This window comes from Eumetopias jubatus, unplaced genomic scaffold (assembly GCF_037043125.1).
Source record: "Eumetopias jubatus isolate StellerSeaLion01/CBP00866 unplaced genomic scaffold, mEumJub1_p1.0 scaffold_10, whole genome shotgun sequence".
NCBI classification, from domain to species: domain Eukaryota; kingdom Metazoa; phylum Chordata; class Mammalia; order Carnivora; family Otariidae; genus Eumetopias; species Eumetopias jubatus.
The window spans coordinates 107,074,515-107,207,418 of NW_028274816.1; the positions used below are offsets into that span (position 1 = coordinate 107,074,515).

Consider the following 132,904-nt stretch of genomic DNA (forward strand, 5'->3'; position numbering starts at 1 on the left):
TTTCCCCAAGTTCACGGTGTCAGGGCCGCTGCCAGCATATCTGAGGGGCTGGGAACTGCCAGACCCTGCCCTTCTCTGAGCCCAGCATCCGGAGAAGGGCTTAGGGACCTTCTGGATCCCGGCCGCCCCTTCCCTCAGCAGCCCTCTCCCCAGCCTGGAGCTCCCTCCCCTGAGCCGTCTTCCTCTCCACCCTGAGTCCTGGAAGTGGAGTTCTTCCATAGCTGCTGCTCCGAGGAGTATGTTTCCAGGCCCCAGCTCTGCCTGTCAGGCTGTCATCCTTCTTTCAGGGCATAATTCAAATGCTACCTCTTCCATGGAGCCTTCGCAGGACTCCTTCCCACCCACAGCCTTGCCCTTTCCCTGACAGTCCCTCCGGTCCTCCCGGACTGTGTCAGGTCTGCCCAGCTGGGGGCCTCTCCACGACTGGCCTCGCTTCTGGCCCAGAGCACCTGGTACAGGTGTGTGCCTCCCTTCCCCAGACTCCGGGCATCCGTTTTAACAGCTCCTGGAACTGGCAATAAATACTGGCTTATTTACTCCTCTGGGGAGCGCACTGACTCCTCTTCGAGATGGCTGGATCGAGGGTAGCCGGCGGCTCAGGTCTGAATTGGGGGCAGGAAGCAAGGTGGGGACTCAGCCCCTTCTCCCCGCCCCCATCACTATCCTCACCATCCACCCTCTTCAACAGCAACTCCCATTAACTGAGCAGTACTCCCCATGTGCTGGGTACCTTGTTTGTTAAGCCTTTTCCTCACATTAGCCTATTTAATCCTCTCAACAACCCTACTAGGCAGGTAGCATTATCCCCACATTACAGATGGGGAAATTGAGGCTTAGGAGGTTAAAGTGACTTGTCCAAGATCACCCAGCCCGTGAAGTGGTGGAGGCAGGATTCAGTTCAGGTCAGCTGACTCCAGCACCACATTCCTGACCACAGCATTAAGCTTTTCCTCGGACCAGGCCCTCCCCTCCTCCACTCCTCCTCCAGGGAAGAGCCCCGGGAGGAGGACTGGCGGGCTGGGGTGGGTGGAGCGGCGGTGGTGGCAGCAGCGGCGGCGGTGGCAGGCTCCAGCTCTCTGACGCTCTGCCCCCGGGCGCCTCAGTAAACTGAGCGGCAGAAAAGCCCATTAAGAGCACCCAATCTCCAGACAGACCCGGGTGCAAATCCCAGCATCGCCACATATTAGTTATGTGACCTTGACAGAGACTGAACCTCTCTGAGCCTCAATTTCCCCATCTGAAGAATGGGTACTCTATCACCCACCTCCCCACCCGTTGGGAGGGTCCCATGCCAAGTGCCTGGCACAGAGTAGGACTGTAGTGATCGTCAGCTGTTCCTGAGGTTTGGAGAACAGTGACCCCAGGGCAGACTGGGGTTCCCTACATCCCCCCGCCCCACTGCTGTCCCGAAGCTTGTCACGAGGCAAGCACCTGGCAAAAGATGGGCTCAGCGGCTCCACCCTGGCACCCTGCCAGGTCCCCCACCCAAGCCCTTTCTCTGCACCCCTTGCCCAGGGCCAGTGAGGAGGGTGAGCTGAATGCCCCCCCCAGGTGAGGAGAGGAGGAAGGGGAGCTCAGGGGTGGGGCTGACCCCCCGTGGGAGGTCACCCAGGCAGTTAATCCAGCCTGACAGAGCAGGGATGAGCAGGGAGGAATTAGGGAGCTTACAACAGCCTTTCATCCCGCAGCAGCCAGCCCGCCCGCCGGCCTGCCTGCCCAGCCTCCTCCTTCCTTCCTCTCTCCTTCTGCCTTTTTTTTCCCTCTCCCTCCCTTTGCTGGCAGCCCAGCCCTAATAAAATGCAGTGTCTCCAGCAAGTCTGCCCGGCTGCCGCCTCGCTGCTCCTGCCTGCACGCAGCCCTCAAACCAAACTGCTCAGCGCAGCCCCGCCTGGCAGCTACCACTTAACCCTTTGCCAGCCCGGCTGGCGTCCGTGGGCGGAAGGCCCTCCTCCCTTCCGCCTCCCTCAGGCCTAGGGGGAGGGAAGGCCGGCCTCCCGAGAGGGGGAGAGGGGTGCAGGGGGCCTGGGTAGGGGCTCCCCGCCTTTCTGGAGCCCAGCCCAGGGAACTCCCAGGCCAGGTGCCTGGGACTGCGGTCTACCCAGGTCCTCGGGTGAGCCTGAGAGACCCTTCCTTCTGACTTCTCATTTGTATTCGGCTTGGTGCCTGGCAACAGCCCCAGAGGCCAACAGGGTGGGGCTCGCTGTCCCCATTTGACAGATGAGGAAACTGAGGGCCCCACAGGGAGGTTTCAGGCTGAGCTGGGTCACCTTGGCTGCTGGGTGGTGTTGCTGATTCTCAATCCAAGACTTTTTCCCGTATGGGGAGCTGCCTTGGGCCCGTTGTGTGCGCGGGCGCGTACCTGTTCATAACTCTGGGGTGACGTGAGGGATGTGTGTTTGTGCACCTGTGTGTTGGGGGTCTCAGGTGTGTGTGTGTGTGTGTGTGTGTGTGTGTGTGTGTGTGTGTGTCTGGCTCAAGTGGGAGTCCATGTAGGTGTGAGGAGGGAGAGATGTCATTATGTGTCTTGGTACGTGTGTATACGGGAGAAAGGTAGCTCACAAGCATGTGCATGCATTCACACTGTCTCCCAGCTGCACCAACATGTGTCACTCACACCCCTCCCTTCATTCTAGCACCTCCAGCTCCCTGGCTCCAGTCTTGGAGGTGAGCAGCTAGAAGGGGAGAGGTGGAAGCAATGCTGGCCCAGGTGGTCGGCCGCAGGGTCGGGGGGCGCAGTAGCAAGAGGGCTTGGAGTCAGGGCTGAGCCTGAGAAGGGAAGCACAGAACCCCCTCCGTCTGTTTGCTTCCCTCGTTCCGCTTGGATCCCCAGCATGGGCTGGGGTCCCTGCCAGCTGGGGGGGGCAGTAGTGTTCCCCCTGCCTGAGGCCCCACCCTCACCCCAAGCTGGAAGGGACAGACCAGAGAGTGAGGGACTGGGGAGTGCCTGGGTGTGGAGGCTGGGGGTTTACACGCGTGTGCAAGCATGTCTGCGTGTGAGCCCAAGATCAAAGAGCAGCCCTGAGGTGACCTGGCGGCGGCGGCGGCGGCGGCAGGCAGCTGCCTGGCAGGGAACGCCAAGCCGCCAAGCAGAGTGGAGTCAGGGAGGCCACGGCTGGGAGCCTCCCACCCACCCAGACCTGTCCAAGTCGGGAGCAGCCACAGGGTCAGCAGCACCTGCCACCAGGGGCTGGGCCCAGCCCAGCCCTGGAGCCCAGAGTCCCAGCAGTGGATCCTCAGGGCTCTGAGTCCGCCAGGAGCCCCTGGAGGCTCAGAGGCCTCTCTGCATCCAGCACCTTCCCCAACCCCCAGGCCCTCCCCAAGAGCTGTCTGCCTCCAGCCTCCAGCCTCCAGCCTCCAGTTCAAAGAGCTCAGTGGTTATTTTCTTCTTTTTTATTAACGTTATATATAAAGATGGATCCAGTAAGAAAGCAGAAATGAGAAGGCTGGGAAGAGTCGGCTTCGTTCCTGCCCCCCTCGGGTGCGACTCTGAGATCTACCTCGTCTCTCCTTGCTCCCGCACATCCCACCAAACCCAAACCCAGCCGGAGCCCACATCCCTGTTTCTCTCTGCTCACAATGCACAGGCAGGTACATCCAGGAGGAAAGGGCCACATAAATAGGAAACCACAGTAGGGAGGAGGCTGCTTCTCTCTGTTGCTCTTTAAAAAAAAAATACATACTATATATATATATAGCTAGTCTTCCTCCTCCCCTTTTCTTCAATGTTTGACCACATCAGCGTGGAGGAAGGTTAGCTCTGGGGGGACATCTGGGCCAAGGAGGGGCAGCACTACCAGCCCTCCAGACAGCCACCCCCTCGCCCCTAAAGGCATTAAAGGCACGGAGCTGTCGCCCTCCCCTCTCCCTGTGCACCTCACCCGCCATTCTCCATCTGCGGGAGCAATTTGTTTCCAAAGTCACCGGGAAGGGGATGTTTTGGGGTTTGTCTTGCCTGGCATGTTTCCTTGGAGATTTGGGGTTTGGCGCCCAAACTGCCAACTTACTGGAGAAGAGGAAGAGGTGGGTGGGGGTGGGGCAGAGCAGAGGTGCCCATGCAGGGGAGACTGGTCCTATCTGGTAACAATGCCCTTTGTTTTCCTAGTTTTCAACAGCTTTTAAAACCAAAGTTGTGCAAAGTCCTGTACACGGAAGAAGAAATGGGTCCTTAGGAAAGACACCTGAGACCCACCGCCCCTCTCCGATCAGAGGGGGGAGAGAGGAGAGAGATGGCTCCTTGAGTTCTTCCCTCTAAAGCCACAGATATTAAACGATTCCCTCACTTGGGGGGGGGGTTTCTTTGGTTTAACCCTCAAATCTGAAATGAGGGCTAGAAGTGTGGGCTGGGGGCTGCCTGATGTCCCCACCCTGAGTCCTGGTCACGATGTCCAATGTCTTTTTGGCAGAGGGGATGCTCAGGAAGTGGGGAGCCACAGGTGGCTTAGGAGGGACCAGGCCTGACCTGGCATCCATGGTGCCTGGTGCCCTGGCCCAGGCCTGACCTGCAAACGCTTCGCAGTCTCCCTTGTCCCCAAGGTCTCCAGTCTGCGGAACAAACACTAAGTTTTAGAAGCTGGAAGGTGATGGGCCATTGAAAGCCAATCCAGGCTCCTGGAGCAGGACGGGAACGGCTGTCCCAGCTGGAGTGGAGTGCCCCAACATCTGGAGGGAGACCCCAGTGCCTAGGCAGGGGGAGGGAGGTTCAGGGGACATCCTTGGTCCATGCAAATTTCATCTGGAAGCTCTTGGGTCCCTGGAGGAAGGGGCAAGGGAAGGGGGAAAGGGGTGCCTTGTCCCCCCTGTGCTCCTCGATGATTCCTGAGTGTCGGCTAGGACGGAGGCGCCTTCTGCCTGGTCCCGGGTCCTTCGTGGGAGGCTCAGGCCAGGTGGGGGCTCAGTACACAGCCCCAGGATTGGGCGGGGGCCCGGGGGAGGCGTGATGCAGGGCGGCCGGCTGAGGCGGCTGCTGCTGTAAGTGGGGTCCACTCAGGTTCTGTGCGTGGTACCAGGAGTTGGTGGGGTCATCCAGATAGCTCGGGGAGGCGCTGTACGGGAGCGGCGGGGGCAGCTGACTTCGGGCAGGGGCCGGAGTGGAGTGGGAGGAGGTGTCCCAGAGGGCGGGGGACGGCGGTGAGTTGCAGGCCATGGAATCACTGTTGTTGGGGCTATGCTCCAGGGGCACCTCCCCGTTCTTGTAGAGCTTCTTGAATTTGGAGCGGCGGTTCTGGAACCAAATCTTCACCTGCGTGGGAGGGCGTGCAGAAAAGGGGGAGCGAGTTAGCCTCTCAGGATGCTTAGTGAAAACCCCAAGGAGACCCAGCCTAGAGAAGGCAAGTCCAGCACCGCAGGTTACGTACAAGATCCAGGCAAAACCTAGGTGTCTGACCGAGGGCCAGCATCTTTCTTCTATCTGGGATAGAACGCAGTGAGGAACATTCCACTGCCTGGGTCCAAAGTCTGCTCTGCGGCTTGCTAAGCGTGTGACCTTGGACAAGTTACTTAACCTCTCTGGTTCTTGACTTCCCCATTTGCAAAATGGGGATGCTGATAACCCCTACTTCATAGGGTCATCATGAGGCTCAAATACGTTTGGACGGATAAAGAACTTACGGTCACCAAGTATATAGTAAGCACTCAATAAAAGGCAGCCCATGAGGTGGGGGATGGGCAGTTCGTGGCATTTTGTTCACCTTAGAAACTCATAAGCAGAGGCACATAGATCCACAGAGACAAACACACCCACATAAGCATCTCCATGTGCAGGAATGTACCCACTCACAGCATCACACTCAGACACCAGATCATGAAGATGCACACATGCCCATAGGCACCCAGGTAAATGCCCCATGGACGTGAGCACCCGTGAGCGCTCTGGAGCTGGCTCTTGGGGGTGACCTGGGGACTCAGAAGCAGGTGAGCCATGATTCCCCAAATTTCCCTTGGGGTATCTCCCCCTCCCCCTGCTGCTCCCCACCCCATGACTGGTACAAACAATGAATCAGCTCCTCACTGGGTGACCCAGATTCCCAGCGGACCAGGCCCCACGCAGCAACCCAGGTCCGCCTGTCAACACCTGTAGGGAGCCAGGCATCCACCAGCCACTCCTCCCCTGAGCCGGGACAGGCTGCTGGGGGCTCTAGGAACCGGCTGGGGGGAGGGGTGGAAATCACCTTTGAGTTTCTACCCCCTTTGTTGGGGAATCTCCCTTCCTGGCTTGGGGCAGAGGAAGGGGTGAAGCATTCGGGCACTGAGCATGAGTGTGGTGTTTTGGTAGAAGTGTACGTTTTTGTACACGAGCTCACCAGTGTGCACAGCCATGTACACAGCCACGCACACGTGTCCCTCCATCTATAAGCACAATGACCCTTGAAAGGTCACACTCCTTATGCGACCATTGCCACATGTACACAAACCCATTAGCATGTGTGCAAATATACACGCACACACACGTGCATGTACACACACACCTGGCCTAGTGGTGGGGGAGAGTGATGTGGACTCCTGTTAAGTGAGGGACAAGTACTGCAGAGAAGCGCGGGAGCTAGGGAGTCTGGAGTAAGGGGAGGATAGCTCTCCTTGTGGCAGACACACACAGTTGCACAGGTTCACAAATATGCACGCCTGTACACGTTTTAACGCAAAAACTTCCGACAGCAGTTGAGACTTGGCATGGGGGAGGGGTGGCCTTCCCTCTACAGGCAAAGGGTTTCGAGGGCCTGCAGGGGATTTCGAAGGTGAGCCAGGTTCGGCGGCGCCTGGGGAGCCCCCGGGTCCCGCGACCCCCCCCCCCCCCGCCTCGCCCCGAGCCCCAGCGGCGGTCGCCGGCCCCGCACTGACCTGTGTCTGCGTGAGGCCCAGCTGCGCGGCCAGCTCAGCGCGCTCGGGCAGCGCCAGATACTGGGCCTTCTGGAAGCGGCGCTGCAGGGCGGCCAGCTGGTAGCTGGAGTAGATGGTGCGCGGCTTTCGGACCTTCTTGGGCTTCCCGTTCACCATGCGCACCTCGGCTTCCGGCTCCTCCTTCACGGATACTGCGGGCAACGCACCGGGCCGGGGCGGGGGGGGGGCGCGGCTCAGCCTGGGCCTGCTCCCACTGTGCCCTCCGGGGCCCCGCGGGCCGCCCCAGCCTCCCGGCCGCCCGGCTGCGCGCTCCGCCGCCCGCGCCCCGGCAAGGCTGCCTCGGCGACGGAGCCGGACGGGGACCCGGACCGGGCTGCCGCCCACGACGCGCCCCCCCCACCCCGCCCCAGCCCGCAGCTCGGCGCCCGGCCCCCAGAGCGCCGTCCCCGGCGCCGGCCACCCGGGCGAGGACCGCCGAGGCTTCGCTCCGACGCCTTCCCGGCTCGCCTCCCAGCCTCGCGGCTCCCCGCCGCCCGCCTGCCGGCCGCCCCCTTCTCGACCCACCTTGCCCTCGGTCACCTCTCTCGCTCTTTCCCTCCGTTCTCTCCTCCTTCCTTTTTCTTTTTCTTAAACTTTTTTTATTTTGGAGTCGTTTTAGATTCTCAGAAAAGTTGCAAGCGTAGTGCAGACTCCCTCTTCCTTCCTCCTGCCTTCTCTTTTTTTCTTGGCCTTTCTCTCGCTTTGTCTCCCCACATTTCTCTTTTGCTCTTTCTCCACCTTTCTCTTTTTTTCACTTTTCCACTTCTCAGTATCTGCTTTCCTGGTGTGTGTGTCTGTCTATCTATGTATGTCCCCCTTACCATTCCCCCCTCTCCCCGACCCATATCCAAAGGGTTCCTGGAGCTTCCAGTCCCCCCCTGCCACCTGATGGAAGCGCTGATGTGCCCGCGAAAGCACTTCGATTCGGAGGTCCCGTGACACCTCTCTTCTTCCTCCCCTAGCTGGCCCCAACTTCACCAAGACCTGGGTGCACAGCGTCGGGACTGAAAGGTCGTCTGTCCCCTCTCGGGGTCAGCTAGCCCACCCTATCTAACTTTAGACAGCACCTTTTTTTTTTTTTTTTTTTTTTTGCCCTCGACGCTTCCCTAGATTTGGGCTTCAATTGCCCCCCCCCCCCCCCCCGCCTTTCTCTCCCTAGGGAACCCTCCAAGCTCTCACCTGGATCCTGGGCGGGCAGCGGCTGCTCCCGGTACGCCCCGTACTGCCGGTAGGAGGCTCCGTAGGTATATTCCGACTTGGGCGAGTAAGCGCCCGTGCCTGCAAGCCCGTTGAGATTGAACTGGTGGTGGTAGGTGTAGGGGTTCACGGTCTGGCCGTAGGGCTGGCCCGAGTAGTAGTCGTGCTGGGGAGCGCTGTAGTAGCCCAGATCGGTGACAGAAGACTCGGGCAGGGTGGGCGAGTCCTTGGAGCCCGCATGGCAGCCCAGCGAGCTGGAGATGTCGGTGAGGATGCTGCTGAGCTTGCGATCGAAGGAGCCACTCATCCTGGCGGGCGCCGCGCGTCCCGGGGCTGGCCTGGGCCGCCGAGCCGAAGCTGGCAGGAGAGCGGAGGAGGCGCAGAAGACGAGGCGGGGGCGTGCGTCCGGAGGCCGAGGGGAGGGCCCGCAGGGTCTCGGGGGAGGGGAAGCCGAGGGGCGCCTAGACCATCGCCGGCTTTCCGGCGGTCGCTGCGCGCCTCTCGTCGCGTCCCAAGCCACAGTCAAATGCCGCCAGCTCCGCCCGGCCAGCCGGTTATAGACTCAATAGTGGAGTCGCGGAGGGAGGCTCCAGCTCTCTGATTGGCTGCAAGTCTTGCCTTCGAGGCAAAACAGGCTCTTGCGCTCTTTCGTTCTCTCTCTCTCTCTTTCTCTTCCCTCTCTCCCCCCTTCTTTGTTGTTACCCAAAACACACACACACACACACACACACACACACACACACACACACACACACCTTATTACTCCTCCTGTGGCTCCTACCCTCAGTTCAGATAACCCCCCAGTGTCTCTGAAGGAAGGGGTGGGGGAGGGTTCTCTGCCCGGCCCCCAGGATTTGTCAGTCTGTCTGTCTCCCTGGCTGCGGCTGGGAGGTGGGCTCAGGTGCGATGGGGAAGCAGGGGAATTTGCCCATTGGGTGTTTGTGAAGGGAGGTGGTCCAAGGTGGTGTGTGTGTGCATACACTATGCAAATGACAGGCAGACAAATGTGCCCAGAGTGGGAAGGACCCAGGGCTTGTGAAAATATTTTATTTTCTTTTACAATCAGAAGAAAAGGGAAAGACATTTGATTGAAGAAAATGTTTGGTTATATGATATTGATATTATTTACTGCAATGCAGTCATAAAATGTAATCTTGAATGTCTTTACAGAGAAGGGGGCCCATCAGGACAAAGTGCCTTGGGACTGTGAAAGTCATAAGGGGGCGAAGAGGGTCCTGTTGGAGAGGTGGGGTGGGGGGGAGGCAGGTGTGTGTGGATTTAGGGGCTTATGCAGATGGTGGAGGGGCATAACCTGTCCCATGATGCAGTTTCAGAGATTGCCCAGGCTTGCTGGAGGGATCAGGGGACCTGGGGTCCCCATCAGGCTGGGTGGGACACAGCCTGGCTCTCTGTGTGCCTCAGTAAGTTTGGGGGCAGACGGTGCATTGGGGACAACACTGGGGGAATGCGGGCATTTTCAGAGATCAGGTATATAGGACGGGTGTACTTGGGGTGTGTGGTGTAAGGGTTTCACGTGGTGCACAGTATACAGAGATGGACAAAAGTGCAGGAGTGTGTGTGTGCGCACGGGGGCACGGGCATGGGCGCATAAGCAGTGTGAGTGGAGGGCCATGGGAGGGGGTGTCTGCATGTGAATGGGTAGTTGTATGCAGATGTGTATAAAACTCTTAGCACCTTCCCAGTCTCCAGGAGCTGGGAACCATGATGCTCCCATGAGTCCCGTCCCTCTGAGAAGGCCCTGAAGAAGCTCCCCTTCCTGCGGCCTGGTGGCTTCTAAGTCCTATCTGGCCTGCAAAGTCATCCGAGTTGTTCTGAACGCCTACAGCATTTCTCCATTCCACCCCAGTTCTGCTCTCCGCCTTCCTTTTGGGGGAGGGGGAGCTCCTTTAAATCTCGGTCCCTGGCCGCGGAAGACCTTCACACAGGGCAGCCCCGTCAATTCTCCCGTCCCCTTCGGCTGCCTGGCAGGGCTAAGGCGACCCAGGACACGCAGTGCCAGCGCGCCACTTTGTGGCTATTTCTGGGCTCTGCAGCCTCCCCAAGTCTCGCCAAGCCCGGGGAAAGGGTTTCCCTCGTAAGACTCCTCCGCCAGGCAGAGAAGTGTGTAGGGGGCTCTGTGCCTCTTTCCAAAGTTAGACTCCGCAGGCAGGCTGCCAGGGGCTCCCAGGGCTTTGGGAGCTGCAGTTTGCGGAGGCAGAGGGTCCCGGTCCCCGGGCCGAGGGGCAGGAGTGGCCGCCAGGTCTGAGTGGCTCCGGGGAGGCCGCAGCGTGGGAAAGGTGGGGGCGGGGGCCGGGCGAGGGGAGCGCTATCTGTCTGTCTATCTCCGCGTCCCCCCAGCGCCTATCGCCCGCCGCTCTGAGCCCGTGGCGGGGCGAGTTGCCACCTGCTCGGGATGCCCTCTGTTCTGTTGCCAAGAGGGCGCCTAGAAAGCCCGAGGCGTTGGGGGCAGCGAGGGCACTGGCCCGGCCGGCTCCCCTCCCAGGATGGGAGCGGGGGAGGCGTGCAGGGCCTGCTTAGGAGCCCCCAGCTCTGCACAGAAAAGGGACAGCATACGGCAAGCCCCCTTCTCCGGGGTTCATTCATTCATTCACCACCGAGGCAAAGAGGGCCAAGTGATTCAGAAATGGCAGGGAGTCAATCTACCTTCCTCATGAGGTCCTCGCAGAAGCCTCACTCCTTTCTCTCCTTGCCCCCGCCCCAACCTGCAGCTCCTGAGTTCAGTGAGTGAGCACTGGACTGGAAGTCCGGAATCCTGGAATCCTGAATGGGTGGTGGTGGTGGTTCATTACATTAGCATAGTTTCTGTGGTCCATTCTGCTCTGAAAGTCTGAAAGAAGTGGGCAAAACTGCACACTGAAGACTTAAGTGGGCAATTCAACAAGTGTTGGGTAATGTGAGGTTAGCATCTGGTCCTCCATTGCACTTGGTGCTCCAAGACTCTGGGGACTGTATCTTGCACTTCACTACTACCTTCCAGGTACCTTAGAGCAGGGCCCAACACACACAACCTCAGTCTTCAACAGATGTTTATTGAATGAATAACTGAGACTCTCTAGTCCTGGAGAGGGACTGAATCATCTTGGCTGGGTGTGCTTGCAGAATGAGAGAAAGGGGAGGCATGGAGCCGGCACCACATCAAGCGACCTCCCTCCAGGGTGGAAGCAGCAGTAGCTTCCCGGATGGGGCCATGTGTGGCCTCAAAGGGGCCCATCAGGCCAGCAGGACTGGGGCCACCCGCCATGGCATGGGCACTTGGTGGCGAGGTTGCCGGAAGATGTAGGGGGACCAGTGCCACCTCCTGCACCTCGTCTGGGCCAGCAAGATGAGCAGGTGCCAGCCAGACCAGAGTCCTGCCCTTGGTGGAGGGATGCTGCAGGGAAATCTCTTAGGGGGCCTCTGGGAGGCTGGCAGGACGGAGGAGCAGGCCTGGCCAATGCCCAGGTCCGAGTCCATCGTCCACCCTCTCCCTGGGCATGAGAAAAGGTAGACTGTTGAAGCAAGCTGTTTCCTGGAACCCAGGTGTCATGCTCTCTGGGCATGGCCACAGCAACTGGGCTTACAGAGAGCCAGGTGCAAGGGGAGGAACTCAGGAAGAAGGTTGGAGGGCAGAGGGTGAGCAGACCAGCCCTTGTTCTCTCTTTTGCCTGGGGAGCTGACGCCATCTAGTGGTCAGTATTAGGAGGCCAGAGTTCCGCTCTACTGGGGAGAGACCCTGGAAGGCAGCTCCAAGCAAAGCTCCCACCATCTTACTCAGAAGGAATATTCTCTTCACTGATTTTAGGAGCCTATCGGCACTAAATATCCACTTTTCATCATCACCTTGCCTTCCTCTGCAGTTGCCACCTCCCCCCTCCCACCCATTCTCGTCCAGCCAGTGGCTCCTTCTCTTAGGTTTGTCATTTGTAAATCTAAAAAGTGGACTCTTATGGGGCGCCTGGGTGGCTCAGTTGGTTGAGGGTCCGACTCTTGATTTCGGCTCAGGTCATGATCCTCGGGTCTTGAGATCGAACCCCATGCCCAGCTCCAAATTCACGGGGAGTCGGCTTCCTCTCTCCTTCTCCCTCTGCCCCTCCCCCTGCCCCTGCACACACACACACTCTATCTCTCTCATAAATAAATAAATAAATAAATAAATAAATAAATAAATAAATAAATAAATCTTTTTCAAAAAGTGGATGGTTAGATGGCCTCTGAGATCCCTTCAAACTCTGATTCTAAATTCTCGGACCCTTGTCATTCAAGGGGAAACTGGCCTTTACCTTCTCACCAACCCCCCTGGACATATACCCCAGACCTCCAGCCCTTGGCAACCTGGATGTCTCCTGGAGTCCTTCATCCATCCAATAAATCCCTCCTGAGCCTCTACTATACTTGGTGCTGGGGATCGAGTGATGAACAAGACAGACACAATGCCCTTTCCATGGAGCCCAAGGTCCAGCAGGGGGCGTGGACACAAAAGCAGCCAGCTTCACTGTCATGTGACATGTACTGGGACAGGTGTGGCATACTCTGCTGTGACATGGTGATATGGAGACAGGAGGATATCTGGACTGAGACCTGAAGGATGTGTGATGTTCAGCCAGAAAGAGCAAGGATAGGGGAAGGAGGGAGTTCTGGGAAAAGTCTATGCAAAGGCTCATGGGACTGCCTGGGACACAGCATTGAGGGACGGTTGGTTAAAGGTAAAGCTGGAGTGGAGCCAGAAACCCAGAGCACAGAGACCTTAGAACCCCAGAGCAGAAGAATGGGCCTTATCTAGTGGCTACAGGGAACCACTGGAAGATTTTAATCAGGGGAGAGACGTGATTGGATGTTGGTTCTAGAAGGGTCCTTCTGGCTACTGTGGGGGGATGAATCAAAGGGCACAAGATTAGAAGCTGGGGGAACAGCCAGGAGGCTACCGGAGGAGTCCAAGCAAGAGAGCAATTGGGTCCAGGGTACGGAGGAGGCGGTGAGGGTGGGGAGAAGCGGATGGGTTTGAGAGACAGCAAGGAGGCGGAGCAGTAGTGTTTGGGGATGGACAGGAGCTGAGTGACCAGGAGAGGGACAGTGGGGAATAGCCCCCACACTTCTGACTTGGGCAACTAAACTTGAGACCATTCTCAGAGAGAGAGGGGGGCTGCTTGATGAGCAAGAGGATGCCCCCGTTTTGTTTTGCTTTTTTAAGCTTTTATGCAGAAAAGTGCACCCGTCATAAATAACGAATTTGTGCAAGCCAAACGCAGCTGCGTAACTGGCAGCCAGGGCAGGAAGCAACAGTACTGGCACTCAGAAGCCCCTCAGGCTCCCTTCCAGTTATGACCCCCAAAGGTAAAGTCCCAGCTCCTGGTACTACAGGTCAGGTTTGCAAGATCTTTGACTTTTGAAATAAATGGAAGTTTACAGCATATACTCTTTTATGTCTGACTTCTTTTGTTGAACATTATGTTTGTGTGAGTTTGATATTATTGTATATATTTGTAGATCATTCATCTTCATTGTTGTATGCAGGTTCCTATCATGTGAATATACCAACATTTATTCATCTGTTCTACTGTTGGTGGGCATTCCTGTTTGGGGTTATCACGAGCAGCACTCTGAACATTCTTTTGGCACACATATGTACATACTGCAGTTGGGTACCTAAGAGTGGACTTGTGGGCAACAGGATGTATGTTCAGCTTTAGAAGATACTGCTGGGGGGTGCCTGGGTGGCTCAGTTAAGGGTCTGCCTTCAGCTCAGGTCATGATCCTAGGGTCCTGGGATCGAGTCACGCATTGGGCTCCTTGTTGAGCAGGGAGTCTTCCTCTCCCTCACCTCCCGGCTTGCTATCTCTGTCTCTCTCTCAAATAAATAAATAACATCTTTTTAAAAAAAAATTTAAAAAAAGAAGATACTGCTGGGGCCCCTGGGTGGCCCAGTCAGTTGGGTGTCCAACTGTTTATTTCAGCTTAGGTCGTGATCTCAGGTGTCAGGGTCAAGCCCCACGTTAGGCTCTGTGCTCCGTGTGGAGTCTGCTTGAGATTCCTTCTCTCCCTCTCTTCTGTCCCTCCCCTGGCTTGTGCTCGTGCCCTCTCTCTTTCTCTGAAATAAATAAATAAAATCTTAAAAACAAAAAAAGAAGATACTGCTAAATCCTTCTCCCAAGTGGCTAGGCGCTTAGCTCAATTCTGACCATGTTGAGTCTGACATTGTTGCTGGAGCTGTCCAGCAGACAGTTGGCTCCATGGGTCTGAAAAATCAATCAAGAGTCTGGGGTGGGAGATGCAAATTGGGGGTTTGGGGCATCTTGTGGTAAGCGAAGCCACAGGCATGGATGAGATGGTTCTGAGGGAGGGAGAGAAGAGAGCCAAGGAGGGTTTTAGGGCAACACCTGTGCGAGAATGGCCAGATTGGTGTGAGGCAGTACAGAGGAAAGTGGCCCTGCGTGTGTGTGTGTGTGTGTGTGTGTGTGTGTGTGTGGTGGTGGTGGTGGTGGTGCTAAGTGTTTCAAGGAGGAGGGAGTGGTCAGCAAGGTCAAATCCGGCTGGGGACATGCAGTTGAGGCAGGATGAGGACTGAGACGTGCCCTTTGGATGACATTTCAAGGGGGCAGTCAGTGATACCAGGAACAGCAGGTTCGTGGAGGGGAAGCGGGAAGGCTGTTTACAGTTAGGTGAGGGGTAAGTAGGAGGGCAAGTAGGAAATGGAAAGAACAAGTGCAGGCAACTCTGTCGTGAAGCTTGGCCATGAAAGGCAGGAGGGAGTGGAAAGCGCGGTAGCTGGAGGGTATTTGGCATATTGGGAGGTGTGTGTGTGTGTGTGTGTGTGTGTGTGTGTGTGTGTGTTAAATGGAAGCAAGCTTGTTTAGATGTCATTTAAAGCAGTAGAGAGGGGTTAATCAAGAGATCCATCCCTGAGTAGGTGGGAGGGGAAGGATCTGGAGCCCCACCCAAGGAGTTAGACTCACAGTAGATTCTCCCTCCCAGCGAGTCAAGAGGGAGCAATGATAAAGCGATGATAAAGGCTGGCTTTCAGGAGCACTCACTGTGTGACAGGCCCTGTTCAAGCATTCTACACCTGAGTTCATTTACTGCCCCACCACTCTATGAGGTGGGCACTCTCATTTCTACCTTTTGACAGAGGGGAAACTGAGGCACAGAGAGGCTAAGTAAGTGATGCATTCAAGATTTGAACCCAGGCAGTCTGATTTTTAACCTCTGTAGGATACAGGTATGTTTGCAGGTTTTGAGTCAGAAGTAAATGAAAAAAAAAATGTTTTTAAGTAATCTCTACACCCAATGTGGGACCCAAACTCACAACCCCAGGATCAAGAGTCAGATGCTCTACTGAGCCAGCCAAACACCCCTCGGAAGATAATTTGATTGCATTGGGTACAGGACACATGGGTGTTTGCTATGTCATTCTCTGTACCTTTCCGGATATTTGAAACATTTCAGAGTAAAAAGAATGGTTCGAGGTATTTGGGGGTTCCTGTATGGGTATGTATGCAAGGTAGGTGTGAAGTTAACAGCTGAGGAGAGGGGAGGTGGTGGGACCAGAGGCTCAAAGAAAGTGCAGAAAGGTGAGCAAGTCTGAAGTGTAGCATTTGCCATGGGGACCAGGACAAGGACTGATTAGGGACATAGAAGAACTTTGGGTTGTCACAGTCCTCTCTGTGGTGGGAGACTCTGAGGTTGTAGTGACCCAGGGTACATGGTGGGGGTCATCCCAGGTGGTGGGCTGCTCTCCAATGGGGCTCTGTGGCTGGCTGTGAAAAGACGGTTGGGTTGACCAGGGTGGAGGTTTGTTGGACAGGCAAGGGAGAAGCAGACATTAGAAAAGTGGTTGCCCAAGTGGTTTCTAGGGGAGTCCAAGTTGAGAAAAGAAGGAAGTGAAGAATGGGGTGATTTGTGGAGAAGTGGAAGAAAGGTCCAAGCTGGAAGTTCCCACGTGATCACAGGGAGGCAGCAAGGGCATGACAGAGGGAGTACTCTTGGGTTCAAAGAGCAGGAGGTTGGAATTTATTCAAACTGCAGACAACGAAAGAAGAAGAGAAAATCTTGAATGAAGTCAAGGGGAAAATACCACTTTATTTATAGAAGAACAAATATATGAATTATAGGGGCACCTGGCTGGCTCAGTTGGTAGAGCATGCAACTCTTGATCTCAAGGTCATGAGTTCAGGCCCTATATTGGGTGTAGAGCTTACTTAAAAAAATAAATGAAATTTTAAAAAAAGTTAAAATATATATATACACGAATTATATTGGATGGCTCAGAAACCACACAAGCAAGAAGAGAGTGGAGTGACATCTTCAGTGTTGAAAGAAAAAAAAAACCCATAGCATTCTGTATCTAGTGAAAATATCCTTCAGAAGTGAACATAAATAAGTATTTTCTCAGTCAAACAAAAACTGAGGGTATTTCTTGCCAGCAGAACTGCTTTGGAAGAAATGCTAAAAGAAGTTCTTCAGGGAGAAGGAAAATGGTAAAAGTAAAAACAGCAGTTCATGTAAAGAAAGGAAGAGCATAAGAAAAGGAATAAATGAAGATAAAATAAAGTATTTTATTTTTCTTATTCTTAGTTTATCTAAGAGAAACATGTATAATAATAGCAATAATATATTGGGTAATTACAGCTTATGGATAAGTGAAATGAATTACAGCAAAGTTATAAGGGACAGGAGGGAGAAATACAGAATATTCTGTTATAAGGTACCTGTACTGGCCACGAAGCAGAATAGTATCGTTTGAAAATGGACTTGGATCAGTTTAAGTGTATATCACAAACTCTAGGGCAACAACTAAAAAGATTTTTAAAAGAAGTATAATTGGTATTTTAGAGAGGAGAGGAAATGGAATAATACAGAATGCCCAACTAAAGCCAGAGAATGTAGAAAAAGAGGGGACAGATTTCAAGTGCAATAAATAGAAAATAGCCACCGATATGGCAGATATTAATCCAACTATATCAATAATCATTTAAATGTGAATGATATAAATACATCTATTGAAAGAGACTGACAGAGTGAATAAAAAACAAAACAAAACAAAACAAAACCCCACCATGTGTTGTTTATAAGAAACCCACTTTAAATATAAAGATACAGTTGATTAAACATACAAGAATCAAGAAAGATATACCATGCTAACAATCATCAAAAGAAAGCTGGAGTAGCTATATTAGTTTCAGACTAAGCAAACTTCAGAACAAGGAAAATAATCAGGGGTAAAGAGGGGCATTATATTATGATAAAGGGGTTAATCCTCCAAGAAGACATAACAATCTTTGATGTATATGCACCTAACAGGAGTGTCAAAATATGCAAGGCAAAAAAATAATTGAATGACAAGAAGAAAAGACAAGGGCGCCTGGGTGGCTCAGTGGTTAATCGTCTGCCTTCTGCTCAGGTCATGATCCCAGGGTCCTGGGATCGAGCCCCGCATCGGGCTCCCCGCTCAGTGGGAAGCCAGCTTCTCCCTCTCCCACTCCCCCTGCATATGTTCTCTCCCTCGCTGTGTCTCTCTCTGTCAAATAAATAAATAAAATATTTTTTTTAAAAAAAGAAGAAAAAGACAAATTGCTATTATAGTTAGAGGCTTCAACACACCTTCATTAGTGATTGAGTTTGAGTTATGAACGGGGTTGAAGAACAGCAAAGAGGCCGGTGTGGTTGGAGAGAGAGTGAGCAAGAGTGCCAGAAGATGAAGACAGAGAGGTGATGTAACAGGGATGGAGGGATTAGGTAGGGTCTCACAGATGTGGTAAGGACTCTGATTTTTACTCTAAGTGAGATGAGGTGCCATTGCAGAATTGTGAGCAGAGGGGTGACATAGTCTGACTTGTTTTGTTTTTTTTTATTGGAATGTGTCTCAGTGTGGATTCAAATTTATCCTACTTGGAATGCTTTGAGATTCTTGGATGTGTGGATTCATGTCTTTCACCAAATTTGGGCCATTTTTGGCCATTGTTCAAATATTCTTTCTGTCCCCCTTCTCCATCTGGGACTTCCATAATGTATATATGTTAGTATATTGATGGTGTCCCACAGTTCTCTTAGGCTCTGTACTTTTTTGTTCTTATTCTTTTTTCTTTCTGTCCATCAGGCTGGATGATTTCAATTGACTTTCTTTCCATCACCAATTCTTCTCCTTGTTCAAATCTACTATTGAATCCCTCTAGGGAATTTTTCATTTCAGGTATTGTACTTTTAAGCTCCAGAATTTCTATTTGGTTTCATTTTATAATTTCTATCTCTTCATTGATATTCTCTATTTGTTCAGACACCATTCTCTTTGTTTCCTTTTGTTATTTGTCCATGCTTTTCTTTAGCTCTTTGGGCATATTTTAAAAACAGTTGAGGTCTTTGTCTAGTAAGGCCCACGTCTTTGTTTGTTTTTGGTTTTAGTAAGCCTGATGCCTGTGCTTCCTTCCTGTTAGTTGTTTCTTTTCCTGCGAATGGACCATAGTTCATTTCTTTATGGGCCTTGTAATTTTGTTGTTGGAACTAGGTACTTTGAGTTTTATAATGTGGTACCTCTGGAAATCAGATTTCTCTTTCTTTCCAGGATTTGTTGTTGTTGTTTGCTGTGGGACGCAGTCATCCATTTGTTCAGGGACTTTTCCAAACTCTTTTTCGCAAGGACTATATTCCTTGTCATGTGTGATCAATGAAGTGTTGACTCTGATATTTTAGCAAATGCCATTCAGTGTATAAACTTCTTACCAGAAAATAGGAAAAATCTCACCTGCGATATGTCCTGCACATCTTGTGCACAATGCTGCTAAAAGGGGAAATGGTGTACTTACTTGGAATACTGAGGCTTTCACAACATTTTTATTTTTTATTATTTTTAAATATTTATTTATTTATTTATTTGACACAGACACAGACACACACACACACAGAGCACAAGCAGGCAGAGTAGCAGGCAGAGGGAGAGGGAGAAGCAGACTCCCCACTGAGCAGAGAGCCAGACATGGGGCTTGATCCCCAGATCCTGGGATCACGACCTGACCCAAAAGCAGACACTTAACCAACTGAGCTACCCAGGCGCCCCCATAACAAACATTTTTAGTCATGTTTCAGTTTCTTCAAAATGTGCAGAAGCACTTAGTGAGATTACTGACCTTATACACATAGAAGGAGATCGTCCTTAGACACATGCCTACATGATTATCATTACTGCTGTCCATGGCAGAGATGTTAGAATGTTGGCCTGTAAAGTCATTTTTAAAGGGTGAGAGAAGAGGAATGCCCTTCTCTAATTTGGGAGCATATGAAAGGCAAAAATGAAGAAAGGGGGCACCTGGGTGGCTCAGTTGTTTAAGTGTTTGACTTTGGCTCAGGTCATGATCTCAGAGTCCTGGGATCGGGTCTGGAGCTGGCTCCATACTCAGCGGGGAGTCTGCTTCTCTCTCCCCCTCTGCCCCTCCCCCATCTCTCTCTCTCTCTCACTCTCTCAAATAAATAAATAAAATCTTCAAAAAAATGAAACGGATCACAGTAAAATGAAAATGTATATGCTATCTCTCCAAAATTGATGATCTTTGTAGAGGCCATAAGGAACCTACAGAAGGATGAACTGACTGCATTTGAGTTGTTCAATATCATGTGTATGTTGTGACAAAAACTCGTACAGGAAAAAAAAGACTCATATTTAGGAAATAAGACTGCTTCAGCAAAAACAAACAAAGAAACAACAACAAAACCCCCAAGACTTTCTTAATTTTTCAAATAAGAACTGTAACTTATTTGAAATCTGCATTAGTCTGGGTTCTCCAGAGAACAGAACCAACATGATATCTGTCTCTCTCTCTCTCTCTCTATCATCTATCATCTAACTGTTATAAGGAATTGGCTCAAGTAGTTATGGCAGATGGAATCCCAAGATCTGCAGTTAGCAAGCTGAAGATCAAAGAGAGCTTGAGGGTTCAGCCTGAGTTCTAAGGCCTGAGACCCAGGAGCACGGGATGATATAAGTTCCAGTGTGAAGGCAGGTGAAGACTCGTGTCCCAACCTGAAGATAGCCAGAGGAGAGAGCCTCCTCTCTCTTCCTCAACCTTTTATTCTATGCAGGACTTCAACAGATTGGATGCAGGGACCCTCCCTCCACTGCCCCCCTCCGCAAACCACCAACCAGAATAATGTTTAACCAAACACCTGGGCACCCCATGACCCGATTCAGCTGACATAAAATTAATCATCATACAATCCAACTTGGATTTCACAGTTCAGATCACCTCTGTGGGTTTTTTTAAAAGATGTATTTATTTATTTAAGAGAGAGAGAGCACACGAGAGAGAGAGAGAGTAGGGAGGGACAGAGGAAAAGAATCTCAAGCAGACTCCCCACTGACTGTGAGCCCCACGGGCTCAATCTCACAATCCTGAGATCATGACCTGAGCCCAAATCAAGTCAGATGCTTAACTGACTGACCCACCCAAGTGCCCCCACATAACCTCTGTGGTTTTTTTTTTTAAAGATTTTATTTATTTATTTGACAGAGACACAGTGAGAGAGGGAACACAAGCAGGGGGAGTGGGGGAGGGAGAAGCAGGCTTCCCGCTGAGCAAGGAGCCCAATGTGGGGCTCTATCCCAGGACCCTGGGACCATGACTTGAGTGGAAGGCAGACATTTAATGACTGAGCCACCCAGGCACCCCTCACCTCTGTGTTTTAAAACCATTTTCCCTAAGAAAGAAGTCAACCTTCTAAGGACATCTGAGTATTTAAAAATGATGGACATTTTAGACATGGCTAGTCTGTATGATAAATTCATAGACACAAAGGACCAATTGATAAACAGCTGGTCTACCAAAACAAGCCTGTAGATACAAAGTAGACGGAAATTTTTGAGGAGCCATAATGGATTCCCACAAGTCTAAAAACCTGCTGTTGCAAGTAAGTAAAATCCTAAGTGTTCCATGCTCACGTCTTCTTGTTGAGGGCGGATTTAGTTGGAAATTATTACACTGGACGGACATAAGGAATCAATATGATGTGGGCTTGATAAGCGCAGGGCTGTGGGTCCAAGTGAATTTTACATTTGACTATGTGAAGTTTCAGCACTACATAAAAGAAAAGGAGGCTGCCCTAAAAAAGGCTGCAGGAAGTTCAGAGAAGTATTATTGGAATAGAAAACAGAGTCACATTATCCTACCATGTCATGGGTCAGACAGAAACATGCCATTGTTTTATTATTATTATTATTATCAAGTATGAGCAAGATCTGCTTAATTTGTCCTATTACATTTATGTTCTCATTTTTAAAGTCTTACACTTATGTATCTTAAGAATATGCAATCAGCGGTGCCTGGCTGGCTCAGTTGGAAGAGCATGCAACTCTTGGTCTCAGGGTTGTGAGTTCGAGGCCCACATTGGGCATAGAGATTACTTAAATAAATGAATAAACCTAAATCTTTAAGAATACATAATCATATAGCCCACAGAATTTAAATGCCCAGCAAAGAGTTCTAAATAAATTTTTCTATATCAGGTAAAAAGAGACGTCCTAAAAATATTGTTGTATTTTTCTCACACATATTATTTAATTGGTCCTATTCTCATTTGGCACTAATTGCCTCTTTTAACTAGTCCTATTATTTCATTTAAATAACAGCATTTATGGACGAGGAAAGAAAATAATAAGAGAATAACATAATTTCAAATAAATAACTATTTTCATACTTTTATGTTAAAGTCATAAAACATGCTTAGATCATATATTATCACGTTTTCTTTTTTGTTTTTTTCTGGTATGGCTGCAACCCTCTAAAAAGATTGGTCCTCTAAAAAGCTAGTCATTATGGCTGAGGGACTTCACTGCCTTCTGGAAGCCCGGAGCTTCACAGAGCTCAAATGAGGTCTACTCCTCTCTCCATCTGCTCTCTGTGTGACTCCAGTCCTAGCCAGGAAAGCGCTTCCTCTGACACAGTCCTGGAATTGTGTCTCAGTGGGTGCCCTGAGTTGACACGCCTGTCCCTGAACCACTTACCATGTAGTGACAGAGCCGGGGTTATCAGCTCTCCCCAGAGCCGGAGGGAACCTGGAGGGAGCCCGCTCCCTCAAGGACAACTTGAAGGTGGAGAAGAGGCAAAGGGAAAGGGAAACCCGGGACTCTTCCCAGAAGAGGGGATAGATGCTGTGCAGGCAAAAGCATACTCAGCCATCCATTACTCTGTCGGTGGCCAGCCAAAGTGCTTTCTGCTAAATCGCTTTGGACCAGCTCCCTGGAGCCAAACAAACATGCATCCATTTTATCACTTATCGTATTATATTGAGATGATCTGTCACTGTGTCTCTCTTACTGATGGGACAGCGAGTTTCTCCAGGACAGGGGCCATGTCTGATTCCTGCTCTGCCCCCTGCACCTTGCACTCAGCCAGGCACATCATGGACGCCCTGGGATCCCATTCTTGCCTCTGGTCTCAGCGCTCAGTTCACTTGTTCCTTGCACAATCTCTTCTGCTTCTGTGGCTTTCAACGACAGCTCCCGCACAGGTCTTCCCCTTGGATCCAGAGCTGGGTTTCCTACTGCCTTCTGGACGCTCTAACTTGGACATCCCACAGGTAGCTCAAACTGTGTTGGAAATGGAACCTCCTGTCTTTATCCCCTAAACATTAACATTCTCCTCCTCCACTGCTCCCTTTCTCAGGGACCATTGGTCACTCAATCTACTTTGCCCTCACCTGCCAACATCAGTCTACCCCCACGTGTTGGTTTTGTTTTTGTTTTTGTTTTAAGAGAATTTATTTATTTATGTGACAGAGAGAGAGAGAGCGCGCAAGCAGGGGGAGGGCAAGCAGAGGGAGAAGCAGGCTCTCCACTGAGCAGGGAGCCCAATGCGGGACTCGATCCCAGGACCCCGGGACCACGACCCGAGCCGAAGGCAGACGCTTAACCCATCGAGCCACCCAGGACTCTCTCCCCCCACCCCCACCCAACACATGTGTTTTTGATCCTGTCTCCCAGATACCTCTGGATGTCCCCGCTCGCCTCATCCCACTGCCCGGCCTCTGCACCCCTCCCCCAATGGTACAGTAGGCATCCTGGTCCAGGCCTCCCTCAGCCTGTCCCTCGGTGCTTCCTGTCACCTGTCACTTTCCCCTTCCAGCCACACCAGCAGCACCTGCAGGCTCTGGCCCAGCAGCTGCTCTGCTCATTCTCTGCGGCTCCAGCCCTGCCAAGGGCCTTTCTTGGTGTCTGCCCTCCTTCTTCAGGTGGTTGACTCCTTCTTGTCCTGGGAGATCGATCAGCTTATCTCCAAGAAGAAGCCCTCTATGAGGGCTCAACCCCCAGCCGAGAGCCCTGTGCTTTGCTCTTCCCTGCCTTCTATCCCCCCTGTTCATCCAGTCCTTTCAGTGATGCATTTGATTGTGTGGCCCCTGTTGGACTTGACAGCAATTTGACTTCCTGTGGTAAAGCCTCTGCTTAGGCAGGTGGTCTCTCTACTTGCCGGTTTCTCCCTGTGGAATGTGAGCGCCAAGGGGGCAGGTGCCATGTCCCTTATCTCTGCGACTCTAGCCAGAGTTTATCCCAGGACTGGCGTATAGTAGGTGCTTATCAATTGTTCGATGAGTGAATCAGCAGAACAGCTACCACAGAGGTTGGCAAACTTTGGGAAGGGCCAGGTAGAGAGTATTTTAGCCTTTGGAGGCAGTGTGTTCTCCATTACAACAAGAAAGCAGCCACAGACAATATGCAAACAACCCTGTATTTGCAAAATCAGGTGGCCCCTCCCCAGGCTGACCTTGCAGTCTGAGTGAGGGGAGGGGAGCCCTCTGATTCTCTGCCTGTCTTGAGGACAAGAGGGAAAGGAGGAAACCACGAAGGTCAGACCATAAGTAGGATTTTCTCAGGAGCAAAGGTTAGGGAGCAAACCTTTCCTTGGAGCTTTTATTCATTTTTTTTAAAGGATTTTATTTATTTATTTATTTGAGAGAGAGAGAGAGAGAGAGGTGGGGGGGAGCTGAGGGAGAGGGAGAAGTAGGCTCCTCGCTGAGCAGGGACCCCGATATGGGGCTTGATTCCAGGACCCCCAGATCATGACTTGAGCCGACTGAGCCACCCAGGTGGCTGGGAGGTTTTAAAAATAAGAGAAAACTGCCCGAGTATGCTGAAAAACAAGGTGGTGTGGCCTGGTGGCAGGAGGAGGTGCAAGGAAATTGTTACAATCCAGGGCTCTGCCCTCTCGCCAGGGCGCTGTGCCCTGACCATGGGCTGCAGTTAGCACAGTCGCCACCAGGTGGCAGGCCTGCCCATTTCTAAATGCTGAGGACTCTGGCTGCTGGGAACTCAAATTGGTTGATAGATTTATTTATCCATCATTTATTCATTCAAGATTTGTATTCCCCAAGCACTTTGGACTCCTCATACGTGCCAGCAGGCATTTTGCTAAGTGTGGGGAAGAAGCAAGCAGCCAAGACTGTTTTCTAGGCACCTGCATAACTCTTCCCTACGTAGCAGCAGGTCAAATGCCCAGACGAGGGTCCATAGTGGTGGCTGGTGTCTGTGGGGCAGGCCTGCTGCCTGGGTCTGTTCCCACCGAAGCCTCATGGAATGGTGCCCCTTGTCCTCCGTTCTCATTCAGCGAGAGCCAACGGGCAGCAGGCCCTGAGCAAGGTTTGGATTGCTTCCCATCCCGATCTCAGGTCGCCCACAGCGGGTCTCAGGTGCAGCCGCACACTGGTCCCTGGGGCTGAGGTTTTCTCCATTTCTGTTCTTCTTCCAACCAGGCCCAACCTCAAACCACCGGTTCCTCCTCTCCCCTGGCCCTCCCTTCCCTTTGCTCTGTTCCCAGCAACTTCTCTGGAGTGTCCATGCAGAGAGCAGGAAGTGGGCATCTGGAGCAGGCCCAAGGCCTGGGGGTCTTGGGGTCGCTGTACCCCTTCTGCCAGAGGGAGGCCCCACAGATTCCACAGAAAGGCAGGGTGGGCAGGGGTAAGCTTGGCTAAGCTAGGCTAAGAACACACCTGAGAGTAACCGCCCTGAATTGAATCAGAGGCCCCCCCTGCACCGGATTCAGTGAGGATCGCAGGAACCTCAGGCTGCTCCTTACGCACTGGGACTCCAGAGCCAGCAGGGATGGGGTGGTACCTACCGGGGTCACTTTTTGGACAGGGCCCCCAGATGGCTTCCTCGGCCATCAGCCATGGAGCCCCATCCTCTGGAAGAGTGCCAGCCACTGTTCTGCCTTATTTCCTTCCCCCCTCTCCTCTTGCCCCGGCTTCCCTGGCAACTGGGAACCCCCTCCCTCAGCCCAGGCCCCGTGCCTTCTGACTCACTGTGCAGCTCAGCTGGAAAGCATCTGGCCATGCCCATGGCCCTGGCATCTGGCCTATTGGCCCTGAATGAGAGGCACCCCTTCCTCAAACCTTCCACCAAGTGCCTCCATGAAGATTATGTCCATTGAAAACTTCCCCACCCCATCCCCAAGAAGAAAACCCCCTCTGATAAGTGGGGGTGGCAAAGGATCCCACGTCCAGCACCCTGTGCCAGGTGGAGTGGGAGTCCCAATCTTATCAGCTCATCACATTCCGAACATTCCTCCTGGGCGGGGGCGGGGGGCTGGCCAGAAGAGGAGAACGCTGCTTGACTTCAATATCCCCGGTCTCGGTCTCGGGATACTCCAGTTTCTCCCCTCCATCTCCCACACCCCACCCAGTGCTCAGGTGCCTCTCAGCCCCTTGCATCTTGGTCTCTGTGTCTAGCTCCTCATCCTCTTCTGGTCTGTTCTGTTCTTCCTTTCCCTCCATTTCCTCTTCCCTCTCTCAGATTTGTAGTAGAAAGTGGGAGGACTTTCTCCTCCCAGGAGGAGACCAGGCTGGGGTTCTCTGCAGGGCCTTTGCTCCTGTTCTAGGCACTCAAGAACTCAGGGTTTGGTCTGGCCCCAGCTCAACACCACTTCCCAGGACTTGCCCTCCCTGGTCAGGGGCTCATCCTACCCCTTGAGTGCTGGGGTTCTGGGGTCTGAGTCTTTGATCTCTAAGGTCTTCTCAGAGTGATGGTCCAGGTCTGCCCTGGAGAGAGTTCCTCAAAGCGTCCCTTCAAACTGCACAGGACAGAAGTGAGGGTCAGCTCCTCCACTGTCTCCTCTACCCAGCCCAGACCCCCTCCCTCTCTTGCTGCCTTCCCACCTGCTTTACACAGCATCTGTGGGTATGGTCCAGTACTTGGACAAAGTTGTTCTATTCCTAAAACACATGCACATCCCTCTGCCTTCTGGCCACCTCCCAACTCCTGACCAGAGTGGTGGTTGAAGGAGGGGCTGGAATCTAACAACCTTGAGTTTAATTTCTGGTTCTGCTACCAACTCACTGCCTGATCTGAAGCTAGTCACTACCCTACTCTGAGCTGTAATTACCTGAGAAATAACCGGAGTTGACTGGTCATCTCATGTTCCAGAGCCAAAGGGGAACACCCAGAGACCTAGACTAGACTGAGGTTTTGGTTGTGTGTGTGTGGTTTTTTTTTTTTAATTTTATTTATTTATTTGACAGAGAGAGATAGCGAGAGCAGGAACACAAGCAGGGGGAGAGGGAGAAGCAGGCTTCCCGCGGAGCAGAGAGCCCAATGTGGGGCTCGATCCCAGGAACCTGGGATCATGACTGAGCCGAAGGCAGATGCTTAACAACTGAGCCACCCAGGCGCCCCTAGACTGAAGCTTAGATGGAAGACATGAGGGGAGTAATTACGGAGGTGTTTCCCTTTTGGAGACAACTCCTTTTTGTTTTTTGAGTGTGGAGCAGGCTACTCCCAGGGGCTCCCCTCCCACGCAGTGTTCTCTACTCCAAACCCTTAGACCATTCTCTTATCAGAAAAATGTCCAAAAGAGTAGTACTATGAAGAGTATCTCCAAATACACACAGCCAACATGAAGCTTAATGGTGAAATATTGAAAGCTTTTCTACTGAGGTCAGAAGCCAGACAAGAATCTCCCTATTCTCACTTCTGTCCAGGATTACACTTGAAAGTCCCGGACAGGGCAATATGTCAAGAGAAAGAAGTAATGAGAATTGCAAAGGAAAAATTAAACTGCCAATATTTAGATGACATAATGGTACACAGAGAAAATCCAAAAAAATACACAAACTATTAGAATAAATAAATGAATTTAGCAAGGTCACTGCATACAAGTTCAGTATAAAAAATCAAATGTTTTTCAATATACTACCAATGCACAATTAGAGAAAGGAATTCAAAAGACAACATCATTTACATACCATTAAAATATCGAATTCTTTTTTAAAAATACATTTGATTTATTTATTTCACAGACAGAGACAAGCAGGGGGAGTGGGAGAGGGAGAAGCAGGCCTCCCACCACTGAGCAGGGAACCCAATGTGGGGCTCGATCCCAGGACCCTGGGATCATGACCAGAGCCGAAGGCAGATGCTTAATGACTGAGCCACCCAGGTGCCCCTAAAATATCAAATTCTTATTGAGAAATAAATCTAACCAGAAATGTAAAATACCACTCAATACACAGAAAACCACAAAACACCATTGAGAAATACTGTAAAATATCTATATTAACAGAGGGGTATACCGTGTTCATGGATTGGAAGACTCAATATTGTAGAGGTATTAATTCTTCACAAATCAATCTATAGATTTAATGCAATCCCAATCAAAATCCTAGCAGAAATGTTTGTGTGTTTGTATCAACAAGTTGATCCTAAAATATATATGGAAATACAAAAGACCAAGAATAGCCAAGACATGCTTTTTTTTTTTTTTTAGAGAGGGGCAGAGGGAGAGAGAGAATCTTAAGCAGCCTCCATGGCCGGTGTGGAGCCCGACACAAGGCTTGATCTCACAACCTTGAGATCATGACTTGAGCTGAAATCAAGAGTTGGATGCTTAACCAACTGAGCCATCCAGGTGCCCCAAGACACTTCTGAAGAAGAGAAAAGTTGGAGGACTCCTAGTACCAGATATTAAGACAGTGTGGTATTAGTGAAAGGATAGACCAGTAGAACACAATAGAGAGCCCTGAAACAGATCCACACAAAAATGGCAACTTGATTTTTGACACAGATATTGTTGCTTCACTATATGGAGAAAAGCATGGTCTTCTCAATAAATGGTGCTGGGTTGATTGGATATTCATATGGAAAAAAAGGTATCTTGAGCCTTACTTCACATCACACACAGAAATAAATTTTAGATAGAATACAGATCTAAATATAAAAAGGTAAAACAATGAGAAGAAAACATTAAAATATCTTCATAAGTTTGGGGTAGGCAAAGTTTTCTTATGGGACCCAAAAATCACTAACCATAATGGAAAAAACTTGATAAATTATTCTCCATTAAAATGAAGAACTTCTGTTTATCAAAAGTACCATTAAGAAAGTGAAAAGGAAAGCTAGAGAGTTGGAGAAGGTATTTGCAACACATAGGGATTGTATCTAGAATATATAAAGAACTCTTACAGATCGATAAAAGTAAGATGGATTACCCAATGGAAAATGGGCGAAAGACTTGAACAGGCACTTTTCAAATGGCCTGTGAACATAAGGGAAGGTGCTAGACATCTTGTCACTAGGAAAATTCAAAAGCCACAATGAGCTAAAATGAAAAGACCAATGAAATACATGGCAGGGATATGAAGTATATAACACTTTCATACCTGGCCAAGGGAGTGTAAGTTGGCAGAACCACTTTGGGAAATTTTATGACAGCATCAATTAAAGCTGAACATATTCAGCCCCCATGGTCTAGCATTTCCACCTCTGGGCATGTGTCCAACATGAAAAGCATACACTATGTTCCAAAAGATACACACAAGGATGTTCACCACAGCACTATTGCGAGCAGCCCCGAACTAAAACACCCAGATGTCCATCAGCAGTAGACTAGATCCATAACGGGTGGTCTATTCATATGGTGGCATACTATACAATGTGAAGGAACAAACTAGAACCGGAAGAAACAATGTAGATGAATCTTGGGCAGTGTGGTTGGGAGGAGACAGAGACAGACACAGCAGAGGACAAAGAACCAACAAGATCACAGGATGATGGGTAACCAGGGTGAGATGGAGCATGGCCGTGGGAGGAGAGGCAGCTGGGTGCTTGGACACCAGTGCTGTCTAGTAGTCAGTGGTGGGTGGGAACGTACCCCCAACCCCTCAGAAATGATGCCCTCCCTCACTGCCCGGTGAGCCGTATTTAGGGAGGGATTAAAGAGGGAGGGCCTGACTGATGCAGAACCAACAGCCCACGGGAGAGGGGCAGAGAAGACACGGAACATCTGGCGATTGGTGGAAATCAGAGGAAGAGGGAACATACAGGCCCCTCAGGATGAGGGATGAAACTTAAAACCCCAGCACGGATTTTCACATGGGAGGGGCTGACTGAGTCTGGAAGTCTAGAGAGCTCTCAAACCTGGGCGACTGACTCTGGAGTTTCATGTGAAGTGAGCAGGGGAGATTAGATGTGGCATAGGGCCATCCGCTCCTCGAACTTCCCCTTAGCCCCTTCCTGCACTGGTGCAGGACTGCAGCAGGTCAGGCCCTCTCGGTCAGACATGACACAGACATGTGCAGAATGTCAGTGGCTAAGGGCCAAGATGGCTGGATGGGTAGGCACAAGGCAGGTGCTTACCAGCACTTTCTGAGTCAGCCTGAGAGGGGTCAGCTCCACCTGGAAGACTTCCTGAGGGAGGGAGCCCTGGAGCTTGGGAGAGGCCAGAGCACCTTCCAGATTTTGGGGGGAAAGGGTAGAGAGATGAGGGGACCTGAGTGTTGGGAAGGAGTGCTCACACCTGCTGTGACAGCCACATTTCCCACCAAACACCCCAAGTCTAGGGTGGACCTACTCTTGCTGCCCTGGCTGGGAACCCCCAAAAGTTGTGAAAGGACAGGCCTACTCCCCTGACCAGTCCCAGCCAGGGAAGCCTGGGTCTGGGGAAGGAGAGGCCATGGTGAGGCAGAGGGCCTGTCCTTTACCAGTGCCCTGGACCCCATGGGACCTGAGTCCCTCAGGACTGCAGACTGACATTCCCTTCCAGCACTGACCATGAACAGATGGGGGCTCCTCCAGGGGCAGGTGGGCAACTCCTCCCATTGTCTTCAGGGGCGTTTGTGGGGAAAGGGTGGCCTTGCAGGAAAGGGGAGCAGGTGTTTACCTGGTCAGGAGAGACTTGGCTGAAGTTCAGATTTAGCTACCTAAAGCACACCATGAGAGAGAGAGATGCTGTTTGTTCCTGTGCGACTGCCCCAAACCTCCCAGGCATGGGCGGGGGTGGGGTGGGGGGGGGGACATGCAGACACAGAGAAGGCTGAGGGTCTGGCCCTCAACACTTCCGAAGAATCCACAACCGCTTTTCCTGGCCTAGCCCGACTCCTTCCCCCAAGACTTGTAGGTGGGCCTGGGTTCCTGTCCCAGCCTGTCTGTGCAGAGATGGAGATGAGAGATGAGGACTGGGGGGACAGAGACAAGGAGGGAGCTGGGACAAGAGGGCGGAAGTAGGGTGACAGAGCCGAAGGAGGGGGCGAGGGAGAAGGCTCCAGAAGGGCCCTGGGAGTGGAGCAGCGCTGCCCTTCATCCTGGCCCAGAGGTGGGGAGCTGCACAGGTCCAGCCCCCGTCCACTGCCCACAGCCTGGGTCTTCACTTTCCTGGGGCCTGCCCCGCCCTTGCAGGTGGTTCTGGGTATGTGTCCAGGGGCCGTCGTGGGTGATGGGACCGTACTCTGGGAGGTGGCTGCCCACCGGCTCAGGGCTGTGGCCCCCACTCCTGTCAAGCTCCATGATTATCTTTTCCCGTCAGCTCTGCCTTGAGGGACAGCCTCCCACCCGGGATGGAAGGCAGGCAGCCGCTTATCTGACCCAGCCTGGCCCTGGGAGAGCCCCCGCTCTTGGGGGCCTGGATAATGTGAACCAGGGAGACCAGAGAGATCGCTCCTACCCCCATCCTGGGAGCCTGGGAGGCCCCCTTCCTGCCCCCAGTTTCCCAGTCTCTCCTCTGAGAGCAGGCCTGAGGCTTCTGGGCGGCAGCCAGATTCCTGCCGGGAGGGTGGGCTGTGGGAGGGATCTGCGGCCAGTAGCTACTGTTCTTCTGTGTGTCCCATCCCCCACGTGGGGTGAGCCAGGCTCCTGCCTCCTCCAGCTTCCCCTCCCTGTGTCCAGAGTCTCCTTGCCCGCGTGAGACAAGAGTAATGGACGCAGCCAGGGCCTGACCCAAGAGCCTTGGCTCCGGGCCCAGCACTAGGAACACTGTCCGTAAATATTTGGGGAGTGAATGTTGCCCGCCCCTCTGTACACAGCCGACTCCTTCCTGCAGCCACAGAAGGCTCGCGGGAACAGGAGGCCGCGGTGGGCATCCCCCTGCCTCCGAGCTGGGATCGGCATCAAGGATCGGCTGGGCACTCAACCAGGTCCGGCCACAGACAGGAACACGCTCTTCCTCTCTACCCACAGTGGCACCGCATCAGCTGTCCCCCCGCCTCTAGGCTGGACAGAGTCGGCTCCAGCTGGGAGACCCAAGCCTTCTCTCTCGGGTACAGAATCCTTTGCGGATGGGAGTTCTTTCTGAAATCTAGCTGCTGCCCTTCTGGGAGCCCTCAACTTGGTATTGGGATGGAAATGAACCCGCCCGGTCTTTGGAAAATAAACTATGGTCCTCACTCTGCTCTACTGTGCCCCTTTCTGGAGAGTTGTCTGCCTGTTGTCACTCTGGCTGGAAGGGTTGATCCCTGGGCAGATGCCTCGAAACTCCTTGGGGGTCCCCTTCCCTGCCCCACCAGGAGCCTGGAGGGGAACACACAGGGGGATCTTTCCACTTTCCTAGGGTGTCAGATTCAGATAACGAACGAGGATGTCTTTTGGAGGACATCTCTGGACAGCTCCCACAGCAGGCAGCTGAGAGTTTACCTGCTGCAGGGGGATGGCTGAAGTAGTCTCAGGGTGCTCCCTGCCCACACTCCTGGGGATCCAGGAGAGGCTGTGGATGCAGGGCTGCACTGGGCTGGGCTGTGGGACAGGAACGCTGGGGTCAGGGCTGGGAAGAAGGCAGCTGCGTGCGCTTTTCCAACGTCGCTCCCTTGTCTAGAGCTCGATATCTAACCTCATTTCATGAGACTGCCTTGGCCCACTGTCTCATTCTGTAAAATCAGGCAAGTTATTGCAGAGCTTTAGAGCTCAGTTTCCTCATCTGTAAAATGGGGGTAATAAGAGTACCTGCTTCATGGGATTGCTTTAAGGGGCAGATGAGGGGCACTTAGCGTGGGATAGAGTATACACTAAGTACACAATAAATGTTAACCATTATGACTGAGGTTTTCAAGACTTAAAAGCCAAATTCCCCAAGTTCTCTCAGCCCTGAGCTCTGGGTGTGCTTCTCATGGCCTGGGGGAGGGGGGCTATGCAGGAATTAAGGTACTCTGGGACCGGACAGGCTCCTGCTCCAACCTGGCTCTGATCAGGTCAACCTGCTCCTACCCACTATTGCCCCCCACCGCCCTGGCTCCTCTAGGTCTCCAGATCTGGTGCCTTCCCCCAACCCCCTCCAGCCTTGCCAGGCTGATGCCCATCCCACTTCCAGGAAAAGGGACATAAACACAGGATGAATGAGAGCTCCCAGCATCCTCTCCGGAAGCACCAGGATGGTGGGGAGCTCCTGTCTGGGTCAGGGAGGGTCTGGGACTTCCTAGGGCTTGGGTGGGGGAACCCAGGGAGGAGGGAAGCACCCTTTCCAGGAGCCAAAGAGAATGAGGCAGAATGGTCCCCCCCAACACACACACACACACAACAAAGGTCATGTTCAGACCCCTGCACCTGCCTGCACACACAGCGGGTGTGAAGTGGTATCTCACTGTGGTTTTGATTTGCCTTTCCCTGATGACTAATAATGCTGAACATTTTCCTAAGTGCTTATTGGCCATTTGTGTATCTTCTTTGGAGGAAAGTGTATTCAGATGCTTTTAAACCACCTTTCTGTCACCAAGTCGTTAGGCTGTCCTTCCTCCTTCCAATCTCCCCTGTTCTCCCTTGGAGCCCAGCTTTAGCCAGACCCTCCCCCACTGCGTGAACATTCAATGGCTTCCCATTGCTTGTGGCCAAACTTGCCAAACTGTGTTCTGTGAAATGTGTTTTGGAAAAAGCAAAGAGAAGTTCCTCTGGAAATGGTTCCATGGTAAACTATGGTCATCGTCTTGGGAAATGCTGCAAACTCAAACACACTCCAAGTTTGCCAACGCGTGTCGGCTCAAAGCGTGCCCCAAGCAAAAACTCCCCGCCCGGACCCAGAATTTCCTAAATGAACATGCTGATAGCTTCACACCCTGCCTTGTATTTTCTCTTTTACAGCGTTACTGAGATACAATTCACGTGTCATACAACTTGCTCAACACATACAATTCAGTGGCTTTGAGTATATTCGCAGTCATGCAGCCCTCACTGCAATCGATTTTGGAACATCTTCCTCACCCCAAAAAGAAACCCCATACATCCCCTTTAGCCATCATCCCCAACCTGCTCCCCCATTCCTCCCCCTGGACCCTAGGCAACTACTAATGTGTTTTGTGTCTCCCTCTTTGCCCATTCTGGACATTTCATATAAATGGAATCATACTATATACAGCCTTTCATGACTGGCTTCTTTCTCTCAGCAAAATATCTCCAAGGTTCGACCATACTGTAACGTGTATCAGCACTTCATTCCTCTTTATGGTCAAATAACAGTCCGGTGTGTGGACGTGATACATTTTGCTTGTCCATTCATCAGTTGATGGACATTCGGGTGAGTTTTACTTCGAGGCTATTATGAGCAAGGCTGCTATGAACATCCGTGTACAAGCTTTTGCGGAGATGTATGTGTTCATTTCTCTTGGATGTACACCAGGGAGAGGAATTGCTGGACCAAAGGGTGACTCAATATTTAACTCTTTGAGGAAATGCCAGACTGTGTTTTGAAGCAATGACATCATTTAACATCCCCCACCAATGGTGCACAACGGCTCCGAGTGCTCAGCAGACCGACACTTATCTGATTTTTTGGTTCTAGCCATCCTCGTGAGCGTGAAGTGGTATTTCAGTGTGGCTTTCACTTGCATTTCCCTAATGACTAGCATCTTCTTCTAGGCTTGTGGGCCGTCTCTCTGCCTTGTTTGGAGAAATATCTATTCAGATCCTTTGCCCGTTTTTCAAGCTGAATTACTCGTCTCTTTATTATTGAGTTTTAAGAGTTCCTTATATATTCTAGATACCAATCTCTTATCAGATACATGATTTAGAGCTATTTTATTCCATCCTAGGGGTTATCTTTTTGCTATGGTGAAGGTGTCCTTTGAAGCACTTGGAAGTTTTAAAGTGTGAAGCGCAGTGTCTTAGTCCATTCAGGGATGTTGTGGCGAAATACCACAGATGGGGAAGATTGTAAACAACAGACATTTGCGGCTCACAATTCTGGAGGCTGGAAGTAGAAGATCAGGGCATGAGCATGGTGGGGTGAGGCCTTCTTGCAGGTGCAGATTTCTCCCTGTAGCCTCACACGAGGCTAGGGAGCCTCTTCTCTACGGGCACTAATCCCAACTATGAAGCTCTGCTCTCTCTACCTAATCACCTCTCAAAGGCCCCACCTCCTAATACCTCCACGTTGGGGATTAGTATTTTAACATATGAATGTCAAGGAGGGTCGGGGGAGAGGAGGAGGGGCCGGACGCAAACATTCAGACACTGGCATTTGGTTTCCGTCTATTTTCTTTTGTTGCTTGTGCTTTTGGTGTCGCATCTGAGAATCCATTGCCAAATCCAAGATCATAAAGATTTACCCCTGTGTTTTCTCCTAAGAGTTTTATAGGTGTAGCTCTTGCATTTAGATCTTTGATCCATTTTGAGTTAATTTTTGTCTGTGATCTGAAGTAGGGGTCCAGCATCGTTCTTTTGCCTGTGGACATCTAGTCCTCTCCGCCATTCCCCTTTGTATATATATATATATATTTTTTAAAGATTTTATTTATTTATTTGAGAGAGAGTGAGAGCTAGAGAGAGAGAGAGAGCACACACAAAGGGAGAGGGAGAAGCTAACTCCCCGCTGAGCATGGAGCCCACTGCAGGGCTCGATCCCAGGACCCTGAGATCATGACCTGAGCTGAAGGTAGATGCTTAACCGACTGAGCCACCCAGGCTCCCTGTTTCCCGCCCCCTCCCCACGATGTATTTATACATATAAATACTGGATGTATTTATAAAACATCCAATAGCAGCTCATGGAACTCTGGGGGAGCACTAGATGGGAAATGCCAATCTACAAGATCAGATCCAAGTTTCTTAGCCTAACCAAAGCCCTTCACCCTCTGCACCCAACTTACTTCTTTCCACCTTGTCTGGACTGGCCTCCTGTGGCTCCTCAGGCTCCTACTGGGTTTTCCTGCCTCTGTATCTAAGGACACACTGTTCTGATGCTTCCCCCACCAAACCCCAGCCCTGCACACACACACACACACACACACACACACACACACACACACACATCACCCATCTTTGCCTGCTGAAATTCACTCATCTCTAAGAAATAATAATAGCTGACATTTATTGGGCACTTGCTACGTACCATTTTCCTAAGCAAATTATTTGCATTATCTCATTTAATTTTTACAATAATCCTGTGAAGTATATACTCCTATTATCTCCCTCTTATAGATGAGGAAATTGAAGTTGAACATGAGTAAGGAACTTGCCCGAGGTTACTCAATCAGCAGGTGATGGAGGGAGAATTTGAATCCAGGCCATCTTGCTCTTAACAAATCACCACCCTCCCACAACCTTTGCTTATTACTGCCACTCTGCCCACCACTTCATTAGTACAAAAATATATTTACTGAGCTCTACTATGTATTTTGCTGAAATAACAAATTAGTGAGTGAGTAGAAGAATTAATAGAACTGCATTGTCAGAGCTGGAAGGGACCCAAGCTGTGATGGGCATTCCAGGATAACAACTTAATCTGATGGATAGGGAGGTTCTGAGACTCGTCCAGCGTCACAAGGTGGGGGGCAGAAACCGTGTCAGGACCAAGTCTCTTCACCTCCAGCCTGGCAGTTTTGACACCACACTCGCCACCCGCCGTCCCTCCTTTCAACACACATCTATCTAGTGCCTTCTCTGCGCCCTGTGCCAGTCTGAGCTCCATCCAAGGCAAACAGGACAAGACCCCTAGAATCCCGCTCTGTCTCTCCTCCTGGGACAGTGGGGGCTTAGGTCTTGTAGGGCTCCTCCTGGGCTTCAAGACCCTCCTGGCCATCCCTGGGCTCCAGCCCAGCTTTCTCTGTTCTCTTGCAGAGAGCACCGGGAATGGGAGGCGGCAGTTGGCCAGGGGCACAGGGCGGGCCGGGAGGAAGGACCCCGGGTCCGGTTGACTTCCTGGCACCCTTGTTTGCCGCGTGCCCCTGGCTTCTGGTGGCTGTTTCCGCCCCGCCCACCGCCTCCCTGGATGCGTGGGCAGCTGGCCCGAGCCTGGAATCCTCCCACCATTCCCTGTTTGGGCTGCCTCTCCGCTGGGCCCTCCCCTCAGAGCCCCCAGATCTGGATTAGAATCCTGCTCCCCTCACCAGTGCTGTGACTTTGGGCATGCCACTTTGCCAGTCTGGGCCTTTGTTTTCTTCTGGAAAGGGAGATAATAGGACTGACCCCACAGGCTTGTCATGAAGAATAAAGGTCGTAATCTACATGAAGGGCTTGGCCCAGTGAGACACCCAATAAAAACGGCTATCCCTTTTCTCAGGCCAGTTCTCCCCATTTTCCTCCTCCAGGAAGTCTTCTACGATGCCCACTCTCCACTGTCTCCCCACCCCTGTGTTGGAGTCCCACTCTGAGCCCTGGGGAAGGCGAACCAGGCTCCTCTGTGATCCTGGGGTGTTGAGATGGGGTTCCCCAGGTGCTGATACCCCTGCTAGCTCTTAGGGTTCCACTTCCTGGACATGGAGATGTCCATGCCCCAAATGAATGGAGTCAAAGGGAACCCACAAGGAGCACGATGAGTTGTTTGATGGACCAGAGAAGATTCAATGATGCATATCATTGACTTCCAACCCAAGCAGAGCACTGTAGTAGTAGCTATTGGCAGGGTGGTGAGAGAGAGAGGGTCTCAGCTTGCTTTTCCTGGGAGTCAGGACTGTTGGGAGATAGACAACTACTGTCACCCCCACCACCATCTCAATAAAAAATAACATTTATTGACCTATTTACTATGTGGCAGGCACTGTGCAATTCTCATTTACTCTCCACCCTGACTCTGTGGTTAGCGTGCTCTTAACTCCAGTGTGCAGATGGAGAGACTGAGTCACAGAGAGCTTAAGCGACTTTGCCCAAGCTTATAAGTGACATATGGCCCAACGTGACAAGCGCTCTATCTGAGGGAAAAACAGGGTTATCCTGGAGCAGAAAGCATCTGTGGAGGCCCGGGGAGCCAGAAAGACGGTGGACCTCAATTCTCAATTGGCTTTGATGGAAGGGGAGCTGTCAATGGGCAGGAAGATGTTGGGGTGTTGCTTGCAGGTGGAAGGAACACCCTAGGCACACCCTTTTCTTGAGAAAGGGGTGAGCAGGATTTGGAGATGAAGATCCCCCCCGCCCCCCCAGGCTGGGGCCATGGGGAAAGGATGGGAGCGTGGAGTGCGAGGACCAAAGGTAAGCAGGCGGTCATGGAGGACCTGAAGACTCAGGCTGAGCTGCGCAGCTGAGTTTTTTAGGCTTGGTTCTGTAAGTTGTCCAAGGTCGTTTTTTGTTTTTAAGATTTTGTTTATTTATTTGAGAGACAGAGAGAGCGCACGAGCATGAGCTGGGTGGGGAGCAGAAGGAGAAGCAGAATCCCTGCTGAGCAGGGAGCCCAACTTGGGGCTTGATCCCAGGACTTGAGCCAAAAGCAGATGCTTAACTCACCGAGCCACCCAGGCACCCCAAGGTTGGTTTTGAATAGGGTCAGGGTAGGAGGGCCTCTGCAGCCAGATAATGATTGTCTAAGGGAAGAGAGGGGAAGGGCACAGTGTGTGGTCCCATGCCAGGTGCTCCCCAGGTATGATCTCAGTCAATCTCCTAGCTGTCCCAGGGTTGGGCATGATCATCACCTCTTTGCAAAGAAATTGAGGCTCAGAGGTGACCAAAAGTGAGTTAGAGGCTGATATGCATTAGGGTAGCGGATCCCACTGCCTGGCGAGTGTAGGGATACAGTGTACTGAACCCTAAGGCTGTCTGTGGGAGCAGAGAGTAGGGCAGACATGGAATGAATGAAGTGGGGGCCTTTGGGGTTGTAACCGAAGTCACCAAGAGAGCAAGAACAATAAGAGAGCTAGATGGAAGAAAGGACAGAGCTGGGGGACCTGGAGTCCCGGGTGCAGGTGGAGCATGGCCTGTGGCAGTTGGGGCCCCGGGGACCATCTCAGGGTAGCTTGCTGTGGCCCCAGCCTGACTGCAAGGAGCCAGGCTGCCATGGCCCGGTTGACATCCAGGCTGAGGCTAATGCTTCTGGGGAAAGGCCCCTAAGAACTTCCCTCTGCTGGTAGGTTTGGATGCACCACTTTGGGGTCCATCCTGGGCTCTGGCCTCCTTATCTCTCTCCACCCCTGTCCTGGGGCCTCTGGCAGATGGCCGGGCAGACTTGCACCTCCACCTAGGAGGCCCTAGAGGTCCCGCAGACGCATGAGCCATCCCTGCCACTGACCTATCCCCGCGTCTGTCCCCTGCACCCACCAGCCACCAGCTCACCCAATAGGCGTCTATGTCTATCTCTGCAATAGGGCAGGGCCTCATGCTTTCTCAGTCCCTCCCTGCATCAGCCCCAGATGGGTCTTTCGAATCCACAAAGGCTCTCAGCTCATGGTCAGGTGGGAACCCATCCGTTCCCTTCAGTTCCAAGGCCAGCAAGCTGAAGCCTTTGCTGAGCATGTCCCTTCCAGCCTCTGTGCTTGTGATCACTGCCCCGCTGCCCAGCCCACGGCACGTCACTAGGCCCGGGCCCTTCTGTGCGCCGGCTTGTCCTCCCCCATGCCATACCACTGGGTTCCGTCTGGCTCCGCAGTCGAGCCTCCCAGCTATTGTTGGGAGGGCTGCCCAGAGCAGTTCTGCCACTGAGGGAGTGGCCTTGTCATCCCTCAAGCGACTCTTCAGAGGAGCCCAGGACAAGGTGGCAAAGGGCACCTCCAGAGGGAAAAGGCCAGGACTCTGGGCACTGTTTTGCAGGAAAGTGAAATCCCTCCCTCATTATCCCATCATGCTAACAGTTAACCAGGGAGGGCAGTGCCAGGGGCCTGTCTGGAACCCCTGCCCGCCCCTCCCACCCCCATGAAATCATTCTTTGTCCCAGCTCTGGCTTTTTCCCTCCCTCCTCCTACCTTCATGCTGCCTGATTCATTTATCCCCCAGGGCCCGGTTTCTGTGAGCAATGCTGTAACATCCTGCCCCGTCCCTGCCAGGGAGCCCACGTGCTACCCCATCAGGTACAGCGCCCCGCCTTTTAATAGGAACTTCGGGAGACAAGGCCTTAGGCCACAGAAAGGTTGCCTAATGGTGAGAATTTCTGTGATCCTGGCAGGAAAGGAAAGGGCCCTTAATGAAGAACGGAATTTCTACTACCTCCCAGATCAAACTCCAGGGTGCCCTGCCTCGCACATCAGACTGGGGGGCGCGGCGCTGAGAGCAGGGCTTGTGCCCTCCCCCTGCCGCACCCCTCCTCCCCACCCCTGCTGCCCTGTAGTTTGCTCCTTAGCTCACTGCAGGCAGATTGCAAATCAGGGGTAGCTGGCTTCACTGCCCCACTGTAGTGGTTCACACAGGGGTGAGGTCCACAGTCAGGCCCCAGGGGGGTGGGGTGCTGGGAGGAGGAGCAAGGCCAGGGAGGAGGCTCCAACCTGTTACTCAGGGACCAGCTGGGTCCGGAGTGGGTGGGGAGGAGGAAGTGAGTCAGTGGGCACAGCGATTCATGCCTCAGAACTCCGACTTTCCTTTTCAACCCACTGAGCCAAGACATTTGTCCCAACAGGATCTAGGCTTGGGGAGGGGACAGTGGCAAGAGGCTATTTATGAGACAGAGTTGGCCTCCCACTCACCTCTCCTGGGTTCTCTGTTTTAGGGCCATGAAGTGTATGTGGCCAATTGAATTCAGCTGGACATGCAGTGGTTGGAGACCTCCTGTGTCTGAGGGACTGTCATGGCTGCTGGAAACTCGGGTGTTGTCAACAGTGAGCACAAGTACCATGTCGTGAGCGACTTCTTGGCCCCAGTTCTGCTATTTTCCCACAAACCTGTGAGTCTGGTATCTATAATCACACTGCAAACCCAGACTAGAATTCATTGGATGGGCTGGAAGATTCGAGAGTGACTGCAGGTCACCCCCACCGTCCCCCCCCCACACCATTGCCCCACAAGCACTAGCCCTAAAATGCAATGTGGTGCAGGTTTAGGTTGTTTACATTTGAGAGCTCTCCGAATGTGGGGCCAGGATGAAAGCTCGGCCAACCCCAAAGATGCCCTGCTTCATCTTTGACACCCCTGAGGGTTCTCAGCTCTGGGCCGGTACCTAGTAGGGTGTCAGTGAATGTTGGAAGCTGACAGATTCTGAGCCAAGGACGGGGCGCCTGCCTGAACGTATCTAGGTCACAGGAGAAAGGAAATCTGATAAACCCATTCATGCTTCATTGCTCCTCCCTCCCTCCTCAGTAATTTGCATTTTCAACTCAGATCAGAGATAGAGACCTGAGTCTTAATTCAATAGCAAAGCTTTGGTCCACTTAGTTCAACAAATCTTAGGAGCCTTGGGATACACAAGATGCCGGCTGGGAAATAAGGAGACATCTCCTCCAGCCCTTTCATTGCACAGATGGGGAAATCGAGGCTTGGGGGAGTAAAGTAACTTGCCCAACGTGAGAGGGCTGAAGAGAGCCCGCACTCAACACACAAGGCACCTCAATTCTGCTCCATCTCTCTCTCCTCCAGCTGCCCATGCACAACCTGTCTGCACTCCGACCTTCCTGTGAGGAGTGAGTGAGCAAGCAGTGTGCTCCGGGGCTCTGAGAGAGGGAGATGGAGGGGGGGGTCCCCCAGAGGAAGGCTAATGCAAACCTAGCAAGTGCTGAATAAACCAAGGCACCTTTATAGAATCTTGACGTTGTCTCGTGGTGACTGAGAAAACTTCACCCCAAACCAGGCCCCAGTAACTCTTCTGCTTTCTTCTCTCCCGAGGCTCCGTCCTGCTAGTCCTTCCCTTCTCCCTTATCCATATATTCCTCCTCCAAGAAGCCTCCCTGCCTCCACAGCAGAACCCGTAGTTGACTTGTTTTCACCGTCCCTCGCAGAAGCAGACAGACCCCACCCAAGATTTTGCTTGATGTCAAGACTGATGATGCCACACACAGGCCAAGAGGGTATTAAAAAGTTTATTATTTACATAATTGAGGTCTCTGGGGAGAGCAGGGCTGGCCTGTTGAGCAAGATCTGAAATGGCCTGAGAAAGCAAGGAGAGGAGATGGCCTTATTGTGGTTAGGGACTGAGATCAAGGTGAGCATTTGTGCGGGGAAGAGGTTCAAATCCCCCATGGCCACCAAAGAAGGGAACATGGCCCCCAGGCTTTGTTATCAGCTTGTCCAGCTGTGGGGCAAAGGGGGAGAGGTGGGGCTTACAAGCTGTCAGCTGTCAAACATCAAAAAAAAAGGGACTCTGATTCCTTTTCACATGTGTTATTCATGTGCCCTTGTTTCTCTCTCTCTACTTTTCCAGGTGGGGCCCTTCTCCACGGAGAAGAGTTGATATGACAAAGTCAACTGAGGGATGAGATCAGGCTGTGGATGATATGTCACTGGAACCAGGGGACTTCAGACCATCATCATGAACTTGAAGTTTCTCTTTCTGCATCTCTCCAGCTCAGAGACCCTTCCAGTGCCCATGTCTCCTTCCAGCTCCATGCCGTCTCCCCCAGATCTCTCTGACACTCCCCCACATTCCTTCACTCGAGCCCTCCGCCGCTCTCAGACACCCTGCTCCCACTCCCACATTCCCTCAGAATACTCCCCTGGAGTGGAAAAACCATCCCTCATCCTTTTCCGGCTCCCAGCCCTGGGATCGGACATACTGGTCATTCCTGTTTGGGATGGCCAAAGAGATAATGCCTGGCATAGAGCCCATCTGCCATCACAGGATTCTCAAAGCTGTTTCAGGTGGGACTCCTTGCCCACACAGAGCATCCACCCTGGCCCCTGCCCTCCTGGCCCCAGCTGTCTCCTCTTCTCCAGGAATAAGGTGGAGGACCCAGCAACCAGCCCAAAGGAGAACAGGGTAACTGGTCAACTTCCATACAGGTCAGCTTTCTGTTCCTTGCCCCCAGATGTCTCCTAACACTGCAGGCCATGGGCCACAAGGCAGACCCACGGGGAGGGGCTGGGTGGCTCTGGGAGTCCCAGCTTGGGAACAAATGCTATCCTAAGGGCAGACAGGGATGAACACCACAGAGAATGCTGTTATTGCAGTTGCTTTTGTTCAGAAGCATCTGGCTGTCTGACCAACATCTGCCTGGGACTCGTCACTTACAGATGCAGCTGTGGTGAGTAGCTTCCAGTCCTAGCTCTGCCCCTCTGCAAGCTGTCAGACCTTGGACATCCAGGTTTCCTCCTAAGTCAAATGAGGCTGATAATCCTAACCTCACAGGGAGGACAGGAGGATGAAATAAGAGTCTGCACGTGAAATGATTCATTAACTATAATGTTCAAGTCCCCTTCCAGGCTCTCAATCTAATTTTGTACTCTGACTCTTTCTTCCTTTCCTTAGGGAGGGTGTCAAATTGTACAAACTTAAGGCCCCCCCAAGCCTAGACCCGCCCTGAGTATCGTACAAATGTCAATGATTTGCGTAAGAGGTCAAGAAGGACTCCGAGGTCAGATAATACAGGACTAAAATCTAAGCTGTGTGGTCTTCACCAAGTTGCTTAACCTCTCTGAACCTCAGGTTTCTCGTCTTAAAGCAGATAACCCTCAAAGATTGTTGTGCAGATTTAATCTAATAATCTTTTAAAGCACTTAGCATAGTTCCCGCTGCATGAGCACTTTTTTTTGGGGGGGAGCACTTTCTACATAGTTGTTTTTTATTATTATAAACTTTCAGAGACAGGGACTCTAAATCAAACTGCAAGAGTGAGGGCTGAAGGCTGAATTTCTGGGCCAAAAGAAAAAAATTCCTTCAGCCTGAAGAAAAGAATATTCAGGGGAAGTGGGTCTTTGTGCTGCACTATGAGAAATCCGAGTTCGATTCAAGAAAGTACATAGTGACCTCTTGAAGTTCCCTTTCAGTTAGGTTCTTCTGAGGATGACGGGACCTTTGGGCCCCGCCCACTTACCTCCACCTGGCGCCACCCACTACACACCTATGGAGGCTGGCGTCCCCGCCCAGTCTCCAAACACTCAGGCTGAGCCTGGGTAGAAGGAGGAGAAGACTTTTGGGAATCTGTGGGGCTGGGCCCTGAAGGCAGGAGTGTATGAGATATGGGTACAGTGTGGGCCCAGCTCCCTGGCCACACAGTGCATTCTAAGGAGAAGGGACTCATTTCCACTCCGAAGGGTTTATAAGGGATACCAGAAGGCGGAGCCCTTAGGGGGAAGCGCTGTCTTGTCGCTTATCACAATTAGCAATGCTTGGTTAGTACCACTGAATAAATAAATATCTGTCTGGCTTTACTGAGGGACCATATCCAGCCCGGATCAGGGTGGGTGGGGGCGGGTGGGCAAGAGAAACACATCTCGACAAGGACAGCGAAGGGCCTGGGTGCGAGGAAGAACGCCCAGAGACCGCCAACCGCCTCTCAGGGACTCCCAGCGCGGCGGAGGCGATGCCGGCATTCCACCCAGAGGCGCGCGGACGCCTCTTCCCAGATGCGCCACCGCCGGGGCTCTCCAGCGGGCCCGCAGAGGTGGCCGCGCCTGCAACGGCCTTTCCAGCCGCAGTAGCAGCCGGAGCAAAGCAGCCGGACTAATCCCACCCCCGGCCCCGCCCGTCCAATCCATCTTGCTCGGGAGGTGACGCTTCCTGGGAGAAGCAAGGGGCGGAGAGGGGAAATCCAAGCTTTTGGGGGCTCCCGGCAGGTGTTTGGGGGAGAGGGCGGAGCCTGGTTAGGGAGGATGAGGAGGGAGGGGCCGTGCTGCCCCTTTAAGAGGCGGTGGCAGAGCCGAGACCTTTTCTCTTTCCCCGGAAGGAAAGCGGAGCCCGGGCTGGGCGCGCAAGGTGGGGAGGTGCGGGCTTGGGCGTGGGGAGGCGGGGCGCGCGCGGAGGGGACCGCTCCCTCCGGTCTTCCTTGCGGTCGACGGCTCTGCGTTCCCAGATCCGCCGCCGAGCCGGGATCGAAGGCTACAGTGCGGCCGAGGGGGCGCGGCCGGGACGAGCTGGGGGCAGGGTGCCCGGGGCGGGGGGCGGTGACCCGCCGGCCGGGCGGGCGGGAGAGTAGACCCGCGAACCTCGGAGAGATTCAATCTGAGAGCGCAGACCCTGAGCGGACGTGAAACTGACCGGAGCTGGGGGCCAGAAACTTCTCAGCGCTGCCGGGCTCAGCGACGCAGCCCGCCCCAGTGTTCTCCGGTGGCGCGGGGAGCAGGTGAAGCGGTCCTCACTCCAGGCTCCACGCCCTCACGCGCTCTCGCCCCGGCCCCCGCCCCCGCAGCCATGGGCCCCGGCCCCCGCCGCGCCGCCTGCGTCCCGCGCCCGATGCTCTGCGCGCTCGCCTTGATGGTAGCCGCCGGCGGCAGCGTCGCCTCCGCCTTCAACCTGGACACCCGATTCCTGGTGGTGAAGGAGGCCAGGAACCCGGGCAGCCTCTTCGGCTACTCGGTCGCCCTCCACCGGCAGACGGAGCGGCAGCAGCGCTACCTGTAAGTGAGGCCGGCGGGGGTGGGGGGTGGGGGGGAGAGTGTGTGTGCAGGTTGCGGGTCCATCCAGAGCCGAGTCGCAGCCTGGCTTCCAGGCCCGCGGGCGGCGGGCTGTAGTGAACGGGAATTAAGGGGGCGGGGGGTACGTGGGCAGCCCTGCCCTGCCCAGGTCTGGCGGGAAGTGGAGGAATTGGGTGTGGGATGGGGTCAGCAATCACTGGCAAGTGCTGACCCGGTCAGAGCCTGTCTAAACTCAGCCCCTCAGCCCTTTAAACCTCTCTTGAAAGTAGAAGTGGGATCCCCGTTTCCTGAGCCTCCTCCCACTCTGTCGACCTTAACGAATGTACGAATACTTCTCTCCAGGGCTGGGACCTGGGAAAAACTGCAAGGTGAACACCCAGTGAATCCCTCTTCCCGATTTCCTGGGAAGAACCTGTGGGCATATGTATTTAAGCGCACCCGGGCCTTTGCACCTCGTGTTTAGTCAGCCGGCCCTGCCAGCCACACCCTCTGCAGAGCCAGACTGGAGGGCCTTCGCTGCTGCTTGGTGCTTGGCTGTTGCAGGGTGAGGTGATGCATGAGTCTAGCCATTTGGAACTGTCCAGGAGCTCCCTCTGACCCCTTGAGGATGGGGAAGTAGAGGGAGCTGTCCCAACTCCTCCTTGGTCTCCTGCCCCCCACCTCACCCCCAGCAGGGACGCCCTGCCACCAGACATCTTCCCTGCATTCCACAGATTCATGTTGAATCTTCAACCCTGAGTGTGTTTGTTTTGGTTTGAAGAGTGAAATGGTGTTTTTCTCTTCTGTTCCCCTTCCCCGACAGCTGTAAGGAGAAGGAGGGGAAGAGCTACCCACAGGGGAGAGGAGCAAAGGAGATTGCATCCAGCTGTCCATGTCACCCCCCCCACCCCCCGCTGCCACCGACATACTCCTGCCTAGAGGGGCAAGTCTAGGTTTCAGAAGCTTTTCTGCCCTGGGCTCCGGTGCTCAGGTTGGCAGCTGGGGGAGGGGAGGCTATCCCAGGAGGGAAGGAGTTAGGACAGGTCAGGCAGGTCCCACCTACCTCTTTGGGTCAGGGGACCTACCAGACATCTACCCCTACCTGGTGTCTAACTCTGCTGAGCAAGAGGATGTGGTCTGATCAGGGTGTATTGAAACCTTTCCCAGCTCTGGCTGGGGCCTGCAGAAACTTGAGGAACCTTGGAATGTCCAAAGTTCAAACTCTGCCCCAGCCTTGGCCTCTGCCCTGCTGGCCCAGCCCCTGTGCAATCTACCTACCTACTCGGCCTCTGTCTACGTTCTGCAGAGGCTAAAGCCACCACACCCTTCCCAGCTCAGTGCCCACAAGTGCGGGCTGCCCTCGGCCAGCCCTTCATCCTTCGGAGACCCTAAAAGTGACCATCAGCGCAAGTTTTTATATTGGTGCTCTTTCTGCCCCAGCCCAGAAAAAAGATTTTTAGAATTTCTTTTTTTTCCCAAGATTTTATTTACTTATTTGAGAGAGAGAGAAAAAACAAGTGCGCACGAGCAGGGGGAGGGGCAGAGGGAGAAGCAGATTCCCCGCTGAGCAGGGAGCCTGGCATGGGGCTCGATCCCAGGACCCCAGGATCATGACCTGAGCCAAACGCAGACGCTTAACTGACTGAGCCAGCCGGGTGCCCCAGATTTTTTAGACTTTCAATACTGAATCTGCATGACATGAGGGAACGCAGTGTAAAAAGATCAGGAAAGCGAGAGTAAATAATGAAAAGCTGGAGTAGATAATGGACTCTGTAAACCCCACCCCCCACCCCCCACCCCCCCTACCCGCTATGTGACCTTGAGCAAGATATTTCCCTTCTCTGGGCCACTTTTCTGCAAAGAGGGGTTGGACCTGGATCTATATTCTCCTTCCTGCCTCTGTTGGCCTCTAAGAGGCAACCCGGCACTGGGGAGGGAGAAGAGGCGCCAGAGTCCCCCTGCCAGTTTCCAGTCTTGGATCTGTCACTAATATCTGAGTCTTAATGTCTCCACGGGGCAGGAGGGTGGGGGGGGGGACAACATGCCTTCTTCATGAGCTGCCAGTGGGGCTCCAGTGTGTGTAAGCCGCTCTGCACGTGCCTGCATCTCGGGGGAGAAGTTTAGGGCTCTTGTGCCAAAGCCAGGCCAGTATTACCCATGGGCCTCACCCAAGGTGGCTGAGCAGAGGGGCTCTACTTTTCTTCCTGGGCGGCTAGAGATAGCATTACGCCTGCTAAGAGCCTAGAAGGTTCTAAAACTCATGAACCGTGGAGAGGCAGGTAGTTCTAGATAGAGTTCTGGGCCATTCTCTCAGGTATCCTCTCTTTCCCGAGGGGTGGTTCTCTATCTTGGCTCATCTCCTCCTCTCACTGAATTCTGCCCCTTGGCCCTTTGGGAGGGCCAGCTGGGCCAGCTGTGTAGCCAGATGTGAACAGCTGCCTGAGTGCACAGCTTAGGGGAACCAACAAGTCAGGTCTTATTTTCTGTTAGCCTACAAGCCCTTTTGGAAAAGAGGAGAGGTTTCCTGATCCTGAACAAACTCTTAGCCTGGGGTTCCTAGAAGGTCTGCAGGAGATGCGGGGGGCTCCTGCAAATACATGAAAATCATGCGTCTGGGGGCACGGGGAGGGGAAGAGTGTGGCGTTCGTCCTATTCTCAAAGAAGGACTTATTCTAGAAATGGTTAAAAACCCAGGTGGGGGCCCTCTTCGTTCCCCATTGTCTTTATCTCTGGACCAGAGTTAGGGAACTCCCACAACATCAGAGTTCACCCCAACCCAGGCCCCGACTTCCCAGTCACCAGAAGTGAGGGGTGAGGAGCAGGGCCAAGGACCAAGGTGCTTTGGGCTTCTGGGTGAGATGTGTGACAAGCCCTGGGGAAGCAGAGACTATTCCTCTGGGAGCTGGTCCCTGACCCCCAGCCCTCAGCACCTGCCCTGTCGCTCCCTCCTGGGAATCCAGTTGTCCTGGTCTGGCCTGACCTTGTGGGCTATGGAAGATACCTCTGGGGCTCTCTCTCTCCCCTTTGCCCTTGTGTGGAATTGAGGGTGTCTGCGGAGCCTGGGGTGGGGGTGGATGTGGCTCCTGGCCGATGAGGTCATATCTGAGGTAGGTAGGAGCGGGGCTTACCTTCCGTTCTCTCCTAAAACATGTTTCCCTGGGCAGGGGCAGGCACCTGGCAGCCTCTTTCTCATGCCAGAGGAAATGGGCAGAACAGCTGTGGCTGCGGGCAGAAGGCCTGCACACGGAGCGCCCCGTTCCTCTGGCTCTCTCCAGTGACCAGCCCAGGCCAAGGAGCTTGAAATTGGGCAGGAGGCAGGGGAAGCCTGATCTTGTAGAAAAAGAAGTGGAAGGGGGTTGGCCAGAGCTGAACAAAGGAGGAAGAAGATGTCTGTTGCAGCACAAGGGATGGAGGGTAGATGATACGGAGAACACCCCAAGGGATCAAATATGGAAAAGATACTAAGGAGTCAGCAAGAGGGAGAAGAAGTGAGAAAAACAGCCTTGTTTGGGGCCAAGGCCTCTTTCTCCAGTCCTCTCTCATTCTCTTGCTTCCTCCAGCCTGTTGCTCTGGTTCTAGAGCTGAGTCACCAGAGGGGAGAGGGGGCTGGGTGGGCAGCGTCAGGGCGACGTAGGGGGAGGATGGAGAGGCCTGCGAGTCCGCTGCCATGGGAGCGGGAGCCTCTGGGGAGATGGCTAATTCGGGCAGCAGGATGGGCACAGAGCTGGGATCCAGCATCTGAGAGCTGCCCCTCCCGCACCCCTGGTCTCAGAGCTGAAGCAGCGCCCGGCGCCACCGGCCTCCCAGCCTGAAGTGGCAGGGAACCCTGAGGAGTGAGGCATGGGGGCCTGTGGTCTGAGTGCTGGCCCCTGTTACCCTCCAGGTTAACTGGAAGCTTCCCAGGCGCCTCCCTGAATCTTACAGGCGGTATCTCTGAGCATCACCCCACCCCAGTGCCCCCCAGGGAGCCTTCTTCTCTTCGGGGTGAGCCAACCTGGTGCCTTGAATGCTCCTGGGCCCCATTCCCCAGCCTCCTCTGATTCTGCTGTTTTCGGCTTGGCTGTTACATTAGCTTTGAGCGCCCCCCCCTCCCCAGGAAGAGCGATGGAACGGGGGTGAGGAAGTGCTTTTATGGAATGTGGAGTTCATGGGCTCCCCAGAGGCCAGGAGGGGCTGTCTGGCTGGAGCCAAAGATGAGGCTGAGGAGCTGTTGGAAAGCCCTTGAGAGGTCATTTCATCCATCCCCCTAGCTCCCGGAGGGACCCAGGCCGGCTCCAGGAGAGGGAAAGTCAGATCTCCTTTCTTCTGTGCTGCAAGAACTGGGCAAAGCATCCTGCTAGCCTCCCTCTGACTGCTGCCAGGAGGTTGGACTCACTGGTGGTCTGGGAGGGGTCAGCTTTTGGACTCACTGACCTGGACCAGCCCCAACAGCAGGCAGCAGAGATGCTCATTTGCATGGTTATTTTACATTTCATTTCTGTGCCAGGAAGGCCTCTCCCACACCTGGCTGTGGCTTGAGGGAGCTGGACCTGACCCTCTGCACATGCCTTCCCCCATCCAACTCCCAGTCCTCTGGCTGGAGACCCATTGGATCCCGGGATGGGAGCCAGAGGGCCTTAAAGGGCCTCTGAGCAGGCCAAGTAGGAGCTAAAAATACCCCAGGGGGGGTTGGAGGGGGGCTCCCTGTGGACTCTCTGGGGAGGGAGGAGCCTGGGTTGTGGGGCTGGAATTAGGGCACCCGCCCTGCCCCACCGCCCATCAGTGGGCACAAGGCTAGGGCAGGGTGAGGGCTGAGTGGGTATAGGTGGTAAAGGGATTGATTGCAATCCCAAATGCCACCCATGCCCGGCTTTGCCTGCTCGGTACCCCCGGAGGCTGAGAGGAGGGGTGCCTTAGCCCACTCCCTCTGAGATGAGCAAAGCTGGGAGGTCATGGCCACCCTGCTCCCCAGCCACCTCATGCCCCCACAACTTGGTCAGGGCTGCAGCTGGGGTACAGCAACACTTCCACTGCATGTCACACCCTGGAACGCAGCCTGGGCTGCCCAGGGACGCCTCGTCCCCTGAGGCCTGGAGCTACCCCTTCAAGTTCACCGTAGCCAACCCTGAGCCTCTGCCTCCAGCCAAATCTGGACAACCGCGCCAGCATGACTCTGCTGGTGCCCCACCCCCACCCCAGGGATTCCACCGCCATGGAAGGACTCCCAGGTCCCATCTTCGGCTCCCTCTAAACAACTAGCCTGCTCTTTGCCCTCTGTTCCAGACTCCCTAACCAGGTGGGGCAAAAATTCCCGGGTGCTTGGAGGAACACCTGGGGGTGAGCGAAGGCCAGTCCCTGATGCCGCCAGAAGTCAGACCGAGTGCTCACGTCCATGACTTCATAGTCAGCCCTTTTGAAGAATGAACCCATTTGTTCCCCTCAACAACCCTTGAGTTTGGTGGGACATCTGCTGTCCCCATTTCACTGATGAGGCACTCACAGCTCAGAGAGGGAAAAGAAATTGCCCTCACGAGGCAGAACAAACCCGAGAACCAGGCTATTCGGTTCCTTTCCCATGGGCTTTTGCTTTGCTCCCTCACCTGGCAGTCGTGCGGGGGGCAGAGGTCCATGGGTGGTCAGGCAGCGGGCTCACCAGGCACCCTCTCCAGGCCAGACAGAGGGTGACTAACCGGGCCTGGCTGCCACCCTGGTGCCCTGCCCGCCTTGCCGGCAGCTCCTAGCACTGCTCTGCTTGGAGAAGCTGCACCCCTGCCCCCAGGGACGCTTCCCAGCTCCCGGTCGGAGCCAGAGATGTGAGATGTGAGGCGCAGGCAGAAGTCCCGCCCCCTTCCCAGCACCCCCAGGCAGTGCATTCCTGACAGCCAGTGGGCGGAGGCACCCCAGGTCCAGGCATGCCCAGGCCCTGCCCTGCTCTCTCTCCGGGGGCCCTCACTCACAGGTCCCGGGCGGGAGCTTCAGGCAGGGCGTTGCTGTGTACCTCCAGACTCTGGCGGGCAGCCCAGGGCCCGGGTTCTGAGCTGGGAGCCTCAGGGTGATAGTGTTGCTGGGGCCAGATGGAGGGGTACCTAGGAGGTACCTGCCACCCAGAAGGCCGCGTCCATCAGGATCCGGGAAGCAGTCCGGGCAGAACGTCCAGAGGCTTCAGGGAGAGATGATGCCTGGGGAGCAAAGGGTGGTTGAGCTGTCTTCTCAAACCGACGTGCACGGTATTTGGGGCACTTGTTAATTAGGCAGGTTCCAGGGGTCCACCCCCAGATTCAATTTAGATGGTCTGTGGCAGGCTGAGGAGTTTGCTGGTTTTTAACAAATAGGCCAGGGATTTCTGATGCTGGTGGGCCGAGGACCATCTCCAGAGATACTGCGCCCAGGCTGACCTGCCTTCCTCCCCTCTAGCCACCTGTCTGGGATGGGGTGGGTGGCCAGGGCTCTAAGCACCCTTGTAGGGACTTGCAGTCAATGTCCCCAAAGATGGGTTCTGGGCAGGCTGGGGGCGATCCCCACTCTCGGGCCCACCTGCCAAGAACTCAGCCCTGTGGCCCCATTGTCCAAAGTGTCCGGTGCCCAGCCCCCCCCATACCTTGTATGCCTGTCTCAAGGTGGTGGTGGTGTTCTGTGAGGGGAAGAGTAGCATCACCCAGGTCACTTAAGGGCCCTGCTGACCCCAGCTCACCTGGCTCCGCTGTGGGGGACACTCTCTGCGTCCAGTGTCACCTCCTGCTCCTATTCTTCAGTGCTAGCCACTAGACCCGAGTCCTCATATAATTTAGAGAGGAAGGACCCAGGCCTCCAGCATCATCTCCCCCAGGCCCCCTGGAAGTTGAAGGCCATGCCAGGATTCCCCCAGTCATTCTCTCTTCCCGTCTACCTTCACCTCAGAGGCCAAAGCATCCCTTCCCAAACCCAGATCTGATCACATTACTCCCTTGCTTAAAACTCCCTTCCCACGCTGCCCTCCTGTGTGTCTCTCCCCCCGACAACCCCTCCACTTGTGTTCCCAGCTCCCACCATACTTAGGGCCGAGGGGATCCTGAGTCACCCTGCTTGCTCACGCTTCCTGGCCCTCCTGCAGATCATACCTTTGCCTACAGTGCCCTTCCTCCCTTTCTCCTGGTGAGCCCTGGTCATCATCCTCAGACTCAGCCCGGGTTCCCCCTTCTGTGAGGACCCCCTTCTCCCGGACTACTCCCCACACCGCATCTGGGCAGGTTTGTGCCCTGCTTTCCTCCCTGGAGGCACTTACTGCAGACGTCTGTTTTCTTGCCCGCCCCTCCTGTATTGGCCACTCCCAGAGGACGGGGGCCAGGATCTGTTCATCTCCTGACCCCAGAGCCTGGCACACAGCTTGGCACTGGGGACACAGCAGGTGCTCAGTAAACATGTTGAACAGAAAGTTGTTCGAAGCAGGCTTTGGGGAGTCTGAGCCTGGTCCCATCAAATGCCCCTCCTACCCAGGTTGAGCTCATGTGCTCAACCTCATTGCATCCCGAACCCCTTCCCCACAGGCTCCTGGCTGGTGCCCCCCAGGACCTCACCATGCCTGATGGCTACACCAACCGGACTGGTGCTGTGTACCTGTGCCCACTCACTGCCCACAAGGATGACTGTGAGCGGATGGACATCTCGGAGAAAAGTGAGGGCAAGGCACTGGGGATCAGCCCTGGGTCAGGAGTCTGGTGGAGGGGGTAGCACAGAGGGTGACCTGGAGCAGTGATCAGGCTCACCTGGGCAATTTCCAGTCCCTTCTTGTCCAGCTGGGAGGAGGGGGTGCTAGAGGAAAGTGGGACCACGTGGGATCGGCGGAGCTGAGATTCATGGCAGGCTGGGGAAGGGCATAGGGAGGGTGGCCTGCAGGAGTGGAGGGCCAGGAAGACCAACCCTATCCTCTGGAGGTTCCGAGCATGGGGAGGATGAGTGCCCTGGCTCATGACCCCTCCCATGCCCCCAGGTGACCCTGACCGTCACATTATTGAGGACATGTGGCTCGGGGTGACGGTGGCCAGCCAGGGCCCTGCGGGCAGAGTACTGGTAAGTGGGCACGCGCTGTCAGCTCCCCCCCTCCCCCGCACCCCAGCCCTCTCCTTCATTTCCCAGGAGCTGGGGAGGGAAGCAGAGGGCAGGAGAGGGGTCTTCGGTGAGTGAGCTGGGACCTCGCAGGTGTCTATTTCAGTGGCCGGAAGTCTCCACGGGCCTGAGTGTCCCCTCGATCTTGCACTTATGATGTGCTTCCAGGGCCTGGCATGGCCTGGGTCCTGTGTGAACCACTCACTTCCTTCCCCTGCCCCCGCCACCCCCCTCCCGGGGTGCTCACCCTGCGTGGGAACGAGCTGAGGGAACTGTGAGGAGGAAAGGGCAGAGAGAGCCCGGGGCAGTGCGGCCTGGGCCTGCTCCTTCCTGACAGGCTGGCTGGCGGATGAGGCACAGCCCTGCTGACCCCGGCTCACCCCCTGGGGTTTGAGGGCCACTCCCTGCTGTCACTTGTCACTTCCTGGCTGCCTTCTTCAGTGTCGGCCCCTGGGGTCTCAATTTCTGAATCCCAGATAGGCAATTCTTTTTTTTTTTTTTATTCGATGGGAAATTTACAGACAGTGAAATGTACAGATTTTAAGTTTTAATGAGGTCTGACCAACGAAACACCTATGTAACTGATACCCATTAAAGAAATATTTACATCACTCCAGAAAGTGTGCCCCCATCCAATCAATCGCCACCCCCTAGTCCTCTCTGTTGCAATTTCTGTCACCTTTGAACACCATTTTAAGCTCTGGGTTTGCATCAGTTCCCCGTAACGCCATTTTAGAACTGTGTTATGGAAGGCATGTGGTCTAGCATTCCATTTAGGGCAGTTCTAGATCCTGGGTACCCACTCGACAGATGTTCAGTGAGCACCTACTGTGTGCCCTGCCTCTGCTAGCACTAGCAGCTTAGCAGTGAGTCCGGCCTGCTGCTGGTGGAGCTCACAGCTGGAAGGAGACACAGAAAGCAAGCAGACAAGACCCAGGCCCAGTTCTGGATTTTGCCTGGCTGCTGGCTGTTTTACAAACACCCTGATCTGATTGACTTGTCCCACAACTGTTTGTCGAGCCCCTCCAGTGTGCAGGGGGAGCTAGGAGAGAGGCAGGAGCTGCCTAGTGCTTGGGAGCTCAGACTCAGGAGCCTGGCAGCCTTGGTTTGAGGATTTTCTGCATCTCTCTGGATGTGAGATCTTAGAGACTTCGTTCTCTGTGCCTCTGTGCCCCTTGTCTACAATGGGGGGTGGGGTGGAAATTGTCCCTGCTCCACAGTGGTGTTGGGAGGCATACTGGAGTTAATATCGTGAGGAGCTTAGACTTCTGTCCGGTGTATAGTAAGCACTCAGTAGGTGTTAACTGCTATTATTATGGTATCATTGCTATTATTATTTTAATAATGGCCTATCCACGAAGAGGGCAGAGCAGAGAAGTAAGTTCCTTCATCTGCTCCTTTTAGACCCGAGAGCCCGGACCCCACATTCCCTCATCCTTTCCCCTTTTCCTTTTGTCAAGATCCGTAAGCCACTCTCAAACCCAGGACCTCCTGGCCTTCCCAAAAAGTGTTCCCAACCTTCAGAGCAGATTTCCGAATCCTGGGAAGCAGACGTAGTTCCAGGCGTCACTGTGGGAAGACAGAAAAGCTGGGAGACGTCTTCCAGCTCCTCTCCAGCAAAGCCAGAGGTGCCCAGGGCCAAGGAGACAGCCGGCCTTCGGTCCCTGCCGTGGTCTCAGGCTGTGTGTGTCCCCAGGTCTGCGCCCACCGCTACACCCAGGTGCTATGGTCAGGGTCGGAGGACCAGCGGCGCATGGTGGGCAAGTGCTACGTGCGGGGCAATGACCTCGAGCTGGACCCCACCGATGACTGGCAGACCTACCACAATGAGATGTGCAACAGCAACACCGACTACCTGGCGACAGGCATGTGCCAGTTGGGCACCAGCGGCGGCTTCACCCACAATACCGTGTACTTCGGCGCTCCTGGGGCCTACAACTGGCAAGGTAGGGGCCGCGGGGGACGGGGGGAGGAGCGGAGAGCGCCCACTCCCAGAGGGCAGAAGAGACCTCTTTGCCCCATGGCACCTCAAGCGCTCATTATGTTAATTAAACTTAAACTACTCTTACGAGGCAAGCGTCCCTACACCCATTTTACAGAACACTGAGCCTCAGAGAAGTGAAGTCAGTTGCCCAAGTTGCTAACAGTAAGTGACGAAACCTGAACTGGAATGCAGGTCCATCTGACTCCACTTCAAGCACTGAAAACCTTATTAAGAAAATAAAACATGCTCCTGGTACAACTACTAACTGGGACAGTGGGATTTGGTGAAACAAAGAGTGAAAGTGCCCCTCCTCTCCCACCCCCCTCCCTTGTCCTGTTTCCCCGTGCAGACTACCGAGTGTCTTGCTGAGCCTCTGACTTATCTTAGACTATATAAATATCTTTGTAACACACACACACACACACACACACACACACACACACACACACACACAGCATCACACTAAACATGCTGTTCTGCTACTTTCTCTTCCCACTTATCAGTAATCTAGGGGCATTTTTTTCTCATCGATACATAGAGGGCAATCTTTGGGGGCTTGTGGAGTATTTCTTTGTATTAAGAGCCGAGCTGGTAACGGCTATGGCCGCACTGCTGGGGTGTCTGAGGCTCACAGCCCACTCCATCTCTGCCTCTCTCCGCCACACAGGTTGTAGCCCCAGTGAGCCTCCTCTCCTTACTGCATCCTTGTTAATTGCAGAATCGACAGGCAGAGGGAGCCCCGAATCTCCTCCTCTTGACCAACAGGTAGCCCAGGGCGTAGTTGTAGCTCCAGACTCACCAGAGGCTGAGGCCTCTCCTCCGTCCTCTGGTCCTCCCCCACCCCCTGGTCCTTTAGAACCTTGGCAGGGTGGCAGGGACTCTCCCACAGCAGCCCCAGGGAACAGGGAACAGGTAGGCAGCCCGAGTTTGGGGCCAGGACCAGGAGATAATGGCTTGGAGTCTGGCCTCGGTGTCTAGAGTGAGGGAAATGTCATTTCGAATCCAGGAGCCTGGATGACCAGATTCCAGCCCTGGCTCAACAACTACTCCCTATCCCTGAGCCTTGCTTTTCTCATCTGCAAAATGGGCATCATCATTCTACTCCACAGAATTATTAAGATAAAGCGGACGTGATTTGCCAATGGCAAAGTGCTCACACATAAAAGGGGTTATTATATCCTTATCGGGTGAGGTTAGCAGGGGGACGTGGACGTGGTGGTGGAAGGGAGTGCTGACTTAAACTCCTCCCCTCTCCCTCCCGAAAGGAAACAGCTATATGATTCAGCGGAAGGACTGGGATTTATCCGAATATAGTTATAAGGACCCAGAGGACCAAGGGAACCTCTATATTGGTGAGTCCAGCTGTGGTGGCTCATGGGGTGGTGGAGGAAGGAGGGGGCTCAGTTCCTAGCATGCTGGCCTCTCACCTTCGGTGCCTGGTGGAAGAGCGAGGCCACGGTGCAGGTGTGACTAGTGGCATTTAGCTTGACTAGCACATACTTGCTGAGTACCACCTGTATGCCAGGGCTGTTCTGAGCACCCAAAATGCAAAGTCCCTACCTTCATGGAAGTCATAGTCCTGTGTGCAGGCAGGACTGGAGGCTGGGTGTCCAGGATCCACTTTCTTGCCCAACTTGGAAGAGAGGAAGAGAAGATATTTGGGAAGTCTGGGGGGCAGAGTGGAAGGGGACAAAGTTTACTGGGCCTTGCTTGACCACCTTCTCCCCCATCCCAGGATACACAGTGCAGGTGGGCAGCGCCATCCTGCACCCCACAGACATCACCATCGTGACAGGTGCCCCACGGCACCGACATATGGGCGCTGTCTTCTTGCTGAGCCAGGAGGCAGGCGGAGACCTGCGCAGGAGGCAGGTGCTGGAGGGCACGCAGGTGGGCGCCTATTTTGGCAGCGCCATTGCCCTGGCAGACCTGAACAATGATGGGTGAGGATCCAGGGACGTTTTCTGGGGCCAGGGAGAACAGCAAGGGGGGGCAGTCTTGCCCAAACCAGGGCAGAGAAATGGAAGGTCCCGATTGCTCCTTTGTTTGCATGCTCTTTACAGGGATTTGCTTGTTGATTTGCATGTTGATTTGCAATTAGCCTTGAGATTCTGGGTATTTACACGTCAATTGCATGACACCTGCATCTCCTTTTGTCCTTGTATGGTTCTCATGGATGTGGGTTGTTTGGGTGTGATCCGCGCTCCCTGGCTTCCCCGTGACGTGTGTCCTCTGTCAGACGGGTCATGTTGGCATTTCCATGTCCTTCCCGTGAACCATGGCCAGAGATGCCATTTGCATAGCCACGCGCCCTGGCGCAGTTGTGCCCACTAAACAAGAGTTATGTTGTCCCATTTCTCCCTCCTTCTCTCCCGTGCAGGTGGCAGGACCTCCTGGTGGGCGCCCCATACTACTTTGAGCGGAAAGAAGAGGTAGGGGGTGCCCTCTATGTCTTCATGAACCAGGCAGGCACCTCCTTCCCTGCCCACCCCTCCCTCCTTCTCCACGGCCCCAGTCGCTCCGCCTTTGGTTTCTCCGTGGCCAGCATTGGTGACATCAACCAGGACGGATTCCAGGGTATGAGCCAGCAGTCCTGCCCCAGCACACCCACTGAGTGCCAGCTCCATACCAGGCTTGACAGGGCCCGAAGAGAGGACGGGATGGGGCCCAGGCCCAGGGAGTTCACAGCAGTAATAGGGAGAGGCCGTGCAGAGGAAGCCACCAGCAGCGAGCTCGGTGGGCCTCCCGGAGGAGTGGACGTACCACTGGGCATCAGATGCTGAGCTGAGTGTGCACAATGGAGGGGAACAAAAGGGGTATCGCGTGATTTCTCGATCTACCCAAATTTAGTGGACGTGGGGTGTTCACATCAAAAATGAATGAGGCTGGAGCAGCAGTGTGGAGATGGGGTGTGTGCTTCGAAAGCCAGGCAGAGGACCTGGGGCTTTACCTTTGGGTAATGGCGGAGGGGTGGGTGTCCAGAGAAGGTTTGGGGCAGGGAATGTGATATGATAACTTGGTACCTTGAAAGATGGTTCTGGAGGGTAATATGGGATGGATGGGGGAGAGTGAGGCTGGGGATGTTAAGGCCAAGAATGTATTCTATCAAGTGTGGGATGCGAAAGGCTGGGACAAAGTGGAGCCCCAGGTGGAGACGATATCCAGTGCTGTGCAGGACTTGGGGATCAGTCAGACCTGGGGTATCAAGCAAAGAGACGGAGTAAGCAAGAGGCTGGTTGCCATGAAAGCGCCCGGCTTATCTGGAAACCACTTTTTCTGACGACCTCGGTTTCCCAGAACATACCTGAGAACCAAAAGGAAGGCAGAGGAGTCTCTAAAGAGCCAAAGTAGGTGCTAGAAAGTTCAGGTAGCAAAGCCCAAGCATTTACTGATAGAAGAGTCATCTGGTTTCTACTCAGGACCTACTTAGTTTTCCTTTACATACTTTTCTAATAAGCTTGGCTTTCCGGTTACCCAGGCCTTATCAGATCAAAAGTAGCGAACTAGAAAGAGTTGAGTAAAGGTTAAGATAATAAAACATTTGGGGTTTATTTGTGGAAATAATGGTTAGAATTTTAAAGGTCTAAGGAACTTTAATAAGGAAAGTGATAGTGTGATTAAAATTCCAGCCCCTGGTGTTAGACAGACATGGACTCAATATCCTCTTTCTACTCATGAGCTGTGTGGCTTTGGGTTTTCTGAGTCTGCTTCCTCATCTATAAAACGGGACAGCAGTACCTAACCCCAGCAGTCTCGTCAGGATTAAATGAGAGCAGTGCTTGATAACTAGCTGGCAGAGTCACCAATGGGGAACACTTCCTTTTGTGACCCTGCTGGTAAATGTCATTAGAAGAACTGGGTGTCTGAAGGGGAGGTTGATGGAGGAGATGCAAGGTGCCATAGTTAGGGAAAACAAACACTAGGCCAGTGCTCAGGAATCTGGAGTGTAGGCGTGCCTGTGACATTAACTTGCTGTGTGTCTAGGTAGGTGCCTTGTCTCTCCTAGACCTACTTTCCCACAATACAAAAGGAGGCACCTGGGCTCACAGTGGTCCCAGTTTTAATCCTGAGCTGTAGAGCTCTGTTCCCTGATGTTCTGAGCGCTGCCTGGCAGTGTGAGTTCTGTTTCCTGCTGGACCCTGTGGCCTGGAGTTCCAGGTCGGGGAGACATGGGGCCCGCAGGACTCAGGGTGACCTCTCCTGCCTCTCTTCCCCAGACATTGCTGTGGGAGCCCCGTTCGAGGGCTTGGGCAAAGTGTACATCTATCATAGCAGCTCCAGGGGGCTCCCGGGACAGCCGCAGCAGGTATGGGTGGACAGGAACAAAGGGGGCTTTCCCTCCTTCCCCTCACCCACCCTCTCCCCATCCCCCCTGGGCCCCACTCCCCAGAGCTCACCCTGAGCCTGTCCCCACTGCTTCCCCCTACCCCCAGGTAATCCAGGGGGAGGAGCTGGGACTGCCCGGCTTGGCCACCTTTGGCTACTCACTGAGTGGGCGGATGGACGTGGATGAGAACTTCTACCCAGACCTGCTGGTGGGGAGCCTGTCAGACCGCATCGTGCTGCTTCGGTAAGCCAGGGCGATGGTAGATAGGGGCCTTTCTCCCCTCCAGCCCTGTCTGCATGGCTCCCCAGCTCCATCCACCTTTGGCACCAGGTCCACGCAAGCCTGAGCCCCAGGCCTGGACTGGCAGGGGCTGGGCAGGAAGGACTGATGTCTGTTTTCTATGCAGGGCACGGCCTGTCATCAATATCCTCCACAAGACCTTGGTGGCCAGGCCATCTGTGCTGGACCCTGCGCTCTGCACAACCACCTCCTGGTGAGACTCTCAGCCCCTGCTCTGTCCACGTACTCCTTATGTATGGGCATGCCAGGAAGGACCCTGGCTCCCAAACCCCTCCCCTGGCAACTGATTTCCCACCCTTAGAGGGTTGATTCCTGGGGTAAGCGTTGCCCCTCCTACCCAACCTCATTAAAAAGCCAACTTCCTTGCAGGAGGTAATGGGCAAATTGGAGGGGTAGGAGAGCATGGTGGTTAGGAGTGGGAGCTCTGGACGGCCTTGTTCAAATCCCAGCTCTGCCCACTGCAGTGGTAAGGGTGGGCTCTGGGGAGGGAGGTCCCGGAGGAGGAGGGAAGAGGGAGACATTAAGTGGACGGGAGAGAGAGCCACCTTGAACAAATTGTTATCTCCCTGAGTCTCAGGTTCATTGCCTATAAAACAAAGTTAATAATAGTAACAACGAATTTATGGGATTATTGTGATAATTAAATGAGATGATGTACACAAAGCCCTTCACATGGGGCCTTATCCACCTCAAGTGCTCAGAATATGTTAGTTGCTAACATGGTCACAGTAGGGATGGTGATGGCCCTGAGGCCTTTGCATGAATGAGGCCTGGATCAGAAGGCAAAGGGACCCAGAGCAGAAAGCAGGGGTGAGTGGGAGGAGATCTGGATAGTGTACCCTGTACAAGACTGGGCAGGGTACCAACCAACCGATAACTTCAGGCAACTCCTTCTGCTCTCAGGGCCTCAGTTTCCCCGTTGGTGACCTCTAACCCAGTTTAATTTTTTTTTAAGATCTAATTTATTTATTTTAGAGGGAGGGGGGAGCAGAGAGGGAGAGGGAGAGAGAGTCTCAAGCAGACTCCCCGCTGAGTGCAGAGCTCAATGAGGGGCTCGATCTCATGACTCTGAGCTCAAGACCAGAGCCAAAACCAAGAGTCAGATGCTTAACGAACTGCGCCACCCAGGCACCCCTCTAACCCTGTTTTCTGTGGCTTTCATGGGAGTTGGGAGGGAAGAGGCCAAAGACACCCTAACCAGCTCTGTGGATTCCCCACGTTTGCCCCTGCCTTTCCTCCTAAGGGCCCTGGTTTCCCCTGGCCCAGTACAGGGGTGAAGGCCAGGGCATGGATAAGTGGGTCCCACTGTGACCTCCTCCTGTCTCCCGCCTCCCAACAGCGTGCAGGTGGAGCTGTGCTTTGCTTACAACCAGAGTGCCGGGAACCCCAACTACAAGCGAAACATCAGTGAGTACGGGGGTGTGGGGAAGGGAGGGGTATGCTTGCCTGGCCACTTGATAACACCCCATCCACCTCCAGCCCTGGCCTACACGCTGGAGGCCGACCGGGACCGCAGACCGCCTCGGCTTCGCTTTGCACGCAGCCAGTCAGCCGTCTTCCACGGCTTCTTCTCCATGCCCGACATGCGCTGCCAGACGCTGGAACTGCTCCTGATGGTGAGGGAGGGGCCAGGGGCGGGACGCCGGCTCCAAGATCTCTGGAGGAGGTTAGCCAGAGTACCCCCAGATCAGGGGCGAGGGACTGGAGTCTCCCCAGAGACAGAGGCGGGGGAGGTGGGCCTGGGAGGCCATAGGTCTGCAGTGGGTACAGTGCACAGAATCTGGTAGAAAGAGACAGAGAGCCTCGGAATGGGGATGGGCACCAAAGGGCTCATCACCTCTGAGAAAAGTGAGGTGCGTGAGACTCTTGGCTTAGTTGGTGTCTGGGGGGAAAGGGGCCCGTGAGTGCGGGACCAGCTCAGCCCCTCTCTAGGATATCACTGTTGAAAGAGCTCATCCTAGGGACCTCGGGGATGAAGGGAGGCTCAACAAACCCCTGACCCCCAATACACCCCCCCCACCCCCATCTCTGGGGAGAAGGAGTCCCATCATCTTGCTTGTAGGTCAAAGTTGTAGGAAGGGAGTCAATCTGATGATAGGACCAGAGGGGGTTCAGCCCTACTGGGGTTTTTCAAGGTGGGTGGGGGTTCAGCTCCTCCTTGAGGGTTCAGGGTGGTGTGAAGAGTCAACTTGGGGAGGGGGGAGGGGAGCGCAGCGCTGGGCTTAGCTCCCCCTCCTTCCCCAGGATAACGTCCGCGACAAACTCCGTCCCATCATCATCTCGATGAACTACTCTTTACCTTTGAGGATGCCCGAGCGCCCCCGGCTGGGGCTGCGGTCCCTAGACCCCTATCCGGTGCTGAACCAGGCGCAGGCTCTGGAGAACCACACCGAGGTGGGTGGGGCCCGGGCCGGAAGGGCGGGGGCCGGGAGGCCTGTGGGGCGAGAGGGCGCTGTGGAGGATGGGCTCTCACGCCTCCGGCCACCCCCAGGTCCACTTCCAGAAAGAGTGCGGCCAGGACAACAAATGCGACAGCAACTTGCAGATGCAGGCGGCCTTCGTGTCGGAGCTGGGGCAGCCCCTGAGCAGGTGCGCTCTGGGCCGCGCTGATTGGCCAAGGGCGGGGCGGGGCGGGGCTTCATTGGCTAACCGGAGGTGAGGGGCGGGGCCCTGCGGGTCTGGTCGATTCCCCGGGACCCTGGAAGATCTGAGGGGAGGGGCCTAGGGGAGAGGCGAGTTGAGAGCAGGGACGTTAATTGGCCCGGTGGATGCTTAGGGGGCCTTCGCGGACAAGGAAAGGGGCTTTCTTCTCCAGGGGAGGCCAGAGGGCCCGGCTTGGCTGTCCCGAGAAGGGACTTTCTTCACTTAATAGACCTGAGGGGCGGGGCCTAGTTGATCCGGGGCGGGCCTGGGGCGGGGTTCTGGTCTCAGTCCCGGGGTCCTTCCCTCCGCTCAGGCTGCAGTACAGCAGAGATGGCCGGAAACTGCTCCTGAGCATCAACGTGACCAATACCCCGAGCAGGGAGCGCGCTGGGGAAGACGCCCACGAGGCGCTGCTCACCCTGGCGGTGCCTCCCGCCCTGCTGCTGTCCTCAGTGCGCCCCGTGAGTGCCCCCCCCCACCCGGCGAGTGCCCCCCGCAGGGCTCAGAGCCCAGACAGGGCTCGGTGAGCATTTACATCCTTATATACATGTCATTTACATGTGTTCTCATTTGTCCTGTGTCCACCCCGCTTCCTCTCGGCTGGGCTTCTTCAGGTGTCTGCAGCGTCTCTAATGCCAGGAGCACCCGGTGCTCAAGCCTCTAGGCATCAGACCCAGTGCCACAGGGAGGGGGCTGGAGGTCCCTGCTCTGACCACCCAGACCTGATTTGTCTTCTTTCCTCAGGCTGGGATGTGCCAGGCCAATGAGACCATTGTCTGTGAGCTGGGGAACCCCTTCAAACGGAACCAGAGGGTGAGTGCTGGCCACACCTTCCCAGGCCCGTGGGTCCCAGCCTGCTACTCTGATGAGCTTCTTAACCTTGTGTCTGCCTGCCTGCTTCCCAGGCTTCCTCGAAGCAAAGAGCCAGGAGAGGGGACAGGGAAATACAGGAGGGCATGGGGAGAGGCCCAGAGACTAAGAAAAATGGGGCCACTAGCGAAGCCCAAAACTAGAGCAGGTGGAGGTGAGGAACTGGATTTTGCTGAACACCTACTATATGCCAGGCCCGGAGTCCAACACTTCACACTTTTTTTTATGCTGCAATTCTCACAACCTTTTGAGGAGGTAGATGCTGTTTTACAGAAAGAAAATAATAGGCTTAGAGAGTTACAATAACTCGGGCACCTGGGTAGCTCAGTCGGTTAAGTGCCTGACTCTTGATTTTGGCTCAGGTCATGATCTCAGGGTCATGAGATCAAGCTCCCCTTGGGACTCTGCACTCAGCGTGGAGTCTGCTTGAGATTCTCTGCCTCTCCCTCCCCCTCTGCCCCTCTCCCTGCACGCGCTCTCTCTTTCTCTAAAATAAGTAAATAAATCCTTTTTTAAAAAAGAAAGTTATAGTAACTTGTTCAAGGTCATAGTTGAAAGTAGCAGAGATGTCATGGACAGAGAAGAAGGGGAAACGGGAACAGGATGAGGCTAGCAAGGTGAAAGAGTGGACCCGGGTGGCCAGGCAGAGACTCCTTGCCCAGAAGTGGGGGGGGGCAGAGAACCAACTCCCTCGCATAGCGTTCAGCCCCTCTCTCCCGTATGGCATCACCCCTGCCCGGCTCCAAACGCCTCTCTCTGCCTCCCTGGTCCTCATGGCAGATGGAGCTGCTCATCGCCTTCGAGGTCACCGGAGTGACCCTGCACACAAGAGAACTCCAGGCGCAGCTGCAGCTCTCCACGTGAGTGACCTCAAGAAGCCAGTCTGCGGCAGGGGTGAGGCGCCCTGGGACCTCCTCCAGCCTGGGCCTCAGCTGACACCTCTTGCCTACCCCCTGCATTCCCTCCCCAGGTCAAGTCACCAGGACAACCTGTGGCCCATGACCCTGACTCTGCTGGTGGACTACACACTCCAGGCCTCGCTCAGCATGTGGGTACCACCCCTCCCCCAGCCTGCTGTGTCTGTGCGTGGGCCTGCCTGTCCCCAGCGTGGCTCCTGAGCTCCTCGGACATACCTGTCTAGGCCTGCGCTTCCTCTGGGTCACCCCTTCCCTCAACAGCAATCACTATCATTATTGTTGCTATTATTTGTCCCCTTGTAAGGCAGGGGGCCGTGGAGGAGTCAGCCACCCTGGGGCCAAGGTGTTGGTGTGGCCCTAGCATTTCATGAGGGCTCATTGTGCTAGGAATTTTATATATAGCAGCTCATTGGCTTCCCACAACAGCCCCATGATATAGCAACCATTTTACAGATGGGGAAACTGAGGCTCTGGGAGGATACATAACTTGCTTGAGCAATAATTAGCACACAGCGAATACATGCAAAGCAGGGGTCTATCTCAGGTCTGCCTGATGTCAGAGGAGCTGGAGTTTGCCTACCTTGGTGCCTGCGCCTTCTGCCAGAGCCCCTCCCACCCCCTCAGACTCTAGCATCTTTCTTACCCTTAGTGTGAATTACCGGCTACAAAGCTTCTTCGGAGGGACAGTGATGGGCGAGTCTGGCATGAAAACTGTGGAGGATGTGGGAAGCCCCCTCAAGTATGAGTTCCAGGTAAGGGGGCCACGGGGACCCTGGGTGGGAACTCTTGGGAAGGCAGGGATGGGCCTGGGGTCTGTGGGTGTGTGGCTTGGGGATGGGTGAGATGGAGGGGGTTTGCCAGGAGGCAGTGGCCGTGACATCCGTTGTGCCCACAGGTGGGCCCCATGGGGGAAGGGCTGGCAGCCCTGGGGACCCTGGCCCTAGGGCTGGAGTGGCCCTACGAAGTCATCAATGGCAAGTGGCTGTTGTACCCTACAGACATCACCATCCACGGCAATGGGTCCTGGCCCTGCCGGCCACCTGGAGACCTCATCAACCCTCTGAATCTCACTCTCTCTGTAAGGACACCACTGGGGGCCTTTCATTTACATCTCATTTGCATCGTGTCTCATTTGCATGCTGCCGGGCAGAAAGGCCAGTGTCTTGCCCTCCCCCGCTTCGTGCACCTTTAGGAGCCTGCCGCCCCTCTGCCTTTCTGCCTCTCCCCCGACTCTGCTCCAGCTCCTTCCTCCCAGCCAACATCTTCTTCCCTCTCAGGTCCCTGGCGACGGGCCATCTCCACAGCGCAGGCGGAGACAGCTGGACCCAGGGGGAGGCCCGGCCCCCCCACCAGTCACTCTGGCTGCTACCAAGAAAGCCAAGTCCGAGACAAAGCTGGTGAGTGGCCAGGACAAGGTTGGAAGGGATCGTCCCCACCATCGCAGGGTGTGTGGGCACCAGGGGGCACCGCAGCAAGGGGGGTGGGGCACCAGTCACGAGGAGACCCTGGTGCGATGGGGTAATGTGACTGACCCCTGTGCCGTGAGGCGCCCCTAGTCAGAGGGAGGAAGACTCCTCTCCTCCCTCAGTGGGCATCCCACTGCTCTTGCCCTTGTGGGGGCAGCCAGTTCCGTGGGCCAAAGGAAGAGACACCGGCTTTATTCCCCAGAGCCCCATCCTGTCGGGGGTGATACAGTCGCTCAAAGTCTTAGACGCTGGAGCTGGGGAATGGGAGAGGCAGGATGGAGGGGAGGCAGGGAGATATGGGTGGTGCAGGGCGCCCTCTGTTGGAAGGGAGAAAGGAACAGGCGTGGGAAGCAAGTTGAGGCCTAGCTGAGTGGAGAGGGAGGAGGTGGTGTCCCAGGTGGCGGGAACTGGCTTGAACAAAGGCTCAGTGAGGGACCGGGGGTGGAAAGGGGGTGTCGGGTGCTGGGCCCCATTTATATACAAAGGGACCAGATTTCATGTTATCTACGTCCGTGGCATCTATATGTGCTTGGCCTAAAGAACGGGACCTTGATGTGTAAGTGTGGGGGTGGGGTGGTCTGCATGAGAGAAGGGGTGAGGTAGGGCCCCTTGGGGTCAGCCGTGGGTGGGACTAAGCCAGGGGAAGAGCCAAAGGGAAGGGGTGAAGCAGGAAGAATGTGGAGCCCCAGACTGTCTCACGTCCTGTTTTCCCCGCCCACCCCAGAAGTGTGGCAGTGACCAGGCCCGTTGTGTGTGGCTGGAGTGCCCCATTCCTGATACCCCTGGCATCACCAATGTGACAGTGCAGGCCCGAGTATGGAATAGCACCTTCATTGAGGTCAGTGCCTGGGTCTGCAGGTCTCTACTGCCCCCCCGCCAGGGTGGGGAAAGCAACAGGGAGAAGGTGAGGCTGGGGTCACAGCCAGGGTCACGTGTGCCCGTGTGTGCGTGCGTGGGTCAGTGACAACATCGGACTTTACCCAGAAGCCATTGTACTCCTGTCACTGTATGCCTGTCAGCGTTAGTTTGTGTGTCTGCGTGCGGGCATGATGTCATGTCCGTCTCCAGCCAGAAGGACCTTCTCCCGGGTGTCCATTATTCCGTCCGGCGCCTGTTTCTTTCCCACGCCCACGTCTTTGCGGTGCCGCTCCCTCCCCCTGGAAGGCCAGCTCCCCTTCTGTTATCTCTGCCTGTAAATTCCTCTTCAGCCTTCAGGCTCTCCCCAGCTGCTTCACCACCAGTGAGGGCTTTTCTGAGGTTCCCAGCTGCAGACGACCTCTCCAGACACCCACAGAACTTTCTCAGAAGCCGCGCATGCCACCGATCACGCTCTGCTCTGGGTTGCACTTACTCACATGCCAGCCACCTAGACCCAGTTCTTCTGCAAAGGACGAGATTATCAATCTTTTCAGCTTTTGTGGGGCGTGCAGTTTCTGCTGCAAGTCTTCAGTTCTGCCATTGGGCATAAGCTGCCATAAACAACGTAGAAACGAACGGGCGTGGCTGTGTGCCAAAAACATTTTATTTACAAAAGCATGTGACGGGCCAGATTTAGCCCAGAGACCTGACCCTAGACTGTGACCTTCCTTGTCTCTGCTGTCCCCCGCATCCGGCATAGGACCCGCCGCATGAATGATGTGCATTTGTGTGTGCAGATGCCTGGCTCTCGGATCCCTTGGGGTGCTGCTTAAAGATGCTGTGTGGTGGGAGGGTGCCCTGGGGAGGATGCTCAGGGTCAAGAGGGAGGCTCAGAGGGGCTTCAGCTACTTCTTTGGACCCACCCCTTGCCCCCATCCAGGATTACAGAGACTTTGACAGAGTCAGTGTATCCGGCTGGGCTACCCTGTTCCTCCGAACGAGCATCCCTACCATCAACATGGAGAACAAGACCGTGTGGGTGAGTGAGCATGTTGAGGAGCCACAGTGCCTGGCCAGGGCATGGGAGCGCAGGGCAGTTTTTCAGAGCACTCGCTAACACCTTAGCTACAGGGTTCTCAATCTTGGCAGCACATGGGACTCCTCTGGAGGACTTCTGGTGTCTGGACTATACCCCTAAGCAATGAAATGAGTCCGTGGAGGTGAGACCCCAGGTAGGGGAGGTTTACAAGTCCCCCAGTGACTCTAAGGTACAACCAGGGCTGAGAACCTCTGCTGGAGTTTATTTGATCTGCGCAACTTCTCTGTGAAGATGTTCCATCTCCGTGGAAACTTGAAAACAAAGTTCTCAAACTTGATTCTGAGTTTCATCGGAGAGGGGGAAAAAAATGACAAAATTGTCAATTTTTTCGTGAAAAGGCTATAGTGGAGCTATGGAGGGGGCATCATACAGGAGACGAAGAGAGGGTTGCTTAAATGCATTGTTGTGTATCGCCCAAAATAAATTAAGGTAGTGGAGGAAGGGCCAGAAAGACCAATGGAACAGAATAGAAATTTATGTTATTATACAGTTGGCATTTTTAACCAATAGAGAAAGTTAGATTATGAAGTGGTGTTGGGAGAACGTATTTGGAAAGTAAAGACAGACCCTTACCTCACACGATAACCAAAACTACAGTGGAGTTAGATTAAGTATTTAAATAGAGGAAATAAAACTTAATATACCAGAAGAAAATTCAGAAAATAATTTAATAATAATCTTTAATTATGGGGAGAGGGAGTTATTTTACTAAACCCAGAAGTTGCAAAGGAAGACATTTGACCAATTAGATTGTATGACATTTTAAACCTGTATACAGCGAAAGAGATGATAAAAAGAAACTAGAAGGGAAACAATAGATTGCTTTTAAAAAAGTTTCTAGCGTATATGACGAAGGATTGATACATTTTTTTAGTATGTCAAGGTAAAGGGCAGCATAAACATAGACAGGCAGTATACACAGGGTGAACTGGAAATGGTCACCTTGGTAGTGAGGAGATAAAAATAACAGCCACAAGATTTTTTTCCCTATCAGATTGGAAAAGATTAAAGACACTAAGGCTGTCTGGTGCCGATGAGGTAGAAGGAAATGCTATTGGTTCGAGTATAAACGGATGGATTCTTTTTGGAAATGAATTTGTCAATATCTGTTAGAGTTTAAAATGCACACTTCCTTTGATCCAGCCCATGGTAATATATCTTAAGGAGCTAATAGGACAAATATGCGAATATAAATATATGGGGATATTTGAAAGCGTGGTTTATAATGGCATGAAATTGGAAACACTCTACCTGTCTTTCGGTAGGAGATTGGTTCAGTAAATTGTGGTACGTTTTCTAGAATGACTATGCAGTCATCAGAGATTAGGTTGATCTTTCTTAATTGACATCAAGAGATGATGATTGTAGCTGAAAGAGGGGTCAGGTCAGGCCGCAGGAGGGCATGTGCAGCACACAGAGACCCCGTTTATGTGGAAGAAGAAAGGATGTGTGTTTAACATGGGCATTAAAAACTATGGAAAGAGAGTCACCAAAATGTTGAAGAGTTATTTCCAGGGAGTAAAATTACTGGGAACCTTTAGTTTTCTCGATATCATCTGTATGTAAACAAAAATAATAATCAAAATAATTTTTAAATAATCATGTATAGTCAGAGAAAAATTTTCTCTCAGTATATATAAAATACATTATATGTAACATAATTTTGTTATAATACATATTACATATTATATAACACTTATATGCTATGTAATGGATCATAATATTACAATATTATATAATATACAATATTGCATAATATATATGTTAATATATATTATATGTAACATAACGTAAGATAAATTATATAATATATTATACATTATAATACATATTTTACAATATATTATAACGTATAATTATGTATATGAGTGTATATATATATATATCTCCACTGTAGGGGAAGAAAAATAATGGTACTATATGCTCTGCATTCTTTGTTTTTTTGTAAATATTTAGGAATGCTGGTTATGTACCAGGTATTGCTCAAAGCAGTTTCCTGATAGTAAACACATTTAATCCTCACCAGTGACCTATGAAGTAGGTATCATTCTCATAATCCCCAGTTTACAGATGAACAACAGAGAGGTTAAGTGATTTGCCCAAGGTCACACAGCTAGTGAACAGCGCAGCTGGCGCTTGAGCCCAGGTAGTCTGGCTCCAGAACCCATGCTCTTGACCACTTTGCTATACCATGAGGTAGGCATTGTGATCTCCTTTATCAGAGACCATGAAATGGAGATTCAGAGAGGTGAATTTACTTGTTCAAGGCCACACAGCTTCAAGGATGGAGCTGGTACTCAAGCCTGGGTGTGTGGGCTACAAACCCAGACTCCAGGCTGCGTCCCAGATCTGAAGCTGGTCCTTTGGAGCCAGGTCTGCTCCTGGGGAAAACCAGAGGATGGAGGGATCTGTGGCCGGCAGTGGGCAGGCAGGGTTTTTTTTCTGGTCCCTGAGTGCCCCCTGCTGGTAGTAGGTCAAACAGCAGGGTCCTGGGCCCCGCTGGGACGGGATGGCTGAGCATGGGGTCTAAAGGGGGCGGACACAGGGCTGAGCCCCTTCTCACCGCTGCCAGTTCTCCGTGGACATTGACTCTGACCTGGTGGAGGAGCTGCCAGCGGAGATCGAGCTGTGGCTGGTGCTTGTGGCTGTGGGTGCGGGGCTGCTGCTCCTGGGGCTGATCATCCTCCTGCTGTGGAAGGTTAGGACCCCCAGACCACCACTGGGACCCCCGCTCTGGGACCTCCTGCCAGCAGACCCTCACCAGCTCTCCCTTCATCCCATTCCTGCTTCCACCCCACCCCCCACCCTTCTCCCACGTTGTGCCCACCTTCTCCCCAGCTTCTGGTCTCATCCCCTGCCTCCCCACCCCCCATCCTCACCTCACCCACCAGGACATTCCTGCCTGGTTAATGGGGCCGGGGGTGGGGGGGGTGGGATCTGCAAGCTGGAAAGGGGAAGCCAGGAGCTCTGGCTTCTGGCCACACCACCAAGCAGGGGCTGGGACCCAGGCATCCAGGCTCTCCAGCCCTAAGCCCCAGGCCATGAGTGCTGCCGGCCAGGCCCCCCCAGCGCCCCCTGATGGCCCATCCCCACCTCCTCCCCTCCGCAGTGCGGCTTCTTCAAGCGAGCCCGCACTCGCGCCCTGTATGAAGCTAAGAGGCAGAAGGCGGAGATGAAGAGCCAGCCGTCAGAGACAGAGAGGCTGACCGACGACTACTGAGGGGGGCAGCCCCCTGCCCCCGGCCCACCTGGGTAACGCGGCCTCCGGGCCCTCTTCCCTGAGCCCTGCAGCTGGCCGGGGCCTCTGACTCTGTCCTATCTGCTTTTCTTCCTCATGGGCTCTCGCTGCACTTCACTCTGCCCCTGGCATCAGCCCAAAGAGCAGCCCATGGTCTCCCTCCACACCCTGGGAGAGCTCAAGATGTCTTCTCACCGCCTCCCCTGAAAATTTGGGGCCCTAAGAGGGAGCCAGAAAATGCTCCCCATGCCCCCTTTGCTTTCTGGGAATCAGAAAAGGGCCCTGGCCAAGGCTAGGCCCCATCTCTGGGCCACACAGCAAATACCCAGAGTGATTCTGCACCTCCATTTCCACCTCCAGAGAAGGAGGGGACTAGGAGTCCTTCTGGAACTAGTACCTTTCCTCCTCAGAGCCCCTCTGGGGTGACACGCTGGCCCCCCAGCCCCATAGTGCGATCAGGGCAGACCACGACGCTTCCTAGCCATCCTGTCAGCAACCTCAGTGACTGTCCCTCTGTCTCCAGCTGCCTCCCGCTCTCCTCTCTGCCTTCCTCAATTCCTCCTTCCTCTGGGGCCGAGGGTGGGCAACCTCGCCCTCTCTGTCACAGTGCAGGGAGATGGCATGTGTTTGGGTCAGGGGTCCTGGCTTTGAGAGCCTCTGGGTGGGGGGTGGGGAAGGGGCTAGGCACATCTTCCGGCAACCTCGAGGGCTGGATGCTGATGCCCTTCCTCTTCTCCGCCCCTCCCCCCCCCCCCCCCCCCGCAGTGTGACTTCTTTAAGCGGACCCGCTATTACCGGATCATGCCCAAGTACCACGCGGTGCGGATCCGGGAGGAGGAGCGCTACCCACCCCCAGGGAGCACCGTGCCTACCAAGAAGCACTGGGTGACCAGCTGGCAGACGCGGGACCGATACTACTGACATCCTCCCTGATCCCACCCCTGCTCCCCCAGTGCCCCTTCTATTTATCATATGTTATGCCCCCGACAGGCCACAGGGGCCACTGGCTTTGGCCGGCGCCAGCAAGTCCGGGCAGACACAGCCCTGCTAGCACAGGCATGTGCATCTGGCTGTGGGCTTCTCCCCGCAGGAGCGCGGGGGCCGTGGGCCTGGACACGTGGGGGGCCCGCCACCTGTGGACTGTGCCGGGCACCACCCCTGCCTGGGCCAAAACCAAGCCAAAGGGCCTGCACCAGAGCCAGGAGGAAAAGGCCCCCACTGTGGTAACACCCCCACCCCCACCTTTCACACTGGACCCATCTTGAGCCATAGTCACTGGATTGACTCTGCTGTTGAGACTACAACTACGACCACAGGGAACAGCGCCCCAGGCACCCCCAGCCATGGCTCCTGGCACCCACCTCAGGTTGCCCACAGTGGTGGCATTTGCAGGACCTGGCATGCTCAGACCCAAGAGCAGAGTGGACTAGAAGGAAGGTCCCCAGGATTCCTTTCCTTCACAGATCTCTGTGAAGCCTCTCTCCTCGGGGGAGATTCCCTTCTGACAAGGAACGCAGTCTGAAGGAACAAAGACGGACAAGCCACTGGACAGCGCGGCAGACTGCCTGTGACGGGACGGCCCCGGGAGCACGGAGGAATGCTCAGCAGAGGAGGGGACCAGTCCTGGGCCAAGGAGCTGTTGGAAGGAGAGAGGAGATCCTACTTCTCACTGACCACTACTATCCAGGGCTCTGAAGGCCCGGAGAGACCCCACACCCCCCAAGATCACGGAGGGAGCGACACTTGAATGTAGAACGGGGAGGGAACCCTGTCCCTGCCCCATCGGCTGGAACCTCCTCTGCCCTCACTGCCCATGGGTAAGGGGCCTAGAAGTGGGGTTCTTGGCGGTCCTTGGCTTTCAGAACCAACTTAGCTCTGCCTCCTCACCCCACGGGCTAAGTCCTGAGGCCCATTCTAGAAGTCGAGGCTGGTTCCAGGAAACCTCTCCTGACCCCTGCCTTTTGGCAGTCCCCTTTTCCAGTCCCTACCCACTTCCACGGTACTGTAGCAGGGGAGCTCCCTCCTCCCCCTTGTGCCTTCTTTGTATATAGGCTTCTCACGGCAACCAATAAACAGCTCCCAGTTTGTATGCTCTGCATCGGCCTCCATTCACCACCCCACCCTCACCCCCATCCCAACCGCAGTTCAGTCTGTTGGATAGTGATGTCATCTAGCTGACCCCTAGGTGGACAAAGCCAGGGGCAGGGATCATAGAGGTTGGGAGGGTGAAAATGTATGCGGGACAAACCAGTCGCTGCTCTCAGGGATGTCCTGATCTAAGGGATGGTCATCCAGAACGTAAAGTCTGGGAAAAGACCTGAGTATACTGGATAGAATCCAAAATGGTGGACAGTGTGCTGGCCCCGGGGAGGGAGGAGGGAGGTACAGGTGGTGGTGTGCAGGGTCCAGAAGAGGCAGAAAGCTACTTGGCTGTAGAAGCAGGTAGTCCTGGATAGTAGTGGAGGGACGCTGGGTGCAAGGGTGCAGAGCCAAGAGCCCCCATCCATTGTCTGGATTCAGATAAAAGCCTGCTTCTCTGCCTTCATTCCACCCCCACGCCCACCCCTAGACACCACGATGAGTAGATCAGGGGGTGAACCAGTGACCCGAGACTGGAAAGATTGAAAGGTCTGGTATTCCCCAGCGTCGGGGCATGGGTACCTGGAGTCCTAGTCTTGTGGCCATTCCTCCAAGGGTGCTTCGGTCCTGAGCCCCCATAGCCCACAGCATTGGATCAAGTCCTCTGCTTCCCAAGGTCACCCTTCCACACAGGCCTGGGAGGATGGAGCAGGGCTGCATTCCCCCCATAACTTCTTTGTCCTAAATTGTGGCATAGATCCTTCTGTTAGTTGTCCTCAAAGCTATGACCTTTGGAAGACTTCACTGAAGGCTGAAAATTACTACTCAGAGAAGCCCAGTGGCAGATCCTTGATTCAGCTGCTCTGAGAGCCCACAGACCCAGGCTATTCTTCCAGGAGCCCCTCCCGATGTCTGCCTCGGTGTCCCCCAACCTGCCTCCCTGGCAGCGTCTGCCCTCTGCTACCCCCACCAGAGCCCACACCTCCCCGCCCCTCACTTTCTGTGCTGAGCCTGCCCTTTCCAGGGTGGATTATTAACAGTGGAAGGTCCAGTTCCTCCAGGAAAACCCCAGCCCCTACCTGGCGCTCTCAGAACCAGTAATCAGAATCCCCAGGTCCTTTTCCAAAACCTGGGTTATTCACTCAGTCAGGAGTAATACCACACGTGGGTTGGCAAACCCAGCTCAGGTTGAGCAGAGCTCAGGCCAGCTCAGTCATGTCCTTTGCAGACACCTCCTGCTTAAGGAAAAGGTAGGATCTAGGGATCTACACATCCCTCTGGCCAGCTCCACAGGCTCAGCCCCCAGTCTTGGTGTGTGTGTGTGTGTGTGTGTGTGTGTGTGTGTGTGTGTGTGTGTGTGTGTGTGTGAGTGACAGACTGTTTATGCTTGGATGAGAACAGTCTCTCCCTCTCACATACACACACATATGCACACACACCCTGCAGTATAAGTAATCATTTTCAGGACTGGTGCTATACTTTTATGAAAGAAACATAATGGTAGGGGCGCCTGGGTGGCTCAGTTGGTTAAGCGGCTGCCTTTGGCTCAGGTTATGATCGCGGGGTCCTGGGATCCAGTCTCGCAAGGGGATCTCTGCTGAGTGGGGAGTCTGCTTGTCCCTCTCCCTCTGCTCCTTCCCTTGCTTGTGTTCTCTCCTGCTCTCTGTCAAATAAATAAATTTTAAAAAATCTTGAAAGATTTTATTTAAAAAAAAGAAAAACAATGGCAGAGATGCAGCAATGCCCACTTTATATAAAAAGGTCCTCAATAATGTCAAGCTTCTGGAGCTCCTTGGAACTGTAGCACCTCCAGACCGTTCCCAAAGAGGGTTTTCGCTTTTGAGTCACTCAAAGGACCCATAAGGTGATTCTCCCCCTCTGGACACAGGGCTGGATTGCACTTCCTGGGCCCTCCTGGGCGTATGAGGTCATGTGACTAATTCTGGCCAATCAGTTGTGAGCAGGAGGGACGTGCCTCAATTCTGGGCTGAGACCATTAAACGTTGGATGAGAGTCCCCACAGTTCTGCTTTCCTGATTCAGCTGCTGTAGAAGCCTGCCTTGAGATAAAATGTCTGTCAGTCTGAGTCCCTGAGAGTCCCCCTCCCACCACCAACCTGCCTTGTACATGGAGTAGGAAATCTGGGCATGGTGGGGTGGGGAGGAGTCTAACCTCAGCATCTCTAACTTAGCTTGACCACACCATGCCACTCCCATTAATCACCCTGCAGCAATCCCTGCAGAAGGAATTTTGATCCAAGCACAGAGCCACAATATAGAAGTCCAGCACTAAGGAGAGGATCACGGGAAATCTCTCCTACACCTAGCCTCAGAGTTTACAGCCTTTTCCTCATTACTTAAACATTTTTAAAGACTTATTCAATTAATTGAGAGACAGAGAGAGAGAGCAGGGAGGGGGCAAGGGGAGAGGGAGAGAATCCTCAAGCAGATTCCCCACTGAGCCCAGCATGGGGCTCGATCTCACGACCCTGAGATCATGACCTGAGGCAAAACCACGAGTCCGATGCTCAACTGACTGAGCCACCCAGGCGCCCCTCCTTACTTAAATTTTGACAATAGTAATAGCTGCTATTGATTGATTATTTACTATGTGCCAGGTACAGGGCCGGGCTTTTTACATAAGTATCCTGTATGCTCTTCTGGACAACTTGAAGACTACACTCACCAACATCATCAATGATTTAATTGCTAGCTCGAAGGATGTTTGGTGGTCCTCCCTGATGACTCTGTGCTGTGTCTCCCTGGTGGTCCCAATTCTTTTTTCACACTCTTTTCCCTTCTGTGTGCCAGGTGCTGTGCCTGGTGCTGGAGATAGAGCAGTGAATTATACAGACACAGACAGCCCTGCCTTCCTGGAGCTTAAAGTTTAGTGGAGGAGACAGATGAGTCAGCAGATGATTTCCACTCAGTGTGATAGGAGCCAAGTGGTGCTAAGATTGGGGAGGTCTAAGGAGCCCTTAGAGGGAGCCCCAAACCTGGCCTGGTAGGGTCGGAGACTTGAAGAATGGATAGGTGGTGAGAAGAGAGAATGATTCCGACAGAAGAGACAGTATTTGCAACGGCTTACAGACTGGAGGCTGGTTCAAGGCAGTAGATAAGTATGGCTGGGAGTTGAGTAAGGGAATGTGGAAAGAGGAGGCTGGAGAGTTAAGCCAAAGCCGATCGTGCAAGAGCTGGAAAGACGCCAGTAAGAAGCAGGGAGCCACTGAAAGTCTGTGAGCAAGGGAAGTAACAAGGTCAGATTTGCTTTTGAGAATGATCCCTGAGCCCGTTTCCTCATCTATATAATGGGGATAATAATAGCACCAGAGAGCCGTCTGGAGAATTAAAGGAGATAATGCATGCAAACAGTGCCTGGCACATATGTTATTATTCATCCAACTAAGAGTCCCTTCCATTGGGAAGCCTTGCGCATAGCTCAGTGTTGACTGTAATCACATTCTGTTACACAGTAACTACTTATTTACTTCGGCAGCGACCTCCCAAACTAAGAAATGAAAAGACTACCTCCTTATCCTTTCTGTGTTTCCTGTTCCCAGCACAAAGCCCGGCACATACTGAGCACTTGGTCAGTGGGGCCCAGGGACTGAACAGTGAAAGAGCGAAAACATCAAAGGGACAAGACTGGGGGGAGGGGGAGAGGTGGGGGATCAGGACGTACCGCATTCCACCACAAGAGGCGCAGGGCGGCTGGGGAAGGGCAGGCTCCCCGGCCCCCCGCGCAGATCACCTGGCAGGACCTTTCTCTAAGGCAGCCCAGTACGAAGATGGTCGCTTTCTCAGGTCAAATGAGTAGAGAATAATTAAAGTGTTTTGAGAACTGCACGCATAGCGCTGATGTTAAGGGCTGCCTCCACCGCCGCCCGTCGTTAGTTAGGGTTTTGACTCTGGGTGCGGTCTTTTCCTGAGCCGCTTGGATCTTTGTGGAAGTGGGTGGGGTGCACGTCTGTATGAGGGATTAACATGGGCTTGCATCCTGATCCCGAAGTTTGCAAACTTTCCCAGTCCGAGTCACTGTCATCCTGACTGGGAACCCACCAGATCGTCCCCCTCAGGGAGCGCAAGTGGGGATCAGGCCGGGTGAAACAGGTCCCTTTGAGAGGGAACGGATTCGTGGAGAGCTACCCGCACAATTTTAGGGAAGGCGAGCGAAGAAGATTTGGGAGGGCGCGGGAGAGGAAGAAGTGAAAAGGGAGGAGGAATGAGGGACCTCTGGGGAGACAGGGGTTAAGCCGGGCTTGGCCTGGAGGAGGAAAGGGCGGAGCGAACGCTCGGGAGGCGGGCTCATGGCGCAGCCTCCCGAAAACAACTGGCTGCCCCGGCAAGGACGGGGTTAAGGGGGTGGGCCCGAGGGGGGGGGAAGCCACGTGCCGGGGCGAGAGGCGATTGGCTCTGCCGGCGTTGTTTGTGAGCGGCCATTGGCGACGTCGGGGCGTCTCAACGAGCCGATTGGCCAGGGTTTGGAGGACTGCCCGGGCCGGGGCGGGGAGGAGGTGGCCCGTCCCCGTCGCTGGGCCGGGCTGGGCCGAGTTGAGCGCCAGCGCTGTCCGCCGGGGGACCCGAGCCCGAGTCCGAGCTGCGGCCGCCGCCGCCGCCGCCATGCGCTGGGTCCGCGCGCTGCTGAAGAATGCATCGCTGGCAGGGGCGCCCAAGTATATCGAACACTTCAGCAAGTTCTCCCCGTCCCCGCTGTCCATAAAGCAGTTTCTGGACTTTGGTACGGAGTGGGGGGGGGGGTGGCTGGCCGTGGGGGCCCGCAGCGCGCGGGGGGCAGTGAGGGAGGGAGCTCTGGCCACGAAGGATTAACGCGGAGGAGAGGAGAGGCCCTACGTGACAGGGAAGGGTTGCTGGGGCACAGGCAGGAAAGGGTTAAGGCGGGGGGGAGGGGCAGGGACTGGCCCTGAAAGGGTTAAGGTATCCTGGGGAAGAGCTGTACACTGGGCTGTCAATGGGAAGTGGGGGCACTGAGAAGGAGGGGTCTAAATACCTTGCTGGGCTTTGTGAGAGGTCTTAGAGAGTAAGGGAGAGCCAGGAGGTGATGTTAGGGCAGGAGGGGAGTGGGGTATATCCCGACAGAAAGGGTTAAAGGTGGTTGTCCTCGTGACTCAATGAGTAGGAGATGGAGAGGAAATGGGGCTGGGACGCTGGTGGGAGTAACAAGGCGGGATTAGGAGGTGCAAACATCTGGAAAGAGACCTGGGCTGGGCTGGGCACCCAGGGGTCAGGTGGGGACTGGGCTCTTTCAGAAAAATGTCAACAGGAGGGAGATCGCTGATCAGTATACCTCCACCCACTGAAGAAGCTGACCCCCCAGCTGGCCCAGTACACAAGGACACTTGAAGAGCAAATCTGTTTGGGCCTGGCTCCCTGTCCCCTCCCAGGCTGAGGCTTGGAGCACCATGAGGTGCAGTCGGGAGGCTTGCAGCCTTGGCCGCCCCTAGGTTCTTGGGCCAGGATCACCCACCAGCAACGCCCTGGGGGCGCCTTGGGAGCAGAAGCAAGACTGTGCCACTGGGGCCATTGAAACAGGCATTGTGTGGGCCATGTCTACGTGGTATTTCCATGGTGCCAGCTAAGGATTAGGAGGGGGTGCCCAGGTTTCTCAGGAGTTGAAGAGACAGTGCCTGGCTCAAGTTACAGCTGCGTCACTGATGGGAGGGGGTGGGGAGGTGGCATCTAGGACACAGGGCCCCTGTTACCCAGGACTTGTCTGCCTGTCCCCCTGCCCTCTTTGAGCTGTCCTATGTAAGAAAGACCCCTGGGCGCATTCCCAGCTACCAGTAGCTGTCCGGTCCAAACTGGACCCCAGTTATAGAAATGGACTGGGTGGGGTTCACAGTCGAATTTGGTCCACTTGTACTGCCGTGGGGAAAACAGATCTTCAGAAGGGTAGTCACATGCCCTAGGTGGCAGACTTGGAAGCAGAACTTAGACTAGCATCTGGCTCTTCTTACTCTAGGCCATGGCCTCAGTCTACCACTCCGTCTTCATCTTGAAGCCAGACCAAGGACCAAGATATTTAGGCTCCCATCCTTGGGTCCTGTGTGCCTCCCACGTGGGCATTAATGCAGGGTCAACTCTACAGTTGTCATCAAGACCAGCCTGGGTGAAGACAGACTGGGCCAGAAATGACCTGGGACCCCGCAACTGCCATGGTCCAGGCATAGCGCCCCTCAGCCAGGCCCAGACCCGGGAAGGGGTGGTTTTCCCAGGCTCCTCTGCCCACCCAATCCACCCCACCCTACCCCTTCCACCCCTCAAAGCGAGTGTCTGCTAGGAAGGACAGAAAGTGAAGAAGTAAGGTAACTGAGGCCAGAGGAAGCTCCAAGTGGACCTGGGAGTGGCCCTGTCCCCTGTGGTTGAAGGCAAGCAGGCTGGGGGCGAGGGGACGCAAGCTTGGAGAGGGTTAGGCAGGGTGGCATGGAGGTGGGAGCCCTGCAGGGGATTAGGAGAGGTGCTTTGCTCTGTGCCCCCGGTCACTTCTCTGAACCCTCAGGAAATGAAGGATTTAATCGACCTGACCCCTGAGATGACCTCTGGCTCCAGGGGTTTGCAGCTCTGTGGGCTCACCTCTGTCTCTCTCCCTCCCACCAGGGTCCAGCAATGCCTGTGAGAAAACCTCATTCACCTTCCTCAGGCAGGAGCTGCCTGTGCGCCTGGCCAACATCATGAAAGAGATCAACCTGCTTCCAGACCGAGTGCTGAGCACACCCTCGGTGCAGCTGGTCCAGAGCTGGTGAGACCCCTGGCCAGGCCCCTGCACCTCCCACTCCGCTGCCAGATGCCCCTGGGCTCCCAGAGCCTCTGTGCTCCCAGTAGCCTTGAGAGAGGTGGGGACAGAGAGGAAGCACGGGCTCCAAGAGGCTGGAGAGTTGCCCAAGGTCAGGTGGAACACTAGGCCAGATCAGGGACCAAGATAAAGCTCCTAGCCTCCACGCCTGTGGGCCAGCCCTATTCTTACCACTCTTCTTTCTCCAGAAACCCAGGATCCACCTGGGGAATTGTTTACGCAGCCAAAACCCAAACCATGCTAATACCGGCATTCACCACCAGCTCTGGTTCTGGAAACCCAGCACCTACTGGGTAATATTTACCTGGGGGCAACATTGTAGGGAAACAGAAACAGGAAGAAATGAATTTTCAAATGTTTTAATCCAAGCTACAAGTCGGACTGTTTTGGATGTTGGAAAACACTCAGACGCAGGGATGGCACAGTACCGACCCCCAGGAACTTTGGAGGGGCAAAGACCAAAAATTGCAGCAGTAGCAGGGGGAAATCCTCAGTAAAGGTCCCTCTAGAACTCTGTCCCAGGTTACGTAACTGGATGACATGAACCAATGGCCGGTCACATGAAGAACAAACAAGAGTTTGCTGTGTGACAGGCGTGCGGATGGTTAATCCTGGTTGGTCTTTGGTGGCACCTGCGCCGGAAGGCTTTGCCAGTCCTCCTGGCTATGGTGTGGCGTGGCTGTGGTTCACTGTTGGGTTCAGGAGCAGGGGTCCACACGTGCTGTGAGCCCGGCGCCATGCCCGGAGCAGAAAAGCGGCAGCCGCAGCTCCCCTCCAGGAGCCCGGGAGCTCGCGGGGAGCAGGAGAGTGGGTAAACTGAGAGCTACATAGATCGTGGTGGGAGCAGCGAGCTGCCGAAGAGTTACTCTTACTGAAGAACCAAAATGTTATTTAAAAAGTAACATGGATTGGGGTTCTTTTCCTACTCATCATGGAAGTATTTTCTGGAAGACACAGAAAAATAGAAGAGAAAGCCATCCACTCCCCTCCACGCCATAACCAAACACTGGTAGGGTTTCAGAAGGTCTCAGTGGGGCCCTTCTAGCATCGTTGCTATGCATGGATACCTGCACAGGCAGAACTTACTCTGATGTAATGAGATACGGTAAGGAAAGTGTTTTGTGCACAAGGCCAGGCTCCCAGTAGGCACGCACTGGATGTCAGTTGAAGCAGAGTTGTGGGGAAGTTGAGATGGACACATAGAGGAGGTGGCACGTCACTGGGCCTTCCAGGGGGCCGGGAGTGAGCTTAGACCTAGAAAGGAGGGAAGGGCATTCCAGGCCTTGGGACTGCTTGTGCCAGGGCGTGGAGGCAGGCAAGGGCCCAGCCAGGGCCTCTGCGACCTCACTCTGCACCTGCAGTGCTTTCGGTGCAAGCTGCGAAGGGGGCCGGGGGGAGAGGGCAGGGCCTGGCATTCCTGCAGCCCAGCCAGGTCACCCCTCACTGGGCCCTGGCCCTTGGAGGTCCAAGACCTCTGAGCCAACCAGCATTTCCCACCACGGGGTGGTGGGGAAGTGGTGGGGAGGAGGCAGAAGGTGCCATCTGTTTGCCCGCTTCTCCTCCAGCTCTGCCCGGCTGGCTGGCCTGGCTACCTCTCCAGCAGGCCCCTGACGCCAGAACAGGCCCTCGCAGGCCCTTCCCTGGACGCTGTGTTCCTAGGAGAGCTGGGGGATGTGTGTCGGGGTGTGGGGGAGCAGGGAACTGCTGGACTGCCTGTGAGGCCCCCAGGCCCCAGTGGAGGCCATTTCTGAAAATCAGTTACGCATGTGTGGGCTTGGCCTGGTCTTTCTTTCCTCAAAGCTTGGAAGTAATGTCCAGTAACAGCAGGACAGAGCGAAGTTAGACAAGAGAGAGCACTTCCCAGTGGTTGGTTCAGCTTGGAGGAGAACAGGCCATGGGATTTCTGGAATGTCCTGATGCACTGACTGGAGCCTGCTGAGGTTGTTTCTAGGGAATGGGCATCATCGGCTGCAGCAAGAGAGACTGAGATCTGAGGGGAGGAGGGACTTTCTGATGGGGACGAGGTGGCCACCTGTTAGTGCAGAGCCCCCTCCAGGAGAACCCACTACCAGCTTGGATGTGGAGGTGGTGGGGAGGTGGGCAGGGTTTGCACGAGAGGAGGGGGACAGTGTACCACGGAGCCTGGCAAGAGGGCCTCTACCCTCAGAGTCTGACGAATAAGGAGCAAATGCTCCTGTTTGGAAAATGGAAAAGTCGGGTACGCATGCTGTTCGCAGTAGTGGCGATAATGACGTGGTGAAGGCGAATGGAGTTGTTACTCAGCCGCAGAGAAGTTCTAGGTGAGAAAGTCAGCCGGAGGAGGGCGTGGAGCTGGTAGGAGTGTGCTTCCAGAAAGTGGGGGGGGGGGGTAGGGGTTGAGCGAGAGTTGCAGAGTAGAATCAGATGACAGTGAGTCACTCCTGTCACTAAGGGTCTTGCAGGGGTTGTAGGGAAAGGGGCAGGGGGCAGTGGGGCCAGCACCTTCTCTCGAACCTCCCCCACCTGCGAGGGACCCACACCCCCACCCTGTAGGAACCACAGCCCTTGAGAAGAACCAGCACCGTGGCAGTGGCACCCGTGGCCCGCGCCGCACCGGGCATGGAGCCGAGGCTTGAATCCCATCCTCACCGAACCCCTTGGCCTCTCCTTCCATAACTGGGCTTGAGACTGAGGATGTCAGAGTGGTACTGCAGTGAACCCCATTTCCGAGCCGGGTACCGGAGCGGCTCAGTGGCCTCTGTAGGGCCCAGCTGGCCACAGGGCCCAAGTCTGCCTGGCTCAGGGCCTGCATTTGGCTCCCCTCCGGAGAGCAGCTTCCAGACGCGGGACAGGTCTGCCACCTCCCCCTCCTCAAACGGCCACTGCCTTGTTCACACTCCTTATCCGCAGTGGCTGTGGATGCTAGTGGCTGGTGCGCACACACACACACACACACACACACACACACACACACACACGCTACCATGCACACGCCCCTCCACCTCCCTCCACATTCTACCCCCTGCCTCCCAAATCCAGGGCTCTGGGCAGGCTAGAAAGCCCCAGAAGGCAGGAGTCCTGGGTGCCTGATTTGCTGCTGAGGTCTGCAGGCCCAGGCCTTCCCTAGGGCAGCTATATTGGGCCCCCACAGCCTGCTGGGAGCGGGGGGAGTCAATGCCACATGTGCCAGTGCACCGCTACTTCGGGCCTCCTAGGTCCGAGCCCAGTTCTTTCTCTGGTGGTCAGTGTGGGAGCAGCCCAGGAGCCAGGGTCACTCCTTTCTCAGTGTCTCTCCCTGTAGGACCAGATCTTGCCTGAGGGTGACATCTGGGGTACCAGGCCTCAGCGGGCTTCAGGCCAGGCCCAGGGTCCTCTGGGAAGATCCTTCCCATCTTGTCCTCTCCCTCCCGAGAGCCCATGCGGACCCACTCCCTGGCAGGAGTGGCCCTTCGAGGGAGGCGGGTAGGGGGCCTAACGCTGCTTCATAGTCCAGGAGACCGAGGCCTGAGGCTGGCGGCCCTTTGAATGCCTGTGCTGGCGGGGACTGCCCATTGTCCGTCCGTCCTGGCGCCCTTTACTTCACTGGCCATGTGACCAGGCCCCACTTCTGTTCTCTAGGGTGCGGCAGGCAGCCTCGGAGGGGTGGGGCCAGTAGCTAGGGCGCTGGGCCTACGCCTGCGCTGGGACACTGTCCCTGCCCCTTCATCTCCTGGCGCAGCAGGCAGGGCCTCCCAGCTTCCACCCTCTCCCTCCCTGCCTGCCCCCCCACCCCATCTTAGGAAGGGGTTCTGGGCCCCACTCTCCAGCCGGTTTCTTCCCCTTCCTCTCTCTACCTACCCCAGCCTTGCACACTTGCAGGTTTTCTCCCTTGAAGATTTATCCTGGGCATGGGGGAGGGGGGGCAGGGATTTGGGGGCACATAGCCTGCGAGAGAGAAGCCCAGCTCTGCACGGTGACTGCCTCATCTGTAGAGTGGGGAAGCGGGAGCACCCACCTCACAGGGTATCACGGAGGCGAAAGTAGGGGGGCAGGCAAGCACAGAGCCGAGCCCTGTCCGACGCTGGCGGCAGCCGTCATGTCACTGCTGGGACCAGTGTGGATGGTGAGCAGTTGGCCACGTGGTGTGGACTGGGAGTCAGACAGACATGGGTTCGAATCCCAGCACGGCCCTTGACCGTGGGGCCTGGGCCATATCACCTGCTTTCCCTGAGCTGGTCTCCGTCTACAGAAAGGGGAAGAACCACATGCTCCTCAAGGCTGCTGGGGGATGGGAAACCCTGGGTAGACTCGGCAACAGGAAGGCTCTAGCCCTCATCACTCCATAGCAGAGTCAGCCCGCCTGTTACCACTCTCCAGGGAGCTTGAGGCCTGGCCTTTAGAGTGCCTCTGTGATTGTCTGCTGGGGCTGCAGGCACGGGGGGCGGGGGACGGGGCAGGCTGGTCTCTTCTGCTGCGTGGGGAGGACAGGCGGGGAGCACCAGGGGTGGAAAGGCCCCATTCCTGCCATCCCTAGCAAGGTGGCTGTCCAGAGCATGATTAAAACGGGACTCAGAGCCTACGCCCGGTATGACCAGGAGGAGGGTGTCGGGTGCCGTGTGGGGGCTCAGAGGATGCACTTAGCTGTGACTGATATGTAAACCACCGTTCAGAGCAAGGGTGCACATCTGGAGAGTGCTCACTGCGTGCTAGGCACGGCGCTAGGTATGACCTTTGACCTTCACTGAAAGGCAGTGATAGCGGTAGTACGGTAGTACGGTAGTACTACGGAACCCTCCACTTTCCTGATGGGGAAACTCAGGCCCAGAGAGGCTCCATGACTTACCCGGGCCACACAGCTCTGAGTGGAAAAGCCAGGAGGAGGAATCAGCAGAGCCAGCCCCCCAGCCAGCACCCCCACCCGCTCCTCCAGTGTCTGAAGCGAGAGAGGGAAGAGCAGTGTGGGGGGGGAGGTGGAGGGGGAAGGGTATTCTGGGCAGAGAACCGGCAGGGACGCGGAGGGGAGCATTCTGAGCAGAGCCAGCGCTGCCGGGTAGCAAGAGTGCGGAGGATTGAGTCTTCACGACCCTGCCTCCCGGCCTGATGACTGCTTCGGGCCTCAGTCGGGGAGCCTGTGAAATGGGGCTAATGCCTGCCCTTCTTACCTGTCAAGGTCAAAGCACTGTGTCCATAGGAATGCATCTACCGTGGAGGGGCCTTTTCTAGCAAGACCATTAGGCCACAGAGCCCTCTGTCCCAGGGCTCTTGGCAGCCCCTCCTTCCTGCTGGCTACAAGTGCTTCTACCAGAGAGAGGCTCGGCTTTGTGGCCTTCCCCAGGAGAACAACCCGTGGGCTGGACACGGTAGCAGGAAGCAGTGGGGGTCCTGGCTCACAGGGCAGGGGGCAGTGGCTCTAGGTTGGCACGGGCTGCTGCCACAGGTGAGCCTGACTCCCTTGCACAGGCTGGCCCCCTGCTGCCCTAAGTTCGGGGCTTCCCACCACTCCCCTGGTTCCGCAGCTCTTCTAGGTCCTGGGGAAATCGGCCTCTCAACTAGGCCTGCAGATGGGGGGGCAGCAGGGGGCCACGCACTCCTGCTGGGCCTTCGGAGTGGAGTGAGCTGTCCTGGCTCTCCGTGGGCTCCAGCCTCACCCACGGTCAGAGCTGGCCATGCCTGCCCCGCTCCTGTGTCCTTCCCACCCACCATTTAAAATCCACTTCCCTAGGCAGAGTGCACGGCCCCTGGTTAGGGGCCCAGAGCGGTAGGCTATAATCCTCACTGAGCCCCTGCTCTGTGACGTGCCCTGGGCCAGTCACTCTGCCAGCCGTGCCCCACGGGCTGCAACAGTAACCCTGCAGGACAAATGTTAGGACCGGTTTCCATGAAGGGGCTCAGGGAGGTTAAGCGACTTGCCCCAGCCTTCTCTCTTGGTCAATAATCCACGAGACCCCAGGGATGGGATGATCCCCAGTGCCCTCCAAGACTGCTATTCTTAGATTTCACAGCAAAGGTGCTATGAGGGGGACCAGCAAATGAGAGCTGTTCTTGCATAACTTCCTGTGTTGTCAGGGAGACTCGCATACAGATGAAAGGAATTGAGAAAAAGTGTGGTGTAGCCTGTCAAGCAGGGCAGCTCTGTGCGGGCAGGGGTGAGGCCGGTGTGGGGGCAGCTCTGTGTGCCACTGCCCACGGTAGGGGCGGGGCAGGTGTGGGGGCAGCTGAGTCAGTTGGGAAGGGGGCAAGGCCTGGCCTGGCGCTGAGGTGATGCCCTCCCCCTCCACTGCACACAGGTATGTCCAAAGTCTCCTGGACATCATGGAGTTTCTGGACAAGGACCCTGAGGACCATCGTACCCTAAGCCAGTGAGTGAGGGCCCCAGTGGGGGGCAGGAGGGCAGGTGCAGGTGACGGGCACTGGGTCACAGCCCTGAGGCAGAAATGGCCAGGAGGATGGAAGAAATGATCCCTGTCCTCAAGGATATCTAGTCTGAGGGGGAATTAACCCTTGGCCTCCGTGTCCTTGAGTCTGATTGGCGGGATCCAAGCTCCTGCCCCTGAGGAGTGCCCCCTGCTGTCGGGCAGGCGGTGGAAGATGCAGGGTGGGCTTGGGAAGCCGTGGGGAGGGCACTGTGGGTCTGTCAGGTTGGGAAGGGTCCTGTGAATGAAGACGTGTGGAGAAGAGGTCCGAAGCAGGGGAGAGTCTGAGGGTGCCCCAGGGTTGGGGCCGGGTGAGGGCCAACAGCCGCCGTGCCCTGCAGGTTCACTGATGCCCTGGTCACCATCCGGAACCGCCACAACGACGTGGTGCCCACCATGGCACAGGGCGTGCTTGAGTACAAGGACACCTACGGCGACGACCCGGTCTCCAACCAGAACATCCAGTACTTTCTGGACCGCTTCTACCTCAGCCGCATCTCCATCCGCATGCTCATCAACCAGCACAGTGAGCGGGGCTGGGGGGCTCAGGACCCAAGAGCACCTCCCTGGCTCCACAGTGGAGGAGGAAGGCCGCAGCGTGGAAGTGCCTTGTTGTGAACGCTTACAGAAGGCAAAATGACATCGCCTCTTTCAAAAGCGTTCAATGTGGTATTCGTCACAACTCTGTTATATTCAGAAATTGTTTGTTGTTTCGAGTTCCTTAGTCCCGGAGTGTTCACTGTGATTGTTGAGAAATTATAACCGATTGAAAATTAAATGAGTTCCTCATGCTCAGATAAGTTCAGATGCAGGACAGTAAAATGATTTTTAAATGCTGTAGCGAAAGGAAGAAGAAATGTCACGTGGGCTGTGTGGTGGACTAGGCCCGCTGAGAGGAATACTTCAGGTCTGTGGACAGTCCAAACATGGCCCGAGCCGGGGATGGAGGGGCCCGGGGAATGGGAGAAGAGGTGTTACATGTAGGGATGGAGTTGGAGAGTCCTGGGGGCAGGAGGGGAGCCCCACCAACAGCTCCCTGCCTTCTCACCCGCAGCCCTGATTTTTGACGGCAGCACCAACCCAGCCCACCCCAAACACATCGGCAGCATCGACCCCAGTTGCAATGTCTCCGAGGTGGTGAAGGGTAAGCCGTCCCCAGCACAGAGGAGCCCCAGAGACCCCCTCCCAGCTGCCTGGCCTGAGGATGTGTCATCCCCCCGTGGGTGGGGGCCTCGTCCGCTTGGGTTTAATGTTGGCGATGCCCCGTGCCAGTGCCAAGCATGAGGAGTGCCTGCTGGGTGGACCGGCCCATTCCCTGAACGGCCCCTCTCTTCTCTCAGATGCCTACGATATGGCCAAGCTCCTGTGTGACAAGTATTACATGGCCTCGCCCGACTTGGAGATCCAGGAGATCAACAGTGAGTGAGCAAGTGTGTGTGTGTGTGCGTGTGCATGCGCGTGTGCGTGTCTGTCTGTCTAAGGGCTCTGGAGAGGAAGGTGAGATGGGGAGTCAGGAAAGGAACTGGAAAAAAAAGAAAAAGGAAAAGAAACGGATGGGACAGAAGCAGAGCTATTATTGACTTATTATTAGCACTATTATTACTGATTTATTTGCTAAGTATTTATTAAGCAGTGAACATGCCAAGGAAGGTCCCTGTTCTCATGGAGGTTACATTCTTCATTCTGGGGAGGCTGGGGAAGGGGGCTGTTAGCCAGTGAGCAAATAATCAACAAGCTAATTTCATTTTTAAAAAAATATTTATTTATTTGACAGAGACACAGCGAGAGAGGGAACACAAGCCAGGGGAGTGGGAGAGGGAGAAGCAGGCTTCCCGCGGAGCAGGGAGCCCCGATGCGGGGCTCGCTCCCAGGACCCTGGGATCATGACCCGAGCCGAAGGCAGACGCTTAACGACTGAACCACCCAGGCGCCCCAACAAGCTAATTTCAGATGGTGACAAGGGACAGGGAGGAAACGAGATGAGGTCACGTGACAGTGATGGGGCGGAGCAGTGTATTTACTAGGGTATCAGCTTGGCTGCCTTTTCAGAATCCAGATAACAGTGGCTTCATTCAAAGAGAGGTTTCCCTCTTTCCAGCCCCTGGGGTGGAGCAGCAAAGCCGGCTCCCCAGCCTCATGTCTCAGTCCCAGCTGGAGAAGGGGAGGAGGATGGAGAAGGCAGGCCCCGGGGGTTGGACAGTCGCTCCCCTAAGTCACCTGGCCAGGTCTAGCTGCCAGGGAGGCCGGCAATTCAGTCTCTCTAGCTGGGCAGCCAGCGGCCCGTTAGAACTTCGGGGGAGGCTGTATCTCTGACAAGAGGAGGGAAAGAACGGACACGAGAGGATGGCTGCGGGGGTCCTGCTTTGGGTGGGGTGGGTGGGCAGGCACCAGCAGGACCAGTGAGGGGGCTGGGAGACGGGCCAAGGCAGGCAGGGCCCGTGGGCCACAGACAGGAGCCGGGACATTGTGTGCAGCGGGGAAGCCCACTGCAGGGTTCGAAGCAACGGTGATGCCAGGGTCTGACGTTCATTCCAAAGATATTTAGAGGTTGGAGGGGGCAGGCGAGACGTCAGGAAGGCCAGTTAGGGGGTCACTGCAGGAATCCAGGGGAGGGGAAGGCAGCGGAGATGGAAAGAAGGGGGTAGATTTGATAAATATCTTGGAGGTAGAGAGGTCAGGACCTGCTGATGAACCAGGGGCATAGGGGAAAGGGGGATCAGGGATCTGGAAGTTTCTCTACCCTTCCCCTCCCACACCTGCTCCTTAGCCACCCCCTGCCTGTGCGCCAGAAACCTGAGGCCTTTCATGCCTGGAAGTCACGCTGCCCACATCTGAAAGGCCCAATTCAAGTCCAGGTCCTCCGAAAAGCCTTCCTGGACTTCCCAGAAAAAATGGTTAGGCACCCAGCTTCCTGGGGCATACCTCTGTAATGACTGAATGGCTTGGAGGTATGGGGCACCCGGGTGGCTCAGTTGTTTGGGTGCCTGCCTTCGGCTTGGGTCATGATCCCAGGGTCCTGGGATCGAGCCCCGCATCGGGCTCCCTGCTCAGCGGGGGGTCTGCTTCTCCCTCTTCCCCTGCTTGTGCTCTCTCTCTCTCTCTCTCTCTCTCTCTCTGTCAAATAAATAAAATTTTTAATAAATGACTAAATTAATTAATTTCTCGGAGGCAGAGATGGAAGGACAGAGACAGGCCATGTTACTTCAATATCCCTAGGGTCAAGCACAGGGCCTGGCACGTAGCTCTGGGTACAGCACTTAATGTAAAAGTCAGTTGTGCCTTTGTCTAGACTTGAATTTCCAAGCAGGTAGGGCCGAATTTTATTCATCTTTATGCCCCGCTGCCCAGTACAGGGCCTGAGATTCCTTCATTCACGAATCCATTGCACATTTATCGAGCGCCCACTGCAGACAAAGCTGTGTGCCAGGCACCAGGAGAAGACAGGCAGTCATTCACACCAGGAAGCTCTCCAGGCTACAGCGATTCTTGAGAGGCCGAGTGCTGGTGTCAGAATCATGTGCAGCACCCCTCCCCTCTCCGCACTGGATTAAAAAGCTCTCCAGGGGTTCTGGGGTCCAGGCGAATGCTAGTAGGCTGAATATAGGCTGGATAGATATTTTTTGAATGGTTGAAGGGGCTAGATAAACAGCGGATAAATGGAAGGCCGGATCTGGACTCTGTGAATGAATGGGTAGATGGGAAGAAGGATGGATGTTTGAACAGATGCACAGTTGAGGGACAGTCGGATGGTTGAATGGATGCTGGATGGGTAGATAGAGGAATTAGTGGATGTTGATATAGTGGTTGGATGGAGGGGTGGACGGGTGGATGGATGGACATGGACATTGTATAGTGATGGATACTGTATGGATAGATGGTTGAATGGACACCGAATGAACGGATAGCTGGATGAATAAATGCTGGATGAATGGCCCGGCAGATGGTTGGAAGATAAATGGGTGGTTGAGTGCTGGGTGCTAGGTGCTGAGTCAGTGAATGCTGAATGGTGACCTCTTGACAATTTCCTGATCCTTGGTCTTGACTTCCCCAGCAGCATCCAACTCCAAACAGCCAATTCACATGGTCTATGTCCCCTCCCACCTCTATCACATGCTTTTCGAACTCTTCAAGGTAAGGAGGTGGGGGGTGATGGTCCTCCGCGGCGCTGGGGCTGGTTAGGGCTAGGCCGCTCTGACTCATCTCCTCCGCCTTTCCCTGCACAGAATGCCATGCGTGCAACCGTGGAAAGCCACGAGTCCAGCCTTGTCCTCCCACCTATCAAGGTCATGGTGGCCTTGGGTGAGGAAGATCTGTCCATCAAAGTATGTGACGCTTGATTTGGGGGCCAGAGAGCAGTGGGGGGCGGGGACTTCCCTCCTGCCAGGACATGGGCTCAGAGAAGACCCTGGGGATGCGGACGACCAAGAGCTCAGGGGTGTCAGGGGGCGGGGGGCGTGAGCCTGAAGCCACGTCTGTCTCCCCCAGATGAGTGACCGAGGTGGGGGAGTTCCCCTGAGGAAGATCGAGCGACTCTTTAGCTACATGTACTCCACAGCGCCCACTCCCCAGCCCGGCACCGGAGGGACCCCACTGGTGAGATGGTCTCCCTCCTGTGCCCCCCACCTCCTAAAGGATGCCTGTCTTTTCACCTCTTCTCATCAAACTGTCCCTCTCCCCATCTTTCGCCTCACCTCCCATGGTCTTCGTTCTTGTGTGGCTGTATGTGGTGTCAGTCCCCTCTCCCAGTCCCGGCCCCTCTGCTCCTCACACCCCCCTGAGCCTGCAGCCGCTGCCTTCCCACCTGAGCTGCCGGCGTCTCTCTGTCACCTTTCCTCAATTCTCCCTCTCCCTTTTGTACCCCCTGAAGTTCACTCATCAGCACCTCTCTGTCACGCCCAGCAGAGCAGGTGGGGCTGGGTTTGGGAACTTGAGACCCAGGAGCCCCGTGACCTGTCCACACCCGCTGGTCCAGACCTGCTGGCTCCTAGGGCTGAGCTCTTCTGCCAGCCCCGCTGACTACTACCCACAGCTGGGACTGTTCCGCCTTTCGGGCCCCACCAGACTGACTGCCCTCACCCCCGGGGGATTCTGGGAAGCCCCTGGCCCGACCCCAACTCAGTGCATTGGTCCCTTGGCTCCAGGAAGCCCAGCACCAGCCTCCTGGTCACGCTCCCTTCCTACCGCCTTGTAGGCTGGCTTCGGGTACGGGCTCCCCATCTCCCGCCTCTATGCCAAGTACTTCCAGGGAGACCTGCAGCTCTTCTCCATGGAGGGCTTTGGGACCGACGCTGTCATCTATCTCAAGGTGAGGGTCCTGGCGCAGGGCCCGGCTAGCGGGGTGTGCGGGCCGGTCAGCCCGCTGGTAGGTTTCGTCTCCACCCCTGCACTCCTTTCCTCATTCCAGACTGGGAATCAGAGCAAAGCTGCAGTTCCACAGCCTGCAGACACTCCCAGCTCGGCAGGCAGTTCAAGGAAGTCCCTGGCCCATGACTAAGACCCCTCTTCTGGGGACCTTGGACTTCTTATACACAGAAGGAAGGGGGGTACCATAGAGAACTTGTCATTCAGCTCGGGGGCAGACTGAGGCCCAGAATTGGTGACCTTCTTCAAGGTCACAGCCCACCTTCCCTCTACCTCCCTGACTCTTTGAGTGAGTAGCCTTCTGGAATGGGCAGGAGCAAGGCAAAGAAGCGACAGGTCCTTTCATGGGTCTTTCTGGGCCGGGGTTCGTTGTCTCGGCCAGTGTCTGGCAGCTAGCTGGGCTGACTCAGACACAGGGTGGGACGCGGGGGCCATGGTCTGACACCACCACAACCCACCCTGGGAAAAGGGTGCCTGACTGAGAAGTGGGTGAGGCACGGGGAAGTGGGATCAGCTGACCCCGGTGCTCTCCAGGCCCTGTCCACGGACTCGGTGGAACGCCTGCCCGTCTACAACAAGTCAGCCTGGCGCCACTACCAGACCATCCAGGAGGCTGGCGACTGGTGTGTGCCCAGCACAGAGCCGAAGAACACGTCCACGTACCGTGTCAGCTAAGGGCCGCCGGACTCCCCTGCACCGGAGAGGAGAGACTGCTGTCTCCAGGACTGGCCACCACGGTGCCCCTCCTCATCCCCCCAGGTGGGGAGTGGCTCTCCCTGACGACCAGCTTCTGTCTCTATGAAAATCTCTGTGGTGACCAGTCTGTGGGCTAAGTGCCAGTCTCCGTCTCCACGCAGATCCCTTGGTGGTCTCCCTGCTGTTCAGTCTCTGTGGGCGATGCCTAAGGATGGGGGACGTCTCTATCCTGATCGGGGGGGGGGGGGGGAGTCCCCAGAGCCATGTTTCCATGGCAGTCCTCCTTCTGAGACCAGAGCTGCCACTTTTCTGCCAGGGGTCCAGGGTCCCCCTCACTGCCCTCCACAGCCCTGGCCTTCCAAGTGGACACCCTGCTTGCCTTATCCCCCGGCCCGTGCAGGCACCCAGGCCCTGGCCCTGGGTCAGTGTTAGCAAGGGGCTGGGTGTCCCTGGGTAGAGAAGGGGGTTGCACCCTCGGGCCCCTGGTTGGGGACCTGCTCCTGCAGCCTCTCCCTCCACCCTAAGCTGGAAGGTCAAGGTTAGGAGGGGGCAGTTCTCACCCAGGGCTCACCCTTAATGTGAAGGAACCTGGGAGGACTTGGAGATCAGCTGCCCAGCCAAGCTGCTCAGAGCCCCTCAGGTGCCTCCCAAACCTTTCCCCAGCATGTCCTCACATGCACACGGCCACTTGCCCGCCCCACACCCACACGGTCCTGCCTGAGCTCCAGACCCCCACTCCCCCCGTGCCTGGACACGCACGTGCTTGGGGTGGCTTTCTCCCTAGAAGGCTCTATGTACATACCTAGTTTTATAGCCCCGAAAGCCCCCACCCTTCCCCTCAGCACACAGGGGTTAAAGTTGTGTGCTCCCCCCAGTGGCTGGGATGATGGCCGTGACATCCACAATAAAAAGGAGACTGAATGAGACCGTGGCCTGGCTGCTTTCCCCGGGGGCGGCGGCGGGGGCGGGGGGGGGGGGGAATGTGCAGGCACAAACCACGCAGAGTGCAGGCCCCGTGACTACCATATGATGCGCTCGGGACACCCAGCCCAGGGCATGACTCAGTGTGTTCCACGAGCACACCACCAGGCAGAGCCATCCCTTCCTGAACACCTGATAGGGCGGCCGCTGGGGACAGACGTTACCCCCCCACACACTCAGGGCCCAGCCTCCCAGTGGGGGCAGACAGAGGTCACTGGCACATCATAAGTGTTTATTGAAATAAATTGAGTACCACCCCCCTTCACATGCAGGTGGGTGCCCCTATAGCTCCTGATAGTTTCAAAGGCCTGGGTGCCTTCCACCCTCCGCACCAGCCCCTCCAACAGGCCCCGATGGTGCCGATGCCCCCATGTCTCAGTTTCCACGGCAGCTCCTCTCCCCGCACGGACAGCAGAGAGGGATAAAGGGCTGAGTCCCAGGGACGGGACCGTGGCCAGAGCAGGGGTGGCCTCGAAGCCACAGCCCCTGAGCAGGAACGAGGGGAGCTGGCATGCATTGGGTCCTGTCCGCCACTCCAGGCAGGTGGAGGTGGAGAGGGACTTCTAAACAGAGGGCCCCCAGCCCCATTGGTCACTGGCCAATCCTCCAAAAGCTGCTGGCCCGCACTGCACCTGAAGGCTCCCTCCTTACAAGGATAGGTGTCATCCCTGGGCTGCTGGGATAGATTCCCACCCCCACCCAGCGGCCTGACCCACCCTTCCTTGGGGCCCACCGAACCAGAGCCTGCACGGTCTGCCGGTTCTGGAACCCACTGAGGCCCTGACAGGGACCAGAGCAGATGGGGGAAGGCTGATGAACCCTTCCAGTAGATTCCAGGGGAACTCCCAGATTTTGCCTCTCTACCTGGCTGGGGTGAGGATTCACCCATTCAGTGCCACCTAGGCATTGGTGGGGGGTGTCCTCTGTCACCACCCCCCCCCCAGCTCCCAAGTTTGCTCTGTCCCCAGAGAGGGCTCAGCTGTCCTCCGAGGGAGCAACAGAAGCGAGCCCTGTGTTAGAGAGCAGGTCAAAGACCAGGCCTTGAGTGGGCCCCAGGAGGGGCAGACCTGTATGGATGTCATCTCACCACTGGGACCACAGGGCAGGGAAGGGGAAGGCGAAGGACGTTTTCACCGTCCCTTCCTGCTCCGAAAGTCCTGGCAAGGATCGCCTGGGATAACCATGTGGCTCTCTCTGCTCTCCCGCTGAGTGCAGACTGGGAGTCTACCCTGAGTGCAGGTTGCTGCAGCGCCTACCAGCCTCCCTTGGGAGCGGAAGCCAGCTCTCCCAGCACACAGCCCCCTTGGACAGCTGGAGAGGAGCAACTCTGTCCACCCGCTCCTGCCGAGATGCTTCCTACCTCTCTAAGCCCTAGGACCCGGGCCCCATCTCAGAGCCTCTAGAACGCAGGCAGGCCGGCAGGTGTCCTAGCTCACTGCCGGCCAGCACCGCCGTGGCCTGAGGGTAGAGGGTCAGACTGACCCAGGTGCCTCAGGGTTCCCAGACTTGCTTTGGCCCTGGCCTCTCTGTCCTCTGCCCATAACCTGCCAGCTCCCCTAGGAATTCTGTGCCAAAACAAGTCCTTAAAACTGGATTTATTCCTGGGCCTTCTCCTGGGGTCTCCTTTTCTGGGGGATCTGGGTCCAGACAGTGACAGGGTGAGAGAGGGCATGTACCCCCCGAGAGTGTGGGGCCGGGCCAGCCCAAGCTTGGCGCCCAGGCCCCGCCTGCCCACTGAGGCCTGTGCCCACCGAGCCCGGCGGCCACCAGCGCCTGGGTGCCAGTGCCTGCCCCCCCGCCACCCCCTAGCTCTTCTTGGCCTCCTGCTCCCTGCGCCGGAGCTTCTCACGCTGCCGTGCAGCTTTCTCCTGGGCCTTGCGCTCCTTCTCAGCGGCTGCTGCCAGCTCCTTTACCTTCCGCTTCACTAGCGTCCGGTCATGCGAGTTGCTGAGCCCCAGGCTCTGGGGAGGAATTCAAGGGTGAGGGAAAGAGCCCCAGAAGCACTCGGGGCCCTGGCCAACCCCAGCCCCCGGTTCTCTGTGCCCCAGGTGTACCCTGCCTGGAGCTCGGCCAGTCCTCCCAGAAATGTGGCTTCCACCTCCCAGACTGGCCCGGGGATCAGAATGCTCAGGGCAAGAATTCTGAATGCGAGCGTTTGGGAAAGATGCTGATGGAGTGTACGAGAACTTTTGCCCCCCTGCCCCCACCCCCGGCAATCCTCGGCTCCCGTTCCTCCACTCAGGAGTTCAGCCTTGGCACGATCCTGCCCAGCCCCCTGAGGCCCACAGATAGGGAATGACTTGCCCAAGGTCACACTGCTAGACAGTGGCTGAGGCCCCTCCCCACTCCACAGACTTCCTGGGAGCCTCTCCTCACCACCTCTTGCCTAAATAATGTATTGGAGGGTGGGGAACAGGCCAGAAACCTCCCAGCACAGAGATTTGAGCACCCCCGCCCCCCCCAAACCTCCCCTGACTACCAGCAGCCTCTAACACTGAGAATCAAGCAAGGTGATTAAGGAGAGGCCCGGTTTCCTATGACAGGAAGAAACTCAGAATCAAGAGCCAGGTGATATGATGGTCCTAGTTCAATGTTGACCTGGAGACTTGGGCTGGGGCTTGAAGGTCAAACTGAAGGATGGGGCTCGAGTTTCGAGTCCGACGGGGGACCCACGCTAGAGTGCAAAGATCAGGCTGAGGACCTTGCCCAGAGGTCAGAGGTCAGGGCAGTGGCCTTAGAGGCAATGAAAGATCCGGGGGCGGGGGGGGGGGCGTGGGGAATCCCAATCCTGGAAGGTTGCCTTGGGCTCCGGCTGGGTCACGGCTCTCCTCCTCTGACCCACCTTCAGTTTGCTTCCATCCAGCTGCAGGAGCTGGGGCCCATCCACCTGCCGCGCAGCGAACTCGGCGGCATACTGCTCCAGGTTGAGGCTGTGCAGCCACTGGCCCACCTGCTGGCTGGTCCAGTGGTGGACAGTGGGGAGAGGTTCATCCAGGAACTGGGGTGGAGACCAAGGACGGTGAGGGGGAAGACACGGCCCGTGGCCTGCACCCCCGACGCTCAGAGGGCAGGGCTTGCTTACCTCATCCGAAGACTGGGACAGTGTGTGGTAGGGGTAGGAGCATTTGGTCTCCTGCCGGGGCCCACTTGGGATCTTGGGGCTGCTGCTAGGGGGTGTGGAGTCATCACTCAGGGTGGATTCCTAGAGAGGAGGGGTGCGAGCCACTGAGGGGAGAGCTCACCCCCAAGCCAAAGGGAGTCCCCCCAACCCACTGCTCCCACTTGAATGGAGCTGAAGTTGGGAACTGAGCACCAGGAGTTGCTCAGTGTCTCCTGTGCGTAAACCAGGAGCTGGGCAGGCACATAGGACGTGGCGACTCATGGGAGGCATCAGGATGTTAAGGCTTCTAGGAGGTCGTGGGGCTAAAAGTGAGGCAGAATAGTTAGCAGGGATGGCAGAGGTCTCAGATTAGGTGTCCCTTCCTGCAGGCAGCCGACCAGGATTCCCCGAGGCTAGGTCAGGGGTCCTCCCCTTGTGCCTCCCCATCATAGCCTCTAGCACCCTGGCTTCTAAGTGCCTGGGCAGAGATGATAAGCTCTATGAGGCCCTGGGCTGTCTGTTCACCATGCCCGAGGGAAGGAAGAGACGGAGGGAGTCTGTGCAGGGAGTGAGGAAATCAGGAAGTCCCAAGTCAGATGGAACTCCTTCTCCCCTGAATATTCCCAGCTTTCCGACCTCCTCTGCCCCAGCAGCACATAAGGAACAACCACAGAGCCGGCATGGAGCCTGGCAGCAAACCCACGCGGCAAGTCCCTTCTCTCTGGCCTTCATTCGTTCATCTGGACAACCGGGCTACACGTGCCTGCGCTTTCTGACAGGAAGGCACAAGCAGCACTTGGGGCCTTGTATGGTGTAGAGTGCAGCGTGAGCAGGAGACGCTTGTGGCTGCTTCTGTCCCCGACTTCTCCCCACTTCCTGAGCACTAGCTAGTTTGCGCCCCCTTCATCCCAGTTCCCTCCAAGCCTCACCCCACCACACAGGTAGCCCAGCGGCTGATTCAGGATGTGGGGAGCCAGGCAGAAGAGTTGGGGTGCATGGAGGAGGCCTCAGGCTGGGTGGATAACGGGGCGAGGGGGGGACTAGTGTTCAGTGTGTTGAATGTGGTGAATGACTCCATGGAGGAACTACTCAGAATACGAATGAGGGAACAAGCGAACGAATGAACTCAGAGAACGGATGAACTAATGAATCATTGAATGGCTCCATGGGCAGACAAATGGACTCCAGGAGTGCCTGGATCCCAGCCCCAGCCAGGGGGAAGTGCCGCCCCCTCATGTCACCTGAGTCTGGGGCCAGTACGGGGGCAGGGAGGCCATGGACTCACCTGAGAAGCTGACTTCTTAGGGCTGAAGCCCTCGTGTTTAGGGGAGCAGGCGGGCGAGGTGGTGCTGCCAGAGGACGCCGAGCCCTTGCCGCTGTCTGTGAACCAGGAAAAGGGCAGGAACGGGGAGCCCCCTGACCTGCCGGACCCCTCCACTGACTCCCTGTGGAGAGAGCACCCAGCACGGGCGTGGGCACCATGGGGAGGGCCGGGCCCCCAGGGGAACTCCGGGCAGTAGCTGTGGCTGAGGCACAGTGCGGATGGCTTACCTGCTGCCCATGGACAAGCGGTTGCTGCCCTTGTCCTTCCGGCTCTTGCTAGTGGATGCTCGGCGTAAGGTGACCCTGTGCGGAGGGCAGGGGGGAGTGGGGCAGTGCTGCCCACTGTGCTACCCTGCACCCCAAAGCTCCAAGCCTTTGCTTCTGGCCCCTTCTCCACTCACCCCAGGTCCAGGAACTTTCGGCGAGTCTTCTTATCCAGGCCGATGGTGGGGCTGGCAGGCTCAGGCGGGCTGGCATCCCGGCTGTCATCTTTTGGGGAAGAGGGGGAAGGAAATAGCCCATGTGGTGGCTTGCCTGCCTCCTTCCGCTGCCTCTTTTGACTTAGAAGCAGGCAAGTTGGCTCGGGTGCCCTTCACTAGCTGTGTGACTTTGGACAAATCACTCTACCTCTCTGAGCTTCCTTCACCTCAAATATGGGGATAACCCCTGACCCACACGAACACCTGCCTATTTCATGGAATATTTATGGAAGTTTTATGCAAACCATGAAAAAGTAGGGACCGCTACTACTCACTGTTCATTTTATCCTGACTTCTAACCAGCCTTCCAATCTTGGCTCACGTGTCACTTCCTCAGAGAAGCCTTACAGGAGGCTCCCCACCAGGTCTTTACCCCCCCACTATGTATCCCCGCACCCCCGACGCAACTGTGCACGTTTCTCACATAGCACTTATTATGACTTGTAACTATACATTTAATTAAGGGATTATTTGATCACTTCTCCCTTAAACTATGCGGAATTATTAGATTGTTTCTCCCCAAAACTGCAAGCCTCGTGACCGCAAAGACTGCCTCTGTTTCCTTACTTGTGAGTCCCAGTGCCCAACAGTGTCTGGTACATAGTAGGTGCTCAGGAAGTGACGGCGGGAGCCGCAGTGTGTCCCCCGCCCCCTCGCCCCCTCGTCCCCAAGCCGCCTTGCCCCACTTGGTCCAGCCCTCCCCTTCGGGGGCCGCTGCAGTCCCGGCACTCGCCAGCAGGGGGCGCCGCGCCGACGGCCGCGCACCTTCGCTGTGGGGCTCAGCGCGCGGGTGGCGGCGCACGAAGCTGGGCGAGCTGTCCGAGGAGGGCGCGGAGCGCGGCGGCGAGCAGGACGCGGCGGCCAGGCCCTCGTGCGAGGCGGCGTTGTGCAGGGGCCGGTAGCGTGTGAGCGGCGAGGGCGGGGGCTCGTCTTCGTCCAGACTGCGCCGTAACCCCGGAGGCTCCAGGCAGAAAGAGCCCCCGGCCGGGGACCCCGGGCCCGAGTGCAGAGGCGAGCGCAGCCGGTGCAGGGGGCTCCCGCAGCCGTCGGTCACCTGGGGGAGGGGGTGGCCGCTCACTGCCAACCCTCCTCCCCGCTTCCCCGAGAGGCTGGGAGTTGCTTTCACCTGGCAAACTGCGAGGGAGCCCCCCGAGGGAGGAGCCCGGACTCGGGTCCTTGGGGGACCTGGAAGGAAGGGTTGTCCTCATGCCCCTGGGGGTGGCTGGGCAGTGAGAGGTGGGCGCTGGGGGGCCTTCAGCCACGTAGACTGGGGTTGAATCCCACTTCCCTCACTTCCTAACTGGGTGACCTTGTTACTGAACCTCTCGGAGCCTCAGTTTCCCCACGTGTAAGATGGGAATAATAATGCCTCCCTTAAAAGTTTCACCCAAGCCAGAGTGAATGCAGGTAATCTTTGTTGGCATTACTATGGCAGAAGTCTGGGAGTGTGGTTTCCCTGGAAAAGGGTTTGGGGGGATTGTCCGGGGCGGAGAGGGTGGGTAGGGTATTAGTGATTGGGTGGGTTGCCCCAACCTTGCCTCCGGGCCCGTCGGAGCCTTCACCATCCTCTGCAGAGCTGGCGCTGTCCCGAAGCCTGGAGCGGGAGGGCCGGTGTCTCCGGCCCTTGGCCAGTAGTTGGGCTCGGGCCTTGTGTAAACTGCTGTCCAGTCTGACGGTCTCTGGCACAGCCAAGTCCAGGTCTGTGAACCAGGTGAAGGGGGCAGAGACCAGACATGTGAGGACAGCAGGCCTGTGAGCGCCTCAGGCCTCCCGCACTCACACCCCAGACATCCGGCAAACGTTTCTGAGTGCCCCGCGCTGGGGGTACAGATGAGATGGAGAACGGGGTCCCTCACAGTCTCGGAGGCAGGAAACACAGCAGTGTGGTGGGGTCTCTGACCGGCACGCAGGAGCACAGGACTGTCCTGTTTGGATGGGTCAGGGGAGGAAGCACCACAGCTGGTCTAAGGTCTGGGTGGGAGTTTACAAGAGAGGCGGTTGGTGAGATGGTATATGCAATGCTGGGAAGTAGGGAAGTGCAGGGGGGCGGGGGGGGGCCCTTCCAGGGCACCTGAAGGGTAGGTCTGTGGAGAGGAGGGCTGGGATGAGACCAGACCAATCATGGTAATAAGAGCTACCATTTAAGACGCGCCTACTACATGCCAGAATGTTCATACAGCACCTCATCTACTCAAAACAACCCAGGGAGCTGGGGACAGCTATTATGCACATTTTACGCATTTTATAGCTGCGCCAACTAAGGCTCAGAGAGGTTCAGTCCCTTGCCTGCAGCCACCAGCAAGCGGTGGTCCAGGCTGGCTCTGAGCCTGACTAGTGTGGCTCCAGAGACTGGCCGCACTGCGACCCTGGCTTGCTGTGCCATGCCCAGGGCTGCCCTCAGACCCAGCCCGGCTGACGGGAACATAGCAGCGGCATCAAGAAAACCCCAGTCCCCACACGGCCTGCCTCTCCCATCCTGGGGTCAGTGGTGTGGGGCTGGGTTGAAGTGGGATGAAGACATGGAAGAAGAGTAGGCAAACCCAATGGATCGTGCACAAACCCTGCTGCTCCTAGTTTCTCTTCTTACTTGCTCCGGGGAATGAAGTCCCTAAGCTTGGGGTCTCCATACAGAAGAGCCTCTTCCCAGACCTCAGAATGGGTTAAGACCTCTGTTCCCCACGCCCCCCGCCCCATGATCTCAGGGTTCTGCCATCTCATCCCTCATGCTGGCCCTGCCTTGCCTCTTCCTCTTATTCTTGTCGGCAGATACCCCCTAAGCCACCCACCCCAGTTGCTGGCCTGGCTTCCCTATCACCTATTGGTTCAGCCCTAAGCCCTCCCTGAATTCCAAGCCCGGGCACCTCAGCACCCACCAGGGAACTTGCCGTCTCAAAGGCACCTGGGTCCCCAAAATATCTATCGGGATGAACCCACCACCTTGCTTCAGACCGGCTTCCCCTTTGTTCCTCGGCTCCATGAAAGGCCCCATTGTCCACCCAATGCAGACAGCCCCAAGCTACGGTTCGCCCCCAGCCCCAGCCCCAGCCCCAGCCCCAGCCCCAGCTGGTGGTTCAAGAGTCCCGCCGCCTCCTGGCCCCCTCCCCTTGGATGTGTCACGGGCAGCTTCGGCGTCCGTGTCCAGCTGTGACTGGCTGCTCCATCTCACCCGCAGCTCAGGCCAAGCACTGGAGTCGCCCTGGACTCTCTTTCCCTCCCACCCTCCACACTCATCTAGCCACAATTCCTGTTAGCTCTACCTTCGAAATCTATGTAGACATACTGAGATATTGATGGTGAAGTGGTACGATGTTTTGGATTAGGTTCAAAATAATCCCGGGGAACAGGAGTGGGGAGAGATGGCTGGCTGGCCACGACCCGATGACCATGGAGCGACAGTAGCAGAACGCACAGTGGGATGCATCAGGCCCATCCCTGTACTCCTCACTCCGACAGTAACGCTGCTGTTTCTGTGTGTGTGTGTGTGCGCGCGCGCACACACACACACACACCAGCGGCGGGAGAGGAGACAGAGTAGGGGAGGAAGAGAGAAGAGGAGAGGAGGGGAGGGGAGGGGAGGGGAGGAGAGAGGAGAGGGGGACACGCAGCCTCCCTGGTCTAGATCGCCATCACCTCCTGCCTCAATTATTACAAAAGCCTCCCGGCTGGTCTTCCCTTTTCCTCCCTTTCCCACTTACAGTCTATTTTCAACACCGCAGCAGCCAGAGTGATCCTGATAAAACATGTCAGCCCTTGTCACTGCTCTACTCAGAACCCTCTGGGGACTTCCATCTCACACAGAGTAAGTGCCAGGTTCTCCCAGGGGCCTTCCAGACTCAGTCTGTGCTCCCCTTACCTCTCTGAGCTTCTACTTCTCTCCCTCTTGCTCCCTCCTCCCCGGCCGTCCTCGCCTCCTGGCTCTTCCTCACATAAGCCTCCCTGTACCTCAGGGCCTTTGCGCTTCCTCTTCCCATTTCCTGCAAGGTTCTTGCCACAGATCTCTGCAGGGTTCTCTCCTTTGCCTCCTTCAGACCTCTGCTTAAATGCTTTCTATCCCTGAGGACCTTACTGACCACTCAATGTACAGTTCCCCCCAGAACCCCAACATGGTTTTTCCCTACGTCGTGTGTCATTCTCTGGCATGCTGTATATTTTACTTACTTAATTTATTGTCTCTCCACTCGTTAGAATGTCAGCTCCGTGAGGGCAGACATTCCTCTATTTTGTTCACTGCTCTAACCCAGGGTGGTGCCTGGCACATAGTAGGTGCTTAGTAAATATGATTTTAATGGCCAAAAAAACCCCCACACACAGTTCTGTTGATTTGCCTTCCTCACAGCCCTGGAACGTGGCCTCTCCATGGCCTCTCCTCTCCCTCGGACTGAACTGCCTTACTCAGGTCTTCACCAGGCCCTCCCCCAAGCCCTGCCCGCTAAGCATGGCTCAGCCTCCAGCCATCCTGTGCTCCCTGCCTCCGGGGTCTGCCTCCCTCCCCAATTCCCACAAGCTAGAAGAAACTTTCTAAAGCACATTTCTGACTGCGTCCTATAATGGCAGGGCTGAGGTGGGGGGGTGGGGAGCGGGTCCCAAAGCCAATAACATAAAGTGCATGCTCCTCAGCCCTCCAGTCAGGCTCGGGGTTGGGGGGTCCCAGCTCCCCCTTTCTGTGTTCCCCACATTTCCTCCTCAGCACAGCATGCTCTTGCAAGGACCACGGGTAAGAGCCGGCTGGCCAGGGCTGAGTCCAGTTCTGCCATTTGCCAACTGGGTGACTCTGGAGAAGTTCCTTACATTTATAGGCTGGCTTCCTCATCAGTAAAATGGGGTCATAAGAGGAGTATCTTCCTTCCAGGGTTGTGTGAGCGTCAAATAAGGTAACCCAGATAAAGCGCTTCGCCAGAATGCCCGTGGCTATGAGCAGGCACGAGCTGCCGGGGCGCAGGGCGGCAAGCGGCACTAAGCTCCTGACCACTCCCGGATCCCGGCCTCCACCTTCCTTTCCTGCCTCTGACCGCGCGCAAGCGGCTCTCTCGGCTCCACTGCCCCCCCACCCCCTCGTCTGTCCCCTCAAATCCCTCCTTCCCCAGCCCCACGGGACAGCTGCACCTCTGCAGGCCTGGCACAACATCTGGTCAGAAGCGACCATCCCGTTTGCCAGTCTGCACACTGCAGAGGGGCGAGCCCTTCGCTGTCCCCTGGGGACCGAGAGAGCCCGGTGCTGGGCCTGGCAGAGAGCAGGGGCTCAGTTGATGTTGATGAAGCCAAGTCACGCTTCAGGGCCAGGGCACAGCCAGGCAGAGATGGCCTCAAGGCACAGAGAAGCGCTGCTGCCCACACTCCATCACATCCATACCCCGCGCCCCTCTGAGGAGCACTCCTCCCCAGGACATGTTCCTCATCATGTGTCATGTGTGCCCCAGGGTCGGCCCCCTGCTTGCCCCCGCCCTGGCACTCAGGCCCCACGAGGGCAGTGACCGTCTCCCTGGGGCCTCACACAGAGCCTGGCACACGGAAGGGGCTCCGTGGTATTTGTGGAGGGGGAGAAAGAGACAGGCAGGGGCTGGGGGCTCTATTTTAGATGAGGCAGCCAGGCTGAGGAGAGAGCCAAGGTTGTAGGAAGAACAAGAAGGAGCTTTCTAAGGAGAAGGGATGGTGTGGGCCAGTGGAGCCTGCAAGGGGAGGGGACTGGCCTGGCCCCAGGGGGCAGGGGAGGGTGGACCCCCACAGGGCCTGTGCAGGTGTCCTGGGGCAGCGATGGGGCCTTGGCAAGGGGAGAGGTCCTGTCAAAGGACTGCTATTTGGGACCCCAGGCTTGACACCACTCCTCTAGCTCCTTCACTGCCCCTGCTTTGTTTCTGGTGTTTCCAGGCCCTGAGGCTGAGCTGAGGGAGGGAGCCCTCCTCCATCCCCGGCTCCCCAACGACACGACACAGCATCTCCAAGCATTATCTGCAAGCAGCAAGGATTGAGGACCAAACCACAGAATAATAATTGCTAATCCTTATTGAGTTCTCACTGTGCTAGGCACCCATTCTAAGTGCTTCACAATTACTAGCTCATTTAAACTCCCCACAACCCTAGGAGGAAGAGACTCCAGGAATCCCCAGGGCAGCCTTAATCTGCCCCAGGGCATCTGGCCACTGAAGAGAGTGGCCAGCGTTACAGGCAGTCTGGCTCCCGAGGCTCAGTGTGTAACCATCAAGCCTGCTACACCTCCTCTGAGGCAGAGATGGGGGTGAGTCGTGAGTCCAACCCCTCATTTTACAGGTGGGGAAACTGGGACTCAGAGAGGAAAGGTTTGGCCAGGAGTGGAGAGGGAGTTAAGGACAGCATCCAGGCCTCCTGGCTCCCAGACTAGTGGTCTCGCTGTTCTGGGCGGCGGGGCAGGGAGCTGTGGAACACCCCCTCTACCTCCAGCCCTCACCGGGTGCCCAGCCCCCCAAAGCCAGGGAGAAGGGCCCTTCTCCTGACTCTGGGCCACATCAGGACTTCGGGGCGGCTTACCTTGGAGGGTGTAGGCAGCAAAGGAAGTCCTAGGGAGCTGAGGTATTTTCGAGGCAAGGTGGGGCTGGCCTCCCCTCTGGCCCCTGCTCTACTTGGCTCCCTGGCCTCCCTCCATCTCTGTGCAGGTCTGTCTCTCTGTCTTTCTCTCCCCAGCCCTGGGCAGTGGGGAGTCATGAATATTTCATTGCCTTTCACATCAGGAAGCAGGCAAGGCGGCCAGCTACCTCCAGCTACCTCAGCAGGTCCGGGAGAAGGAACACAGGAAGAGTTGGGGTTGGGGGTGGGAATGGCGGCCCAGAAGCCTAGGACAGGGGGAGCTCACTTCTGTCAGGCCAGGCCTGGGTGCAGATGGTGGGACCCTAGAGTCTGAGGCCCAAAGGCAGCTGGAGGCTGGAGGAGTCCTGGAGGCAAACCCTCCATTCCACGGGCCGCAGGGAGGCTGGGAAAACAGCGTTCCCAGGAGCCGGGAGGCAGCACTTCCTGGCTTTGCCAGGGCATACGGCTGCACAGGGGAGAAGGGGGTGAGCTGGGGAGAGGGAGGAGGGGAGGGGAGGGGAGGGAAAGAGACAAGGAGAAGCCAGGAGCCCCTTGAGGCTGTGCACATCAACATGAGGGTCTGTGCACATGCTACAGGCTTCGGGCAACAGCTTCTGTCTCCACCTCTCCCTCCATGTTCCTCATGACCCTCCCTGTCCCTTGCTCCCTGACTCCTCCACCAAATCCAGCTGGGAACCAGCCTTTCCACCCCACTGCATGCTGGGAACTCTGCCCTGCCAGGGTGGGCTTTCCCCACACTGCCCAACAGCAAGACCGCAGGGGGTACATGATGGTGCAGGCAGGCGTGTGCATGCTCCCCGGTGTGTACGGAGCTGGGGTGGGCCTGCGGGCACTGAGGCTCTGTGTTCTGTGCATTTGATTTCCACGCATACCCTGCAGGCTGAGGGCCGTTACCATGCGATGTGGAGGCAATGGCTGGCACCTGGGCGGGGATTCAGGTGTACAGCCGCCCAGTCCGGACTTCTAGTCCCAGCTCTGCCACTGACCTGCCACCTGATCTTTAAAGCAAGTCACTCCGGCACTCTGTGCTCTCGGTTCCTTGTCTGTACAATGGGCACATCTCTTGGCCTTATTGTGGGGCATAAGTGACATTGTGAGATGGGGGTGTCAGCCTAGTGAGACAGCACTTTCTAAATGGAGACCGTGATTGTTGTGGTTGTCATCGGCATAGAGTGTCATGACAGAGACTCAGGCTGCCAGGCCACAATACACACACACCCACACACACACACACAGACAGACACTGGAGTCCCAGGGGAACCCCCCCCCCGCCCAGTGCCTGTGGCTTTGGCTAGAGTTAGAGCAAACAGAACTTACCAAAAACCTCATCCGCAGGTTCTCGTAGCTTTGAAGAAGCCATGACTCAAGAGAGCTGAGGAGAATGGGGGGGGGGGGGGTGGGCAGAGAGAGAGAGAGAGAGAGAGAGATTATGGGTAAGAGGTTCAGGTTGGTGGAGGGAAACAAGGGAGCTACCCCTGGCTGCCTGCTTCTGGCCTTCTGGTCCCTCACCTTCCCTTAGAACTCTTCCTCCAGTCCCTTGGAAAAGAAATTGTCTGCACCATACTCCAGACGGTAGGAGTTGGGGCAGGAGGCAGAAGTAAAAGAGTAGGGGCAGAAGCAAATCCAGGGTGTAGACACAGGCTGAGTCCTGGGATTTTGGTCCAAGCTGACTTGCTGTGTGCATTCACATGGCTCACTGAACTCCCCGCCCCCTGACTTCAATGTCTGGGGCCTCTCCATCATCAGCATTCCCTCAAAATGTTTGATCATCATAAATTGTCCAACAGCAACCCTGGGAGAAATCGTGGGAGATTATTAAATCCAATCCTCTCATTTTCCAAATAAAGAAACAGAGGGGAGAATGACTGGCTTAAGGTCACATAGCCAGCCAGTGGCAAAATCAGGAGCAGAATCCAGGTCCTTGCATCCATCCATCCATCCAACCATCCATCCATCCACCTACCCACCTATTTAGCCATCCATCCACTTGCCCATCCATCCAACCAACCATCCATCCATCCATCCATCCTCCCATCTCTGCATCCATCAGTTCATACTATCCACCCACCCGTCTTCCCATCCATCACCCGGGCCTGCCTGCCCTCCACCCCCCATCACTGGTGTGCTCACCACCTGCCTTCCCGAACATGAGCTGTTCAGGAAGCTGGCACCATCAGCAAGGCCCCTGTTCTTGACAAACTCGCAGTTCTCACAGTTCCAGACAGACTCACAGATGCAGGGTATGAGGAGTACCCACAGCACAACAGTGGACAGCCAAATCTCTGTGATGCAAGTATGTTCCGGCAGGAAGTGTGATGGGTAGGGGTTTGGTTTGGTTTTGCTTTTTGCTGGGAAGAAGGGAGGCAGGTGGGGAAGCGGGACGTACGCAGCTGAACCAGTTTGGGCAGGCTTCCTAGCAGATGCAGGATGGCAGTGGCCCTAAGCCAAAGCCTGGGGGTTAGAGGGGAAGGGGAATACTGGCCAAGGGGACGGGGGGAAGCTCAGCAGCAGAGGCACACGGCACGGCTGGGACATGATCTCCAATGACTGCTAACACTCAGGTGCCCATGAGCAGGGCAGGGCGCTGGGCTGGACATGCATTTGACAGGCATGGGAAGGCTGGGCCTCATGCTTGCTGGAGTCTTTTCCAACATTCCTCTCCTGATATTACATACACATCATCTCATGGTTGAGCTGTATGGGCTTGAGATTCTTAGCATCCCCACTTTACAGATGGGAAAACTGAGGTGCAGGAGATAAGAGGCGGAATTCAGCCTCCACCTGTCTCCTGCCCTCCAGTGCTATCCTGGGGGATGATCTGCAGTTTTGGAGGGTATGCATGAGGAGAGGATCCTGTGGGGAGAAGGGAGAAAAGTAGAGGAAGGGGGGCTGGCCATACTGTCTAGGATTGGGAGAAGCTTCTAAACCATCTCCACCCCAAGCTCCATGGATGCTTGGGGCTGGAAGCAGGAAATGAGGTATGAGAAGGGGCCAGGGGACGTGGGCCCTCCAAGAACTCTCTTGCCATTCTTGAACTCTGGGTGCTAGTAGCAAAGAAATTCTAGAACCTCTCTTCCTGCCTGAAGGACCATCTTGGAAGGGAGGCTGCCCCAGAGAATGAGTGAAATTCCCTCATTCAATCACAAAGCCTCATCTGACCAGGACCTGGCTGCCCCCTCCTCCAGAATTTTGGCCTAGACAACCGTCTTCCTCCCATTTGTCCACACAATTTCTAAATTCACCCTTCCCCAACCACTGGGAAATAGGGATTTTTCATACTTCACTGATTCCCTAAATGGGTCCTATTTCCCCTGCATCAGATGGGAGCTCCCTGAGGAGAAGGGAGCGTATTCCCCCATCAGATTAGGGGCTCCCTGAAGATAAGAAGGGCCTCTCCCAACAGAATGGAGGCTCCCTGAGGTCAGTAGTGGTGCCTCCTCTCTTAGATTAGCTGAGAATGGAGATCCCATGTGTTCTTTATTCAAAGTCCCAGTCCAGGGTGAAGACCCCCTTGTGGTTAGAATCCACTTTCAGGTATCCTCTGAGGTAGGCTGGGCCTTCCAGCTCACACCTGTGCCTAATCCATCCTGATTCAGCATAAATGGCTTTTTTCCCTCCCTCAACCACTAACTCCCTGGGGTGTGTATGGGGGGGGCCATCCTACACTGTTCCATGGGCAACTCTGGGAAGCAGGCCATCCAAGAGGTCACCGGGCCCCTCTCACCAAAACTGAGCTTTGGAAACCCCCCGCCCCCCACCACACACACTCATGGGCACACATTTAACCAGGAACTGCCCCAAGGTGGAAAAGAACCCGTCCCTCTGGACACAGTCTGGGCACCGGTGCTACCAGGCCACTCCTTCCTCCCAAAGCTTCCAATTCCCAGAGGAGTAGCACCTATGACCTTTGACTCTTCTCTGGGAGGAAGGGAGGCTTCCTGAGAGCCAGGCAAGGAGAAAGAGAAAGGGTGCACAAGCCCCAGAGGGGAGTGGGAAGAAGGAACAGGGACAGACAGGTTGGTGGAGACTGTCCACAGACCTACAGAGAGAGGGAAGAAAGAGCAGGAAAGAGATGAGTGGGGCGGGGGAAGCGGTGGTGGAGGCCGGGCTCCCTCGGGCCGGCCGGCCGGGAGTGAGGCCCCAGGGAGGGCTGCGAGGAGAGAGCCAAGGGGCGGCTGTAGGGAGAGGGGCGGGCCCGGCGGGGCAGGCAAGAGGAAAGGGGCCAGGGAAGAAGAGAAAGAGACCAAGAAAGAAGTGCAACTGGGAAAGACCGGGAGGGAAAGGCCGGAGGGGAGGCTGGGGGCAGGGGGGCAGTAGGGAGCTGGAAAAAGCGGGGCCCCCTCCCCTAGGCCCGGGATGCGGCGACGGGCGAGTGGGACCGCGCTCCCAGCGCCGCGGAGGCCGGGGCACCCACCGCACTCCCAGTCCGGGCCGGGCGGCTAGTTTCTCTCCGGTCCAGCCGTCCAACTCCGCGCCGGGCAGGAAGGAGTTAAGCCCTCTCCCCCTCCCCCCACACCAGTTTTTCAAAATTAATTTCTCCAGGAGGGAGAGGATTAGGGACACAAATCCTATCTCCGCCCCCTCCCCCGGCAGCCCAGCACCCCAGCTCCGCGCGCCCCCCCAGGGATGGGGAAGAAAGGCCCTATCCGACCCCACTCAGGGTCCCGCCGCGAGTCCCGGTGACCCCGGCTCTGCTTCCCCGCCCGCGTCGGGGTCCTCACCTCCAGCATCAATCATCTTCAGCGTCCGGCGCCGCGGGAGCCCCTCAGGCCCATGGTGCTCGGGGTGCGGGCCAGGCGGGGAGGGGCGGGGGGCCGTCACCCCGGCCGCGGAGGGCTGCGGGCGGGCTCGAGCTGCTCCATCCCGGGAGAGGGGAGGGCGCGGACGCCGAGGGTCCGGGAGCCGGAGGGGATGTGGGGGAGGAGCGGGAGCGAAGGAGAGGGTTTGCGGGGAGCGGGAGGCGCGGGCGGGGCTGGACCAGAGCCCTGACGGGAGGATGCTCCGTGCGCGCGCGCGTGTACGCGTGTGTGCGCGCGTGTGTGTGCCCGTGTTTGTGTGTGTGCGTGTGAGCGAGGGAGGAGGGAGGGAGAGAGGGAGAGAGGGAGGGAACCACCTCCCCGCCCGCCCCGCCGCCCGCCGGGCCCCGCCGGACGCAGGCTCCCCGCCGGGCAGGCCGACACGCGTCGCGTCGCGTCCGCTGGGGTCCGCGGGGGTCTCCCGGGAAGGGGCGGTGCGGGGGGCGCGTGGCGGGGAGGCCGGCGCCGGGAGACAAAGAGCGGGAGGGAGGGAGGGAGAGAGAGGGGGCGGAGGCGGCAGGAGGGGAGGGAGGAGGCGGCCCCGCGCGGCGGCCGGGCGAGGGGATTCCGAGTTGCGGCTACTACTCTGGCCGCGGAAGTCCGGGGGGTGGGAGCTGCCCCGCCTCTGGACCCACCGGGCTTCCGCCTCATCTGCGAGGTCTGTCTGGGCTCCCGATTCATCCCGTCTTTGGACTTCCATCGAGCAATCGTGTGCGCCAGGGCCTGAGGGCACCGCGGGGAACGGAACCGCCCGGGCCGAGGCGTCGGGGGCTCGCGGCGTTGTCGGGGCGGGGGAGGGGGTGGAGAACAGGGCAGTAGGGAGGCCCTCACCAGCCCGGGTGCCCGGAGCCCCGGTTCACAGAGGACGCTTCGGCGGCGCCGATACAGCGCACCGGAGGACGCCGGAGCGGCCTGGGGGTGGGTGAGGGTGGAGGTGACCCGGGAGCCTTCCAGGTGGAGGTGCTGTGTTGGCTACCCCCCCGCAGGCCAGGGCTGGGTAGAAGTGTTAGTGGGGCGGGGGGGGGGGGGTGGGGTGGAGGGCGAGAGAGGAAGAGGAGTGGGGCTGCGAAGGTGCAGGGGTGGAGGGAGGGCTTGCAGTTTGCCCTGGGAGCCCGAGGGGAAAGTAACAGAGGAGTGAGGGGCTCAGAGTTGCTTTTAGGGAGAACTCTTTGGCTCCTCTGTGGACAGTGGATTGGCGAGGGCAGCCTGAGGCAGGGGTGGGGCTAATGAGTGATGAGGGCAGTGGGCATGAAGATCACAGATCAAGCTGAGCACTATTCAGGATACAGAATGGAAGAAATTGACCAGATTTGGGGACTGCTGGGCACTGAGGGAGAAGGAGGCCTTGGCTTGAGGCTGGAGTCCTGGAGGGAGGGGGGCGGGGATGAGATCACACTGGGAGTGGTGAGCTGGAGGTTGCCGCAGGCCAGCCCGGGGAGACAGTGTACTAATCAACTAAGAGCTACCGTACAGTGATGGCACAGGGTCCAGGCATTGTACTAAGTAAGCCCTTTCCCGATTGTCAATGTCCCTCTCACAATAAACCTAGTTGTTTCTATTACCCCCATTTTAAGAGGGGAAAACAAGAGACTTCAAAGAATGAAAGTGGTTTGTTCAAGAGCAAACGGTCAGGTTGGATGGAGGGGTCCAGAGCTCAGCGGGGAGGTGGGCAGCCTGTGGGGAAAGAGTTCCCCAAGGGCTGGCTAGAGTCTCTGTTGTCACAGCGGCTGTGGGAGGGAGCATGTTGAGCCAGGATGGTCTTGGGGCTGTGGGTGAATACTGAATTAATAAGCTTTGAGGGCTGAAGGTATCCTAAGAAATCTGTGGGAGTTTGGGGATCTCTGTGTGTCTTCAGAATCTGCTGGCAGCCATGTGCTGGCCAGATTGTGGAGATCCGGGGAGGTGGTGGGGACTCTGGGTGACATCCTACAGGGCTAAGTCTGGGGTCTTGAAAGAGGACATGGTTTTCCTGCATCTGGTGAGATCTGATGGGGAGGGTTGGTTATATAGGCCCTGTAGGGAATAGGGAGATCATGGGTATGTAACATCAGTGCTGGGGGGCAGGGACAGGTTCTGTGGGAGGGTGCCTTCTAGGCTATAGGACCTGGGAGGACCCCCTGTTCTTAGTGATGCCTAATCTCTGGGAGTTCAGAAAATGCCCTTCATTTGATTTCCCTCTCCTATGGCAAGTGTTGGGATTGTGGCAAACGTGCTCAAGCTCCTAAGAACGGAGCAGGTGACGGGGCAGGGCTGAGGTGACAAGCCTCACATGGGCCTACTCCTGGCCACTTGACATAGCCCCAAACGTGGACATAGCTCATGGTCATATCACATCTTAGGCCTGAGAAATTCAAAGGAAAGCCACACATAACACCCCCCCCCCGCCCCCGCCATACAACATACTCAGGCTTAGACACTGGGAACCACCTAGCCAACCTTTTGGAATATACAACGTGCAGGCCCCTCACATAATACACAAAACAGATGGGTCGGGGGGGGGGGGTGCAGCAGGACCTCACCCTGGAAACAGCTCCAGTCAAGCCACCCAGGTTGGTCGGGCCACTTCACTTGGAATTTCTTGGCTAGGTTTCCCAAGCAGGGCCCCAGTGACCTCTGTCTCTGGAGCCATGACCTGTGGCCTTGTGGCTTGGTGGTCTCTGATCTTGGGATTCAGCCACCTGGATCTTTCTTCCCAGAAGCATCCCAAGGTGGATCCACCCAGGGAAGATGCCTTGAGAGGCACGGTCACTATCCCCAGGTTTCCAGATGCCCCCCAAGTGGGCGGCAGGCTGGATGGGTGCTCTATGGCCCTGCAGTGTAGAACTTGGATTTTTGAGAGGAAGGGGTTGGAAGCCTGAATTTGGCTTGACATGAGACTTGTGTGACAAAACCATCCTCAAGGGAGTGGCTGTCTCAGGTGCTGACTGCCACCTGGAGTTCTGGTAGAGTCCAGTCACCTCAGGTGTTGTCAGGGACCCATCAGAGGGACCACGAAGAGCCTGATGTTGGTACTTCATTCCTTCGGGCAAAGGGGAATGTGAGAATCCCCTTGGGGGCCAGGCCACTCTCCTGCACGAGTGCCTTATGCTTCTGTTCTCTCACACATACACACACCGGCACCCAGGGCAAGGCAAGGCTGGTGTAGGGGACTGCCAGAGCCTTGGTCCTACTGCCCCTTGCTCTCTCCGCTCTCTGGGACTTCACCAAATCTTGTCTTTAGAACCCTGGCATCTGGACTGCCAGACCCATTCCATTAGAGCTGGTGAGTTAGCACCCACCCATGCTGGCACAGAGCAGGGGGCTAGGGCTATTCAAATTTTCTAGGACCCCAGAAACAAACCTGCTCTGACGTGTCACCTCCCACCCCCAGAAGACCTTTGATTCTTCAGGTACCTCAGGTAGGGCGCCTTGCGAGAGTAGAGGCTGAGTAGCCCCGTGACGTTAGACTTCTCAGGGAAGGGACCTGCGGTTCGCCTTATCTGGTTAGCTATCCTCTGAACTCTGTCAGAGGCCTCCTAAAAAGGAAATGCGATGGGGCTAAGGAACTCTATAGAAACCCCAGCCCTGCCCAAGAGGAATGGATAAAAAAGCATGGGTGCTGATGGGGGAAATGGTGGCAAAGAAGGAGTTTGCTGGAAGCGGGAATATAGGATCCCCGAGAAGGATCCTCACAGTGAAGTCAGCACCCGTAGGAGGGGACCTCAGGGCAGCGGCCGACAACCCTGTCCCTCCCCTACGAATCAAGAAACCAGGCAGCGAGGCTCTGGGGGCTGCTTTTATGGGGACGACCTGACAGAGGGCATGGTCCGTACAAAACCGGGAACAATACATACATATATATATTATATACAGAGACGCAGTCCTGCGGGGGGGCAGGGCAGGGGCGGTGCCGGCCGGAGAAACCGGAAGCGCTCCGCGGCCCCGCCCACCTGGCCCCCGCCCCCTCCATCTGCGGCGGCGAAGGAGGCGAAGCGCGTGGGCCCGGGCACTGAGACAGCCAGCTTTTTCAGGGGGTAGGGGCACATCTGGGGGCGGGGGGGGGGGGCGAGAAATACTGATCGATGGCGTGGTCTATTTACAGGGGACGGGAAGCCCAAACGATGTGATGGGGGCTGTCTGTTTTTAAAAAATGAACAAAAATCCAGTCTGGGGCAGGGGCAGGAGGAAGAGGCAAAATGAGAGATGGATCCTGAAAGAGGAGGGGACGGGGGGGGGGGGGGGGGGGCGGGCCTCACCTCCCTTGGTCCAAGCCCCAATTTGGGGTTAAAGTGGGGAAACAGAGCGGATTTCACTTAGAAAGCAGGCTGCCAGCAGGGCAGCCCTGGTCTCCAAAAAGATGAGTAGTAAAATTTTGCCCTCCAGTCAAAACCTTGGAAAATTGTGGGTGTGGGCGGAGTGAGGCTGAATTTGCCATGTTAGTACAAGGCTTCCAGGTGTGGCCCTGGGCAGGGCAGGGCCTGGCTCTCCAGTGGGAAATGTTCCCCTTGCCTAAGACCAGGGGCTCCGTACCCAGGCCCCCTAAGCTGACCTCTCCTCCCTGGCATTCCCAGGCTTGGCCAGGAAACCTGGAGCCCAGAGAGGCCACAGAACAGTTCTAGAAGGAGGTTATGGCTATTTGGCACCTGGGGGTGGGGAGGCACAAGGAAAAATTGAGGGCTGCTGCCCCAGGAAAGGGGGAGCTGGGGACCAGGTGTCCTGGACTCTCCCCTTTTCCCGAGGGATGCATGAGAAATCAGTGCAGGGCCAGGCCCAGCCTCCAGGCTCAGGGGTAGACTCTGTCCCTCCTGGGTGGGGGGACCAGGATGGGAGGAGGTGTGGAGGCAGCCCCTCCCAGCAGGAGGGTCAGAATGCAACAGAGACAGCACAATGATGGGGGACAGGGAAAGGGCCAAGAAGGTAGAATCTCAAGTCAAAAGGCCCAGGGGCCGCCTAGGAGCCCCGTGGGCAGGGAGCAGCCTCCAGGTGGTGAGATGCTGGGAGAGCCCCCAGCCCCATTCCAGTCCAGAGACAAAGGCTGGAGGTTGTAAAGTCTGGCAGTATGGTCTGCAGGTCCTTGTGTCCATCCACCACCCAGGCCAACCATCGGCATCCCTTGGCCTCTGTGCCTCAGCCCCATAGGGCAAGAAGGAGGCCGTCCTTCCAGCCACCTCTGTCTGCCCAGGCCCTCTGGTCCCTGAAGCTGGGGGAGGTGGGGCGGAGGGTGGGGAAGTCGGGGCACCTGTCCCCAGGCTGGTAGGGGGCGGGGTGAATTATTGAGGACAGGGGAGGGAGGACAATGGGAGGGGATTAATTATTGTCCGGTCAAGGAATGATTCCTGTTAAGTAGAATTGGAATTCCTCAGTGTTTGCAGGTTTCCTTCCAGTTCTGAGATCTGGCAAACAAAAGGGAAAGGGGGTCAGGCCTGGATACCAGGCGTGGGCCCTGCCCCTTCTGACCCCCTAATGGGGACATGACCCAGACGCAGCAGCATGACTCCTTCTCTCCCTCCAGGATCCACAGAGGAGGTACTGAAGGGGAGCTTACCTGCTGCCCCCTCTATAGGCCCCGGCCCCCAGGGCACCCCGGGCCTACCTTGTCCAGGAGCTTATCCATCTCCTCCTTCCTAGCCAGCTCCGACTCTTCCAGAACCCGGCGCTGTGCGGTCTCCTTTTTCAGGAACTCAATCTCCCTAGGGATCAGCAGGGGACAGACCACGGGTAAGGGTGTGTAGTCTGACTTCCATCCAAGGAGTCTCAGGATCCTCAGGCCTGTCCTTAGGCCCACCTGGGCAGCTCTGTCCCTCTCCCTTAAGTCGGGAGGCCCCAGCTCTTCCCAAAACCTCTGGGGCCTGACTGTGCTGGCTCCAGTGCCCAGTCATCCTGGGCCCAGGTACCCCCACCATAGGGTCCTCCACCTTCTGTGCTCCTTGCCTCCCTACTCAGCTGGGGGTGGGGAAGAGCTGCCACTAATGGCCTCTCAGTCCTCCCCGGGCCAGGAAGCCCCGCTCCCAGCCCCCTGACCACGTACTTCTGCTGGTAGTCCTTGATGAGGCGTTTGGCCTTGCTGTACTTGCGCTCCAGGGCCTGGTACTGGGCCTGGGTCTCCCGTAGGTGCTCGTCCACAGCCTGGCACAGGCTCTGGGCCTCGCCCCAGTAGCCCTCCAGTTTCTCCATGCGCTCCTTGTTCTCCTCCACGCTCTGCTCCAGCTGGGCCTTCTCCACCCGCCACCGCCCCTTCTCCTGCTCTAGGCTCTGCAGCTGAGGGAGGAAGGAGCAGCCATGGACTGGTGGGGGCCACATGGAGCCGAGGAGCGCCCAATCCTGGCACCAGGGCCAGCCTCTGGATAACTCCTGCAGATTTGGAGCCCCCTGCCCCGCTCCCCCCGCAACTGCTAACTCTTGTTGGCTGAGCCTGAGAACTAAAAGCCGGAGAGGGAAGAGGTGGGGGCCCAGCCGCAGAGCCCCCAGCCAGGGCCCCCGCACTGTAGCATGCCCCTAGCAGGCAAGAGGCCCAGGTTAGTCACTGACTCGCTCTGTGACCTGGGGCAAGGCAACTTCCATCTTAAGCCCCAGTCCTCCCATCTGTGGAACAAGACTGATCCCTGCTTTGCCAAGCTCACGGGGCTCCAGTAAGACGGTCGATGTGACAGAGCGGGCCAGGGGAGGGTCACCATCGCCCTCTGTCCCCTCTGCAGCTCTGGCCCTGCTGCCCAGTCCCTGTCTCTGTGGCTTCAGCAATCCTGGCTCCTCTCCCGCCTTGTGTCCCAGCTCCTCACAGGCACGATGCCCCAGACCTGACCCCACCCACGCAAATCTATTCCTCCTTTCCATGATCTCACGGCTGCACCGGCGCTCAGCCTTAAGCCCCTGCCTGCCCCTCTAACCTCGTTGGCTGCAAATGCCATTTGCTGTCTGTGCCCCAGCCACATGGGCCTTCCTGCAGACCCTCGGACTTGCCCTGTTCCCTCTGCTTAGAACGTCCCCACCTCCGTCCCCACCTCCTCCCCGCTGTTGACACATTATTTCCCACCAGCTCACCCCTCCGCTCTCTGCTCAGTGTATCACTTCCCCAGAGAAGTCTCCTGTGATTCCCTCCAGCAGCACCCGCTCCCGCACACACCCGCCCCCCCCCCCCCCCCCCGGCTCTAGGAGCTCAGCAAGCCCGCACTCTCCCGCAGAGCCCCGTGTCCGTTGATAACGGTACAGACATCAGCGTGCACACTAAGCTGTACAAGGGCAGGGTTCAAATCCGCTTCTGCACACTGCAGGGATTGGAACCGTGCAGGGCACTCAGAAGGCACTCTACAGGCGTCCACAAATTGAAGGCCTGAACAGACCTTTGACTTGTGCCCCCCCTCCCCCCGCCCCTTCCTGCTCTGCATCCACCGGGGGTGGGGGGGGGCATGGCCTATCATCTCAACCTCAGAAATGAGCTCCAACCTGCCCTTCCTCTCCTACCCTCTACCTGCACTCCGGGCCACTGGGGAAACCATTCCCCCCAGGACACCGCCAGCACCAATGCTTTGCCAGCCTCCGAGTCCTGCCCACCCGCATGTCCTTCCACCTTGTGGGCAGTGACCTTTTCCCCCTTCTAGTCCCCCTGTGGCCACGGGACCAAGGCCAGAATCCTTCGTGGGGAGTCAGGACCCTGCCAGCCGCAGCTCCCCGCCCCCTCCGCCACCGCAGGCCGGCTCAGCCTCCCATCTCGTGCCCAAGGGAATGGCTGCCACAGTCGACTGGCCTCCTCCAGGCTCAGCCCTCTCTCCCCCGGGGGGCGCCCTTCCTCAGCCTCAGTCACTAAACCCTGCCTGCCCCCCAAGGCTCAGCTGTGACCTCCCCTCTCTCCATGGGTGGTGGGTGTCCTGTGGCCATGCGGCCCCCATGAGCCGTCTCCCGACCACACTGGAAGCCCCGTGGCAGTTGGGACACCGAATGTCCAGGCCCAGCAGGGGCCCAGTGCAGACCTGTAACATGAAGTCTGCGTATCGGCATGCCTGCGAGCATACTGGCACCCAATGGGCTTCGAGGGGGTGTCGCTGCAGAGTACGTGTGCATGTTTGTGTATGTCATGAGTGTCACCATCGGGGGGCGTGAGAATGCACATGTCCTGTGACACTCTTCTGGGGAGATGGCTGTGCCTGTGTGTCTCGCGGCAGATGAACGTAGAGGGAGTCTACATATCCAGGCTGCTGCCCCTGGGTATCATGTCACGTGAAGCCCGGCCCACTGTCTCCGTGTCCACACAGAGTGGGTGTCTCCAGACATCCCGATGAGGAGGCCTGGGGTCCAGGTTGGCATGTGTCAGTGCGTGTATCCCTGGGTAGCTTACAGTGATTGCTGAGCCTGTTTGTAGAGGACAGGTGGGGGACAGGAGCGATGTGAAGACATCTAGAGTGACCTGGCGTCACTCAGTCTGGTAGCTAATAGCTCGACTTTTTGTTCAGCACCTTTTATGAGCCAGGTGCTGTGCTAAGGATTTTATATGCCTTATCTCATTTAATCCTCACAACAGAACGTACAGCGTGGGCACTACCGTCACCCCATTCTACAGGGGAGGGGACTGAGGCACGGGGCAGCAAGTGGACGGTGGCACACGGGGGTCCCGAGCTCAAGCTTTTAACACTATGCTCCCCTGCCTCAGAGTAGCTTGTTCTGATTCTGCCTGCAGGTGACAAGTGTCAGTGTCTGCAGGTGTGAGGTGGGGGGGGAGTCATCCCCCCAGCCCTCATTCCCCCCTCCCCGTGCCACATTCTTACCTTCCTTTTCAGCTGCTGGATCTCTGCCTCAGTCACAGCATGCTTGATCTGGAGCTGTGGGGGCAGAGAGGCAGGTGCTCAGCTCTGGCTGGAGTTGGTCATGGCCTGCCTCTGCCCTCCGCCACCCCAGGGACCCCTTCTTCCCACCTCCTTGAACTTGTGCACCAGCTTCTCGGGCTCCATGTCCACAGGGGACAAGGCATCCTCGTTTTCTGCCAGCTCGAACACCTCGATGGCCATCTCGCCACCCGGGAACGTGGGGCTCAGCTCCTCATCCTCGTCGGTGGCATATTCTCCTGTCTGCGAAGGGAGTGGGGAGGCTGTGCACCCTGCCCACCTCCGCCTCCCTGAGTCCCGAGGAGCAGGGCTTAGACTGGCAACAGCCTGTCCGTGTCAGACCGGGAGCTACCCATGGCTGCGGGTCACGCTTCAGGGGGCTGGGGCCACCCCGGTGGCATGGTCTGTGTCTTCCCTCAACAGGCTGGTAGGTCCCCCAGGAGACTGGGATCCCTGAAGAAACCGCCTGTGCTTTTCCCCTCACACTGTGGGTCCCCTGAGGCCTGGAGCCACTTCCTTCCTCAGATTAGGTCCCCTGAGGGTAGAGGCTATGCCTTCCCCCCAGAGCAGGGACTCGGAGGGAACTGCATTTTCCTTGTAGGAGCAGGAAGGCTCTCTGAAGACAGAGTGTGACTCCTCCATCAGACTAAGAGTTCTTTGAAGGAAGGATCTGCATCTCCTCCCTCAGTCTGGGGACTCCCCCAGGATAGGGAAAGGTGCCCTGGCCTCCTCAGCGAGGCCTGGGAAAGCCGCGGCGGCAGAGGATGGGTGTGATGCTCCATCCAGCCACCAGGGGGCGATGCTGCTGCCGGCCAGGCCGGGAGTTCCTACCTCCTCGTCGTCCTCCCCGTACTGGGCGTATCTCTGCTCCATCATCTCTCGCTGCCATCGCTCCTGTTCTAGGGTCTGCTGAATTAGCTGGGCCACCTCGCTCTGCTCGCCTGGCCGCTCCCGGCCAATCATAAACCTGCAGGGGCACGAGCGTCATCCCCCTGCCTCTGTCTTCACCTGGGTGATACCATTATCCTCCCGGCTGGTGCTCCCCTCTCCACACGCAGACCCTCCCAAGGGAGGTGAAATGAGAGGGCTGAGTCCAGAGGCTGTGGAGTGTTAATAATGAATGGGGGGAGCTGGGAGCCCTTCTTGGGTTTCCTCCCCTGGACAGCCAGAAAGGCCCACTAACCCTCGCAGCCGGTTGTGGGGGAGGGGTGATGTCAGCCGAGCCCCCTGCTGCGCTGCAGGGGACAGGAGCTCAGGGGCTGCCAAGGCAGGGGGCTCTTCCTCCACCACAGGGGCGAAGACGAGGCCGGGGAATGGTGAAGCTGACCCGTCCCGGCAGCCTGCTTGCCCACTGCCCTGCCGTGGGGCTGTGGAGGGGTGTCTCCAGTGAGCTCCAAGCCCCCAGGCTTCAGGAAGGGGCGGGATGATGGTGAGTGGAGATTAGGATGGAGAGGAAATAGTGGAACTTCCAGGCACCAGCCCCTCCTCTCCGTGGCCACCCACATCCTGTTTCTCTCCACCGCCCTTTCCTGGGGGCAGTGCCCCTTTTAGAGAGGGCAGGGAGTGGTCCCCGAATGTTATGCCAGAGAGGGACAGAGGAGCCTCTAACCCAATTCCCTCGATTGCCAGGCCCGGGGAAGGGAGTCCTCCCGGGATTACACAGCTGGTGAGGAGGGAAGGATGAAGTGCCTGGTGGGGGGACCCCAATGTGGGTGGCGTTCTCCCTGCACGTCTCGGTTCTTCAGTGACTGAGTCACGGAGGGGCAGGGGAAGGAGGGCAGGTTGGGAGGCACAGCAGACCATGGGCCTTGGAGCCCGAGCGCCGGTGGCCAGCAGTGCATGGGGCAGGCCTATGGGTACAAGAATTCCCTCCGGCAGGGAGGCCGTGGAGGCTCCTCTATAAGGTGGGCCACCCAGAGCCTTACCTGGGCGTGGGCAGGCAGGCAGAGATGCGGGATGAGGGCCAGGCCCCCCGTCTGCTCCCACTTCCCACCCAGCCGGGCCCTGCCGGCCCTTACCGCACGCGACCCTTGGTGTTCCGGAGCACGGAGGCCGCAAAGCTCTGGGTGACTCCAACCAGACTCGTGCCATCCACCTCCACCAGGAGATCATTCACTTGGATCCTGGGAGAGGCCACACTGGTTAGGGGACAGTCACAGGGGAACTAGAGCGGAGGGAGCAGTGGTCTCCCTCCATCAGAACCTGAGGCTCAATCCCCACTGGGTCCTGGTACTTTGTCTACTTGCATAAAATGCGCGGGGCCAGAGGGTCAGGGATCAGCTGGACCCACCACTAGGCAGTGAGACCTGGGCAAGCAAATCCGACACAGATAGGCCGGACCAAGCACACTTCGTGTGATAATCACACCCTCGTTCCCTCCTCCATCACACCCGACAGAGTAGTGTGACACCCACAGAGTTCGTGGCCACCACGCACACCCAAAGCACAGGTGACACACAGTCCTCTTACGGGTCTGAAGATTTTCTCCCAAATGCCTGAGACCCCCATGGCATATACTCTTGTGCTCGCCGCACCCCGAGACGGGCGCAGCCCCCACCACGTTCTAGGTGTGGCAACAGAAGCCCTGGTTCTCCACCCCAGAAGGACAGAGATGGGGGTGGGCCAGCTTGGCCCACCGAGGGGGATGGCAGGCCCCCTGGCCACCTCCTTCCTCCACTGCCACCCCCCTGCGCGCTCCAGGCCTTCTGTCAGGGCCACTCTGTGGAAGTGGAGGAAATGGCCTATTGTGAGCGGTTCACCCCCTGGTGCATGTGGGCACTCTCTCCCACGTGCACACACTACCCACGCTGCCAACAGCCAACAGGGGACCACAGGAACGGCTCTGGAAGTCCAAACTGGGGCGGGGGGGGGGGTGGTAAGTGAAAGAGCACGGGTTGTCACCGGCCTTTTGTCCACCCCCCACGCCACCTGGGCCACAGCAGGCAAAAGCTCTAGCAACATGACCCGAAAGCCACCCAGCGCCTACAGGGACACCCACTCATCTCTGTCAGATGGAGGGGGTCGGTCTGGGTTTGGAGGTGCCACCACAAGCCTCCTCTCATATCAACTGCCAACTTACAACAATGCTGGGGATGCCCCAGAGCCCTTCCCACTTCCCCCCTGTGATACATACACAGTGGAGTGGCCCACGGAGGGGTCGCTGGGTGCCCAGGGCTCCAGGAGGGCCTCCTGAACCTTCTGACCCCTCCAGCCTCAGAGGCCAAACACAGGTACACATGCTCACACATGCGCTCACACAAGGAGCAGCCTCCTCCACAGGTACACCACATGCCTGGATCCCCCCCTTGTTCTCTAGGCTCCGGCCACACCTGCGGGCTTTCAGTCCCCTTCCTGGAACCTTTTGTACATTCTACTCCCTCAGCCTAACTAAGTCCTGCTCATCCTCAGGCCTTAGCTCCGACATCACTTCCTCCAGGAAGCCTTCCCTGCTATCCAGAGAGAGCAAGTCCTGCTTTTTATGCCTTCATGCCACCCTGTGCTTTTCCCACATTTTCTGCGTGTCTACTTGGATGTCTGTCTGCCTCACCACACCACGTGCTTCCCGAGGGCAAGGGAAGCCGTCACTGACTCCCCAGGGCCTGGCTCTAGCCCCACCACAGAGCCAGCAATATTTGTTAAGTGGAAAAAAAAAAAAAAAGCTCAGATGTATCCACCAGGAACACAGACTCCATGGCCATGCTCTCCCTCCCACAGCCCACACACGCTCAAAACCAGGACATACAATGCCTCCATGCGGCCCCCTCCCCACTCCCCAAAGAATGTAAGCGCCATGAGGACAGGGTTCCCAGTGGGTTTGTTCACTGCTGTCCCCCCCGACCAGCACCTGGCATGGTAAGGCTCCACGAACACCTGAACCCCACACAAACAGGGGCCCATCCTGGCTCGGTGGCCTGGCATGCAGCTAACAGCTGGTGAGGGAGGGGGTACCTGCCGTCCCGGTGGGCCGCACCACCCTCAGTCACCGTCTTCACGAAGATGCCCAGCTTCTCCAGGCCCATGTCCGCCCCGGCCCCCATGCCGATGATGCTGATGCCGAGGCCCTCGGAGTCTGTGGAGCAGAAAGTCGGGACAGGCTGGTGTTGGGAGGTGGGGGTGAGGTAAGGTGTCCCAGCCTAGGGCTTGCAAGGGACAAAGTGAGAGACACCCCCGACCCCCAATCTCACCCCAGGGCACGGCCCGACCTCAGGCAGCAGTCCCCGTGCTTAGGGGAGGTCCACAACTGGGGAAGGGACACTGTTCTGTCTACCCCCTCTTTGCCAAGCCAACCAGGAAGCTCCTGGGTCACCCCCTGCCCTTTGCCCCTCACAAGAACCAATGAGCAGCAGGGCATGCTGAGGGGCGCCCAGGCGTCTTGGGGGGGCCAGAGTCTACTGTACACACAGATGAGGGATCCAGAGGGATGGAAAGGCCTTGGGGGGGGGGGCTGGTCTTCTTTTCTACACAGACCCATACTTAAGAGTCTCCATGACCCAAGACCTCCTGCTTTTCTCTCCACAGCTATCTCCTCCTGTCTCATGGGTCTCTGACATCCAAACTCTTATCTTCCCCACAAACAGGCTCTTCCCGTCTGCTACTCCCTCATGGGGCCTGGGAGTCGCCTGGACTCCTCCCTCCCCCTCACTGTCTCAGCCAGAACCAAATAACCACCAGATCCTGCACATCCTACCCCCCAAGGATCTCTCAAGTACACGCACGTCCCACATGGCCATCATCTTGCCCACACTATGGCCTCTCTCCATCCACTTACGACCCTTCTCCCCCCAGCACAGCCTCACGTGGTCCTTCTAGAATACCTTTCCCACGCCTTGTCATGGTTTCCTGTCCATCTTAGAGAACAGTGTCCTCCACAGGGGCTCTTAGGCCCTGCATACCCTTTTCGCCCTCGTGATGAAAATGTAGCCAAGCCTCTCCCCTCTTTCCCATATGCTCCCGAGTTCCCATCTTCAGAGCTCAAGGCCAGCATAACTTCCTAGCGGCCCCCCCGGCCCCCGCCCCGCACCTACCACAGCATGTAAGTGAGCTGGGACAGCCCCTTCAGCGCGTGGCTCTGGGGACCTGGCCCCCGAAGGATGTATGGGGTGCGGCAGGCCCGGGGGCGGGGGGGGGGGGGCTACCGCAGTCCGCTTGGCTGGGGGCAACGGACAGGGGCCCAGGGCAGAGCTGGCGCCAGAGAGGCGACCACCACCGCCCCGCCCCTGCAGCCTGGCCCTGCCCCCCTTCCCCCCCCCCCCCCCCCCCCCGGCCTCTCACCCTTCTCCAGCTCCACGGGGAACAGCTCCAGCCTCTCCACACGCTTCTCCAGTTCGTACTCAGCCGAGGCGGCCATGGGGTCCACGTCCTCGTTGCGCCGGTCGTAGTCCTCGTTGGAGTAGGTACTGAACACCTGCGGGGGCGCCGCTCAGTCAGGGGCAGGGACAGGGGCAGGGCTGGTGGCCAGCGCCCATCGGCGTTCCCCTCCTGCTGTGGGCCTCCCCCAGCCCCAGCGTGACCCCGGCTCAGGCAGCAGGCCCTTCCAGGGCTCGAGCCCGCGGGGCCCTGGAGGAAGGGGCGCAGCTGCCCCACGCACACCATCCTTCCCCCCTCGCCCCCCGCAGCCCCACCTGGCGCGGGGGCCGCCGTAGAAAGAAAGGGCAATCCCTGAGAAAGTGGCCGACTCAGGAAGCCGGACCTCGGGCTCAGAGACAGACGGACCAACAACAGCCTGGTGCAGAAAGAAGCATGGGGAGCCAGAGAGCCAGACAGACGGCAGGAGAGTGGAAAGAACAGGCTGAGCAGGAGCAGAGGGGCAGAGGAGGAGGGGAGGAAGAGTGGAGAAGATCCTGGAGGATGCCAGATGGGGAGAGAGGGGGGAGCGGGTGTGAGACGCAGGGACAGGGGAGGGAAGAGGGGAGAGAGAGAGAGGAACAGAAGACAGGGGCACCCGGGACCCAGCTGACCTGAACCTGAAGTGGAAGCCAGGGTGGGGGAGGGAAGCAGAAAAGATCACCTCCACCCTCCCATGCAGAAAGGGCAGCCCTCCACTTGAGGTGCCCCTCAGGTGGCAGGAGGTGGATGGGGGAGAATGCCAGGCCCACGTGGCCTTGCCTGCATGACCAGGCCTCAGTTTCCCTCTCGAGAAGCGGCTCTGAGGTGTGCCCCTTATCCCGAGTGCACTAGAAGGCCCAGGCCAGAGGTCCGGGACCCTGGTGAAAGCAAGGAGCTCAGGGAGGTGGCAGCCTCTCTGACTTTGTCCCCAGCGAACCCAGTCTGCATGGGGGCCCTAAGGCCAGCCCTACCTTGTTGTCTCCTGCACCCCTCTGCTGTCCTCTTCCTGTGTCTCGCCGTGAGAAGGGGAATTCCAAACCTCCTCCAGAGAACAGAGAGGCTAGGGCAGGGGCTCTGTGGGAGTGCCTAATTCTGGGTCCAGGCGGGGGTACCCCCAGTGGGAGGTTAATGAGCACCATTTGGGGTACCATGATGCGTTCATGCTTCATTGCCTGCAGCGACAGGTTGGCACCGCTTGGAGCCAAGCGGGGGCGAGAAAGGGTGGGAGCAGCTCTATCAGACGGTTGGACCCGAGGCCTGAGCAGCTGGAATGGAGCTCCGTGCCCCCCGAGGCCCCTGCCAGGGCCCGCTCTCCTCCAGGAGCAGGCCCATGGGCACCCTGGCAGGCAGCAGACTTGTGTCCCAGCCTTTGTCTGAGCTCACTCAGTGTCACCCTCCACTCCCCCCGACCAGAGCCTCGCTCCCACGGTGGGGTTTCACAGATTAGAAGTGCAGCTGGGAGGGGCCTATGTGGTCACTTCACTCACTGCCCTCAACTTCCCTACATCAGAGAAACCAAGCTCGGGCCCTTAGAGCTCGCCGTCAGTCGGGCAGTGGTCGGACTGCCCTCCTGACATCTGGCCATTGGCCCCCGAGCCCCTGGAGGGATGGGCCATCCAGTTTGCACACAGCATAAGATGCCAGGTCTGCTGCCAAGGTCACCTGGGTCAGCCAGTGGCAGGGCAGGATGAGACTGTACCCAGCTGGGCCCTGGTGGGTGGGTCACCTGTGACTCTGTCCCCCCCCCCCCCTTGCACTCATGCCCTGGGCTTGGCAAATAGGCTTTGGCCCACTTTTGCATCTGAGTCCCCTGACCCTCACCCTCTGCTCCAAGGGACAGGGTCCCTTCATCCCTCAGTCTTTGTGATGCCCTCCCCGATGCGTGTGCGCGAGGCAGCGAACACACTGTGACCTCCAAAACACCCTCCCAGCCTGCCCTGGGCTTTGCCCTCCCCTCTCTTCTCAGCTGATCAAATCCTGCCCCCTGCAGGAAACCCAGGCCTCGCTCAGAGGCCCCAGACCGCCCCTCACATTGCCCACCATGATGTGCCCAGCCAATCAGTGGCTTGGGCCCTGTCCCCTGCCCCAAGTGACAACATGGAATTGGTCTCTCTGTCCTCAGCAGAAGCTTCCACAAAGGCAACAACTGGGTCATCCGCAGGGCACCAGACCCGAGAATCAGTGTCAATGCAGGATGGGGGCAGGGAGGGAGAAAAACAGGGATCCACTGTCCAGGGTGGGGAGGAGGAAATCCCCAGCAAGGTCAAAAGTCAGACACGCCAAGGCGGCACCACAGACCACCGGCTCCCGCACTCCTGTGAGCAAGAGTCACCAGGGAGCCGGGGAGCACTGCTCCAAATCATGCGCTATTTTTTACCCAAAAATCAGGGTAAGGTGTCAAATATAGACAGTCAGAGGCCCAGGACTGAAAGACCAACAAACTCCATCTCTGGATCAGGCCGCCCAGAGAACTGGTGACGGGGCGGGGGGCGGGGGTCCTGACTCCTCAGGTCCCAAGAAACACCCTCATCCTCCATTCCCTCCAGGATCCCGTAGCCCTCAGGACAGGGAGGGGGGAGAAAGGACTTATAAGGTCGCAGCCCCGGAAGCGGGAGGGCTGGCCTGGCGGAGTAGCACCTTTCAGGCCTTGGCTGGGGTGGGGGCAGGGGAGAGAGGCAGCCGCTGATACTCCAGGAGGGCTGGGAGGAATCATGGGCAGCCTCAGTGTCCAGGAGCAGTTATGGAAACTTTAAGCAGACAGACGAGGGCTTGGCTGTGGAGAGGTAAAGGCAGGGTCCAGGCCTAGGAGAGTCTGGGGCCTGGACACCCTCCTGCAGCGGACCCGGTGCTGGGCAGAGCTGAGCCTGGGGCACTGAGAAAGGGCCATCTAGGCTGGATGCGCCAGCCAAGATTGGAGGGTGGCAGGCAGCAGGGGTGACCTAAGGCTCTTAATTCTTCCCGGGAATGTCCCCACCACCCGCACTGGCACTGTTCTGAGGATCTCAGGGCACTGGCACAAGCCACCCACCAATTGCCAAGAGTGGTGGTGGGGATGGGGGAAGAGACCCTCAAAGGGGGCAGCTCCCATCCGTCCTTCAGGGCACCCAGAGAATGTGGCAAGAGCGCTTGGAGCTTGCCAAGGCCATGGGAGTCTGCCCTACCGAGCAGCCAAGAGCAAAGGCATGTGGCAGCTGCCGGGCATCCTGGGGGCTTTCCCGGCCCCACCCCTCTGTTCGGTGCCCTGCCCAAGGCCCAGCCCCCTCATGGGCCAGGCCAGACGCCTGCTGCCTGCGGAAGCCAACACCTCCACCTCCCCAGCTGGCCCAGCACAGACCCCAGGGAACAGGGCCCCAGCGCCAGGCCTCTCCCCCACCCCCAGTCACATGGTCCCAGCTCAGCTCACCCTCAAAGACCTGCTTCCTTCTTTCACTTCTGCAAACTTGGGGTGGGGGCTACAGACAGGATGGAGGAGGGCTGCGGTTCCCTACACCTTCATTTTAGGAAGTTCTTGGCTCCTCCCTCCTCTACAGGGGGAACGCAGGAGGTGTTTCTAAGCTCCCCCACTCCCCCCGCCCCCCCCCGAGTGGAGTAAGGACCAATGGGGGGAGGGTCTCCTGAGGACACACACACAGACACACATCTTCCCACCACCCAAGCCCCAGCCTCAGGCAGCCTCTGGAGGAAGAGAGCCTGGGAGAGAGGAAGGGGAAGCAGGTGTCCGGGATGCGGGTGCGGCGGAGCCAGGGCGAGGCAGCAAGCAGAGGAACCTGAGGGCAGGTCGGGGCAGGCCGGCCTCGTCTCGGGCCTGAAACTCGTCCCCCTCTGACAAACAGCTGGAACTCCCCCACGCCCCCCTCAGGGTGGTAACTTCTGGGAAGGGGGCTGGGTGGCAGGGGCTGACTCAGCCTGCCAAACCCGGCTGGCAAGGCGGGGGCGACGGCGTGCACGTGGCAGGGGCGGCGCGGGGGCGGGGAGGGGGGCTCACTTACTTGGATGGGCGCCGTGCTGAAATGGATCTTCCGGCTCGGGGCCGGGTCCTCTTCCTCCGAGAGCCCCGGGATCTCCACGCACCCCGACTCGGGCTCATAGGGGGGCTCCCCATCCTCCTCGTCGTCTTCGTCGTCCTCCTCCAGGGCACTTCCCCCAGAGTCCTCCCCCAGCCCACTGTAGGCGCTCACGTCCACCAAGTCTGCCTCCGAAAAGTCCTCCTTCTTGGACTCATCCGCCTCCTCCGGGGCCACGTCCGGGGCCCGGCCGTTGCCCACCCCTCTTTCAGGCGCCGCCACGGTCGCCGTGGCCTCCTCGGGGGCCGCCTGGGCCTTCTGCTCCTGCGGCGCGGGGCTGGCAGTGGTTGCCAAGGTGCTGCCATTCTCCAGGGCCGCGTGGACCGTCACCTCCGCCTGAATCACCTCCCCGGGCGCCGCCTCGGCCTCAGACTCCCCGCTCTCCTCCACCTCCACCGGCTTGATCTTGCGCACCTCCCGGGGCTTGGGGGGCGGCCGGGCAGGGGCCACTCGGTGCTGCGGAGGCTGCTGCCCTCCGGGGCCGCGTTCCTTCTCAGCCGGCACATCCCCCGACGGGGCGGGCGGCGGCGGCGGCGGCGGCTGGAACACCCGGGACCGCTTACTGACCAGCTTCGAGTTGATCTGGGGAGCCCCGGCGGCCGCGGCCCTGGGGAGCCCCGGCCCACGGTGGAGGCCGGTCCTCGAGTCGGCCTTCTCGAAGACGGCGCTGAGCTGGCTGACCGTCGGCGACACGGCGTCGGCGTCCAGCTTGTCCAGCGCCTCGGTGCTGCCGTTGAAGCGCACCACGACGTCCAGCTTCCGGTCCTGCAGGCCGGCGCGCTCCTGCCTCAGCAGCCGCCGCGCCGCGGCCTCCTTGTCGCCGCCCGCGGCCGCCGGGACGCTCCGTTCGAACAGCTTCCGCGTCTCCTGCAGCCGGGACGGCGGGTGCGGCGGCGGCGCGGGCTGCGCCGAGGGCGCGGGCTTGGAGTCGAAGCGGCTCACGCGCTCCGACACGCTGGTGCCCAGCTTGAGCAGGGCGCTGTGGTCCACGTTCTCGTTCAGGCTGCTGGCCCGCGGCAGCGACAGGCGCACGCCGCGCTCGGGCGCCCGCGGGGCCTCCGTGGGGCCCGCGCCGCCGCCCGCCTCGCCCGGCGGCCCCGCCGTCGTGCCCATCTGCAGGAACATACTTTTGATGCGGTGGACGTTGGAGCCATATTTCTTGTGGTGGGCCGCCTTGGGCGCCTCGTCGGGCCCGGGCGCGTCGGGCGGCTTCAGCGCCTGGATGCCCGCCTCGTAGGCGCTGCGGTGCGGGGAGGCGCTCCGGAGGGGACCCCCGGGCCCCCGCGGCTCCGTCTTCATCATGGTGGGGGGAGACGGGGGCGCATCCCCTCGCTTCCCGCTCCCCCCCTCCAACAGGCGGCTGGCCAAGTCGGGACCACCGCCCCCTCCCCCCGAGAAAAGAAACCCCGGAAGGCCTTTTTTAGGCTCCCCCCAAACCAAGCTGCCAAAAACAGTTAACCCCGCTTAAAAAGGGGGGGGGAATCTCCGAGCGCCCTGTGTGGGTCGCCTCCCCCAATCCAGCTGCCACAGACAGCCAGCCCCTCTTTCAGAGCCCGAGCGGCCTACTACGGTCGCCCCCACCCAAATTAGAAAAGCGGCGGCGGCCGGGGCCGGTGGGACCGCGCGCCCTGCCCGCGAAGCAGCGGCGGAGGCGCCGGCTCACATCGTCCGAGGCGGTGTCAGCAGGGCTGGCAGCCCGGGCGTCCCCCACCCCGGCCGGGGGCCTCGGCTTTCGGGGGGCCCGGCACCCCGGCGCCCATGGCTGCTCCGCCGGCCCGGGCCGCTCCACCGCCGCGCCACCCTCCCTCCCTCCCTCCCCCCCGCGCCCCGAGCTTCGGTCTTTCTCTGGCTCTGCCCGAGCGGCGGCTGCCCGAGACCGAGCGGCTGCCCTTCTCGCCGCCGCCGCTGGGGGACTGGCACCTCTGGGTCCTAAAGGGATCGGATTTCCGGGGCCGGAGTCTGTGAGCCCTCCCCTTCCCCTCCTCCCGAATGTATCCCCTCCCCTGCCCGTCCCTCTCGACTGCCTGACGCTGACCCCTCCGGTCCTGGCCTGTCCTCTTCAGCCCTTCCATCCCAACCTCTGACTGCGGCTTATCACAACCCACAAAAGCACAGCCCCACCAAATATTGGGGGAGGCAATCCAGCCCCAGTGGTCTCAGTGTGGGCCCCTCTCCTCCCCAAATGGGAAGGGAGATTAGTGGGCGGGGCAAAGGATCGTTGCCTTCCAGGCCCTTGGAGTTCCCTAGTGTGGTTCAAGACCATCAGCCTCAAAATCGCTGGGCACTTTAAAATTTTTTAAATTCAGATTTCTGGGCCCTCCTCCAAACTTTGGGAAGCAGAATCTCAGAGACCGGCCCAGGAATCTGCATTTAACAATTTCTCATGGAGAACCTTTTGCAATCTTCCAAGGTGTGAAAGCTTAGCCCAGGGTTGCTCGCCTTGTGGAGGAGGAAGGAGAACAGAGAAAGGAAATGGTCCTCATCCCCCAGGCGGCAGCCCAAAGCTGGCCTTTGCCCCTTGGCAGTTTGAAGGGGGGTGTCCTGTCGCCAGCCTGCCCTGCACCCAGGGAGGGGGTGGAATCCCTGTCTTCAAGCCCCTACCTGGGCACTCTTGCCTCTTAAACAGGAAGGAGTTTGGGAGGAGGAATTCTGGAGGCCTGGGGCCAAAGTTTCACCAGTGAGAGCTCTAGCTTGGGTCTCTGATCTAAAGGCTCCTGGCCACTGTTCTGCAAGTGTGTGTTAGGGAGGCAGGGGGAAAGATAGTAGTGACCTACACAACCCCTGTCCTGGCAACCCAGAAAGCTGTTGTGATGCTCTCCCCAACCCCCATATAATACACAGCAGGGAGCCTGGGGCCGCCCCCTACCCGTCCCCAGCTGCCAGGGCTGGGAGTTAAGGTCCACCCCCTAGACCGTGACAGGTCCAGATGCGCCGCTTCACTCCACAGAGCCCAGGAAATGATGAACAGTGTGGACCCTAGGACCCAGAGAACAACTCAGGCACAAAGCCTCCCCCCACTCCCAGCTGCTTCCTGCATCTCGGGCCTTCCTGCGGTCTCTGCCTCCTCCCCCGCCCTCTTCTCTTCCATCCTCTTCCTCTTCGTCCCAATCTCCCACTCTCTCCCCAGCTTGCCTAGAATTGCTGTTGTAGGGAATCCTCCCACTACTCCACTGTAGGGGTGTCTGTGGGTTTTGCGGGATATAAGCCGGTTAGCACGTGCAAAAGAGTGTGGGGGATGGGGTGTGGGAAGCTGCCTGGGAATCCTGAATATTGGGACGGGGAGGGGCCTGGAACCACCGGATTGGATCTTGAGGCTAAGGGAGAGGGAAGATTTGGGCTCTGAGCAGAGACCGGAAATGAACCCAGACCTCAGGCTTTCCCGGGCCACCTGCCTCTTTGCCCAGCTGCACAGGTCGCTTCCCCCTCCCTGATTTTATACTTTGGGATGGGACAGACTGAAGAAGCCATCCTCAACCCCCCCTCCCTCCTAACCCTTTTTAGAAGCTCTTTCAGGAACAAGCTTTGGGACTTGGGTTTCCAAGTTCAAAGTCTGGAGCTTGAAACCTGCCTCCCCCGCAGGCCCCCCAACCCCACTGTGGATATGGGGGAGACAGAAACCTCACTAAGTTGAGGGATGGGAGTTTGGGCATTGTCCCCAGAAGTTCTTGTGTGGACTGGAGGAGGGCGCAGGCCCCTGGGTGTTCTGCCCAGAATCTCCCACACCCTTTAGTGAGTCATCTTAACTGGTCGCAGCCCAAGGGTCTGGGCCCACGCTTCTGGCCAGGTGGGAAAGCCAACTCCTAAGGGTGGGGGGAGGAGCTGAGAACCAGCAGTCAGGCCCAGTGACCCTGGGACCCCAGACACCTCCAGCAGCAGCTTGGGGTGAACAGGAATTGCTGGGATACTTGGATCTCCCTTGTCCTGAGACTTCCAAAGGAGAAACCCTTTTAAGTGCTTTGGGATGCAGGAGGGTGGAGTCGCCTGAGCTTGAATGGCTGAGGCTAATGAGTGGGATTATTATTTCATGGGCTCCTGGTTAGCTCAGCGACACCCCCAGCCAGAATTCCCGAAGAAGCTTTTATGGAGCCATAAGTGCTTTACCATCACTCCTTCCCTGGGGTCAGGCACCAAGCTGGCTGGCCTGCAAGACTAGGGTGGGGAATGGGGTATTATCTCCTCCAACCCCTCCCTGCCAGCCTAGAGCAGAAATCCCACCTGCCAGGAGGGTGAGGAGAGCAGGTTGGGAGGGTCATCATCCAACTGGAAAGGTTTAAACCTAATTTTCATTCCTCTGGCTGTGATCCTCACCTCTCCTTCTGTTCAGTAACCCACAGGGACTTAACCAGCCTTTCTGTTGTCCTTTGTGGAGAAGGCTCTGATGGCCAAGTTGCCAGGTGGTCTTTAAATGGTGGTCCTTGGGACGCCTGGGTGGCTCAGTCGGTTAAGCATCTGTCTTCGGCTCAGGTCATGATCCCAGCACCCTGGGATCGAGTCCCACATCGGGCTCCTTGCTCAGCGGGGAGCCTGCTTCTCCCTCTGCCTGCTCTGCCTGCCTCTTCCCCTGCTTGTGCTCTCTCTCTCTCTCTGACAAGTAAATAAATACAATCTTAAAAAAAAGTTAAAAAAAATAAATAAATGGTGGTCCTTCCGCACCTGGCCCTGGAAGAGAAGGTGAGGTTCCCAAAGTTGACCCAGGAGATAGGCTGTCAGAGTTCCCAAATCGTGGCTCTACCACTTGCTAGCTGTGTGACCTTGGAAAAGTCACTTGGTGTCTCTGCCCCGAGAGGATAAACTGAGGAAAGTGGCTGGAACACAGAAGGTAGGGGGTGTGGGGAAGGAGATGCCTTTCCCAGTCCTTGCTAAAAAGGCTGGAGGCCCTCGCCCCTTCTCCTGATAGAGCCCCTCCCCGTTTTCCCACCTATCTCCCAGATCTGATGAGGGCCCTCTGACACTGTTCCTCGAGGCTTGCCAGTTTTAAACACCAGGTGTAATGGGTGATGAAGGCAGGGAGATCTGTGATAAGTCCCAAGCCCTCAGTGCCCTGGGCTCAGGCCTGGGCTGGGCGCCAGGCTGGCTTCTCTTCCCAGCCCTGGGGCCTTGAAACTTGGCCTCTGAACATTGTGTTTCTGTGGCCACAGTCATCTCAGCAGAGCTGGCCTGGACCCTGCCCTTCGACCACTTTGTGGGGAGCCAGTGGTCCCTGCCCCCATCACTCCCTTTCATCTGTTGTCTTCGGCCAGGGACTTGGTCAGATAAGAAAAATGCTGGAAAGGCTTATGTGTTGTTACACGACTGCATAGAGGAAAACTTAAGTCCAGGATGTCGGTGCTGGAGGGGCCTTCCATGGCCCATAGCTGACCCGTTCCCAGGGGGTATGAGGAGGGCTGAGACGTGCAGAGGGAAGTGACTTATCCAGTTTTAGAGGAAAGACCAGGCTATGGTTCACAAGGTCTGAACTGAATCATAGTTTCACCCAGTTGCCGGGTGACCTGGGGTGGTCATTTCCC

The 132,904-nt window shown here is 56.5% G+C and overlaps 5 protein-coding genes across 7 annotated transcripts; 2 read left to right on the forward strand and 3 right to left on the reverse strand.

Annotated features, from left to right (window-relative positions):
• Window positions 1–4,891: 4,891 nt before the first annotated feature.
• On the reverse strand, window positions 4,892–8,377 carry DLX3 (distal-less homeobox 3). Its single transcript, XM_028093663.1, has 3 exons — window positions 8,053–8,377; window positions 6,835–7,025; window positions 4,892–5,239 (listed from the first exon to the last, which is right to left on the reverse strand). The coding sequence occupies exons 1-3, from the start codon at window positions 8,375–8,377 to the stop codon at window positions 4,892–4,894; spliced, it is 864 nt and encodes a 287-aa protein (XP_027949464.1).
• Window positions 8,378–44,158: 35,781 nt separating this feature from the next.
• Window positions 44,159–72,751, forward strand: ITGA3 (integrin subunit alpha 3). Its single transcript, XM_088028319.1, has 26 exons — window positions 44,159–44,261; window positions 44,695–44,902; window positions 52,402–52,529; window positions 52,845–52,924; window positions 54,657–54,906; window positions 56,210–56,296; window positions 56,680–56,887; window positions 57,325–57,521; window positions 59,162–59,250; window positions 59,378–59,514; window positions 59,678–59,764; window positions 60,911–60,978; window positions 61,051–61,187; window positions 61,816–61,965; window positions 62,063–62,160; window positions 62,528–62,675; window positions 62,959–63,027; window positions 63,865–63,944; window positions 64,055–64,132; window positions 64,651–64,753; window positions 64,897–65,079; window positions 65,279–65,398; window positions 66,192–66,305; window positions 67,266–67,364; window positions 69,997–70,122; window positions 71,428–72,751. The coding sequence occupies exons 1-26, from the start codon at window positions 44,159–44,161 to the stop codon at window positions 71,581–71,583; spliced, it is 3,303 nt and encodes a 1,100-aa protein (XP_087884445.1). The 3' UTR covers window positions 71,584–72,751.
• A 4,528-nt stretch (window positions 72,752–77,279) lies between these two features.
• PDK2 (pyruvate dehydrogenase kinase 2) lies at window positions 77,280–92,229 on the forward strand. Of its 2 annotated transcripts, none has more exons than XM_028093721.2 (11): window positions 77,280–77,478; window positions 79,356–79,497; window positions 85,797–85,868; window positions 86,264–86,448; window positions 86,977–87,066; window positions 87,263–87,340; window positions 89,977–90,053; window positions 90,146–90,244; window positions 90,408–90,515; window positions 91,114–91,227; window positions 91,818–92,229. In XM_028093721.2, the coding sequence occupies exons 1-11, from the start codon at window positions 77,361–77,363 to the stop codon at window positions 91,956–91,958; spliced, it is 1,224 nt and encodes a 407-aa protein (XP_027949522.1). In that variant the 5' UTR covers window positions 77,280–77,360; the 3' UTR covers window positions 91,959–92,229. The 2 variants fall into 2 exon arrangements, with proteins under 2 accessions (XP_027949522.1, XP_027949521.1); XM_028093720.2 differs by having other exon boundaries at window positions 77,286–77,478; window positions 89,974–90,053.
• Window positions 92,230–94,698: 2,469 nt separating this feature from the next.
• On the reverse strand, window positions 94,699–105,789 carry SAMD14 (sterile alpha motif domain containing 14). 2 transcript variants are annotated; one of them, XM_088028321.1, is made up of 10 exons: window positions 105,738–105,780; window positions 99,396–99,562; window positions 98,628–98,916; window positions 97,785–97,872; window positions 97,612–97,686; window positions 97,342–97,505; window positions 96,234–96,337; window positions 96,043–96,162; window positions 95,803–95,958; window positions 94,699–94,921 (listed from the first exon to the last, which is right to left on the reverse strand). In XM_088028321.1, exons 1-10 carry the CDS (start codon window positions 105,778–105,780, stop codon window positions 94,766–94,768), a joined length of 1,362 nt encoding a protein of 453 aa, XP_087884447.1. In that variant the 3' UTR covers window positions 94,699–94,765. The 2 variants fall into 2 exon arrangements, with proteins under 2 accessions (XP_087884447.1, XP_027949532.1); XM_028093731.2 differs by lacking the exon at window positions 96,234–96,337 and having other exon boundaries at window positions 97,346–97,505; window positions 105,738–105,789.
• Window positions 105,790–114,472: 8,683 nt separating this feature from the next.
• Window positions 114,473–129,193, reverse strand: PPP1R9B (protein phosphatase 1 regulatory subunit 9B). The gene is made up of 10 exons (XM_028093730.2): window positions 127,323–129,193; window positions 123,280–123,412; window positions 121,957–122,077; window positions 120,027–120,131; window positions 118,840–118,975; window positions 118,099–118,251; window positions 117,952–118,005; window positions 115,224–115,453; window positions 114,789–114,885; window positions 114,473–114,588 (listed from the first exon to the last, which is right to left on the reverse strand). Exons 1-10 carry the CDS (start codon window positions 128,697–128,699, stop codon window positions 114,535–114,537), a joined length of 2,460 nt encoding a protein of 819 aa, XP_027949531.1. The 5' UTR covers window positions 128,700–129,193; the 3' UTR covers window positions 114,473–114,534.
• Between the last annotated feature and the right edge of the window lie 3,711 nt (window positions 129,194–132,904).

Bases quoted from the DNA above. Each gene is read 5' to 3' on its own strand.
- DLX3 (XM_028093663.1), bottom strand. From the start codon at position 8,377: ATGAGTGGCTCCTTCGATCGCAAGCTCAGCAGCATCCTCACCGACATC. The intron at 7,026-8,052 runs GTGAGAGCTTGG...CGTTGCCCGCAG, and splicing joins GCTGCCCGCCCAGGATCCAG to TATCCGTGAAGGAGGAGCCG. The intron at 5,240-6,834 runs GTCAGTGCGGGG...CCTCCCACGCAG, and splicing joins TGGGCCTCACGCAGACACAG to GTGAAGATTTGGTTCCAGAA.
- ITGA3 (XM_088028319.1), top strand. From the start codon at position 44,159: ATGAGGAGGGAGGGGCCGTGCTGCCCCTTTAAGAGGCGGTGGCAGAGC. The intron at 44,903-52,401 runs GTAAGTGAGGCC...CCTTCCCCACAG, and splicing joins GAGCGGCAGCAGCGCTACCT to GCTCCTGGCTGGTGCCCCCC. The intron at 61,188-61,815 runs GTGAGGGAGGGG...CTCCTTCCCCAG, and splicing joins CGCTGGAACTGCTCCTGATG to GATAACGTCCGCGACAAACT.
- PDK2 (XM_028093720.2), top strand. From the start codon at position 77,361: ATGCGCTGGGTCCGCGCGCTGCTGAAGAATGCATCGCTGGCAGGGGCG. The intron at 79,498-85,796 runs GTGAGACCCCTG...CACTGCACACAG, and splicing joins GTGCAGCTGGTCCAGAGCTG to GTATGTCCAAAGTCTCCTGG. The intron at 91,228-91,817 runs GTGAGGGTCCTG...GGTGCTCTCCAG, and splicing joins ACGCTGTCATCTATCTCAAG to GCCCTGTCCACGGACTCGGT.
- SAMD14 (XM_088028321.1), bottom strand. From the start codon at position 105,780: ATGGCTTCTTCAAAGCTACGAGAACCTGCGGATGAGGTTTTTG. The intron at 97,873-98,627 runs GTGCGCGGCCGT...CTTCCCCAAAAG, and splicing joins CGCTGAGCCCCACAGCGAAG to ATGACAGCCGGGATGCCAGC. The intron at 96,163-96,233 runs GTGGGTTGGGGG...CCTCCTCTCTAG, and splicing joins GCTCCATTCAAGTGGGAGCA to GAATCCACCCTGAGTGATGA.
- PPP1R9B (XM_028093730.2), bottom strand. From the start codon at position 128,699: ATGATGAAGACGGAGCCGCGGGGGCCCGGGGGTCCCCTCCGGAGCGCC. The intron at 122,078-123,279 runs GTGAGAGGCCGG...TCTGCTCCACAG, and splicing joins CCCCGTGGAGCTGGAGAAGG to ACTCCGAGGGCCTCGGCATC. The intron at 120,132-121,956 runs GTACCCCCTCCC...GGCCTCTCCCAG, and splicing joins GCGGCCCACCGGGACGGCAG to GATCCAAGTGAATGATCTCC.